The sequence below is a fragment of the Emydura macquarii genome, unplaced genomic scaffold (genome assembly GCF_026122565.2).
Source record: "Emydura macquarii macquarii isolate MOO-44397 ecotype Brisbane River unplaced genomic scaffold, CSIRO-AGI_Emac_v2 contig_3240, whole genome shotgun sequence".
Lineage (NCBI taxonomy): Eukaryota > Metazoa > Chordata > Testudines > Chelidae > Emydura > Emydura macquarii.
In genome coordinates, this window is record NW_027133377.1 from 6,301,700 (window position 1) to 6,423,613 (window position 121,914).

Consider the following 121,914-nt stretch of genomic DNA (forward strand, 5'->3'; position numbering starts at 1 on the left):
CAGCAGAGACAACAACAACAAAAAAGCAAATATAGTACATTACTGTGTTAAATGTAAACTACTAAAAAAAATAAAGGGGAAGTTTAAAAAAAAAAAGATTTGACAAGGTAAGGAAACTTTCTGTGTTTGTTTCATTTAAATCAAGATAGCTAAAAGCACAATTTTTCTTCTGCATAGTAAAGTTTCAAAGCCGCAATGTTCATTTGCAAACTTTTGAAAGAACAACCATAATGTTTTATTCGGAGTTACAAACATTTCAGAGTTACGAACAATCTCCATTCCCGAAGTATTTGTGACTCTGAGCTTCTACTGTACTCACTAAAGGCCAGAGCCAAAGCCCATTGAAGTCAATGGGAATCTTAAGTGGGATTTGGATCAGGCCCTAAGGCAGCAATGAGATGTGTGGAAGCAGCCCATTACCCCCACAAATAGCCCCAATATAATCAATGGAGTTCCATGCAGGCACAGGGTCTGTGTATCTTATTGGGCCTAAGAATTGGGGGCTAAGTGACCTTGGCAAGTCACTTAACTTTTGTGCCTCAGTTTCCCTATTTGTAAGATGTGTTTAAAGATACTTATATACCTTAAAGAAGTCTTGTGAGGCTCTGATCTTGCAATGGACTCTGTGGGCAGATAGATGGCTGTATCTGTACAGAACCCCAGTGATTTCAATGGGGCTCCACCTAATTGTATGGTCCACTTGGCCCAGTGGATGAGGATGAGGGCCTTGGTGCATGAAATATTTTGAGATCTTTGGATGAAAAGTGTAAAGTACTGTCACAATCTTTATTATTGTTTTTAATAATATAGTGAATATACACAGTGCTGTACAATAGGTGAATTGAGTTAAATGAGTAACAGGTCCCTGTCTGGATGTGTTTATAGTATGAAGGCAAAAAGACAGCATGTAAAAAGTTAGTATAATGCAGAACACACAGAGAGTGACATGTGGTCATTACAGCAAGAATAAACGGGGTTTTAGAAGTTTTTGAAGGAACCAAGAAATGAACAATACAGGATCCCAGTCAGCACAAACTTGGCCAACATTTGTAGGTTTTATAAAAACAAGCTACCATGATTTTTTTATGCCAAAGGAAACATTTATTATTTCAAAATTCTTTACTATGTTTGTAACCCAGTCTTTGCAGCTTTGGAAACTAAAAAGTGAAATGGACTAGAAATTGGCTATAAGCAAAAATAAAGTGAAGGGGGGTCAATTTATTTCCATGATGCAAATAGTGAGAAGTGCGAAAATAAACTGCATAAAAATAATGTTTTATTTGTATTTGTCCAGGAGACCCAACCAAGATCAGAACCCTTTTGAACATGGTGCTGTACACTAGAAATAATCTCTGCCCCACCCCCCAAAATTTATGATCTAAGGCTCCAATCCTGCAAATTATTCAATGCAAGCTCAGGGTCCTTGCCTGTGGAGGTCATTGCAGGATGTGGCATAATTCAAGACTGGAGAAACAAACAAACCAAAGGAATGAAGAAGGGAAGACAGGGGAACCATTGATAGACACATGATTGCATAGACTAGTAATGTGCTCAATTGCATTATACATTCTAGTGACACCAGTACCTTAACATTTAAAAGGACACCATAAACTTAAAATACAGTCAATTAAAAAAAGAAGAGTTCAAAGTAGTTTTGAGTGTTAAACCTGCCCCAGAAGCTTCCTGCCAGTTCTTCTGTGGTTTTACGATGGTATTTGCATATTAAAACAAAGGGTTTTTTATCCTGTTGCTGTATGAAAAACCCACACAAATAATAAAACAAATGTTTATACAGGGGAAAATGAATAAGATTACTGAGGGGAGTAAAGTTAAGTCTGAATCACACACAGGAATCCTTACTGAGGTAAATAGCTATTTGGAGGATTAGGCTTCAGGTGCTACAGAAGTCATTCATGTTTTTTAAACAAACACAAAAATCAGATTTTTAAAAACAATTTTTGGTTTTCATAATCTAAAGTGCCATGTCATGCCATGCAGGAAAGGGAAACAGATTTTTAAGATATTAATTGTAATATGTTCCTTTACCATCATTAAGCTGAACCGAGTTTCTATTAATTCGCTTCTGTGTCAGCACACTCCTAGCAGCTTGCACTTTCCAGTCACCCCACCACGTTCACCTCTGCTGCCTTGTGGGCAACCTTGAATCACCACCATTCAGCCAGAGGGATTCCACTTGAACCGTCACCTTGTCACTCATCTGTCGGTGGAACGCCCACCAAGCGCTCCACTTACCGAAGAGGCCCTTCGCCCGTTGGCTGCGGCCAGGCTCCTCTTTGCATATTAAGCAGCCTCCGATCCCTTCTCCACCAATGCGGACGCCGGCTTCCCTCTCCGCGTACGCACCGAGCTGATTTGCATAGAGCAGCAGCCGGGGGCCCCGACGCGGCTGCAACCCTAGAAGGGAAAGGGAGCCGGGCTGCGCACGAGAGTTGGGGGCTTGTGTGCCTGGCAAGGAGCGGAGCAGAGCAGGAGAGGCTGAGGCAGGCGCGCGCGCTGGAATGGCTGCGTGGTTCACTTCCTAGGCATTGCAACACGCGTAGCAGCGGCGGCGGCAGCAGGGAGAGTGCAATGGCAGAGGCAAAACCCAGCGGCGCGCGCGTTACCTGCTAGCTTGAGATGAGCCCCGGCGAGGGAAGGGAGCCGCTGCCGCCTTTCAATGGAGCGGGAGGGAGGAGGGAGAGACGCTGAAGCGCTGGCTCCGAGTGCACGGCGTTGAGGGGAAGCCAGAGGGGGAGAGAGAGAGAGAGTCCGCTGGCGCTGGGCGCAGAGGTGGGGAGGGAGCTGCGGTAGCGAGGACTCAGCTCAGCTCCGCCAGGGCCGGGGCCGGGGCCGGGGCCAGGGCAGGCGGCGAGGCGTCTGGCAGCGGGCGGTGGGAGGAATCGTTCCGCGAAGGGGACCGAAGCGAGCGGCCAGCCCGGCCACAGCCCCGCCGCTCCCAGGAGCCAGCCCCCCGCACGCACGCACCGGAGGGGGCTCGCGATGAGGTGCCTGGCTCTGCTCGGCTTCTTCGCCTGGGGCTTTGGGAGCTCGCCTGGGCCCAGCGGCGGAGCTTCCCCTCCTCCTTGCCCGGCTTCCTGCAGCTGCGATGGGGACGGAGGAGTCGATTGCTCCGGCAGGGGGCTGACCGCCGTGCCCGAGGGACTCAGCGCCTTCACCCACGCCCTGTAAGTCCGGGGGACTAGCAGGGGCTTCGTAGGGGGGCGGGCCGGGGGTGGGCTGGAAGGGGGTCCCCTTTGCCTCCAGACTTCACCCAAACAGGTATCGCGGGTGGGTGTGTTTGCAGATGCCTGCCCTACCTGTTCATGTGGAGACCGGCCTGGGCACTTGGGGCTTAATGACAAGTGCTTTCAAAAACAAACAAACTCGGGAAATTAAAAAAAAAAAAAAAAAAAAAAAGGGGGGGGGGGAGAGTTGGTGAGGGGCTTTCTTAGAGCCCAGCCTTTTTTGGTGATCTTAATTCCCCTGGCCTTGCATCCCATTTGACAGGTAGATGGGAGACGTGTGGCCCTTTCCCTGTCCCTTCTTCCTCCTCTATTAAGATGGAGGAAGGGGAGAGGAGATAGTGTCTTTTAACAGAGCCCCTTCACCTGAGAAGTAGACCCCTTGTTCTCTCCATGTTTCCGTGTCCTCATCCCACAGGCCATTGGCATCTTGGGGCTGGGGATCTGCAGATCTGGGGGAGGAGAAGGCAAAAGTTGGATCTAGGCACCTTTTTATTGTGTGTCAAACAAAAAGAACCCCAGACTGTGCTGTACTGTGCATGCACATTCCCTGTCAACAAGCAAAAACCATCAACTGGTTAGGGCAAGGCAGAATCAATGAGACAATATTCTTATCCTGCCAAATTTTGGCATGCTGAGTGAGGAAACACCTGGATTCAAGCACAGTCAAGTAAGAAGACATTGATCCAGGCACAGTTACTGAAGCAATACCTTGATTTTTGCAGGCTCTAAGATTTCAGTACAGCAAACTCTGACCCCTCTGTCTGTCAAGCAAAGCCTTATAAAGAAGAGATCACAGTGCCTAAGAACAATAAAAAAATAAGCAGTGCTATGTACATTAATGTATTTTACTTAGAAACTCTGTGTCTCAGGTGTTTCTAAGATGTGTTTATTAACTTGATGTCTAAGCACCTGGGTATTCCCTTTGAATGTTTGTCTTACAAACTTTTGGGGTTGCAGAAGCATTTCCTAAAAATACTTATGGATTTCTACAACACTGTTTGTATCAATCAAGAACAGGAGATGTCTCTCCCCAATTGGCATTTCTGAAGCAGGTTAATTTACTTATCTAAAGCTGAAAAAGGGAACAATAAGAGATGTATAGGTTTCAGGCAGTGAAGTGTTGATTAGGTATCTAGAATGGCAGGAGATTAAGTGCAAAATATGCCAAGTGAGAAGACTGGAGGTGAAGGAGAAAAACCCATCGGTTACTAATTTGAAAATGGAATTATGTAGCAGTATCATATATTGCTCAAAGGAGCAGAGCAGTTCAAGGGTTAATGTTAATTGTTGTTCAGGTATGCAAGGCCAAGGAAGATTAGATAGTGTGCATAAAAATGAGGAGAAAAAATATGATGATAAGTAAATGTTAAACATGAGCCAAATTTTAGCAGTGAACATGACAAGTATGTGATATCCTTTGCAACATCTTCATACTAATTCAGAGTGTATTTAGCTAAGAAGTGAATTACGTGTTCCTCCCAGCAAAAGTCTCAAGCTCATTTTCCATAAATCATCCCTCTGCCAAAATATCATTTCCAGTCTGTAGTGTAGATAGATATTAACTAAGCACACCAAATGTTAACTTGTGCACAATACAGTGTCTGTAACATGAAATGAGAGAACTTTTATCTCCAATCCGGCTTTATTTACCTTCTTTTAATAGTCTTGTGAATTTGGTTAGTCAGTTTCCTTCCGGAGTAGACTACTTAGGTTATCTCTTTGGATCGTTTCTTTAAAGTTCTCCGTGAGGAAGTTGGCACTTTTGGCAAGATTTGCCAGTTGAGACTGACAACAATTATATTGAATATTCAATAACTTTATGATAAAATTTTAATTGAAAAATGAACATTTCCCTTGTGTAGTGAGACAACTGAACACGGATTTACAGCCTTCAATATGGAAGAGTTTTGCTAATCCAGAAACCTGTTAAGTTTCATAATAAAACATGTCAGTCTTGCCCCACTTCTCAGCATAGATTTAATAGCAGAGGGCTGTAGTGAGATTTGGTTTTACTAAAGCTTCACTGCTATTGCAAAATATATTACAGTGCACATTATAGCAAATTATGATACATGCTCATAAATCAATATTGAACTATATTTGTCAAAGTAAATGAGCAGAATACATTTTATGATGACATTGTCTTTATTATTCTATGTGTTTTGGTTTATTTGCTTTCTTATTCACAAAATTCATGACTATGCAAAGGGTCTCTTGGTTCTTAGTGTGGATGATCAGGGTTTTCCAAGTACTTGTTCATGAGTTGTAACTTAGCAAACATATACAATTTCTCTCTTCCATCAGGAGATATTTTTATCATTTGGGTTCAGTAGAGCAGATTATTGAGCCTCATCTTATGTTAATTAGTAGGAAGCTGTATTTCAATGAATAAATATTACTTTGTGCCCGGGTGTATGGTACAAAGATCACAAAATAGAACTATGTAATACTGAGAGTTGCCTTTTTTCCCTATTTCTTTAGTGAAGGCAGTGTCTTTAATGGTTAGAGCAGTGGTCAGGAGGACTGGGTTCTCACTGTGCGATTGAGTTACTGTGCATACTGGGGATATGTCTGCATGGCCCAGACTATGGGAATGTGAATAACATTGAATAGCAAAGTGTTGTGTTGTAATTGCCCCACTTGCTGCAGGTGTGAACTACTTCACATTAGCATTAATATAGTCCTGTTTTGAAGGAGGACTACATGAATGCAAACTGTGAACCTGTTAGTTTGCACTAGCAGCATCCACATGGGGGAGTTACAGTGCAGCACTTCAGTGTGCAATGCCATTCACACCCCTGTAGTTCGAACTTTTGGGCAGTGTAGACGTGCCCTAAGACTTGCTAATAAGCCCCTGTGCCCTAGTTTCGCAATATGTAAGATGTGGATATTGCCAAACTTTGTAAAGTGCTTCGGAGTTACGATTATTAGGCTGACTAGCTGTGTGCAGGATAGAATTGGCATCCTTTATATCTGTAAGACTGCCTTTATTGTCCAGAACTGGTTATAAGCCATTAAAATTAGAACATACTATAGATATACTTGCCAAACTGTTTCATTTGTAACTCCTTGTTTTCACATGCTGACAAGCTTCCAGAAATTTACTTCTGGGACTGGCGTATTCTGTGCTTGGTTTCTGTTTGAAGGTGGGAAGTAATATATACTGTAGTGTGTTTTGGTGTTTGGCCAGTTTGTTTGAGCAAAATCCTCCTCTCTCTTTCATTCTGCAAGAGTTAAAAATATTCCCCACCCACATGCCAGTTATTGCTTCCTGATTTTTCCAAACACAGAACTAAAAAATGGCTGCCTTTTGAAACTTTGCATTTAAATAGCCCTTGTTTTGGAGCACAGCCATTCTCAAGTTTTGGATATGGTGGAAAGGAAGAATAATTGTTTCGTAAGTGATAGAAAATTCAGCATACTCGGTAAGCATCATTTGAGCCAGATATTCTATGAGTTCCTTTAAAAACAAAATTAAGTTTGCATTTTTGTTTTGTCCAAAAAACTGCCATGGTGATGTGCTGCTGCCTTTTTAACCCAAGCTTGCAGAAAATGGTCTCTAGTCTAGACAAACAATGACCATAGAAGAGGGTGACGTTTATCCTTCACCTGCCCTGTTCCCTGCAAGAATTTAAAGTCTTATATTTCTTGATATTAGAGACAAGATGGGTGAGGTAATATCTTTTATTGGACCAACTTCTATTGGTGAGAGATATTGGTCCAATAAAATATATTACCTCACCCATCTTGTCTCTCTAATATCCCAGTACTGATATTGCTACAACTACACTGCATTTCTTGATAACTTTTAACTATGTAATCTTAGTATTACAATGAATCTATCTGTGCATAAAATATATTGATATATTCCCCGATCTTTCAGAAGCAGGTTAGCTTGATTAGAACCTCAAATGGATGTCCATTTGGAGTTTTGTCTCTCCCTGTTTCTGCTTGTACTGGTACCTTACAATGGTGGATTGAGTATTCTAAACTGGCTGCTCCTCTTGGTATGTTTTGTTCAGAATAAGTCCATTATTTTACTATATGTTGTTGTTGTTATACGGCTCACAAAAAAAAAAAAAAAAAAAAAAGTTAGGATTTTCAGAGTCAGAATGGATATTGAGTCCCTTACCTTGAATTTCCACAATCTAATTTTACATGTGACAAAATGAGTGAATACCACACAATGGTAGGGGCAGGGGTGAGGAAGGACTGGGGTTTCAATAATAAGATCTAGTTACATTGTTATGAGCACAGGAAGACTATTCCATTAAATTTATAAAGTTTGTTTGTTTAAAAAAACAAGGATAATGCATGGGTGTTATGATAACTCAAACATTTGGGTGACATGGAAGTTTATTATTATTATTTATTTTATTAGCATGAATTTGAATGAGGAAGGCTGGTATTTTGGTTAACAGGGATTTTTGTCTTGAATGATACTCCATACATGGGGCAGCTTGGAAAAAGACACAGAGATGGGAGTGGAGTGGGAGAAGGATATGAACGGAGGGCATTAGAGCAGATGAGGTGGGGGTGAATCCAATAGCTGTCAGGAAGAACATGAGAGGAGATGGACTATTGATACAATTACTATAGGGAGCCGTTTTTTGGGTATAATTTAGTTAGGTCTCTAATTCTGACTTCATCAGCTACTTGTTTTTTTGGTTTTTTTTCCTCTTGATCATAGGCTTTGTGAATATTTGCTTTGTTGCAAAATAACTATTGTCTAGCAAGTAGATTATGCGAAGGCAGTAATATTAAGATGGAAGCTAATGAGTTGTTTTCTTTGTTTTGTTTTTATTTAATTGGTGCAATGTGTTATTCTTTTGATCTTATAATCTTACTCAGTGATGTAGTGATAACCAAAGAAGTGGGTAAACTAACCTAAGCTTAACTCCATATTCCCCAGATGAGAAGTAGGTAAACTACACTACTAATTTAATTCATGTTGTCAATGACCTGGTGGTATGTTATGTAAAAGAAAAATTCTGTCTATGGTCAAAACAAGTTACGTTGTGGTGCATCTTTTATATTTCTGCTGGTATCACTTAAACTTGAAAGTACAATATTTGGGGTTAATACTGGTGCAAGTCCAGAGTGCAGACACACTGGTTGAAATTTTTCAGAAATGATTAATGATCTTTTGGATTTCTGGATCCTCAACTTCAGACACTTTAAATAGGTCTGATTTTCCCCTCCCCCACCCCTCCCACCCCCCACCTGGTACCAGTGCTTGATATCTCCTGAAAATCAGCTCTTTTGAGGTAACTCAGCTAGGCGTCTGAAATCACTAGTCTTTTCTGGAAAATCCTAGCCAATTTAAATATAGTGTTTCTTCAGTATTTTAATATATTTTTCATTTTTATCTAGCCATAAATATAATCCATGTTCTTGCCAATGTGTGTTAGGCTACAACACATTTTGTTTCAAGATTTGCTGAAAAATGTTGAAAGCTCAAAATTGCAAGTATTCCTCTCCCCCTATTTCCCAAGAACTTTCTTCAAGCAAAATTATTTCCTGAGTGTTTGCAATTTTGGAGGGGGTTGGTTACTTTGCTTTAATTTTACCATTTTTCCAATTTTTGTGCATATGTTAAGACCATAGGCATGCTAGCATCCACATGCTTCAGCACAATATTTGATGTACAGCTGCTAGGGATAGCATATGTTTGTTTGCATTGGTTTTTTATTCTATGCTATCCTCCTTGCATGGAATAAAATCACAACTGCTGCCTAATTTTGTTTAAAAATGCACTCCATTCTTACTGTGCATGTTTGGTTAGTCTTCCCTTTCTCCCAAATCCATCCCTTCACAAAAGAGAAAAAATATCTGTCTTAACCAGCTTTTCTTCATTCAAAATGAAATGTTAATTTTGCTATTTGCTTTTAAAAGCCATTTAACCTGATCTTTGGCAATCTCTTTCAATGCTATATTTCTACAGTTGTTGTTCTGTAGCTTCACAAAATCAAAATCATTTTTTTTAATGAGTAAGATCTAGCTATTTGATGATTGATTAATTTTTGGAGATTTGCAATGTTCTTGTATATGTCTACAGTATTTTGTCAGTTGCACCTGAACCCTGTATGGCTGGACTATTTCTGCTGAATTTATGTAGATTCAGCAGGATTATAGTATCACTTGACTAGTCCTATTGGATCCAACAAAACTTGCATATTTTTAAAATGGAATGTCCTTTTTAAAAAAAAAAAAAAATCTGGAATTTTTATGTAGCATTGTATCACCACCTACTGAAACTAATGGTAGCATAGACCAAAGATATCCTCTTTTAATGTGTCAGATACAAGGCAATGCCTTGTAACATCATGGATCAGTTACTGTTGCATTAGAAAGCCAAAGAGCCTGCTGAGGTGCAGTGAACACTTTCTAACAGAAGGAATACCTTGAAAAGTGAGGATGGCCAGGCATGACCTTCAGTCTGGAAAATGTAGCATAATTATAATTTTCCTAAGATAGAAAAGCCTTATCTCATTAGAGGTTTGAAGGTTTTACAGTTAGGCATGTGAAAAACTAAATAATATCTATCCCATACACTGTGATACATGTTAAAGTCTACCTTTCTTCATATATTAAAGACTCTTAAAGAAAGGGGGGGAGGGGAAGGGCAGTGTCTGGATGCTTTGTCTTTTACTTAAAGCCATTTTGTTTTAAAGAAAAATACAGATCAAATGCTTATAATGAATAATTTTGACAACAGTAAACACACTATTTTGCTTTAGAAAGAAATGTCCCCGGGCCCCCCCCCCCCCCCTCTAGCATTGTTAGTGGATGAGAATGGGAGAGTGAAATTGAAATGAAACTAATTAATCTGTTTTTCATTGTTAACAAAATTAAAATAACAGTTAAAAGAAGTTTGTAAAAATAAAACATACCAAAAACCAATCAGAATATTCTAGGCCCTGACCCTGCATCTTGATTTGCTACCATAGAGCTCTGCACCCATGCAGAACATAAGATGCTTTGTGGGTCTATGCTGGCTAATAACTAAGGTTTAAGATTTTGTCACGGTTATTTTTAGTAAAAGTCAGGGGCAGGTCACTGGCAATAAACAAAATATCATGGAAGACCGTGACCTGTCTCTGACTTTTACTAAAAATTACTGTGGCAAAATGGGGTGACGAGGCAAGGGCTGAAGCCTGAGGGGGGATGAGAGTCTTTGCCCCACTGCGGAAGGGATGGGGTAGAGGGTCAGCATCTGCAGTGGCTGGGAGCTACAGGGCTTCCCTCACTTCCTGCGGTGGCTGGGAGCTGCGGGAGCCCCCGCAGCAGCTGGGAGCTCTTGTCCGTCACCCTAGGGCCGAAACATAAAATGTCATGAAGATCTCCAAAGGTCATAGAATCATAGCAGATTAGGATTGGAAGGGACCTCAGGAGGTCATCTAGTCCAACCCCCTGCTCAAAGCAGGACCAACCCCAACTAAATCATCCCAGCCAGGGCTTTGTCAAGCCAGGCCTTAAAAAGCTCTAAAGATGGAAATTCCACCACCTCCCTAGGTAACCCATTCCAGTGCTTCACCACCCTTCTAGTGAAAAAGTTTTTCCTAATATCCAACCTAGACCTCCCCCACTGCAATTTGAGACCATTGCTCCTTGTTCTCAGTGGTACCAGACGACAGAACAGCCTACCTCCATTATCCCTGGAACCCCCTTTCAGGAAGTTAAAGGCTGCAATCAAATCCCCCCTCATGCTTCTCTTCTGCAGACTAAACAAGACCAGTTTCTTCAGCCTCTCCTCATAAGTCTTGTGCTCCAGCCCCCTAATAATTTTCGTTGTCCTCCTCTGGACTCTCTCCGATTTGCCCACATCCTGTCTGTAGTGGGGGGCCCCCAAAACTAGACACCATACTCCAAATGTAGCCTCACCAGTGCCGAATAGAGGGGAATAATCACTTCCTTCGATCTGCTGGCAATGCTCCAATTGATGCAGCCCAATATGCCGTTAGCCTTCTTGGCAGTAAAGGCACAGAATCCGTGACCTCCGTGACAATCTTATCCTTACTAATAACACTGGATTGGATACATCAGCCCAGATCCTGCTTCTGGAATGAAGTGCGCAGAACCTTGAACTGTGGGAAGCCTCACTGACTTCTGTGAGGTCTCTCAAGTTGACCTGGCTGCAGGGTTGGGGCCTTGAAAGTATAGGGTTGCTTTTTTTTTTTTTTTTTTAATCTGACAGTCTTCCTCCTTCTATGAGAAATATGAAGTCATAGGTATTATAGAAGAAGATGGAGATATTTGATGTTCTTTAGGTGTTAAAGAAAAAGTGTGTAAAATGTCTCATTGCCAACAAAACTCTTGTATACCTTCCCTTCCCCCCCAAAAAAAATCAATGCCCTACCACAGTGCCTAATTTGTCAGGCACTTGACACTTATTTTTGCACCTTGAGCTCATTATTGTCAGCCATATGTCAATTCTTGTTTGATGCTGACTAGCAGGGGCTCACAAACGTGACTTCAGGCAGCATGAAAATCAGTTTGCTGTGTGAAAAATTTCAAGATGTTAGTTTAAAACAAGTGTGTACTGGTAAATCATTATCTTTAGCTCTTGATAGGCTTTTACTAGTAAATATCTGTGTTTAAAATGAAAAATACTGCCAGATGTAATTCAGGGGTTCAAAAAAAATACCCATAGACCATTCATGAGACACTTTCCCTGGTTTATCTACAGAGAAAGTTACTGGCCTAGATTTCAAAAGGGTGTGATGCACTCATAGCTCCTTGCAAGGTGAATGGGTGCTACTAGGTTCTTGGTCCCTTGGGAAATCAGGTTGTGAGTTTCTAGCTTTCATTAGTGAAGATTACCTTCTTACTGAGAACCAAATGTAAGCTGCTGCAGTATTTGTATTGTGGAGGTTCTGCAGACAGTTCCATTGTCCCCGCTGCTGCACATAGTTTTCCAAAGCAGCAACAGAGTGAAATCAGCAAGACTGATTAGCTTTCACCTTGCCCTCTGAACTCTGTGAGCAGTGGTGAAACTGTCAAGAATCATGTCAGTTCTATGCTGCTGCCGCCATCACCTGGGAAAAGCTAGGATATTGGATTTGTCCACAGCAAAAATTAAGACCCTGCAAAAGGCTGGAGGAGGGCTAGAGTAGCAGAAACATTTTCTCTTCATCTCCTCCACTGTGGGGGGAGGTGTGGAGAGAGGAAAGCTGGAGTATCAGAGAATTTTTCTGTACCCAGGAGGTTGGACTGACAGAACGAGGAGACAGAAAAGCTCCTTTTCTCTCCTTGAAGTTAAAGAGGAGATGAGATCTCAACTTAACAGACCCCTATTAGCAGAAGGGTGATATAAAAGAGAGTTTGAGTCCAAGGGATAGCACTTGTGCTAGAAATCCCAGTAACCACCCCAGCAGCTGGGCAGGGCACCTTCTCTGGGCGTTATCCCTAAACCTTGCTTTTGGATCCTCCTTACCCTCATCTTTTTTATAGTATGCCAAGAGGCAGATTGGTCCTTCCCCCTCGTCTCACTCTCCCCTCTCCCCCCTCCTTCCCCCCGCCCTGGTAAAAAGAAAAAAACAACCAAAAAAACCCCCAACAACCCAAAACAAACCCTGATGCTATTTACTAATGAGAGGTTCTCAATCTGTGATCTGTAGAGGGGTGTCTGGTCCCATGAAGTTGGCTCTTCATTATTTCCAGCTGCTAAATTGCATTACAAGTCAGCTAAAAATGCATTAAATGCTTTCCTAATCTCTCTCCTACTGGTATGTAAGCAATTGCTGTAGCTGGCACTGGATTTTATGTGACAGTGAGTGAGAGAAGAAGGTGGTCCATACAATTGTGAATTGGAAGGAAGGTTGTCCCTGTCATGACCTAGTGGTGTCCTCACTCTGGAAATGTTTGAGAATCCCTGTATCAAGGCCTGACCCAGCTCCCATAGAAGTAAATGGCCAAACTCCTATTGAAGGTGCAATAACAAACCTGTGTAGCATGTACTGTTGTTCATTGCATACATCAGTGCCTGGTAATACTGAAGTATCATATTGTGTGCTTGGCAAAAGAAGTGATCAGATTTTCAGAGGTGCTGAGCTACTATCGCTCCCATTGACTCTCATGTCAGACACCTTCAAACTTAAATGATTTTACATTCTGTTTTTAATACTATTATTATAACTGAAAGATGGGAAGAAGAAAATGTTTCTGTATTTCCATTTGTTTACTTTGTGCATATGATGGTATTTTGTGTGTGATCCATTTTCAATTTCCTCTATTCTGTATAAGGGTCTTTTGTGAAGACCACTGACAATGGTATATACTGGTATATAAGCAATATTATGACATAGGTTTAAAAAAAGAAGACACAGAAGGGAGTTGTTTCTGAACAGGTGATGGTGTCAGCATATTTTCCCCAAGTGGCTGGAGTATGACATTTGTGAAAGTCATGTTTGTTTGTTTTTAAAGTAAAAATATCACTTGATATGTTTTTGTCAACCTCGTGTCTGTTATTTTGTATTTATCTAGTGGGAATTATAGATATCATATTTTTCTTAGCTGTAATTGTCCTGTATTTGCACACTGATATGGTATCCTGTGGCTCAGTAAAACCACATCAAGTCAGTTGAGCTTTTAAAATGAAACCAACCCATTAAAGGAGCATTTTGTTCAACGCAGTTTGGCTGCTCTGAAAACTCTAGTTGAAACTTAGAGTGACACACTTGAAATATTGTGGATTCCATGTAATGACAGAACTGCTTTTTTTTTTTTTTTTTTTTTGAAAGCACTTATGTTAATTTTTGGATTTCTAATTTTCAAATGTCCTTATTAAAGTAAGTTTCCTCAAGTAAATAATGTATATTATGCTGAGAGATTGGAGCAGTATATTATGCACAGTTAAAAATATGAAATTGTCATTTCATTGTACTTAACTGATCAAATGCAGATTTTAATACAGCTAGATAGCAGTGTTATTATAACATGACATAACTATTGTGGAAGCGTGATCCTTTAATATTTAGCAAGATGAATTTTGTAATTCTGTATTTTTAAGGTGAGGGAGAAATGCTATTTGAAGTGCAAAACTGGATTAGTCTTTGCCCTGTCCTACATTACTGTGTACTGTTAATCATCTGCTCTGCCCCGCCCCGCCCCAGAAGTGGGTGTATTTGTAAAGTGCTTTGGGATCCTTCAGGATAGCATTCTGTCGGAATAACTGTGGTATGGATTTGCAATCAGTAAGATGCTCTGTGTGGGACCATCATCCGGTTTCATCATTCTGATCTGGCCAATGGGGGAAAAATAGGGTGGGTGGTTTTTTGACGCTTGACAAATGACAGATAAACTAAGTTCTGGAAAGTGTTTGAAAGAGGACAGAAATCAATGACTATACAACTACATTAATAATGACATCTGTAGGATCTACTAGTTCTAAGCAGTCACCAGTCATTTGTTGGTTTTGAGAATTGAACCTCAACCTTCACCGTGCTGAAAGCTTAACTTCCATTTTTTAAACTACTATTTTGCATCATCTGACTTGAGGTCTAAAATATTTGGGACTCGCACCTATCTTCAGGTACATCTAAGTAAAGTGCCACGAGTCTTGTGGAATTTCACCTTTTTAATTAACTGGTTCCTGCATATTTTATATCAGAATGCAGGGGAAGGCTCACACCATAAAGATCCAAACCAGGGTAGTGCTGAGCACCACCTGGGAGGCACCGGGCACTATCCATAATAGGGATGTCTCTTTGCTACGAGAAAGATGTGGTTTTTACAACATTTGCCATCGTGTGTGTGTGTGTGTTATTTTGACTTTTTTTCCTCATGAAGACAAGCCAAAAGGTGAGCTGAAGCTGCTAAGTACCTTCTGGGAGCACTTAGTGCCTTGAAGGATCAGACCCTTAGGGAAAAAACAGCTCTACATTATGTTCCTATGGCTGTTCAGCTAAGCTTTCTCTCTTAAAATTTAAAGCATCTTATTTTAAAATCTGAATAACAATGGAAAAACAATGAGCCTGGTGATTGTCTCTCCATAAAACTTTGAGAAATTCTGTTCTGACTTCTAAATGATACACAATTGGCACTGAATCATAAAATGTTGTGCGACCTCTGAGCTATTCAGTTTAATTTAGCTTAATTTAATAATGCTGCAAATGTAGTTGTGCATTTTATAACCTTGTTCTGTGAAAATGTCTTTTATTGAAGAATTTTCCCATTACTTTCTTGACATCTGCATGGTTACACATGAATAGCATGACCCAGGCCCTCAGCAGGGAGACTAATGTGGCCCTGCTTTCAATAGCCATGTTACTGGCAAAGAAAACATATGGAATATTTCATTCCTGTCTTTGCAAACAGGGTGTGGGGCTGTAAGGGCAAAGGGCTGCAAGCTTCAAACTTCATGGTAAATTGGTAAGTTAACCACAAGGTTTACTGTTAGCAATCAAAGTGCTTTTGCCAAAGTCCTATTATTTCACATGACACTATGTGTTGCTGTGGGAATAGAATCCCAGATGTAGAACAAATTCATTTCAACAATCCAATATTAGTAATGTAAGTAAGCAGCAGACTCCTCCATGGTCACATTTCATCTTTAATGACACATGATATCAAGTGACAATTTTTCTGAATTTGGACACTGTAGTTGTCGGTGTTTGATGTTTGCTATTTGCTTGGCAGATACACAAGATATGAACACAGATGTGTGGTTCCCACTGGAACAAGCCATGGGGGCTGTCTCCGCTTACATTCATTATGTCTCCTTTCAAGCCACAGAATGGGACCAATTGTTTCCTGTCATCCGAACCGAACACCGCACTGTGTTGACTCTAAAGTTTCTATTGTGTGGATAACAAAGTGCGAGTCTGCTATTGCATTCCACTCTAGCCAATGGGTTACTGCTCAGTCATCAGGAGCGTAGCAAGAAAACAAGGCTCAACACTGCTGTTTTTCCACCAAAGGGAAAGAAAAGCCATTGTGAGGCTGGGGGAGGAATGAAGAAAACACTTGTCACTGGAATATGTGAAATAGTTAAGTGAGGATTCAGGGAATTTACCCCTCTTATCTCTTCTCATTTCTAATTTCTTCCACATTGTTTGCACTGCATGCATGATTTTAAATTGTGTATAAATATTATTTTAAAGTAATTCCTACTATGGAAGTAGTTCTGCTATTTTTCCAAATACTGGCTCAGCACTGTAGAGGATGGATAGTCCAATTGCAAAAGTGAAGAGCCTATTAAATCTGCTGCTTTGGCGTGCAGAACTGTGCTGGCACCCCAAAACGTATCCCATTTGCCAATCCCCTTCTCTAGACCCTTTTTAGGTTAGGTAAGACTCAGACTGATCCAGTACTTACTCCCTTAGAATTACTTTCCTACACCCAGAAACTGGGAAGAAGCTGTCCTGTTTCCCATATGTGATTGCGGGATCTAGAATTTATATTGGTTTCTAATTAGACAAAGCCTAAAATCAGACCATGAAAGTGCTTATATTCCTATTAATCTGAGCTGTGCAAAATATAGTCCCTTGAACCCACTGAGTTGAGCCTTGTCTTAGAAGTTGAATGTGCTGAGGTTCACACACACGCATTCTCTAAGGAAAGTTGGCGAGTCCAGACTGAGTTGCATCCTACAAAAACCCCTGCTAGTCTCCCTCCTCCCTTGCCCCACCCAGATCGCTGCTCCTTCAAGGCCAGGGACCCCTTTCTCTGGAATTTTTCCCTGGAAAAATTATGAACTCTGATTTTCAGGCATAACTGGAGGGGGTTGATTCATCAAGATGTCCTGTGAAGTGGCTTCTCTTCATTGTCATCTGGTTTTGTGGTGGTGGTTTATTTTAATTTCAAACCTTTCAAGTCCATGTTAATTGCCTGAAAAGGTTAATTTTAAGACTTTTTTTTTTTTTAAACAGTTCCAGAGGGGTAGCCGTGTTAGTCTGTATACAGCAAAAACAACGAGCGTCCTGTAGCACCTTTAAAGACTAACAAATTTCTGCAGGCATAAGCTTTCGTGGGCTGCAATACAATTTGTCAGATGCATCTTTATGCATTTGTTAGTCTTTAAGGTGCTACAGGACACTTTTTTTTTTTTTTTTTTTTTTTAAACAGGTGGTTCTAATTAAAGTCCGACAGTAAACATAGAAAGCAGAGACCATTCAATAATTAATGGCATGAATCTGAAGGGAGAAAAATGGGGGCTAGATATTGGAAAAAAATTTCCAAGTGGTATGATCTTTTGGGTAGTGGACCTAAAAGTTGTCAAGAGAAGTGATGAAAACCTGTTGCTAGAAGCATTTATTAAAACCACACAAGACAAATTATGTGGGGAGCAATTTCGTAACACCTTCCAGTGCTTGGATTAAATGACATTGGAATCGCTTTCATCTCTGATTTCTAAAATCAATACATGTGAATGTGTGTGTGCATCTACACAATGCTTGTCTTGCTGGCTCTCTGCATGCACGTCTCATTGAGCTCAAAATTGCAGGGTCAAGCTCACTGTCTGTAATGTGATTTAAAATTAAATTATTAGGAATTCTTGAAATTGTACAAAGCCCATTTCCCCCCATAATGTCTTTCGTGTTCATTTGATTGTCCTGCTCTTGCTGATTCCTCAGGGAAAATAAATAAAGGGGGAAAAATATTCCATATAGAATCATAGAGTTGGAAGGGACCTCAGGACGTCATCTAGTCCAACCCCCTACTCAAAGCAGGATTAACCTCAGCTAAATAATTCCAGCCAGGGCTTTGTCAAGCCGCAGCTTAAAAACCTCCAAAGATGGAGATTCCGCCACCTCCCTAGGTAACCCATTCCAGTGCTTCACCACCCTCCTAGTGAAAAACTTTTTCCTGATGTCCAACCTAGACCTCCCCCACTGCAGTTTGAGACCATTGCTCCTTGTTCTGTCATCTGCCTCCACCGAGTACAGCCTAGCCCCATCCTCCCTGGAACCCCCTTTCAGGTAGTTAAAGGCTGCTATCAAATCCCCCCTCATTCTTCTCTTCTGCAGACTAAACAAGCGCAGTTTCTTCAGTCTCTCCTCATAAGTCTTGTGCTCCAGCCCCCTAATCAATTTTGTTGCCCTCCGCTGGACTCTCTCCAACTTCTCCACATCCTTTTTGTAGTGGGGGGCCCAAAACTGGACACAATACTCCAAATGCGGCCTCACCAATGCCAAATAGAGGGGAATAATCACTTCCCGCGACCTGCTGGCAATGCTCCTACTAATGCAGCCCAATATGCTATTAGCCTTCTTGGCAACCAGGGCTCACTGCTGACTCATATCCAGCTTCTTATCCACTGTTACCCCCAGGTCCTTTTCTGCAGAACTGCTGCCTAGCTCGTCGGTTCCCACTCTGTAACTGTGTGCATGGGATTCTTTCGTCCTAAGTGCAGGACTCTACACTTGTCCTTGTTGAACCTCATCAGATTTCTTTTGGCCCAATCCTCCAGTTTGTTTAGGTCCTTCTGTATCCTATCCCTACCTTCCAGGGTATCTACCACTCCACCCAGCTTAGTGTCATCTGCAAACTTGCTGAAGGTGCAATCCACCCATCCTCCAGATCATTAATGAAGATGTTGAACAAAACCGGACCCAGGACCGACCCTGGGGCACTCCGCTTGTGACCGGCTGCCAGCTAGACATGGAGCCATTGATCACTACTCGTTGAGCCCTATACTATAGCCCAGGGGTGTCAAACTCGCTGAGGTGACGGGCCAAATTCTCATAAACTGCACTTCACAGGGGCCATACAATACCCTCCACTGAAAAATTCGGGCCATCTTCCCTTTTTTGGCGATGCGGCATCAGCCCTTTTCGGCGGCAGGATTTCACGGGGGACTGTGTTGCCAGACTGAGTGCATTGCCACTTTAAGGGATTTCTCTGCGTCCAGCATCGATGCTTTAAGACTTTTTCACGGATTCTTAAACCGGCAATGCCGTAGGCAGAGAAATCTCTTTAAGTGCCAATACCCTCATTTTGGGCGGCAGCACATCTCAAAAAAACTGTCCGGATCAAAAAGGTTCGCGGGCCGGATGTTTGACACCCCTGCTCTAGCCAGTCCTCTATCCATTTTATAGTCCACTCATCCAACCCATACTTCCTTAACTTGCTGATAAGAATGAGGTGTTTTTAATTATAATTTGCTTTTACCTCCTCTGGAGGAGTGAGTAGTGCTTTGTAGTTTAAGAAACCATTAGTGTATGGTTGTCTATTTGAAAACTTTATCTAGGTCTTCATTTTTAAAAGTGGATAAGTCTGATTTTTCAGACAAATCACTTGTGAAAATGGGACCTAGATACTTTTTGGAAACTTTACTCCAACATAGAGATTTTGAAAAGCAACTTTTTTCAAACTGGCACAGTAACTACTCTTAATATAGGGCCAGATCTTGCTGTCCTTACTTGGACTCAATTCCCACTGTCCTTTATGGAACTTTTGAGTGAAGATCTGGTAGAGAGAGAAGACTCTGATCCAGATTTTTATGTTTAAGTACTGTGGGACTCTGCTGTTGAAACATGGCAGCTGGAGGTTTGGAGTTGGACACTCTCCTACCTTTTTGATACTTTCTTACTGCTGTTGATTTTTAACACTTGTTTGGCTTTTTTTTTTTTAAAGTGCTAATATTGACCAAACTGTTAATATTTTACAGAACTGGTGTGTTGAGTCTCGTAAGGTGTAGAAAAGTCATGTCTGCTCCAAGGGCAAATCTGCTGGCACGGTAACTGTGTTGAGTGTTTTACTGGAGATGCTAAATCCCTTAGATATCCAGGTCAATTAATCATTTATTTTGATTTGGCTTACTCTTGCTTGAAATATTTCATTTTTAAAACTCTAGCTAACTTGGTTACATGTTTACACCCACTTCCTCCTAGAAAATATGTTAAAGGGAGTCGATAGGACTCAGACAGTGGTTCTTTACCTTCCAGGCCAATAGTGTCTAGTGTCCTGACTTTCAGGTGTTTTTAGGTAGGGTTTGGATTCACTGAGAAGAAAACTAGTGGATGTAGCTTCTAAAAAAATACCCAGAACTACAGCTAAAGCATCTGTGTTTAACCACCTAGAGTCAGCTTCTCTGGCTCACAAACTGTTCCAGGACATTGAGTCACCAGAATAAATTCAGAGTAACGCCACAACAAGTCATTCGTGTGGCTTTGCCTGCCAAGTACGCCAAATCCTGCATAAGAACTCGTGTTTGGACTGTCACTATTTTCATCCACATGAGAGATTGTGGCACACTAGCTAGCTATCAGCGTGTTCCTCCAAACACTTCTGTAACACAGTTCGTGTTAACTCTCGCACATACACCGATATATACATGGGAGTTTGTGTCACCACTTAACTATGCTTGCTGCAAGCAATGCTAAGCCCCATGGCAACCTCCACTGCTGCAGTGCAAGTGTGCATGGGGACTGCTGGCCTAATAGCACAAACAATGCCAATAGTTTTCCCAATACCATCTCACAATGAACTGAGTACTGCCTAAATTGCCTGTCTCATCCACTTTCTGAACTCTATGCAGGGGTCAGATTTCCCAGAGGCCACTTACCTGTGCAAATAATGCTGTACCGCACTGTGGGGTTCAGTTTTGTGCAATTCACACAGATCAATGTCTTTGATTTTTGTTTTCCTCCTGTCACTTGCACGTCTCAGAGGAGGCCTTCCTCACTGCATGCTGCCAGCTGGCCTGAGGCTGATATGAAGAAATTGGTGTCCTCCAACCTTTTTACGTATAAGGCAACAGTTCCCAACCAGGGGTGTGGGACCCGCCCCCCTTAGGAAGGGCACTAAAGAATCCAGGAAGTCCATGAGGCTTCAGTCATATTGAGATCATTTAGCCCCCCGAGCTCCATGCCGGCCAGTGTAGAGGAGCAGCCTCCCCAGCTCTGCAGCAGCCAGGTGCCCTGCTGGAGAGGAGCAGCCCCACGCCAGTGGGGGCCTGGAGAATCCCAGCCACCCTGCCAGAGTCCACCTCCATTACCCTCAGTCCATGTGGGATGGGAGGAGGTGGGGTCTCATGGGGCGTGCGGTGGCAGCTGCGCCAGGGAAGGCTTAGCTTCTTACTCAGGTAAGAGTAATTTATTATTTATGTAATTTAATATTATTATTATTATTGTGTGTGTTTGTTTATGGCTGGTGAGGGAATGAGTGAGGGGGCGTGTGTTTTACCTAGTATTACCTAGTGGGGCTTTCACTCAGAAAGGTTGGGAACCACTGGTATAAGGTACTTTCTGGGAAAAAACTTTGCAATTTGTTCATTGACCATACTGTTCAATATCAATACAAAAGATCAATTTATGTCCCCATAAACTTCCTTACCATAACCAATACAATCATAAAGCAAGAGAAGAATAAATGCATCAAAAGCATAATATTAACTTTTAAAACCACTTAATAGCACAAGTTGTCAATGCTTACTGCCATATCAATACAGCATGACATCACTCCTCCGTGAACTCCCTCATTGTACAAATGAAGAGAATGTTTTTATAAATGACTCCTCATACAGGAGAAAAGGGGTAATATTTAGTTCTGTTCCAGCTTCACTTTTGAAAAGTTCTGTACAGAGTACTTCTAATTTGGCTATCTGATCTTGGGTGTAACAACTTGCCTGTCCCAAAGTACATATGTTGCTGCACGCCCTGCTCTCTCCTCACTCCTATTCGTAGACCCTGTCTACACTTACCTCCGAGATTCGGCGGCAGTTGACGAGAGTTACGCAAGCTACGTAAAAAACTTGCATAACTCCCGTCAACTTCTCTGCTCCTCTTCTGCGCGCCATCTTCACTGCACTGCGCCGACGGGAACTGTGTTCCCATCGATGCAGCGCTACACCACTTGTGAAGGTGGTCTTAGTACGTCGATTTCTGGATCGACTGAGCAGGTCTTCACTGACTGCTCAGTCGATCCAGAGAAATCGATCTGATGGCAGCAATGTAGTCATAGCCTTAGAAGACTTTGCCTCTCCCCCCCCCCCCACGTGTTCTGCAAAATGTGACATGGGAGAGCTATAATAGCTACATTAGTCAATGAACTGTTGTTGTGGGTCACTGGACCTCTCCACTCTACTTGGTCTGCCAAAACCATATCCCACGCTTGTTGAGAGTACCGTTGGCTCTATATCTGTTTGTGCAATTTGAGAATGGTTTCATTAGACATGGCCAAAGGTGGGTACACAGAGTCACCTGAAGTCACAGTGGGGATGGATATCGCCATTAGTGTCAGTGCTGTTAGTAGAAATACTAACTCTGAACCCTTCTGAACTCTTCAAGAACAGGCAGTCTTTGAAAATTCATGCACTTTGCCTCTCCACCCTATGTAATCATCCTAGACCTGCATAAGTATGGAGTCGTTATCCCTCTCCATTTAATTCTCTGGGGATTCTTTGAGGGGCACAAAATAGATGCGTGTTCCAGCAGTAGTTCCTGCACAGCTGTTTAAATCTTTCAGGATTTCTGACACACTGCTCATCTTGTGTAGGCATTTCCTTGTGCTTAGGCCTTTCTGAGAAATTACTTAAATTAAAAAAAAAAAAAAAAAAAAAAAAAAAAAAAAAAAGGAAAACATAATTATGAAATTCGGAGGGGTGGGGGTGGGTAGGTATAGCATTTGCCACTACTTTTTTTTTTTTTTTTTTTTTTAAACAGACTATATAAGTTTCAAATTGTGGTGTTGTCTCTTCTCTTCCCGCCCCCCTCCCCCCCAACTATTGCATTTATAGACAATAGGTGAATCAATGTAGTACAACAATTCTGGAGACACAGTCTCTGTAAATATAACCCTTTTTGGTGATGGGATAGGCTTCTTCCCTCTTTGATCTCAAACAGTTGCTTAGGCTCCATTTCAGTCCACTTTGGCTTCTCCAGAGTGCTCTCCCCTCAGTGCAGTTTTTGTGTGTAACGTGGGGGAAACCTTCATCTTCTGAATGATGGCGAGCAGAGGGTTCTTCTGCCACTGTCTGTTGATTGTCCTGGAGCATGTTGGAGATCCCATGGAATATAAACTCCAATGAGTACAGGATAATCCCAGTATCCTGGTTCATATTTCTGTCTTTTTATATAGAGAAATGCAGCCTTAAGCATTAATTTATGCTGTTACCCAACTCCTTAAAGCTGGTTCATTTCCTTGATCGGTCAATGCACGCCTGTTTAATTCCGTTCTCTGCGAAGAATTTTAAATTTTTCAGTTTCTGAATGATACGAATCTGCAGGGTGTCTCTTCAGTAAACTACTTGCATAACTTTTAAAGCTTGATCCAAAGCCACTGACTTCTGTGGGCTTTGGATCATACTCCTTATGAACACCCTTATAGTCTTTTGCTTAGGACACTAGAAATACGAAGACACATTCCTCCTGTCTTGTACATTAGGAGCATTTTGCAGCTATTGCTTGTTTTTTAAAAGTATATTTACAAATTACCCCAAAGGTGGCAGCTAACAGCATCTGGGACTATGAAAATAACCGTCAACTACTTTTTGTGGGTAGTAAGTAATGTATTGCTAAGGCTTTGCCCCAGAGCTGTGATTCACTTATAGCTGGAATCGGAGTCTCTAATTTTTCTTTAGGATCTCTCCAGGGTTGTGCAATTGCCTTTCATTAAGTTTCCACGCTGTAGCCCAAGGCATTGGAGGAAGGAGCTGACTAGAACTCAGTGCATTTGTTCTCATGTGTTGCATTTAATTAACCCTCAAAATAACCCTCAAATACAACTGTGGTCTGAAAGCATATATTTTAAATGCTGGAAAGCGTTGGTCATATTTTATCCATTTTTAACTGGAAAAAGATACTATCTATAGCAATTAATGAGCAATAAGTAAACTATGTTGGATTTAGACTTCCAGAATGTAGTTTAACCACTTACTCTTCAGCATATTCATTTTACAAAGAATGGTGAATGACTTTTGGGGATCCTACTTTTGTGTTGCTTAAACAACCATAGTCTGGGTTATCCACTGCCTTAATTTCCTTTCAAATGTTGTGTAGGTAGGTTTTGCCATCACTTAAACTTGATTACTTCATTGTTAACTTCCATGATGTGATTTTAGCATGCACAAGCTTAATTATTCCTTTCTGGCCTAGTGAAAGATTTCCTTCCAATAATTACCTTCACTGCCCTTTAGCCTCTTGCACATTAGTTTGTTTGGAGAAACATTGTTGCTCAGTAAGCAATTCCAAACAAGGCAGTGCCTGAAGCTGTCTTGGAAACATAATTTATACCTTTCACATAGTACATTAGGCCTCAGTGCCTGAAACACGCCTGCTAGATGTATTGAATTAGTATGTTGTAGAATTTCTCTGTTCTCTAAGGAAATAAGAGATGGATGTGAAATGTTAGCCGGCACCACACTTGGGTTTATTAATCCATAGCAAATATGCTGCAGTGCTATGAGCAAAAATGTTGGAGGCTTTGGTTAGCTAATAAAAATGCATTTTTTTGCAAACCTCTTCAGTATTGTAGTGTTCCATTGTTAATTTTTCTTAGTTCTGAATGTGTTAAGACAGAATTACCTAGTTACAAGATAAATATGTTGTGTCACTGCCATGTTGATTGTTCATGAAACAGCAAAATTCTGCATCAGTTTAATATCCGAAAAATCTCTCCTGAGTACTATGTTCTGCCTCTTCCAGAAGAGCTAACTGTGATCTAATAGCCATTATAGATGGAAAATTGGTTATGGAGCTACTATGTGCTAAAATAACAAATCCATGGCTTGTCCAGTGTTAGGAGTCTGCCTATTCGTTTGTGTTTTTTAAATAATAAAGATGAAGTTGTATTTGGCTCCCTGAAATTTTTTTTTTAAATTGACACTATATTAACCTCTCCTTTTATGGTTTAAAAAAGATTTACGTGCATCACTTCCAACTGATATGTTTGGATTCTTAATTGTTTTTTTTTTGTTTTGTTTTGTTTTTTTAAATTTATTTGAAGTTCACAATTGGAAGGCTGTCAATAATGCCTAACCAAATTTGCTTGACAGCACGACAAACTGTGTGTGTGGTATTTGCACAGTTAGATTAGTGAAACAACTGGCTGATCTGTGTGTATAATTGGTCCTGCATAATCAATGTGTAACTGTTACTCAGACACTTTATGAGCGGATGATCTAATCGTGATTATAAAGCAGTGTTTCCAACTCTTGCAATTTTTATCGCTTGTCTTGAGATATTTGGTGCTTTTCTGGTGTATGTGAACCTTGGCTTCTTTTTTCTTTTTTAAAAGTTTCTAACCCATCTGGTTCTGGAGAATAGCTTGAAAACATGAACCCTAAAGCCAAACAACACTTAAGCTATTTTGTGGATAATTATATTCTATATGCTGGCAAATATTGGATATGGTGGCCCAGTCTAGGAAGATGGGATGGAAAGACAAGCATTTAACTATATTGCTTTATGTCAAACAAATGTGTGTTTTGTAAAGAAAGTATTCATTAATAATTTTGGCAGGGGAAAGAGAGAGTTTCCAGTTTCTCTGTGTTCATAAGATGTAGATGAAGATGCCCTTTCTCAAAAGTGGTAATTAATCACTGAAGTTAAATATGTGTTTAAAAAAATGAAGGAAGAGAGTGGGTAGGAAGAGCGTTAGCTAGTCAGGCTAAAAATTCTTTCTGCTGCTCAATTTTCAGGCTTTTGATTCCTGAAATGTTATCATTTTACTGCTTTTCCAGCTATCCTAGATTGGGTTAAAGGTTCCCATCATTTCAAATGTAATTTTATCATTGGTGCAGCTCTGCTGGTTGTAGCAATGATGGAAGCTGTAATTAGAAGACATTCACCACCTATAGCTTCCATACCACTACTGCTGGTAGATGCATGAATGATGGAATTTACAGGTTCCAATTCTCCTAGCGTAGACAAAACTACAGTCTTTCAAGTAGAAAAGACCTAAATTTCTAATGTGAGGAGAGGAAAAGTGGTAGGGAGAAAAATGGATATTTGGGGAAAGGAGAAGGGGAAATCTTTAACCAAAATTGAGTAGCAGAAGGAATTTTTAGCCTGACTAGCTAACGCTCTTCCTACCCACTCTTCCTTCATTTTTTAAAAACACATATTTAACTTCAATGATTAATTACCACTTTTGAGTGGGTGTGTCTTCACTGTAAAAATAGATGCTTTTTTACTATGTGAGTTATCTATCTTACTGTAAAAAGCCTAGTGAAATCCAGGAGTGGGTAGTTTTTTGTTTTTTGTTTTTTTTAACCTCAGTGTAGCTAGTTGAGGTAAATACTATGCCCACACTCATCTGTTTACCTCAACTCACTAAAAATTACCTGTGCCCTGCCTCCACTAGGATCTTACCTTGAAAGAGCTAACTTGAATTAGCAATCTTGACATAAAAAGAGAGCCAAAGAAACAAAAATATGTTCACAAGCCCATTTTCCCCCTTTTTACAGGCAGGGGCATTACTTCCTATAGAGTAGGGGGACATTTGTCCCTCCTCAGACCTGGGTTCCCCTTCTTCCGATTTTTCATAGGTTCATATGCTCCATTATGTCCTCCACTCTTCCCCCCCCACCTGTCCTCCAAGACTTCGCAGGATATACTATAATCACATAGTGTTCTATGTGCTGACACAACTTTGCCCCTCACAAGAATTTTTTAAATGACATCCTTGTTGGCAGGTCACCTTTCAAATATAGCATATCGGTATAAAGGTGTAAAAACTAAATTTCAGTGACCATCTTGTGTGGGTTATTTTGGGCTTTTTTTTCCTCTGATACATTGTGTGTGTGTGTGTGTGTGTGTGTGTGTGTGTGTTACTGTTACTGTTACTGTTACTGTTACTGTTACTGTTACTGTTACTGTTACTATGTATCTGATGAAACTTGACAAATCTCAGTCCATTCCTAAAAGAACAGAGCTGAAGAGTCACTGTGCATCTTCTTCATATCAATACCTGAACAAAAGAAGTTGTTTTTCTACTGTCGTCTAGACATGAAAATTCATTAGTTTTAAGGTGTTAATTATCTTACTGCCATCATCTAAATATCAAGCAGTATTAAAATGAAGGGGCAGACTTACGTTGAAGGTGTAAATGTTGTTGCTTTCCAAAATAGATTGATGGCCACCTATTTGCCAACTATAGCCAAATCTTGCAGCAATAAGCTGTGTCAAACTATGGCCTGATCTACACTATAAAGTTAGGTTGACGTAAGTCTCTTTGTGTTGACCAATTTATGCACGTGTCTGTGCTCAATTTGTCTCTGGCCATCATAAACTTCCCAGTCCGCCTCACTGAATGGAATAGAACTATGGTTGACCTACTTTGGTCGATGCAGTGCAAGTGTAGACACAGCACAACCTGTATTGACCTGAAGAGTCCTCCTGCAGCTGTGTCCCTATCCCTGTGACAGTGACCTCCTTTGTTCAAAATTTTTAAATTCCACTAGCCAGGGGTCCCAGAGACTGGAAGCTCCCTCTCTGAATTCCACCCCCCGTTCCCCCAAAAAAACCAACAAAAAAACTCAAAACAAAACCCTGCACATTTTGAAAATGCCTTTTCTTGTTGCCCTCCTTGGTGAGGACACCAAGCTGCTCACCATTTTTGTGTGTGACTGCCCAACCAACCATGCTGGCTCCATGCATACATACAGGTACCAGATACCCTCTGTCTACTCCAGGCAGGGTGCATCAGATCTCCTGGGCCAATGGGGAGAAAAGACTATGCAAGCACAGCTAAGGAACTGACAAAAACATGGACGTCTACGGGTAGGTTGAACAGAGGATGCATGTGACGGGATATGATTGGGGTCGACAGCAGTGCCATGTGAAAGTGAAGTAACTTTGCAAAGGATACCACAAGGTGAGGAGGGCAACAAGAAATCTGGTGCTGTCCCGCAGACTGCTGATTTTACAACGAACTGCATGTCATACTTGACGGTGAACCCACTGGCACCTTGCAGGTCATTGCATATGCTTTGGAGGAGCTTGAGAGCCGTGCCATGAACCAGGACCTGTTTGAAACTCCTCAGGAGTTTAGCCAGTCCTGCCAAGCAAGTGTGAGTGAGCCTGCGGATGAAGGGGAAAGGAGCTCAGGTAAGTGTGTACATACAACTTTCTTTGCAATGTTTTATTTGTCTTTACTTCCTCCCTATCTTCCTTTGCCATTTCAAGATGGCACTCGGCCCATTGCCAAGCGTAGAAGACAAGAGGATCGATTTATTTTTTTTCATTGTTTTGACTGGTATACTGTGGGGGGTGGAAAAAAGTTAGCATGTAAATTCCAAACAAATTCCTGAACCAGTACTATGGCGGCCTGATTGCACAATCCACATAGACTCACTGTCCTGTGCTGGCATGGAAGTAGAGTCAGCATCTGCTATTTCATTTCCCTTGTTGAGCTGGGGGGAGGGGAAATCTTGTTGATATGAATAGGGATGTTGCTTTTACCCTCCTGAGAGATCTCAATGAAACTTTCATAGAGATACTCTGCAGTCCTTTTGGGAAGGTTTTTAGAGATGATGATAGGACGTTTTCCCATGCCATTCAGTGATGAGTTCAGATGGCACTATAGCAGGAAACAGGCTAGTGGCATACTGGCCCAGATGGCTTTGAGATGCCAGTAGCAGCTGTGTTTTCTGTGCCTTTGACTTTCAGGAGTGAAATATCAGTCAAAATCACCACTGTGTGTGCAAAACAGTGCCAACATTCACTGCCATTACCCTATATTTGTAACCTTGGAATAGGGGCTTAAATTTTATAGCTTCGTACAACAGAATATCCTCTCTCCCCCATTCCAGCTGTAATCACCATGGTTGGAGCTAGAGATTGGTACTATGTTGAGGTGCGTCAAAGCTAAAGTGTCAAACATTTCTTGTTAAAAAGTATGCATGGAAATAAGGGAAGGGAGTTTTTAAACATTTTTTTTCTTTCTGATGTGACACTAAATCTGATGGTGCATCTGTCTGTTTTTATCAGTTTCTGGTGTGGTGGCATTGAAGTACCTCCCTACACACCTGCAGATCTGATGAGGTGGAGAAGGAAGAGGACTAGGGAGGACATACTCTGTGAGATCCTGCAAACCAGTGCTGCATCGGATCGTGAGCAAAGGGCTTGGAGGGTCAATATGAAAGCATGAAGAAAGACAAAGGATGGGCAAAAGGCTCAGGTGTCCCAGCAGGACAAGGAGCGGGAAATGCACTAGGACATAATGGGTCTTCTCAGGCAGCAAACCCAAATGCTGCAGACACTAGTTGACCTACAGGTCTACAAATCCTGGGTTCGTCAGCCTTTGCAGTCTTTGAAGAATTCCCTGATTGCTGCTCCCAACACCTCTTAACATATGTGTGGCATCATGGATCCATTTCACTCTATGCCAGGATTGAGCAAGAAAAACCACAGTTTGACATACACCCATCTGTGGTTTTTACAGGTTACTATGGACTACGTTGAACTAATGGACATAAGTGTTTTAAATAGGAATTTTAAAAGTTTCACCTTACTTTCTGTTGAAAGTTTGTATAACATTGTATGTGTGGGTGTTTGCATTTTGATTTTGTGCCCTGATTTTTTGCACTCAATAAAGTTGTCTTTTCGGAGAATCAAAGTACCTTTTTCAGTTCACAGTAAATATTAGAGAATGCAAAATGGCAGTCAAGAAATCAAACCGTACTTATAAATGCACACCAAGACCCTGCAGAGCTCATAGCATGAGGGAAAATACCCAGCCATCTTCATAACTGTACAGCAAGCAGTACACAATTCATAGTATCAGGCAAAGCCCAACCCCCACTAGTATTTATAATTTGCAGCAGACGAAAACCAAAAAATATATTTAAATTACACAAGATAAACATCAGAACCATTACTGTGACTGTGAAAATGAACCTTTAAAATGTCCCTCAAACACACAGCTTCACGTTGGGATCTTCTCGTAGCCTTGCAGTCTGGCTGTTCAAATTCAGCAGACAGCTGCTGCACATCACTCCTCCACGCTGGCAGCAGATTTTTTTCCCTCTTCACCTCTCATGTATGCAGCGCACAACATGCCACTATAACCATTGGGATGTTTTTTCTCACTGAGATCTAACCTAGTGAGGAGATGATGCCAGCGACCCTTCAATCTACCGAAAGCACTCTCCAATGTACCAAAGTCGTTCTGCACCTGCTGATCCGGCAGTTGAGTTTTTTTCCTGGCACTGTCTAGAGGGCCAGTGTAAGACTTTCCTTATCACCGATGTAAATTACTGCTGTAAATAAATGTCCCTGCATACAGCTTTTGGAATAATCCTGTGTCTTTAAAGATGTGAACGTCATGCTCCTTCCTCAACTAACTCAGACTGATATCAGTGATGCACAACTGGAGTGCTTGCCTAACTGTGGAAAGTATCCCTTTCCATCAGTGTACTCAGTAGTGAGCCAAGCTGGTGTCAAAGTAGGGATTTGCATTCTGTCTGTTGCCCCACCACAGTTTGAGAACACATTGCTGAAAATCCATCCACTGTTTCATGCACACTGCCAAGGGTCACAGTTCTGTGTAGCAGGAGATGATTAATGGCCCTACAGACTTGCATGACAATGGCTCCCAATGTGGATTTCTAATTCCAAAATGATTTCCCACTGATTGGTAGCAATCTAGTGTTGTAAGTATCCAGAGTGTGATTGCCACACCATGCAGGTCTCGTTCTGGTATCCCGGCTGACGGGAGAGCTGGGGCAAACTCAGGGCACAGATGCAGGAGTGTGGCATTTGACATCCATGTTTTCTCAAATTTGCATTACAATGTGAACCCACCAGTCAGTGTTTTGTTTCTTGTACCCAGAAACAGCGCTCCACCGTGTGCAGCTGCTGTTGTGAATGCTACCACCAACCTGGAATTTTTTTTCTGTGTCCATTAACAAACTCCCTGAAGATATCCTCATGTTCCTCATTGTGATCTTTAGTTATTGCAGTACATTCTGAAGGTCCACAAATACAGGAGAATCATGCATCCTGTATTTGCAGCATTCATGAGAATAGTGGTGAGCTCCGTGGGCTCCGTGCTTCTGCCAGTCGTGGCAAAGACCAAAAAGTGCATGTGGGTTTGGGCATTTTTTAAAAAGCGGCATAAAAATTGTGATGTGGGAAGTATTATGGAATGGATAAAGTTGCCTAATGGAAACTTGACCCCTAGCTCCCGGAAATCCCTTTGTGAAGTGTTACTATCCCTCAAAACACTGAGGAAAATGTCCCAAAAGGCATTGTGTCAGAAAGTGATGCATATCCACCTGTGCTGTTGGCATTCACTAGGAGTGCTTGCGTCACTGACCCAAGCAGCCAAGTGTGAGCATGCACAAGCAGTATACAAACTTCGGTGGCTGTACACTGATGTAAATTGAATTCATTAAAGTTTGTAGTGTAGACATTGCCTATTTGTTCTTATTTATTCATATTAAGGCAGAACCCACAAGTCCAAGGTCAGGTTTGCACTACAAGTTCTTGCTGGTATAGCTAGGCTAGTCAGGATGTGATGAAGACAGACACAGCAGTGTTGGCAAAAAATCCTAGTGGAAGTGCAATTATACTGGCAAATCTGGACTTTTGCAGACATAGCTTATGTTGCTCAGGGTCAGGGTAGAGATGGGGGAAGTTATACCAGCAAAAGACAGTGGTGCCAGTATAAGTTGCATCCACAGTAAGGGCACTTTGCCAGCATAACATACTGTCATAGCTATACCAGCAACACACCCCTAGGGTAGACGTGGCCCCAGTCAGGACAGGCATCCCTTTGTTACTGAGTAGTGTACACATACATAAAGTGAGAGACAGTCCAGTCTTTTAATTGTCATGTGTTATGACATTTTGATCTACCATTTATTTAAGTTAGTTGTATTGCAAGAGCACCTAGGATTCCCAGTCAGAACTCAGGACCGTGTCGCTGTGCACACACATAGTAACATGTAAACATTTTGAGTAGGGTTTGCGTTTTGAAATATGTTATATCAAATTCACTTAAGACATTTTATCACTCACCACTATATAATATTTGACTTATCATTTATTTATTAAATGCACTTTGTATGGCAATGGATCAACTTTCTCCATCCTGAACAGGTAGTTAAATCCTGCTCTTCCCTGTTAACGTTCTCCTCTTTAAGTCTTATGGCAAATGGCTGCATTTCTGCAGTTAATAATGTCGTAAAACTGAAGAGCAAACTTTTGCTTGGGCATTGAAACTGTAGCAGGCTTAGTTACAGAATGGATTTTAATAAGGGTTTATGGACCAAGATTTTAAAAAATGTGTGCCTAAAGTTGGGCTTTTAAATACATATATCCCTCTTCTTTCTGTAACACTCACTTGGGACAGATGTCATGTTGCTTAATGCATTGTTGAAAGATGCATACATACCATGATTGGTGCAGTTTAAGAACCTGATTAGCATAGGCTCTGGTATTTAGGCACCCAAACAGGTGGTCTGATTTTTTTTTCCCCCCCTCTCCAAAGCCAGTGGGAGCTGCTGAAAGATTAGCGCTTTTGAAAGTCAGGACACTTTATTAAATGCCTAAATATGGACTCAGGAGCCCAGTCATTAGGGATTTATTTTTTTAAATGGTTGACTTGTGTTTACAAAATTTATTTATACTTGGGTGAATTCAACCTTTTTTGGTTTTTTACTTAGATACAATGAACCTTTATGGAGCTGCTGCTAGTACAGTTGTGAAATTTTGAGAAGAGAGTTTTAAACGATTACTTTTCTAGTTGGTTCAAATTGATGTTCTCTTCCCACCTTTTTGTGTGTGTGCACCAATTATAAAAATATACTAATGGTGTATTGCTGCCAGTGAGTAAGTATATAACTGATTACCAACATCTCAGACTAGCCTGCGATTCCTTGACATGAAATACGCCCTTTGATAATCATTTTGGTAGTTTTGACTGCATGTTCTATTGTTCTGCCAGTCCCCTGAAAGGAAGCTGCCCATGTGCTGCCTTACACAGAATAAGCACATTTACAAGAGAATAGAGACCACATTACATTTGAGGGATTGGAAGCAACTCCCCAGGATGATGGCTTTGTTAGGTATTTGTTCTACCTGACCCCTCTCTCTTTTCCCCCTCCTCCTCATACTTGGTGACCTACAGAAAGAAAGCTATCACATTAATCTGTCACTCAGAGAATTTTTGAGACTGGAAAGGAGGGTGGTTCTGTAGGAGACTAATGTGATCTTGCCAGACTAGTCTAGGACTGTGAGGATTATATTTCATTGTAATCTTCTAGCTATTTTATTTTCATCCAAATGCATTTTGGTTTCGGTTTCTTTAGCAATAAATAGGATACTACATAGTATAAAAAAAGCAAAGTTGCGATTGTTTGCTCTAATGTTTTGTGTTTTTAGCCACAAATAATCTTAACATGAATCTGTTAAGACAAGACTGCTTTTCTCCTGAAAGTAGACACAGTTCTGAAATGCTCTGTTTATGTAAAAAAAAAAAAAATGTTTTATATTACATTAGGTTAATGATAAATCCGATGCAGTTTAGCTTCAACCATATTCATTGTATGAGAGGTCCCTTTAAAAATAGCATTCCCTCCCCAGCATTCAAAACTACTGATTTTTAGACAATGCCGAAGTATTGCGTTCAGTCTCAACAAATTAGTTCCCTGGATTACCAAATACTTTCTCAGCTGTCTGCTTCAGGATGCCTCAGGATGTTTCATCAACATGCATTCCTGTTGCTTTCAGTTTGGGAGTGCTGGCCTTTGATGGAATTGAAGGAACGATTCTGGTTATTTCCAGTTTATGGTTACATGCATTTTTATTTTTTTAAAATTGTATTGCAAGGAGGTGGGAAAAGTGAACTTGAACGTCTGTTGATAGCTATAATATTAAGAGCTAAAATGTTACAGTATTTCAGTTGTGAATACATGGAAATTGTGTATACTGCTATTTCTTTAAATACAAGAAAACAGGCGTGTAATGTCTCATTGAAAAAAGCCTGTAGGGGTGCTTTGTGTAGATCTTAATTAAGGGCTTTGAAAGACTAAACAAAAGGAAAAAGAAAATGCTACAGGGTTATTGTTATTCCACCCCATTGGCTCAGCTAGCTGACCATCTATTGGTGCATTTTGTCCATTTTGAAACTGAATGACACTTTTGTTCGTGGTTAACAGAGGTGAAAGAAGCCAATTATTGGCTGTTTTTTCCACAAGGCAGCTGCAGACTGATTTAACTGCAGGCAAATATGAACTTTTCTGTCACAAGGATGGCTGTGATGACAGTTACTTTTGTGGAACTGTATGAAAGAAAACAGATATGTTCCCCCCAGCTACTTGTGTAGATGTTTATTAGAAGATACTGTGAATATACTAGGTTTGAATGGAGTTGGGTAAAATTGTTGGATTTCCCCACACTAGTGTGTGTGTGTGTGTGTGTGTGTGTGTGTGTGTGTGTGTGTGTGTGTGTGTGTGTAAAATACTTTTTGCAGTCATGGCTAATTTTAACTGTAGTTTTTAAATAGGTGTGTATTCATTAACCCTTTTGTGGCTTCCAGCTCAAACTGTGCCAACTACTTTCTGTCTGTTGTCCATTTAAGTGAACGTTGCTGGGGGTTAGTGATAGGTTTGAGATACAAAATAAATTTGCTTCTAGATTTCCATCTATTTCTCTTCTCCGTACCAAAAGTTTAGTGTGTTTGTGTCTAATGTTGGTTTGGCTTTTCAAAGCCAGTTATGCATTTGTCTTTTCAGATTCTGGAGTACATTCCTCCTTTCCCCTATCTCCCACCATCCAGGTTTGGGCATTTTGATTCTTAAGATTATCCAGCATAGCTGGATGCCCTGGACAAGCTCCTGTGTTGGCTGTAGCTGGCATATCAGTCAGCACAGTAGTTTGTTTTTGTGTTGTTAGGGCTTTGTATAGGCTTCTAAAATCTTCATCTACAGGACAGTTCATACGGGTGTAGAAAAGGCCATTCCTTGATCTTAGTACAGCTCTGTGACAAAGGTTCTTCTACTGATGGAAAAAGAGGAATCTGCTCTAGCATCCTGGGGAGTACTGAGTATTTATTGTTGTAGGAGAGATGACATTTCAAGCCATAAAGCAAAGCGTGTGCTTCCAATTTTATGGCATGTGGGAAATATAAACTTTATGAAGAAAATTTTAAATAGAAGGTTTGTTACCATCCCACATCCCCAAACATGCAGGTCTGGTGCTCTTGCCAGTTCCTGTTATGTTTCTAAGACAGCTGGATAAGTTATAGAAGCTGTCTATGAATATTAAGTGCAAGAGGGCAGTCTCATTTGTGGTAACAGTGAATGGAATGCAGAGCTTTACAGGCCTTGGTCAGTGGTAGCCAAAATACCATTACTGTCTATCTGAGGTAATGTGGCCAATATGAAATGAACTTGTGCTCTCAATCCAGTTCCTAAAGGTTGTACACACTTCAATTGTCTGGGATCCTTCTTGGCAGCAGAGTTCATAACTGACCTACCTGTCATTGGAAATGGTCTCTCCAAAGCAGGATTAAATCTGGCTGATCCATTCCAGCCCCTGCTATAGCTGCCCTTTCACTCCTCATCTAAGGTCTAGCTCTGACTTTCATAAAACTGAGGTTGGGCTCTGTACCTGGTTTCTTGTCCCTTTCTCCCCTTGCAAATGCTGTTACAGGAGGCTGAGAGTGGATCTACCTATGGTGTGAAAGATTTGGAAGAGCTAAATCTGCATGTATCATGGGAGCGAAAAGGGAATTCTGTGCAGATGCATTACAGGGACAAAAGACCAAAATTAGGTTCACTCCCCCCCCTCCTCCACCCCTCCCCCCTTCAGACTGAGTGTCACATTATTTAAAAAATGAAGGTGAACATGCAAATGGCATTTAAGGTAGCTTAACCATTGTGTCACTGGAATTACACTATGGGACAAATATGCTCAATTCATTTCAAATAAGAGTATTTATACAAGTTAAGTACCATTTTATTAGTGATTTTAGATCTTTAGTGTGTGTGTAATTTTATTTATATATATATATATATATATATATATATATATATATATATATATATATATATATTTCACTTAATGTCTAGTAATAAATAGCATTTACTGTAGAGAGAAGTAAACATTCCTCATTTTGAACTTTCTGAATCTTTATGAAGTTTACATTCTTTGAGGAGCTGTTTTGCCACCACCAGTTGGCTGGTGTCAGCAGCATTGCCAGGCTAAGGACGCAATTCTGCAAATATTTATACACATGAGTAACTTTATACAGGTGAATACTCCTGTGAAGCAATGCGTGTCAGTATTGGTGGGAATGTGTTGGGAGTAGAAGGGGAGACTATCTCTTCAGCATAAGAAGAAGCAGTACTTCCTTCCTGCTGCTGGCTGCCTTTTTTAAAGGAATGACATAGCAACATATTTACAAATCAGATGTCTTCTTAGGATCTAGCATGCCAGCCAATAATGTCCCTAGGAGTGATATCACTGGCTGACTGCTGCCAGTTTGCCATCTATTGAGCGGTAAGAGGGGGAGAGTGAGCAAGAATTGCTCATACTGCCCCTTAACATGGCCATGGCACAAGGGCTGCGGCTCGTTTGGGTGGCTGTGCTTGAATGTGCTGCATGTCAGCAGCAGACTTTAATGATTCCAATATCCTGGACAAAACTTCGCTCTTTGATAAAAGTGCTATGGAACTGTTGGTGACCAGATGTTTTCAAGACCTCCATTTTACATCTTATTAAAAAAAAACCTAGCTAACATTTTGTCAGACACTGTGAGATGCCTTGAAAGTTCCTATATAAAACAATGTTTTATATACACAATGTTATAAAACAAGAAGGTGGTCAGGGAAAGTGTGGGCACCTTACTGAATAGGGAAGGCAACCTAGTGACAGATGATGTGGAAAAAGCTAAAGTACTCAGTGCTTTTTTTTGCCTCTGTCTTCAAAGACAAGGTCAGCTCCCAGATCACTGCATTGGGGAGCGCAGTATGGAGAGGAGGTGAGCAGCTCTCAGTAGTGAAAGAGCAGGTTCAGGACCACTTAGAGAAGCTGGACGTGCACAAGTCCATGGGGCCGGATGCAATGCAGCCAAGGGTGTGAAGGGGTTGTCTGATATGGTTGCAGAGCCATTGGCCATTATCTTTTAAAACTTGTGGCGGTCGGGAGTGGTCCCGGATGATTGGAAAAAGGCAAATATAGAGCCCATCTTTTAAAAAAAAAGGGAAGGAGGAGGATCCGGGGAAGTACAGACCAGTCAGCCTCACCTCAGTACCCAGAAAAATCATGGAGCAGGTCCTCAAGAAATCTATTTTGAGGCACTTGAATGAGAGGAAGGTGATCAGGAACAGTCAGCATGGATTCATCAAGGGCAACTCATGTCTGACCAATCTGATTGCTTTCTATGAAGACTGGCTCTGTGGATATGGAGAAGATGGTGGATGGCCTTGGCTTGAGTAAAGCTTTTTGATAGGGTCTCCCACATATACTTGCCAGCAAGTTAAAGAAGTATGGGTTGAATGAATGGACTGTAAGGTGGATAGAAATCTGGCTAGATCATCGGGCTCAACGGGTAATGATCAACGACTCAATGTCTAGTTGACAGCTGGAAACGAGCGGAGTGCCCCAAGGGTCATTCCTGGGGCCGGTTTTGTTCAACATCTTCATTAATGATCTGAATGATGGTGTGGATTGCACTCTCAGCAAGTTTGCAGATGACACTAAGCTGGGGGTGTGATAGATATGCTGGGGGTAGGGATAGGATATAGAGTTGACCTAGACAAATTGGAGGATTGGGCCAAAAGAAATCTAATGAGGTTCAACAAGGACAAGTGCAGAGTCCTCCACTTAGGATGGAAGAATCCCATGCACTGCTACAGACTAGGGACTGACTAGCTAAGCAGCAGTTCTGCAGAAAAAGACCTGGGGGTTACAGTGGACAAAAAGCTGGATTTGAGTTAAGTCTGCCCTTGTTGCCAAGAAGGCTAACGGCATATTGGGCTGCATTAGTAGGAGCATTGCCAGCAGATCGAGGGAAGTGATTGTTCCCCTCTATTTGGCATTGGTGAGGCCATATTTAGAGTATGGTGTCCAGTTTTGGGCCTCCCACTACAGAAAGGATGTGGGCAAATTGGAGAGAATCCAGCAGACAGCAACAAAAATCATTAAGGGGCTAGAGCACATGACTTATGAGGAGAGGCTGAAGGAACTGGGCTTATTTAGTCTGCAAAAGAGAAGAGTAAGGGGGGATTTGATTGCAGCCTTCAACTACTTGAAGGAGGGTTCCAGGGAGGATGGAACTAGACTGTTTTCAGTGGTAGTAGATAGTAGAACTAGGAGCAATGGTCTCAAGTTGCAGTGGGGGGAGTGTCTAAGATGGATATTAAGAAAACGTTTTTCACTAGAAGGGTGGTGAAGCACTGAAATGGGTTACCTAAGGAGGTGGTGGAATCTCCAACCTCATAGGTTTTTAAGGCCTGGCTTGACAAAGCCCTGGCTGGGATGATTTAGTTGGGGTTGGACTCATGTTACTTTCTAAACATTGGGTGGGGCCAACAAGACCAAAATAAAGTGAATGAAAATGAACATAATTTAAAATACTTAGTTACTAAACTTAGCATTCTATGAAATTTGTTTGTAGCTGTTTTTAATGTCCCTTTTTGCAATAGGGTGAAAATATAGCAGATGCTATTTATAACAAAAGCATATGATAGCACACAATATTCTGCCAATATAATCATACATCACCTGTTACCTTAGTGCGTAAGCCCCACCCAAACATTAATTAGATCCTCTGTGAGATAGGGAAAGATTAACTTTGTTTTATAGATAGGGGAAAGTGAGGCATAGAGAAGCACAACTGTTTATCCAAGGTCTTAGAGTGAGTCTGACAGAACAAGGCTCTGAACCTAGATGCCCACAGCCCTATCCAGTGCTTTAACCAGGAGACCATTGCTCCTTTAAGAAGAGTGTTCAACTTTTGTGCGTTTTTATGGTGGTAAATGTTCTCCCACTATGAGGTGATATCCAAGGATTCAAAGATGCCAAAAGGGTAAACTCAGGGTCTTCACAGACACACACTTTTTAAAGGCAACATAAGTTATTTAGAACTGCCCTTGGAATCTTCAAAATATGCTTTGTTTCATTATGTACTTCACTCAGGTACGGAATTAAATACCCGAGTGTGTGGTTTAAAAAATAAGAGTTTCTCATGCTTGTATAGCATGGTGATGTTCTTGCCAATAGTTTAACAATGAGCCACCCACAAGTTTTCGATAGGCAGAAATAACTGAAATTTTTAGTAACCATAGTGTCAGGGCTTTGGTTTGATGTTTCATTTGGTTTCGTTTGGTGTCTCATCTTGTTTAATAGTAAAATGTGCTTTGATTTAAAACTCTCCAAGATTTAACCTGGTTCCACTTTACTGCCTCAGAAAAGGGAATATAAAGTAATTTAAGCAATATTTACTTCAAGTATGAGACTGAGGCAATAAGGACCCACTCTTATAATATATAATCATATAATACTACTTATTTTCATTTGGCTAGAGACTTGGTGCTAACCTTACAGAGGAAGGAACTGAGGGTCTGATCCACAAAAATCCTTCAGAGTTTTGCTGTTAACTTGACTGTGAACAAGACAAGGCCTTAAATATGTAAAGCATTAGTATTATCCCATTCTCCCCCACCTCCTACCCCCACATCCCCAGTGATAGGACTTGATTTCAGAGATTTAACTGAACAAGACCAGTGGAGTGAAAAACTTCCTCTGATGTTCAGCTGCTTTTACAAATGACCTGAAGTCTTGCCCACAAACTAATGGAACATAAGGCACTTAGGCACACTTGCTGGCAGCCCTGGTTTGATTGGGACACTGACTTCCCCATTTTCAACACCTCTGCCGGGAGCTGATATCCAAGCCAATGTATTGGGATTTTTGTCAAGAAGGACTTAAATTTAAAAACAAATGTACACATAGAGAGAGCTTAATACTAGTAGAAATGTCTAATGAAATTTTTAAAAAAATAAACAGGCTTTTTATATTTAGACCCAAACAATCCCCGATAGTGTTTGCAGTGTCTCTAAAAACTACTGCTCGGTGCTAGCATAGGAGAGCCTTGAAAGTGAAACTGACTAGAAACAATAGAGACCAACTAATGTATTTTCATTTGCAAGGTGAATAAAGTGCAAAAAGCAAACCAATAGGGTAAATGGTGAAACTGAATGGTTTTTTGTTTTTTTTTAGAATTTTAATATTCCTTCTCTTTTAACCGACTTCAGGTTTGATTGATAACATAGGAAGGAGGGATTTGAAAATTACACGTAAATAAATTTTAACTTGATTTATATTCTATAATTAAGATATTTAACACTATTGATTTATGTTAAAAGGAGGTAAAATGTGGCGCCTAGGCTTCAACTCTTACATTTGAGGCACTCTGTTATTAGAAGAACGTAGAAGTTCTTAAACCTGCAGAGAGCCCCATTGAGTTCATAGGAGCTCTGCATGCCATGAAATATGGGATTAGTAATCTTGGGTTCTAAAATTGGGTCTTTACTGAATTTATTTCAGTAGGGTCATAGAATGTAACCCCTATTCTCTTTACCACACCTATTTATAGCTGTAAGAACATTTTGCATAGTATAGAAGCTGTACTGTGATGATTTGGAACCTCTCAAAATAGATGGCGTTGGTAACAATTTGAAAGTAAAATAGGTTTATTCACACCTGTTTTAGAAGTACCCCCACGCCACTCTTCTGTGCTCAAGATTGTATTGTATTGCTCACATTTGACCCCGTGATAATTGCAAGATACATTGATTCTCTCACTGAGCTACTTTGAAGTGACTCTTTTATCGAATTTGTTAGTACATAACAATTTTTAACCACCAAGGAACTATCTTTGATTAATAAGAGCAGCAAGTGTCATCTAATGCAGCTCTGGGCCACACAAAGCTCTTCTTCAGGTCTCTTCAGAACTCTGTCTGGCTCAAAAACTTCTCTCTCTCACCAGCAGAAGTTGGTCCAATATTAAAAGATATCACCTCACCCATCTGGTCTATCTGGAGAGCATATTAACTTACACATTATTTCTCTTCCATGCTATGATCGCTACCATAATGCAGTTGAATTTTTTTCTCAATTACTTCCACACCATATGTCAATGTAGAACATTAACTGTATATGTGAGTGCTTAATGGGTGGCATGCAGTGACTCAAACACTAATTCAAAATAAGTCTTTGGATACAAGTACTGTTCTCTAAGATCTTGGTGATGGCTTGACTGGCATGTGAATAGGGTACATTAGAGCTAGTTACTGTGTCTGAAAGAAAGACATCATGTTGGAGGAAAAAAGGATGCAGTGTCATGGGAAGAAGAAGAAGAAGAAAAATAACATACAAAGGGGCTACTGTTGCAGGAACAGACCTGCCTGAAAAAATCCATACCCCCCTTGGGGCTATGCTAGTGGTAATGTTTAATATATAGGTCTTGAGTTTAAACTTGTTTAAAGAATCCCCCCTCCCACTTCACCTACACTCTCACCTTCAGCTGTACCCAACCATAGAGAAAAGAAGGGAACCTGCAACTCCTAACCTTTAGTTGAGTGCCCATGCTTTAAAGCATTTCAATAGCTACCGTGGGTTACCAAAAAGCTGAGCATCATATTAACAGACTGAGGAAGGATGATACAGTGGTTAGGGTGCTAGCCTAGAGCTTGGGATACCATGATTCATGTCCTTACTCTACCACAGACTTCCTTTGTGACCATCACCTAGAGCAGGGTTGTCAAACTCGATCAAAGTGAGGGGCCAAAATCACGGAACCTCTACTTTGAAGGGGCCATACAATGCTCTCCGCCGAATATTTCAGCCACTCTGCCCGTTTTCGGCGGCACAGCATCAGTAGATTTCAGCGCTGACCTTTCCCTGTGGGGACACTGACATTGCCACTTTGAGAGATTTCTAGGAGTGATACCCGCCGCCGAAAAAAACGAGGGCGACTTCCCCTTTTCGGCGGCAGGGTGCAGGAGCGAAAGGTATTGCCGCTTTAAGACGCTGGCCCCATCTCTTAAAGTGGCAATGCAGACTTTCGGCGGCTCCACTTCTAACTTTCGGTGGCAGGGATCAAAGAGGTTCGCGGGCCAAATGCGGCCCGCGGGCCGTATGTTTGACACCCCTGACCTAGAGCTTGTCTACACTTAAAATGCTGCAACTGTAGCACTTGAGTTAAATCGCTACCTGTGCTGACAGAAGGGCTTCTCCCATTGACATAGGTACTCCACCTCCCCGAGATGCAGTAGCTAGGTCGATGGGAGAATTCCTGTCGACCTAGCGCAGTCTACACTGGAGGTTAGGTTGGTTTAACTGCATCGCTCAGGGGTGTGGATTTTTCACACCCCCTGAGCACCCTGGTTATACTGACCTAATTTTCTAGTGTAGGCGAGGCCTTAGTCTCTCTGTGCCTCAGTCTCCCTTCTATTAAATGGGGGTTAATAGCACTTCCCTACTTAAGAGGTGTTATGGGGATAAATACAGTAAAAATTGTGAGGTGCTCAGATACTGTGGTAATGGGGAGCTATATAAGTACCTAAGATAGCTTAACGAAGTGACTTACTAGAGGGACAAATTGACATGAGCAAGAATATCTGGAATGATATAAAACTTAGTTTTAAATTTTATATTTTAATATGCCTAATGATACATTTTTCACTGACGTTTATCAGGGAAATTTAAGACTATGAATTAAGAATGAAGACTTTGTCAGAATATCTTTTTAATTTTAATTTGGCTTTCTTGGTACAAAAAGGCAAGTAATCTAATTCTTTTTTATAAATGTGTTTGCAGTGCCTCCTACAATAGAGCCTCTCTTGCTGATCAGAGTAAAATACTATTTCAATTTTTAAAATGAAAACCAGCAAAGCTTTCTAAGTGCAAGCTTTAGAGCTCCCCCCCAATATTTTCTTGCCTCTTCTTCACAATTTTACCCATTGGGATTGGCCTCCTTGTGCAGAAAATGCCTGCGAGTTTTTTACGCTACTGTGTTGCTTCACAGCCCATACAAGTATTGTATAAAATAGTAGCTTTAGAAGCGAAGGAATGTGACTCTCAAAAGTAATTGTTGGCTTCTTGATATCTGGAAGATATCAAGTCTGCTTCCAATTTTTTTCCAACTGAGTGAATTTAAGGTTTGCAAACACTGCCTCATCGATGGTCCTAGAGGCTAACAGATCCTCTCGTAATGCACAGAACATGAATAATGCACAGCTCAGTGTCCATGAAAGCTTCCTTACGTTCTCCCTTCTATCCCTTATGGTCCATTCCAGAGGGACAGATAGACAGCAGGGTAGTTCTAGGATTGAGATCTATTTTGTACAGTGCCTAGCACAATGGGGGTCTTAGCCAATAACTAGGGATCCTAGTTGCTATGGTAATACAAATAATTCCATTTGTCCTCTACAGAATCATTTGAGAATTATGTTGGTTTTACTATTATCCTGTCCTGGATTCAAACCAGTGACCTAAAAGGGAAATATTTTGTATCCCCAGTACCAGCACAATGCATTCCTATATCTTTTTGATTTTTAGTTCACCTGACAAGAAATGTCAAAACATTGGCCAAGTCTACACTAAGAAAATTCTCCAAAAATTTCCCACCATTGTCAATATGGGTTGATCTCAATCAGCATTGGCAACATTGTGAGAGATTGTGTAGATGGGCTGCTAACTGTTGCCAGCATGTTCAGCCAACACCATGTTGATTTCGATCTGCCCTTAGCAAGGTTCTGGGACACAGTATTTAACACATCAGCAGCCTGTCTATACTGGCGCATTGTTGCTGTAACAGCAGCAGCAAATGTGGGGAATTTTTAGAGGCTGTCCCTTGTGTAGGCAGGCCTTTGCTAACAGAGATACTGCCTTACCTAATGGTTTTTATACAATTAGGAGAACTTTATTCAAATGTTGATAACTTTGCCTAAGTTACTTTGTAAGTGTTATAATTAAATAATTCAGTGGCAGACGGCCCAGACCTTGGAAAAGACTCAGTGGAGCCTACAGTATTACATACTATTATCTTTCAGCAAACAGGTTGAGCTTGCTCAGAGGGAGCATTTTACAGGATTTTAAAGGTGCCTTGTTGAAACATGATGTTCTTCTTTCCTTCAATAGACACTCCTCTCCCCCCATCTTTTTAAACTTCACAAAAGGTGGATACAGGCTGGAGAGGCAAAAGGGAGAAGTTATCCATTCATAAAGCGTAAGGGGCCTTAAAGATTGGAGCCTTTCTGATTAACGCTGACTCTGTGGCTGGGATCCAATTTTCCTTTTTCATAGCTGGGCATTTCACGTCTTCAGACTCCTGCACATTCTTGCTGATTTACTGTAGCTTGCATGTTTTTAAATGCAGTGTAAAACTGTTGCAGTTGCAGTAAAAGCATATGAGCAAAGTATCTGTGCTCCCAAACTCCGTCAATAATGGGTTAATATAATCCTTAGGAAGGAAAACATTGGGAATAGCAAGAGCAGGGGCCCTGTGTGAAATGATTCCTGGCGAAACTCCCGCCGCTCACCGAGTGCTGAGTGAATAGGAAGATTCCTTCATCTGGGATGTAGTAGTTTTCACTCAGAAGGTGCCGGGGGAGTGGTGGTTTAGGTTTGGATAGATTATCGTAACCGCAGATCTGCTCAACAATGCCCGTTGAGGCCAGCATAATTTTTCCCTTAAAAGCCCAGAAAGTAGCCTTGCCTTGCAGGCTATCCCTTGGGCCCTCCTTTTTTTACTCCCTCTTTGATTCCCTTCTCTAGATCTTTGTTCTTTCTTTTTTCTATTGTAGGACTCCTGAAGCATACAGGGGAATCTTCCCTTCTGCCAGGTTTCCTCTAGCCACCCATAACACAGCACTGAGAGGAAGCTAAGGGAGGTTCTATGGAGCACTTCCCACACAGCCCATCTCCACATGGAGATTCCCTCCACACAATTATAGTAGGCTTATGAACCTCACCCTTTATCTCCCAGAGGTGGCAAGCAGCCCCTTTCCTATCTTATACCTATTAGGGAGAAGGGCTAGCAAACAAATCCCTTCTTGTTTCATCCATATCCTCACTCTCTAGTTCCAAGAAGGATCTTGGTTTCTCCCTAGTCCATCCCATAATGCAGAGGGACTGGAGATAGGTCACTTGCTCCACTGCTGTGACATGTGGGTTGTCTTTGTATCCTTCCTCTGCTGGGCACATCCTATTCCTTCAAAGTCAAGTAAGGGAAAGAGAGCTTAGAGCTTGAATCGAGAAGGGAGGCTGGTGTGTAGTGGTGGGAAGACAAATACTTTTTTCCCTGGGAACAAATAAATTTTACTTGTCTATTTCCTTTCCTTTCAGGGTAAGGGCTTCTGATATTAATTCTGTCAGTTTGGGTGTTGTCAGATAGCTGAGATTTACAAGATCTTGTGCTCCATGAGGGTCTCCCAGCCATAGTTCTGAACATAGAATCATAGAATATTAGAGTTGGAAGGGACCTCAGGAGGTCATCTAGTCCAACCCCCTGCTCAAAGCAGGACTAACCTCAGCTATATCATCCCAACCAGGGCTTTGTCAAGCCTCAGCTTAAAAACCTCTAAGGATGGAGATTCCACTACCTCCCTAGGTAACCCATTCCAGTGCTTCACCACCCTCCTAGTAAAAAACTTTTTCCTAATGTCCAACCTAGACCTCTCGCCCTGCAACTTGAGACCATTGCTGACATGCTGCATCTTCAGATGCCAAATTAGCTGTATATCTTCCTTGCTCTCTTAAGCCCTTTAAAAAAAAATGGCTGCCTTGCCTTTCACTTGTGTTTAGGTAAGTGTAAAATTTAATCATATGGAACTTAGTTTGTTTCTCTCCCTTCCCTTTTTTTTAATTAATGTAAATTCAGGAGTGAAGTGCAGCTGAATAAATGTGCACTCATGGTACAATTAGGTGTTTAGGATACTTCTAACTAGTATTCTTATTAATTACCATACTGTTAAATAATGCAAAATATTGTCTAATGCAAAGGAAATAAAGTCTTCTCCTTAAAGGCCTGGATGTGACACTGTTACTGCATCTGTTCTGTGTGATCATGTACATATGTCATTCAGTACTACACAGCTTCACCTGTCATGCTAGCTGTATCATAATGCACTCTCTAGGGTGATGTAAGAGTTGGTTTCTCTCTCTCTCTCTCTCTGAGGAGTATATAGTCAAGGGATAATTCGCAGATGGACATTTGAAATGTGAAACGTAATGGTGACTCTGAGGCAGGGAGATAGACAAACTAGAACTGGAGGTAGAGGTCCCCCCACTTAACAGTGGGGAGATGCTGGGAAGGCACCGAGAAGAGGCTGATTATTCACTGAGGAGTTTATCAGGCTGAAGTAAGTCTTCAGAGATCATTTTTGTAGAAATGGGCTGGATTCTGAATGGAATGGGAACTATGTGGGGGATGGGCATGATATGATTTTCTTCCAGGTATATGTGAGGAATTAGGCTGCTGTTTCTGTTCATCTTGGAGTTTGGGGAAAGCTTGTCTTGGGGAGGCCATAGAGAAGAGAGCTGCAAGAGCCCTCGTCAGAGCACAGGGAAGCGCAGTTTAGGATGTGTCAGCAGCACTGTGGGATGGCATGGCATGATAACAAATGCCAGGGGAGGGATGGCTTCATTTAAAATTAACATTGAATCCAAACAAAACAACAAAGGCAATGTTCATACACAAACGGTGTCGGAATATCCTGAAAGGAACAGGCTGAAGCTGACTAAAGACAGAAAATGACAAGTTTATGCTGAAATTCCGTACTGCTCATTTCATCTTCAGATGTGGCTTGTAAAAATCAGGCGCCTTAATACCTGGGCCCAACACAAAGGGTTAAGGTTAAAGGAACTCTGAGTTTCCTGGAATTTCTCAGTGTATTTTAGTCTACTAGCTTTGTTTTAACATCTACTTAAAAAATATTATGAAAGAACAAAAGGGAGGAGAATAGGGCGGGGTGGTGGATTTATAAATGAAATAGGAATTGTTACTATGAATGAATTTGTCTTCAGTCCCGTGCCAGGTGTGGCTGGGAAAACTCAAACCAAACAAGCCTGGTTTCTGGGCATGTCCCCAAAGCTAAGGCCAACCTGGATAGACCTCTCTCCGTGACATACAGTGGATTACGTTGCATCACAGCCCCAAGGAGAATGATGGCTTCTAGTCATCTGTATGTTGTGGATATAGCTCTCTCATGCCATCCAAGGTGATTTGAATCAGGCCTGACTTGAAGTCTAGCTGGCTGTTTGTTTCTGAAGCCTGACCAAAATGCTGCATCTGAACTTCATCTGGAAGAATACTAGAAAGGGAGGGCAGACTGGTGAGTGCCTGGAAGCACTCCAACCGAATGTGTGAGGTCTGCAAACTGGCCTTTTGTCGTTCAGGAACTCAGCCATCGTGATGGCTGTGGCAACGGCTGCACAGAAGGAATAGGTACTATCTTCTACCAGAGTAACATCTTACCTACATGAAAAGGTAGCATCAGTGATGTGATTTTTAAATGTTTCAGTTAAACCAGTACAAAAGGCTGGATGTGCACTATCATGTTGGTTTAAACCTCACTTATTTTGGTTTATCTTAAGTCAATCAGGAACAGGTTTAAACTAATCCAAACTGAGTCACTCTTAACCCGAAATGAACTGGTGCAAAACCCCAACTGGCAGGGTGGATAAAAATTAATGATTTTTGTTTTTGAAAAAATGGATTTTTAAAAAAAATTTAAATTGGATTTTTTAATTTTGTTTAAATTATTTTTTCTTTTAAAAAATAAACCTGTTTAAAATTAAATCTGAATTTAATACAAACTATGCTAAAACCTAAATTTACTATAATCTCTCAAAACATTTAAATAAAAAATAAATATGCTGACTTCATGAATCTCTATCAAAAACTTTGGGTTAAAGACTGTTTTTCTATATAAGGAACGAATCTTTAGAAAAACATCTAATTTTTGAGGTCAGGGCTTTATATATATGACAGAATTGGCCATGTACTATAAGGGCTTGTTGTATTTAATATAAATGTTATTCTGTTTTGTGTGTGTTTAAATTCCAGTTCCCATCCTAATGGAACTTGACACAAATCATGAGCAAAAAGTTAATCATCTGATAAAAAAAGCTATATCTCATTAATCATTTTCTAACATACTAAAAATGTACCAGTAGTTAATAAGAATCTAAAAATGTTAAGCTTTATTTAATGTACATTGCTTAAATAAATGTATATAGTTATGGTGTATCTGCCTAGGTAGCAAAAAGATGTACTAAATCTAGTTGTTTTTTTTGTTTGTTTGTTTTTGTTCTAAAGTTGTTAACAGATCAGTGTAACCTGCCATCAACTGAGGCCCCGACCCTGCAAAAGACACATGCGGGCTATGGGGTCCTTCCGCAAGGTGTTCTTTGTAGGATCCAGGTCTAAGTTGACATTTAGCCTTCATTAAACAAGCAGCTGCCTAGATTCTCTTTGTACTGATTTGTTCCTTGAAGTTTTATTCCTCAAATTGTCTGGCATTACTTCAGCACTAACTTTTGTGGTGTTGGTACCTTTGTTGCAGCTTTCCCACAAGAGTGGGTAATATAAAATAATTTCCTTGCTAATTAAACAAGCACATTTAAAATTAGCAAGTGTTATTGAGTCTTCTGACTTCTGTTGGGGGGGGAAAAACTACTAGTGTTTAAATCCAAATAGTCTTTTTTCCACGTTATAATCATAAATGTTGAAATATGGAGCAAAAGACAGCACACTTCTTTTGAATTTTAATGACTTCTGTTTTCCCTGGTTTTCAGAGATGCTGTGCACCCATAACTTATGTTGATTCAGTTGGAGTCATAAGTTCTTGACAGTTCTGAAAATCAGGCACTTACAGCTGTAATAATTTTCATTCTGTCCTCTGCTTTGTTGAGACTATTAATTTCAACTGGATATAGTATCCTCTTCCTGTCCTAAACTGTTGTTTAGTGTTACCATGAGCTGTTAAAAAACCGCTGTCACATTTTACCCCAGAGGTGTCTGTATTCAAATCATGAATGAAATGACGTGTGTATGTATATGAAGCACCCTGGGATAATATGCACTATATAAACATGATTACTGACATCCCAGATTATAAAACTATTAATAATAATTTAAAAAACTATGTTGCATGGATATTTTTAGAAGACTACCAAAATAACATGAATTGTGGTGTTCTTGTATAACTTACTATACCCTTGTGATTCCTCAGGATCTCCCCTTCTCCCCCTTTTGTTTTGCCTAATTCATAAATGCTTATTTATTTAAGCCCTGGAAGGGGATGTGGAGTCATCTGGAAAAGGAATGGCCTAGCCTGGGTGTGTGAAATGCATGCATTCACGACAATTTGAAAAATGTGGGGGATGGGGAGAGTAAAAGTTGCAGCCTCCTGTGGAGCGGACAGCTGACAATTCATGTATCTGATACTTTTATTTACTATTCTACACAAGAGGAAAAATGTCCACCCACAGCAACTGCAACATGGTACCCAAGCTGTTGCTGAGATACGAAGCACCTTTTTAAATAGTCCGACTGTACAGCTTGCCAATTTAATGAGGGAGTCTGTATTGTGCCTCAGGTATATGCTTTAGTCACTGTCACGGATGGGTTTATGTCACACCTATTGGGCTTTATTCTGGTCTCCTTAACTCTTGATTTACACTGGTGTAATTCCGTCAGTTGCAATGGGGTAATTCTTGATTTGCACAGGTTAAAATCAGAACTAGGTAAACGTCCTGGTGAAAGAGACAATTGCCAGTAAATGCGACATTGCTCAGTGGATATTAGAATTATTTGCTACCATTTTGCTAGTGCTCTGTGCGCATGTGTGTGTAGAAGTTAAGGAACAGAGGAGCAGCAAACCAGTGGCTGGTTATTTTATTCATTGGATGAGCAAAGAAAGCTTGATGTAAATTCCATCAGGTGCCAACTTGGTCTCTTGTTCTGGGGCAAAAAAATAGGATAGTTCTTCAATAACTAATGTGTGATTTTTTTCAGCAGGTTTATTGGACTTGTAAACATACTTGGATGTCTGTATAAATTGAGCTACTTCTTTATGAACTATGACTAGATGTTATGGCCTGACAATTGCAGGCTTAACATGGACATTACTTGTAGTACTTTCAGGAATAAGCTATTTGGTATACTGAGGATATATTTTAATGTACATTATATGGAAGCTGGCATGTTTTCAGCTTCTGTTCTGGCACAAAGCAGGGCGCAAGCATCTTGGGGGTTTATTCCTTCAGGAAATGACCTTTGTGGCTGTCAGCCCTCAGAAGCTCTGGAGGCTTCCTTTGCTCCTTAGGAGACTGCACCTGTTAAAGTTTGCGCCAAATCTATTGAGAAAAACAGTGGAAGATTCGGCCCTGGCCATGGAAGCTACTTCTAATTCTTCAGGAGAATACTTTCCTTTTGCTGCCACAAAATGACTGATAAGGGATTTGTGCCACTTTCTTCTTTAGAGTGGCATCTGAGTGTACTCAGCTCAGTTGTCTTAGGCCTTGTCTACACTACAGAGCTTACAGCGGCATTGCTGCACTGATGCAGCTGCACTGCTGTAAGATCGCTTGTGTAGCCACTCTATGCCTATGGGAGAGAGCTCTCCTGTCAGCACAATTAAACCACCCCCAACAGGAGACGCTGTCCCGCAGACACAGCACTTTCCACAACGGCGTTTCTGTTGGCCCAACTTACGTTGTTATGGAGTGTGTTTTTTCACACTCCTGAGCAACATAAATTATATCGACAAAAGTGGTAGTGTAACATGGCCTTATTTCTAGAAGTAGTGACTCTGGTTTGCAGGTGGAGGTTTTCAAAAGTAATGATGGTGCTGGCTATAAACACATGCTTGTAGAACTCCACAACTGGTCATGGTCTGTAGTTCCTGCTTCCCTGGATGTTTAGCCCTTCAACATCTGGTTTTGTCAGAGCTTCTGGTTTTATTCCATTAGGATTCTGCAGTAGAACAAATGCTCATCTGGACAGACTGGACTTTTGTGGAACCAGGATCTCAAACTACACAGATCTAGTATGAAAGTAGATGATCATGGCAATTTTTCCCCCCTGACTATTGCCTTTTGGTACCAAACACTAGCGCCAAACAAATAACCTCTGGTTGAAATAACAAAATATCTCTGATCTGGGATAGACCATTTTAATTGCAAACAGGAGTGTGGAATGAAAGGAAAAAAGAAATGACATCTATGTGTTTAGCAGCTAAAGGAGAGATGTACTCGAGTATGTATTGCTGAAATGAGAGGCATCTCTGTCTGTCTGTACTCAGTTGTAGGAGCATCTGGTGGTTCTAGGTCAGCTGTGTCTTGCACACATTTTTTGGAAATAAGAAGGCATATAATTTGCATTGTTTAGGTGTTGCTGTGCATTTCCATAAGGAATGAAAGTCTCCTCAAGCTTACCTGGCCTGTTGATCCCAGAGTGAGGCTTTGCTCTGTTTTAGAAGACAGACGATGCAAGGGAGATCGGAAGTACTTTGCTGCATTGATAATGTCTTTTTTAAAAACAGTTTAAAAAAAAAATTAAATGGCAGCAAAAGCAGGAAGTAAAAACAGAGAGATTAAATAATAAAAATTAAATTTGGCAACTGTTAGTTTAAACCAGTGTAGTCATTAGGCAGACTGCGGGCCAAATCCAGACTGCCAGATGCTTTTGTATGGACCCCAAAATCTTTTTTATTTACTTATTATTATCATTATTGTTTTTTATCATTATTTTCTCTGGAGTCTGAACCTTGACTATACCTTGACCAAGCAATTTGGACCATGACAAAAAATAGACTATCACTGGTTTAAACTAATACTTGTCAAATCAAATCCTTGATTCTGGCCCTGTTCTGTCGGTTTTACTCAGGTTGAGTAGTACCTTACTTCACAAGTAGTCCCACTGATTTCATGATAGGTATGCAACTAATTTGTTTTATTTTATTCCTATTCACATTGCTACTCATGGAGCAAAGTGCTACTCAACATGAGTCAAGAGTGGTGAAGTTTAATTTGATACTTACTGCTGATATAAAAACAAGAAATGAATTGGTCTGCATACCTATCATGTAAGCACTTGCTCTTTGCCTGCATGTGCTCATACGCTATAAATGAATTATACTTAAAACTATTACCTTGAGGACTTTTATAGGTTTTGCAGAAAATATGACTGTGGTAGAGCTGAGGCATGTTTCTGCTATTCTTGTCAGCTGCTCCAAAAAGCCACACTTGCCTGAAGGTCTTTATTTTATCAAGTCCCAATGGCATGTATTTATTTTTTTAAAAAAGAGAGACATTACAGTATGAATATTTGAACACTGGGTGGTCACATTTTTTACAGGCGGTGGTTTCGGGGTGTGTATGTGTAAGGAGTCAATAAAATCAGGACTGTGGAAAATAGTGTGATAGGGTTTCTAATAGGCTTTCCAGCCCTCTGGTTTGTAACTTCAAGATCATCTTCCCCCATATGGTTGTCAAAAGAAAGTCTTTGATATCAATCTTTCATGATATTATCCTTTTGCAAGACTGTATTTTTAGATCACCATGTTGTGAAAGTTTAGCATGCAAACTCTTAGAGATACCACAACATTACACTTGAAAAAGCTTTTTCTGTTATCTATTATTAGCTGATTTATTTAAATTTATTTCATGTTCTAAATTGTAACGTTACTTATTGTTTGACACATTTATGTTTCTTCTTTCCAGGGATATCAGTATGAACAACATCACAAAGCTACATGAGGATGCATTTAAGAACTTTCCTTATCTTGGAGAGCTGTAAGTATTTCACATGTGAAGTCAGGGCTGTTTTTACAGTACTGCGGGATGGTTGTGCAGTTAATGGGTGGGAAAGCAAATCGAGTTGTTAGGATAAACTGTGAACAGAGAGAACAATTATACCTTGAAAAAAAGACCTATGTATGTTTGGGAGCCAGAATGGTTAATGCTACTTACAAGAGACTTTTTTACAGTAATTATTTTAATTATGACTACAGTGGTGATAAACATTAATTATAGTGTTATCCAAAGATAACACAGGAGCAGTGTAATTACCATTGTTTCTTATGGAGGTACAGGATAGTTATTGCACAGCTTCCGTAAATATGTTGTTTCAGTTACTGTGCATTTAACTCCCATCATTCCTGTGGGTGGCAGAGGCAGCATGGTGTAGATCAGGATGTGTTTGAAAAGAAATCAAGGCCTTGTGTTTCAGCTTCTTTTTTATAATTTATTCTTAGTTTTAGCAGTGTATCTTCCTATGTCCTACCTCCCCCCTCCTCTCCCCATTACTCAGCTACCTCACATCCAGCCTTGTCTTTAGGCCCCAGTTCAATAAGGCACTTAAGCATGATCCTATCTTTAAGCACTTCAGTATTCCTGTTGACTTGAACAGGACTACTCACTCGCAGAAGTACTCTGCTGAATTGGGTCCTAAATTCAGATGTCTGAACAGCAGCTAAAGCACCCTGTAAAAATGCAGCAAAAAAAGTAATAACAGCAATAAATTGCACTTAGCCACTCTGTGCCTTGGTTTACCCATGTATGAAAGGAGGATAGTGCTACCCCTTTTTGTAAAGAGCTTTGAGGTCTTCTAATAAAATGCAATGTACAAGTGAAATTTCTATTACCCCTTTGACCATGACAATGAGTTGCTTAATAATTTCAGTCTTTAAAAGTGCTTTGAGATGATAAGTGGTGTTAACCTTGTCTGTGGTTTTGTCTCGACTGGATTTCAGAATGTGTTAACTAAAATCCTCTTGGTTGAAATGTCTTAAAGATGTTTTTCAAACATAACTCATTTCCCCCATTTAGAAAAAGACCCTGTGAGTTAAGGAAGCGTTATCCACACTTTATAGAAGAGGAAAGTAAGGCACACAGAGGAAAAAAACCACTTGTACAAGGTCACTAAATACAGTGAGTCAGCAGTAGACCTAGAAATAGAATGCAGATCCTTTGGTTCCCAGTGTCCTACTCCAACTACTACATTACACGTTTTCCCTGGCAGGGCTGAGGTATTGTGCAAAAATGTGGAGAAGGTGGTACAGGGCATTTTGATATGACTATAAAAGTACATGTGACCCCAGATTGTGCCTAGATTTTCACTGTGTCTTGTAAATGATTCTGGTTCAGGTCAATAGGCCTGTGAAGAGAAAATGTGATTATTCGTCCCAGACTAACTGTAAATGAGATTCCTCAGATTAATATACTCAAAAGAACTGTCCCTTCCCACCAGGCTCTGGACACCTCTATATTAACAATAAAATCTAGAACAGTTTAGTGAATTAAAATAGCCACTCTCAAGATTCCAGACTCTGTTCTCTCCCACACTGTAACTTTAAAAATGTAGCAGTGCCGCACTGAAAATGGAACAATTTAAGAAAAATTTGTGCCATGACATGAGGTGCCCACTACATGCAAAATTACAGGGTTGGAAAGGCTTAGCTGGCTCAGGATTTAGATTGTCTGACCCCTCCCTAAGTGCTTTATAATAGATGTAAATGTGTTTCTGGGTTTTGCGTGTTTAGGTTTCCAATATATCTTATTTGTTTTGTTTTCTGTCCAGGGTTCTTGCTCAAGTTCCTCGCCTGTTCGTATTTCACACTAAATTTAAAAACCAAAAAGCCCACCTTCACACAGCCTGTGGGATCCTTCATTTTTTCTCTATAAGTATTGAAGCAATAAAACTTAACTGAGTGGGTGTGCACTTCATTGTGTAATCTCCATAAACATGGGGTGTGTCATGAGGTAAGGAGACAAAAAGGCAGAGCCTTCAGCCACCATATACTTGTGCTTTATTGCACAAGAACCATACCCTACAATATATGTTGTTGCAAATTGTAATGCTGGAATTTGGGAGAGAAAAAACAATCAGGCCTGGCTTGAAACTATGCTGTAGTTCGGAAAATCCAGAAGGTTCAAATACTTGCCAGCATGGTTATTTGATGTCAGAGTAAACAGTTAAAAAAAAATTAGAATAAAATGGGTATTTGTCAAACATTCTGGCACATTCAAGTCTTTGTTGCAAAAGAAAGAATACTAGAGTCCTTTTTATATGCAAGTAACGTAGGCCCAAGAACTGAGTTTTTTAAGGCTATTCCATCCTTCGTTTGGATGGCAAGTGGTGGAGGGAGATGACAAATACCTCATTATACAAGCAGCAACTGTTTTGGCTCTACTACCACTGTATCCTTGTCCCAAAAAGCACCAAGCACCATTGCTGTACCGTGGGAATCAGGAGGGCAGCATCTGAAATCCCCAGAAGCACTGAAACTAAAACATACTCAGCCTACTCAGTCCAAACTATCACTGATACAAGAAGACTCCACCCAAGGAAAAATGCCCCAAGGTGATCAACACCAAACAGGCAACTGCTGCATATTCTACACCTCTCTGGTGCCACAGTGACTGGTAGAATTGCATCAGCTGACAACCAGTTGCCTTAGACTTGTACAGGTGAATGCAAGATGGTTGTTAATGTGAGAATAGTCCATGAACTGATCACAAGATTCCTGACGGGGCATGCATCATAAAAATTGGGTTTGATGATGATACCGAATCAGCACAAGCCCAGCTAGTCCCCGTGAGATAGCATGGGTTTAGAGCGGCCACGAGTGGAGGTTGTGTGATGATGATATTCTCTTCCAACGTAAAATACAAGCAAGACTCTAGCCTCAAAATTAAAAAACTTTTGTCTGTTCAGCTGGAATGTGAATGCAGTGACAACAAATCATGAAGATTCTTATAACATATATATTAGACTTACTCATCTGACAAGAATCTAACCACATTCCTAGAAGAAGTAGTAAAGCTTCAGCCGAACCCAGTGACACACACAGACTCGGCTGTGTCAGGTAGATGCATGCCTGACCTAGAACTTGGAAGCACTGACCACATACCACCCTCCTGGAAGAGCCGCCACCACCATTTCTCAAGACTGTTTAAAGGGATCCATCCTTGCCCCTTCAATGAACTGATTCACCTTTCAGAACCGCCTGGAAATTTTCTATGAACGGAAGATCTTGAAGGGGACAAGCTCCTCATCTAATAAATGTAGATGTTGATGAATTAGTGAAATATTAACAACCAATTGCTGACTGAAGCCACCAATGAACTAGTGCCAAAATAACTGATCACTTTGCAGGTCCCTGTGGTTCTCTGATGAGCTATTAAGCAAGAAAGCAGCTTACAGGAGTACTAATGGCACAAAATATGTTCCATACCAGTCCATGTAGTGCTAAGGCCCATCTGTATGTAGGCAAATGCTGTAAGCCATAAAAGATTCTTTCTTGCAGACACAGTTGTGCTAGCAGATAACGGCCAGCTGAACTGTTCCATGCAGCAATCCAACTAATCCATTGGAAGGTCTACACATGTTTCTAGGACCAAGTGCAGCTTGCTGTGGAAAAGAGGTCCACTTCAAAAACAAAACCAGCAAGATCTTAGAGAGCTTTGTTGAACAAAAGCTGATCAGTTACTGTATGGGACTCCTCATCAGAGGACAAGAGGCAGAGGCAAAGTCTGATGGTGTAGAGATCTAGGTGTGAGATGCACCTTTTCGTTGATAACTCAGTACACAGTTTTTAAGGGTGTCATTCCTAATTTAAAAAGCCACCTTTGTACCTCCTTGCTGAGAGGAATGGTGAGGGACCCCACCTTTTTGATATTGGCGTTCATTCTCTTGATCTGAAAGATGCTCCATAAGTACTTTAAATAGCTAATGCCCCATCGTGGCAGATATATCCAAACAAAAGGACATCTTTTAGCTCCTCAGCTTGCCCACCTGCCATTTTAGTGGCCAGCTTGAGCAGTGGAGCTTTTTAACTGGCACTAGTGACCACAACAGGGCCGCAACACTGTCATAGAGGAAATAGAGTGAGGCTTGCAGGAGGCAACAACTGCACTCCTGCAGAGCATGAGGTCCCTAGATGGCAGGTGATCCCCCATCTGTGTAGCTCCTAAGCCCTGCAGGAATGGAACTCTACTCTAATGGGTCTTAGAAGCTCTGAATGGCAGCTGCTGCCTCCTGCTGCACAGCTTCTAAATCAGACAGAAATAGAGGGCCACATTTACAGGGCTTAATAGCTCTTCATGCAGGAGATTTCCCCTGCAAATATCCTCTTGCTTTTTCACCAAGACAGTGCTTCAGCCCCACCTGCTGCTGCTTGCCTTCTGCTTCTCCAGTTTAGCACCCACTCGGGTTATCCTACCATCTCGTAATCTATTAATGTTGCCAAATAATGCCACAGAATTTTATAATGCATAAATGGAGGCAGATAAATGCATCATTTAGGACACCGAGTCTTGCTGGAGATAACAAAAGGACTAGGGTTTATTTGAAGCAACTATTTTCAATTCATTAAGAAGGTGGATAGTTTGAAGGCCTGTCGGATTTAAAACAGGATCCTTTTTCAAATGCTCAGATGAATATTAACTAAATGAAAGAAGATGCTTAGTGCTATATTTGTAAAAACTCATCTCCTAATAAAGGTGCAATCAATGTCGCTAAGTATCTGATTGCAAGCCCAGTTTGGTGGTATTTGATTATTAAATGACATCATACCTGCAAATAATTGCAGGTATGAGTAGGGTAGGCCCAACTAATTCTCAGCTAAAAATCAGGCTCCTTGAGTATGTGCTCTGTGTGCTGTTGTTCACACACACCCCATACACTTACTGCAGAGAAGCTCACAGTGTACTTATCATATGCCTTGAGGATTCTTGCAATATTTATAAATGTTGTAAAAATTCTCCATCTTGCTGTAACTGATACTCATCTGGAAGTAATTTGCAAGTGACTGAAACTTCAACGGTCAAAGTCGCTGAGGAGCAGACCACCAAGGCTTTTGCCACAGCAGTTAATGAGGTATATTCTCTACAAAATGTTAACATGAACATGCTACATCCCTGAACTTGATATGGAAACTTAAAAATCCTGGAAGAATTTGGCTGCAGTTTCCTAACCACACCTATCAAGTATTTATAGAAGGCTACAAGAGAAATGCAGCTAGATACTATAGTGTTTTTTGAAAAGCATAAACCGTTTGCTAATATTAATTCTTAACTGAAAAATTGGGCTTAATGATGTCCTGATTCATTTATAAGTGATTTGTTAGTTCCTTCTGATATTTAACACTCTCTTTAGTATGCAGGATTTTAGCCATATGACTTCCACTGCCTTTGTTCGTAGCATGGTTTACCAAATTAACCCAAATACTCTCACCTATCAGTTCTTTAAAAGGCTTTTTGTTTTCGGGATATATATTTACAGACAGCTTTACAGTGAGAATACAGAGGCTTAACTTACTCAAAACAGAATGTCTCCTTGACTTTGTGACCTTTAGGTTGTTTTGATTTCCACTCTCAGCCTTTTAAACCTCTGACTCCTTATTTACCCTGTGTTGGTGGGTAATGTTCTAAGTGATAAGATCCAACACATTGGTTTCTTATCAGTACATGACAGCTGGTAAAGGACAGGTAAGCGCCTCTGGTAGGGAAGAATTATGCAGATTTTCGTGCTGTTTCTCTCTGGGTAGTTTCAGTGCCTCATGTCCACATTTGCTATAGTAATTTTGTTTTTTTTGGGTCAAAGTAGCATTTGGTCCTGTATATGAAATACATGCTCTGAATCCATTCAAACGTAGCTTGGGCTGTGTACTCTAAACGTTGCCTTCATGTATGGGAAGGATGCTTTCATAGCTGCAAAATTCATGAACCCTCTAAAGAGGAAGGGAGGGGAATCATTTTGTCTAGGAAGGAGCATTGAGAGGGTAGGACAATGTGATTCCTTGAAGAGCAGAGGGATACTGGGCTTTTGAGGTTGGGGTGAGGTGGGAGGGGACAAAATATAAAGGACAGTAAATTGTGGGAGATGATATTGCTCCTTAGACGTTGAAATTTGTCAGACCTGAACTTCCAAGGCAGTCCTGAAAGGATTATTTTGCCTCTGGTCTCCTCCTCCTCCACATTGCAGGGTGCTATTCACAAAAACGATTGTGAACTCAACCCAGCCAGAGTGTGATCAGCTCTGATCATGTAATACGTATTTTATGGATACATGGATACTAAGGCTGGAATAGCTTAAATTACTTCACCAAGGACACATGGGATCTGACTACACTGCAATGTAAGACCAGGGTTAGTAGGACTTGTGTCAGCTGACCCGTGTTAGGGAACCCTGGGCTTGAGTGTCTACATTGTACTTTAACCTTACATTAAGACTTTTCTAACCTGTGTTCGAACCTAGACCTGTGGCGTCCACACTGCAGCACGCAAACCCAAGTCAAAGTACCCATAATTGAGTCCCTAGCGTCCCCACACTCCCAAAATGTGGCTAGAGCTGTGGTGAGCTGTGAGAAAACTTTATTGCTGGCCCTGCATGTTACAGGAAGTTTGAAACAGCTTGCTTTGCAACACACTTGATCGGTTAGCTCTCCATTGCAAACGTAGGAGACTTTTTGATACTGTGCTTGCAGATCAGTGATCAGAAGAGACTGGGTTAACACTGACCAGAGCTTCTGCCATTCGCAAAGAAGGTGTGGCGGTTTCTGTTTTCCACGGAGTGGATTGCAGGTTGTTGGGAAAGAGAGGACTAAGGAAGTTGTCCCATGGAATTGCATGATACCTCCAGGACCCAAGTCAAGCAGGGCTACACTGCAAAATAATAGTGCTCGGACCCCAGGTCCCACCTTAACTTGAACTCAGACCCTACAGGGTTCTGGGACCCTGGGTCCAAGTCCTGGGTTAGCACAATTGCAGTGTAGACACAAGGAGAGTTAGGCTTCAGCCCGGGCTCAAACATGGGCTCACGTTGCAGTGTAGACATACCCATGGTGAGCTGGTGCAGACCCGAGAATATAACATAGGATCCATGACTCCAAGTTGCCTGTGGTAACCATTACATTACTGACTTGTGAACATGAAAATATTGAGTATAGCATGTTCAATAATATTATTAGAAAAACAACGGACAATGATGTTACACTCCCTGACCAATAGTGTTCCTGAGTAGGCCTTATACTTTCATGTAACTAGCTTCATCTCTGGTACCAAGTTACAAAATCTTTTATGGGCTAATCTTAATTTTTTATCCATAAAGGCCAAATTAAACTGAGACTTCTCCAATTATCAACTATGTAGTATAGTAGTTAAGGGAATTGGTTGGTGCATTGAAGCTGTTGATGAATTATGAAAATAGGACAAGTGAAAACTTTCTCCTTTTGATAAGAGTAAGGGGGAAAGCTGACCTCTTGTTCCGAGAGATGAGCAAATCGAAAGAGAGAGATAACAGTAACTGTAATTTACCAGGGGCGTGAGAAGGGAGAATGAAGAACTGCTTGAATGATTAATGGCCTCTGTGCAATTTACTGCACTAAAATGCTCTTGGTCTTGATATCCCATCTTGTTTCTGCTTTAGAATTTTCTGAGCATTTAATTTAATGGACAGTGTTTGTTTTGGGAACAAAAGGACTAATTAAAATACACGCTGACAGTAAAAAAAATGAGATGTATGGTGTTCTGCTGTTCAGGTGCAGTCAGGAAGTATCAGTGAAGAAAAAGACTAGAGTTACTTTTCCTCTCAACTGTAGCTGAAGAGGACCACCTGGCTGAAATTTCACAGCTGCTTGCATTCGTAGTATCTATTTCAGTATGTAATTTAGATGCCCTTTTTGTTCCAATTTCTTCATCAGTACAAAGCTGCAATCTCCTTTTTTATTTATTAGTTTGGTTTTACAAATAATAGCGTGTGGAGTTTGTCAGTCACCAGTACTGAGCTCTGCTAGTATGAGAAGAAGCACAAGATCTCTCTTTACCTGGGCTAGAAAAGGCATCCTTCTCGGCCCAGTGTGGAAGATGTGTTTTTATATTGAACTTAAGCAAATGTGATCTTTAAATGGAGGTTGTTTAGAGTAGTGTTAGCGCAGACTTTTTAAAGTGGTATTTAGCACTGGGATGGTTAAGGTGGTAAGAAAAAGATGAATAATTCCTCACCCACTAACCTAAAGATATAAGATCCCAGTACTGAGAATGGGGAACCAGAGACAAAGAGCCTGCCTGTCTAGGTTGGGAAAATAAGGCCGTCTTCACTAGGAAAAAAGGTGAGTTCTTGATTTGTGTTAGCTAACTTTTGGCAACTTCCTAGTGAATACAAGTAAGTTGTAGTGTTAGCAAGTCTAGAGAGACACCTGGGGGTAGCCCAGGTTTCATGTGATAAAAATGTATACATTGCCTTGTCTACACTAGAGTCTTGGAATGTGTCTCCCATGTACCTTTAAATTCTGGTCAAGGCAAACCCTTGGGCAAAGATTCCCCAGTAGGATTAACCACAACCAGCTAATTTGGTTTTTAAATATCACTGCTTTGTCTATACTAGGTACGAAGTGATGCTGAAAAAGATGTTGCCAACCTCTGTTAATTAACCACTTCCTGTCTAAATGAGCCTTAAATGTGTTCTAGCTGAATTCCAATCCTGATGACATAAGAATAGGATTTTTGTATTCTACAACCTCTAACAAAGCTCATAACGTTTATATTTTTCTTTCTTCAAGAGAAAATGCTACTGAGCTCAGTAAAATGTATTATTTTGGGAGGGTGGGGAAGTCTCTTTAAAATTCCTGTATGGTTTTTGTTTTGACAAGTTAATTTCAACCTCAAAGTGACTGTGTATTAGGCCCTCAGTATTACCTAAACCGGTTATTCTGCAGCAAGATCTTTTTTGAATTCCCTCTTTCAAGCTCCTTTCTTATGCTCATCTGTTTTTTATGACTAGCTGAAAGTCTTCAGCACACAAATACCTCTTTGGCATTATTTAAAAAAAACAAAAACAAAAACAAAAAAACTGGCTCAGTTAAGTGGTTTAAAGGAAGAACTATGTAGCTTCAGCACTAAGTTGAAGACCCCCCTTTAAATCCTGGATTTAGTTGGCTTCCTGAGCCAACAGGATAGGGCTGGCCTGAAGCATAAGCTACATAAGAAACTTCTTGAAGCTTTGTGGTAGCCTCAGCAGCTCGTAATGTGATTCTGTTCAGCTGTGGAATCTCAAAAAGCAACTTGTGGCTTAGTCTGTTCCCCTTTCTGTTACTGGGGATGGAGTAGGGCACAACTTGATTTGTGTGCACCCATGCACAAAAATAGGTAGTTTCTTATAAACCCATGAGAAGTCAGACCCAGCTCTACAAAGCCATTGATATGTCATGGATAGAAATAGCACTCTCTGTATATGGGCAGTGGCCACATAGGCCCTGTACGTACACACTCTAAGAAAGATTGTTTGGGTTTGAGTGCAGCTTTTTAGAGTTTTAAAGTAAGCTGTCGCACACAAATAAGTGATATGGAGCTAAATCCGACCCTCCCCCCGCCCCCAAAACATATGCTGTACTATTTGTGAAATCAAGACCAATATGACAGAAAGAGAGCAGATACATTTAATTGTATTGGCACATTGTATCCTCCTAAACCTTTCCCTTACTCCCCACTCAAATATAATGATGTAATGGAGAGGATCCTGATTGAAAATCCTGGCTTTGCACCTGGAAGAAGTCCAGAGGTCACTTAGTTCAGACCTTCCTGGAGAACTGTATACGCAACTATGCCCTCACCTATGGATTTCCACAAGATTCATTCTCAATTCCATTCAACCTCTGTCTAAAGCTGTTTTGGTGCCAGAAATACACACATTTGTACCTCTACATTTTGTCCACATCATTCACTAGCAACACCATTTCCCTACTAACGGAGTGCCTGGGAACCATCAGCAGGCAAATGAAGAGTAGTTGGCTAAAACCAAACCTAGGGTCTATGGCAGTGGGAAAAATGATAAGTTTTGAAGAACTTGCCATCTCCACAATAATTACCCTTCATCAAGGGCATTTTTTCCTGAAATTTTCAAGATGGTTCACAACGTTGGGACCCTGGGTAGCCAAATAGCTAAGGCTTCTAAAAAACATGCTCTTCCATGCAAGAGAGTTGCCTCTTGATCTATCAGACTCTGTTTTGGCTATGCTGATCCATGTGTCCATGACCTCTAGGCTTTATTATTGAAGTGTATTACAGCTACGAATGCTGATGCTGGAAAAGCTCCAATTGGGTCAGGACGTAGCAGGCACACCTGCTGAGCAATACAGGTAGCTGAGAGCACCTCACCTTGTGCTGCACTTTCTGCATGGCTGCTTGTGAAAGGCAGAATGAAACTCATGGATCTGGCCCTGAGAGTCAGAATCTTTGGAACAATGGAACTCTCGGCCACACAATGTTTGAGTGCAGAGAACAGAGCTTTCTCACAACATCTGACCCCTCACAGAGGAAGTTCTTTTCCAGAGCACATCAAAATGTTCAGAGCAAAATGTATAAAACTCCCATCTTTGACTTAATTTTTTCACAGTCAGACAAAACGCTGTTGGGGGGGGGGCAGGGAGAGAAGAATCCTTTTTTTAAAAGCAAACAAACAAACCCCAATTTTTTAATTCAGTTATCATGGTGAAGAATGCAGAATACTTGGTTACTGGTAGGACCTTCTATGTTAAAGGCAACGGAGTCTGTAGTAATCCCTGGGTGCTCAATAGGACAGAATGGAAGTCCAAAGGGAGAGAACACCACAACTACTTATTCTGACTAGCCCAAATGCTTTATGGATCCTCCCAAGGATATTTTTCAGCCAGGCTGAAGCAAAGGAAAATTCATATTTAAACTCTAATGCAAAAATAGAAAGTGGAAAGAAAATAGGAAAATGAGGCATTTATTAAAATATGCTCTTTCTTCTTCTTGCTTAAAATCCCATGATGCTTGGGAAGCCCAAAGTGTTTACATTGCTGTAACTTACCACTGTAGACTAGTAGTCACATATTTTTAAAAGACATAACACAATATTTTCTTACATGGGTGTAGCTTGTGTTTTGTGCTGGAGGATAAATGACTGAACTGCTATGACAACTTGCTCTGACAGTTCAGATTGTGTAATCTTTGCTGAAGATTGTGTACTTTGCCATTTAAAAAAGTAATAGTGTACATATATGTATTTTCTATGGTTTATCCTCTTAAGGAGGTCTGCCTGAAATATAGATAGCACTTGAAGTAGAATTTGAGTGCACCTTTTTATAGACTGAAACATTTGCCTTCTTCAAAAGCATCATTCCTTTATTTAAAAACAAAACAAGACCAATATGGGAGATTGTGGAATCTCCACCATTGGATGTTTTTAAGAACAGGTTAGACAAACACCTATCGGGGATGGTCTAGGTCAGGGGCGGCCGGCTCTCGCGAGCTGCATGCGGCTCTTTGCTCATTCAAATGCGGCTCTCGCGAGCCGCATGCGGCTTTTTGTTCTATCAAATGCGGCTCTGCACATTGTATGGGGTGCCAAAAATATTTTACTTTCAAATGTGAAATTGACAAGCTGCCGCCAAAACTGATGGATCAGTGCGAATTTTCGGCGGAGAATAAGGTAAATGTGGCTCTTTGGGGATCTATAGCTATTTTTGGGCTCTTCGTCTGTGACTGGTTGGCCACCCCTGGTCTAGGTAATACTTTGTCCTGCCTTAGTGCAAGGTAGTGGAGTAGGTGACCTACTGAAGTCCCTTCCAATCCTACATTTTTATGGTTCTATGATATGAGGACAGAATTTAGTATATTGATTATCAAGCCTTTCATTGTACAATCCATTGAAAAGCCATTTTAAATGTATGAGAACAAGAACAATGAAAGACTTATTATCTCAGGGATCATTTATTTATAGAAAAAATATAAATACCAAAAAAAAGGGGTTCAGAATGAAAAGTGGCCCCCTAAAAACTTGATGGTTTATACTGTGGATTGTGGTATCGGTTATAACTGCATACCCTTTATATCGCTCCTTCCTTGGAGTGATAAACCTATCACTTGGTTTACACACACAAACATCATCAGAGGGCCATCAGGGAGGACTATCGATCCCTGATTTTCCGCACAGCCTTGGTGCAGGTTAGAACAGATTAGGAGCTTCTTTAAACTGTTTCAGCTGGCTGTGGTCCCCAAGGGGCCATCTACCATCTGAAGGAAAGCAGAGAGCAGCACCTTTCAGACACATCACTTCCCTGCTCCCACATACCCTTCCTAGGTTTTGACATGTCCCACGTGCTATGGCCAAGGTGGTGTAGAAGCTGGCTGTGCAGGCTCATGCCCCCCTTCCCCAATGCTGGGGGAAACCCCAGCTACGGGGATGGACCAGTCTCCACTCCCTTAGACTTCTCCCTAATGTCTATCAAATCGCAGAACAGATGCGATATCTCATAGTAGTCCTTGAACGGTGGAAAATAAGTAAGCTAAAATGGCACCAGTGCAGCTCAGCCATCTGTAGGCACAGTTTTAAAACTGCAAATGTTTGAACACAGTTGTAATGCAAAATATATAAATATTTTTCAACTCCTGTAGTTAAAAGCAGATGTAAAATATTATTTTTAAAATTTTGTTTCTTGTAAATTTCTTAAGCATGCAGTGTACACATCTGCGTTTGATAAGAGAGTTGACTTCCACTCAAGGCAGATGCTCTGCTAGGGCTGAGGAACATCTGGAGCAGTCTTGTTAGGGCTGAATGGGGCTGATGCCTAGCCCACTAGTAGGACTGCTACATAGCAAGTGTTTCTGTGCACCAAGTCCAGCTGGAGACTGCTGTTGTGGGGGACATGAAGCAAAACTCAGGCAGAATGGGAAGGCCTGAGGAACTGCACCTGAGGGATGTGGGTGTAGTCGCAGCAGTAGCAATAATTGAATGGTGGGGAGAGGTAGTGGCCTAAAGGGGGAGTCAGCAAAAATGGGAGCACAAGATGTAAGTGGACAGAGAAGTTGGTGAGGGAACAAAGAAAAGGAGTCTTAAGAGGAGGAGTAGAGGACTCGTGCTGAATTAAGCTGCAAGAGATCAGAGAGGTTGCTTTGCATCTTGCTTGCTGAGTGGCTGCACAGTCATAGCTAATACACAACGCACATCTTATTACTTGTTTGTACAGCACCTAGCACCGTGGGGCTCTGATTCCTGATTGGGATCCCTAGGCGCTGCCAGAATACAATTAATAAAAAGGGACTTATTAATCTTCCAAGAAATGGGTGTTGCATTCCTCACTGGTATTCTAACTTGCAGTGAGGAATATCAGCCTCCAGTGGGTGATGGCAGGCAGACAACACATACTAACTCATATGCATTTATAGCAAATACGTGACAGACTTACAAAACCCAACATGCTATTACAGAGCCAAGACACACAGTTAGGGTGGGAAGCATCCCAGAAAACTGCAGAGAGAAAATTACAGCAAACCTTTGTGTATGAAGATTTTCACAGGGAAAGAAGGGGACCTAATTCTCTGCTCAAATTCTTCAGGCTCACTACCATCTGGGTTGAAAAACAAGAACAGAAGGCTTCTGAGGGGTTCATATTGCATCCAGTCAAGAATTAGAGAGAAGATTAATGTTTTTAATCAGGATGGGCCAAATGTTATCCCTGAGACAATTGACTTTAGTGGAGTTATACCAGTGATTAACTTGTTCAACAATTTGCAAGGTTGCCAGACCATCTCACAATTGCACAATTTAACTTACCAAAAGAGAGAGAACTCAGATTTTGCAGCCTCCAGAAGTGCTTCAATTCAGTGTGCTATGTCTGGCATCAAACACTGGGAAATTGATGTCATGGAGGGTATTCCCCAGCCATTCTGAATCCTCTTTTCATAATATAAATAAGGTGTATTTGGACTTGAGATCACTAGCTATGCCGTGTAAAATAACTAATGGAGGGTACCGGACTTCTACCAAGGAAGCATCTTGTGACTAACAAAAAATGCTGTGCCATCCTACAAGAAACGTATTCATTTATCTTACCTAGAAGGGCCCAAAAATCCAACCTTTTTAGGCAATGGGTCACTGCCTGAATTTGTTCTACTTTACAACAATGGGATAACATGAATGACTGAACTATTCTGGGGCCACTAGTCAACCAGTGAGCTTAGATAATTATGACCAAGAGTGGTTCTTGACAGTCATATAACTGCAAAGATTTTCTCTCCCTCAGTATTTTGTTCCTTAGAAGCACTGTCCTATTTATGGCTCTTAGGCACCATGGTAATAGAGATAATAATAGAAATGGAAGGGAACCTAACATCATTAAGTAGTTAAATGTAAATTGCTTTACTCTTACAACTCTTAGCCCTGGTCTATACTTACCTGGAAATTCGGCGGCAGTCAACGGGAGTTACGCAAGCCACGCAGAGTAGCTTGGGTAACTCCCGTAGACTGCTGTGCTTCCCTTCTGCGTGCCGTCTTCACTGCATTGTGCCACTTGAGGGGGTGGTTTACCAGCATCGACTTCCTGATCGATTGAGCGGGTCTACGCTCACCGCTCAGTCGATCCAGAAAGATCGATCTGATGGTGGCGACTTTGCTGCCGTCAGTATAGACATACCCTTAGCTTTCCAGTCTAATGCAGTAGCTCCTTTAGTGAAGGCTATTAGTAGCAGTTCCATCAGTGTAGCATCCCAATAGGATGCCTATGATGAACACAAAGGAAGTATACTTTCATCAGTTGATAGGTAGGCATCTTTCCACCAGTCGTTTGCATGCCATATACCTAGAGGAGTTTGTGGCATTAGGGCCATGTCTATGCTACAGCAGCACAAGTACAGCACTGCAGCTATAGTGCCATAGTGTAGGTGCTTCCTACGCCAACAGAAGGGGTTTTTCCATCGATGTAGTTAATGCATCTATCTGCAAGGCAGTAGCTAAATGGAATTCTTCCGTCTACCTAGCCACGTCTACACCAGGAGTTAGGTCAACTTAGCTATGGCGTTCAGGGTGCATCATTTTTCACAGCCCTGAGCGCCATAGCGAAGTCCATTTAATTTTTAAGTGTAGACCAGGCTTCTATAATCTGTATAGTAGTGTTGCTTCCAAAATGGCATGTCTTGAATTGATGGTGCAGTACCAGCATGTCCGCATTTCTGCGCTCGCAGTGTCATTCTCTGAAGTGTTGATGTCTTGAGTCAGTGCTCTTGGGAGTGACTTTGATACTAAGAGATGAGGTTATCAAAATGCCTGGTGTAACCCCTAGTACATTCCTTCATCTTCAAAAGTGTCTATAAGGCCATTGGGAACAGCCCATGTTGCTAATTAGCTGCATTAAACAGTAGCCACTATAAACAGAATTCTCTGTAGCAAGCAGGCTGCCAGACTTATTAACAGCTTCACTCACAGACATTGTTCTTGTCTGTCCCTGCCTTTCTTGTCAGTGGCTAGCCTGGGGACTCTACCATCCATTTTCTTTTAAATCTTTTTCCCAGGCTTTGAGGGCAGATTCTCTCTCTGCTTCCCTGCTGGAGTCTCCAAGTTATTCAGGCACATAATTTCACTTAAAGTTCCACTTACTTCCAGCCAAGGAGTGGCTGGAGTGATTTTTCTGAACAATCCAAGACACTATTTAGTTCTCGGCAGGCTGAGTCCCTGCATTGCTCTTAGTCCTGTCTGCCTGAGAAGTAAGAAATGATGAATGAAGTTTGTGTCTCTTATGACATTGGAGAACACATAAGACTAGACCATTAAGCTAGGCCCATACATCTATGTTCTTAACAGAATCAGTAAGCATGATATTCTGGAGATTTTGGAAGTGTCTAAATCACTTTTGATGTCAGGAGAACAGACCGTGGGACGATGTGTTGAACTGGAAATTCTTAGTTATTCTTTCATAGTGATGTTTCTCAGTAAGTGAGTGCATGGTTACAAACCTTCCTCCACACATCAAGATGCTTAATTTTTCAGCTCAGAGTGGCACATGAAATAGCCAAACTCAATTTAAAAAAATTACAGAAAATGAAAGGTGAAAGCTTATTTAGAGCCAGAAGTGATGACAGCTAAAATAATCTGCAAAATATTTGCAAGGTTGCACTGGGAAGATAGCATTACTGAGCTTTTTAGCAGCTGTATCATTCCCTGCACTGCAGTTTATGGTATAAATATTTGCATTTAATCAAGATCTTTTGATAGCAAATTTCCTTCTGCTTGATCATTCAGCAGCATAACTGTATTTTTTGTCAGTCTTTTGCCAAAGAAATGAAGGGGATGCCAAAAAATAACTTTAGGCTGGATTGTGCATTTTAGGGACAGCCTTATGGAAAAGGCATAAGCTGTGCTACTTCCTGAAGAGCCTCAGGAACCACTGGCCCTCTGAGAGGCATGATTCTTCCCAGAGCCCCTCTGTTGTTACCAGGATGGAGGAATTTGCTACAGCCCATTTGAGGGTATTGGATTCCCCCACTCTCCCCACAACGGAACTGGGCCGCTTTGTTGACCAACCTGGCGGGGAGACAATAGAATAATAGCTCTGCCTACTGCCCACCCAATCTGTTCCCTAGGTGGTGGCATCTGATGCATTCCCCCCAGCACCCATGGCAAAGAGCTAAGTAGCCTTAATGTAGCTGCCCCAGGAAGGGACTCCTTATTCCCTTGTTTGGTTGTTTTGGGGCTGGTCACAATCTAGCCCTTGAAGACTCTTCTTGATGAACTGGAGAAAAAAGTTTGATTTCTATATTAAACTATAGATATTTAGGGACCTGTCCTTCAAGATAATGAGAATTTCCTGTGAGGTGTGGAATTGTCATCCACTTCCATTGCAGGGAGGAGATGCTCAACACCTTGCAGGACTGGGCCCTATCTGAAGAATAAGCATTATACATTTTTTACAGAAAAATTTAACTCATACCCTTTTTCTTTTAAAGATTTTTCAGGGGTACTAAGCAATGATGTAGTGTTAAATTTTATAGTTCAGGAGCCCTGCAGAAGTGATCTGAAGTTGGTAATTCTGTCATGTGAGAGAGATTTTGGAGACTCCTGTGTGTGACATCATCATAAGATAAAGCACTCATATTAGTCACCTAACATTCTCCCAGTAAATTTTACCTAATCGAAAATCTGTGCAACAACGATTGAGATGTCACATGTTAGTGATAAATATGCATACTGTGTCAACATAAAACACACACAACCCAACTTTTATATGCCAGACTTTGTAGCAAGACACATCCAAAGTACACATATAGTTAGTCAAAAAGCCCATTGGAAGTGCATGTAAAATACTGTTTTTCACAACATAAATATTCTGTACAAACTTCAGATAAAGGCAGGATTCACTGGTATGCTCCAGCTATTTTTGAGCCCCTCCATAAACCTAATTTAATGAGCTGATCAGAGCAGGTTGATGATGGTTTTCTACCAACTCCCACTTATGCTGATGGTCCCCTTCCCTCACAACCCAGCAGCCCTGTTATACATCCCACCCACCTCAGCCCCACCAGCCACAGCCCCCAACATCCAGGAGCAATGATCTGGACTGCTCTGGCAGCACTACCCCCTGGTTTTGAGGCTTCTCTCCCTTGGTAAAGCTCTGATTTCCCAGACAGACACATGCACCCTGGCATAGCTACACTGGCATAGCCGCCCCTACTGTAGATGCAGCATATGCCAAAAAGGGCAATTTTTCTCCTGTTTAAGAACATCACCTCCCCAAACAATGTAAGCAATGCCAAGAGAAGTTCTCTTCTGTCTGCATAGCAGCATCTACACTGGGGTTTTTGTCGGCATAGCTATGTCAACTGTTTGTGTGGGTTTTTTCATACCTCTGACAACATAGATATGTTGATATAAGTTAAAAGTGTAGACCGAGCCAGTTTGTGTGTGGTTTTTTATTTATTTTTTAATCTTCTACCAAAAACCCCTGGGTGTGGTTCAATCAATCTACTAATTTTTCATTAATTCCTCCTCTAACGTATTAAGAATAATGTGAAGAATCTGACTTGGGGCTTTTCAGTTACAGCACATATGCAAAATAAATGTAAATGTGACTTTTTTCCCCCCATTTCTTTTTGGCTGGTTTTGAAATAAACCTTATTCTATGAAGAAAAATATCCCCATCCTGACAGCTGCAGCACGCTGCAGCAGAAGAAAGCTTGTTAAAATGGTGCATAATACGTTAGTCTTAGCCTAACCATAGTTGGAACCATAGTTGGAAGCTTCTAATGAGAAGCCGTGGTCCCCTAGGCTAGTACACGCATGATAAATGTATATTTGGCAAACTGATTAGTAAAGCCTTTGCACACTTGGCCAGTTGTATCCTGTTTGCTGGAAGGCTGCCAGACTTAGGCGGAAGGGAAATGTAATGGATTGCAATTTTTCTGTTGGTTGGTTGCAACAGGCTGAATAAACAGGGGTTGCCTTAAGGTAGACTAAGTATTCCTATTTAAAGTCACGCAAGCCTTGCTTTTGCTTAGTTGTGTTTTGTTTCTAGTGCACAATATGTTGTGGCAGTGGCAGTGGATGGGATTGGGGTTGTTCAGCTTTTTGTTTTTTGAAAATAAAAAATATTATAGCAGATGTTTTACCAAGTCCAAAAGCAGCCCATTTAGCTGGGGAGCGTTTTGGAACTACAGCTGCTGTTCTCAAATTTGTGGGGAACGGTGCTTTTTTGAATAAATGCTAGATAATCAATGTCAGTAGCTGTCTGATTACTGATATAATTTGGTGCTATATGACTGTTCAGTTGTTTCTGTTGATTTAAGGGTTTCTGTTTAGATTTTTAAAAAATCAGTTTGTATCGTTTTTGAATAAACAGCTGTGTTTTTGGAGACAGCTGGAAAAATACAGGTTCATAAAATACTCATACAATTTGTAGGGACTGAGAGGCACCATGTTTCATAAGTGTTAGTTGTCAGTGCCTTTTTTAGGAAATCATTAAAAAATCATGCACACTTTTAAGGAAAAAAAAATGTAATACAAACCATTTACGGGCAACTAGCTAGGAAATGTAATATTGAACTTATTTGTTTTTCATTGCCGTGTGCATTTTTCAGTTGTTTTGATTCTAAGAATTAAAAAAATCATGTTAGTCCCTCCTCCCCCCTGCCCCAAAACCATGAGATTTAAAAATATTAATAGATGTTGGGTTCCTTTTTGGGGAAGGGGGGTAGGGGGCTTTTGATGTCAGAACCTTTAAACTGTATTTGGATCATAGTCTTTTTAACCAGGAGGTCTAGAAACTGACCCAAAAAAAAAAAAAAAAAAAAAAGTTGAGTGTCTTGTGTATTTATCTGCTTCCAGGAACTGGGGTTTTAAGAGCAATACACAGTGATAGACTTGCAAATTACAAGAGTGTTTTCTTGTCTTATACTCGTGTTGTAAGCTGTTTGGGGCAGGAACCATCTTTTTGTTCCATGTTTGCACAGTGCCTAGCACAATGCGGTCCTGGTGCATGACAAAGGCTCCTCTGTGGTAGGGTAATGCTACTAATAATAAAGAACTGGCAACACTGCGACCTCTGCAGTTTATTGTATTTGAGAGGGTAGGAAAGAGTATGGGGGTTTTTTTTGGTTTTGGTTTTTTTTAATTTGGAAAGCATATACAGCACCTACCATAATGGGGCCATGGCCTTGACTGGGGCTTTTAGGTGCTACTGTAAATTTAAAAAAAAATAGTGAGCCTGAGCTATGCATATTAAAATTCCAATCCTGCTGAGTCTTTTGTACTTGATTAGTTCCATACATTTCAGTGGGGCACCTTGCATGCTTCTTGCACTTTTGCTTAAGTCTTTGGAGTATCGGGGTCTACAGCTGCAGTTCTTCTGGTGGATTCTGGCCATGACCACCTAAACCTGGATCTGGGTTTCTTCATGCCATCAGAGTCCCAATTGACATCTGTGGAACAACTTCACAAAAATGATAGTAACCCCCTTTTTCTTCAGCCTGTTAGTACTTGGACACAGATATCACTCATTACCCCTTTCACCTTTCTGTTCACAAAGGACAGTCACTGCTCCATTTGTTTATATATAAAAATATCATTGTTGTCAGGCAGATGGAACATTTAATTAAGGTGCTGTCTGCTCTGCAGAAGTTTATTATGGCATCACTTCAGTCATAGGCAGATTTACGTTGGAGATAAAATTAATGTCTAGGATGATCTGTTACAGAGTGAGAGATAAAAGATGAGATTAACAAAATAGTAATTTTGCTACCTTTTTACAAAACTAAGACTCTAGTGAAGAACATAAGAACAGCCACATTGGGTCAGGCTAGTGGTCTATCTAGCCCAGTATACTGTCTCTGACAGAGCCAGATGCTTCAAAGGGAGTGAACAGAACACGGCAATTTCAAGTGATCCATCCTCTGTCATCTAGGCCCAGCTTCTGGCAGTTAGAGGGTTAAGGACACCCGGAGCATGAGATTGTGTTCCTGAGCATCTCGATTAACAGCTATTGATGGACCTATCCTCCATGAACTTGTCTAATTCTTTTAGCCTTCGCAACATTCCATGACAACGAGTTCCACAGGTTGACTGAGAGTTATGTGAAGAAGTACTTCCTTTTGTTAGGCTTAAACCTGCTACCTATTAATTTCATCAGGTTGATGGGTTTATTGCTATTATTGCTATTATCTCCCCTCTAGAAACAATATGCTAGTATTTTTTCCCTTGATGCTGGATCAATTTACCATTCTCTGGAATAGAGATGATAATTTTTAATCTGCTGTTAACTTTTTATTAAGCAGAATAAGTGTTAGTAGTCAGAAACAATGATTGTTTTGTACAAATGTTCCCATTATATGTTTCCATTATATAATCTACACTGACATCTTCAGACCTCAATTTAGATGATAAAGCAAATAAGGAAGCTAATATTTTGGCTGAAACGATTCTTTATTGTAATGTTCTCATTTTTTGGCAGCTAGGGATTACCAGGTGTTCTGCATTTTATCATCTCTCTTACCTTAATAAAACATCTAGTGTTGCAGATATTCGCAGCTCAGGAAAGGTTAGACCACACAGCAAGTACTGATCTGGAAGTTGGCAAAATGTTTGAAGAAAATACAAGGGGGAAAAAATAAGTAGCTGAAATTCTGTTGCTTGGGTGGGTTTTTCACCTTGTGTTCTGAAGAACCTTCTGTATCTATGATAGTGAATATTAATGTTAGTTTATTAATGTGTATTGTATTAGTATCTAGGAGAGACTTGGCCCTGTTGAAGTCAATGGAGGTTTGTGTTTGACTTCAATGGACCCAGGATATCACCTTGAATCTAGTGGTGAACATCATCAGAATTTTAAGATGTTCAGTGCAAACCTTTTTCACAGCCTTCATTTTAGCAACTAACTATTGCTGCTTGACCACATCATTTCTTTAGAAGCTGCTGGCTAGATTAAAAACATATGGATAGCTGAATATTCTTTTTACCTAGGCTGTGCTGGAAGCCTCAGGAACATATTGGTAGCAGCTAACTCATTTTTCAAACCCAGTTTCATAAGAAGAATCTTAACTCATCCTTTGATGTGTTAGTTTTACATTTTCAGTTTCTCCTTTAATTGCTGATAAATAAGGGGTTGAAGAATAAGGAGGGCTTTCTGATTTTGTTAAAAGGATTATGTTTTTGGGGTGACACCAGACTTAATTTTTTCTTGAGCTTGGGTGGCTAAGTGGGAATGTAAACATAGTCTTAAATTATCATAAAGGAAAAGCTCATGAAAATCTGCATGAGCACTCTCTCATTTCTGAAAGCTGCTTCTTCATGTATTGCATTAATCAGATAACTTCAGTTTAAAAAAATGAAAAGAAAAAGAAAATGTATGATTAAATGTGTAGGTCCAGAGAAGTGATTTTAATGCATTATGCTTTATTAAAAATGTGTAATGGTGAGTGAATGGTGGTAAATGTGAAGATCGCAGGTATGATATAATCTGATGCAAAACACACCAGTTACCTGCAAATTTTGATGCACTGATGGTTTCATCTATTAGACAGTGGTAAACGTACTGTATTTTCAGAGTTTGAATTATTACGATTTTTTTTTCCAGACGACTGGCTGGCAATGACCTTTCTTTTATCCATCCGAAGGCCTTGTCTGGGTTGAAAGAACTCAAAGTGCTGTAAGTAATCAAATTTTAGAGCTTCACAGCTAGCCTGTGTACTGTCTTCTTGCTCATCAGCGTGTTTACTGGCAGGCTGGACGGAAACAGAATTTTTTGTTTGGACAGTCCAGTAACATGAAAATCTTCATTGGTTTGTTTTCTTTTGCATAATCCCTCTGTCGTGCTAACCTTGAAGATGATGTGCATTGAATAATAAAAACAGTTGTCAACTTGATTAAACTGTAATTATTACATTTTTTTGGAGTACAGTACTAGTGTTTGACTCCTCTCTGGCTATCCAAAACAGAGAGAAACAATGGACCCAAGTCCTAGGAGGGTTCAGAGGAAACCACCAAGGGTTTTCTCCTTCTATCCTGTCAGTTGCTCTGACACTGCTGTGTGTAGTATGTGAGCCTAGATAGTTTTGGGGTACCATTCTAACTCTGACCCCCCTCAGCAAAGAATATAACACTGCCCGTGTAGTAACTGAGATTGACCACTAGAAGGAGGATTTCTAAGTGAGGCAGTAATAATGTGTCCCTCTCCCTGTGTCCTATTTGTCCCCATACATGAGAATATCCACTACAGCTGGTGCTCCATAGTTAAGGCTGAAACTAGCTTCCTTTTATAAGCCAGATTTTAAAAATAACAAACAAACCTCTGTCCTGTAATTTTAGAGCTTGTACACAAAGACAGGCCCAATAGAGCAAGGATACGAAGAGGCTGAGAGAAGGAAAAAAGGAAGTCTTAAGTGAGGAAGGAAGCATAGGCTTAGGAGTAAGGGGGAGGACTGGGAACTCATCTGCAATACTGCTTACAGGAGGTTTTATAAGTTAAATGCAGGGAAGGTACTCCAATCAGGCCTTTTAAGATATCTGATGCTGGACACCCAAAAACGGAGGCACCCCAAATTTTTAATTCTTACAAAATTTAAAACCAAGTCTTATTAGTTGATGATTAATGTATTTGCGTAGTTACACTTACACAAACCACCTAATGACCCATTTCATAACACCAAACAGATAAACCATTAAAACCATTATGCTGTTGATAAAAAATATTCTTCACTGCCGCCAAAACATTGTCATATAAGAGAACTTACTGAACTCATATAATTTAATGTAGCCTGTCATTCCTTTCTTTAGAAATCACTCTCTCTAAAATCAACCATGTATATCGCACAGTATGATTCCATTATAGAACAAAATGGAGGGGCAAAGATAAGTGTAGGTGAGGCTGTAGTGGGTGGTGAAGAGTTATATGACAATAGAGAACAGGCTGGATTCCTTACTAGTTCATCGCAGACTGTATACCATTTGTTTGTTTTATTTTCCTGGCATTATTCAGTAAGATTTTGGTATTGTATTTCATACTGTGAATGTGCGAAGAAACTCTTTATAATGGGCACACTATATAAATGCAATTATTAAAATAAATTATATTTGCGCCATTTTTTCTAGAAATAGAGGATTCAGTAGAAACAACCATGAAAATGCGAGCGTTGGTAAATAATAAAATGCCATTTATTGAACCAAATTGAGCCCCAGTGTAAATTGTTGCAGCTCCCAATAAAGTCCAGTAGAATTGCATTAGTTTATATCAGAGATGATTTTGGCTCATTATATTGAAGTAATCGGGCCCATTGATGTGGTTTGTTTCATTAATGGAGTGATTGTGTAAGGTGCTGAACTAAGCCACTTTCACTATTATTTTAAAATTAACATTGAGTACCTTGTCTTGAGAATTCCAAAATGCTTTTTCTTGTCCAAAAAGTCCGCTAAAAAGGAACATGATCTCTTGTGTCAAATAGGAGGTGCTTTAAAGATTATTGTGACAATCTTTCACTAACAAAGATTCTTCTACAGAACACTACAGAACAATCAGCTGAAGACTGTACCTAATGAGGCCATTAGAGGACTAAGTGGTTTACAATCCTTGTAAGTTTTTTTTTTTTTAATTTGTTCATCCTCCCTATGTTATATCTCTCTCTCTCTCCCCCACCCCCACAACCTAATATACCTATTTGCTGCATTCTAGAACACATTGAAATGCAATGATTTATGTAAAATAATGTTTATGGGCTTAATATATTAATTTGAAGTGGAGCAGAAATTTCCACCAAGCATAGAAAGGAATTTCACAATATTACCTCTGAAAAGAATAACTTTCATAAACCCCTCTGTGAGAGAGAATGTAAATACAGTGCAGATATGGAAGATCCACATTGGATCATTCTGCATGCCTTAAGGTGTTTAAGCATCTTAAAAATTTGTGCATAAGTGTGTGAGTCTTTCGTTGTTGGGGAAGGGGGCATTTGCTTCCTCCTTTTGTGAGCGCTAGTTGAGATTTTCATAGTGTTTATTTTAATGGAAGATGCCTAAATGCTACAGACTGCTATGGAAAACTCCCACCATTATTTCCAGTCACCTCCAATTATCATACAGGGGCTTTTATTATCTTGTGGCTTTTGGTGGTTTGGCTCCTCTTGCAGGGCATCTTGATGGTCAATTGCAGCTCTATAGGAGGTGAATGCTTTTCACTTTGATATACTACATGGGTTTTTCTCCCCCCTCCCTATCTACTTTCTGTTCTTTGCATGCCAAAATCCTGGTTTCCACACAAAAGTCCTCTCCCCTCCAACTCTGCAGTTGGTCATGGAGCACCAGTTACAAGTTTTGCACAGCTGCTTCACCACTCCATAAGCAGGGATCTTGGGCATTGCAGTCTCATAGTTGTGATCCCATGGGCTCTGGCTCTGCTACACCCGTGCCTTTCCCCCCCTTCTCTGTAAACCAGAATAAACAGTCTAAAGGTTGGCTGCAGCTTGCACTGTTGTGGAGCAGTGGCGTATAGCGTGCAAGTGTGTGCATTGACCTTTGCACCTCCCCTGTACTATTCTGCTCCTTGGATGCCACACACATGAAAGGCAGTGGGTTTGTGGGCAGAGCTTGAGCAGAGCAGAATAAAACATAGGCTTTTCTCAACAGTTGATGGTGAGTTTTGATCCATGGACTGTCCAGCCTTTGTGGATCCAAGAGTAGTGCAGATGTGTGCTTCCCCTGTCCCCATCAATTATGGGCTCTTTTCTTGATACATGCAAGGGAATCCCTTTAATTTTCATGGAGAACCACATATCTTGGGGGAGGAGACTATACTCCAGTGTATGTAACCTCTCTGAATTTAAAAGGTCTACAGGCTGGTGTCCAGGGATGCCTCATGCTAAGACGAAAACACTTCATTGTTTTGATGTGCTCCTTACTGAGCAAAAAGTTCTCTTTCTTGGTATCAATATTGTGCTGATGTTGCAGAGGAGATTATATCCATTAATATTCCCACTGTCTGGAAGCTATCCTTTTGATCTGTAGTGAATAAGCTTTTGTCTTCACATACATACGCACCTTTGATTAAACAGTCTTCTGATTAAACCTTAGATTATTTAACCCATCAATTGATGGTTGTGATAATAATTTGTGATCAAAAGGGAAGGTAAAATAGACAAGGGAATAGTAGTGAATGATCAAATGAATCCAGAATCACTCTAATTATAATAGGTTTAATAAAATAAAATGAATGATGTTCATTTTGGGGACAAATGAGTGATAGATGATGTGAATGTTGGAGAGTTTGAAGAGGAGGACATTAACAAGAAATAACTTATTTTCCCCCTTTTTCAGATCCCAAGTGGAGTTTGCAGGCCTATCAGTTAGAAAATTTACTAAGCATCTGGATGTTATTGGGTATAAATGTTGGAACCCCACAATGACATGTTAGCAGTCACTTTTCACACTATTTTACTCTAGAGAAATGGATTCAAATTTGATTTGTGTTTCACTCCATTCCCAAGAGGACATCTGTTCGCAATACAAAACCACCACAACTTGTTACAGTTGGCAGCCACCTGATGTTAACACTGCAGTGATGTTTTAGTTTGAGACAGGTGCATTGGTAGATGTGTGTGTGGGAAAAACATGTAAGGCAAATTGTGCTGGACTTTAGAATATATTAGCTCTTTCATGGATACTGAAGTTTTTCCATTTATAATAGGACAATGGTAAATTAGGGATTGATCCTGCAAACCCTCAACTCACACAGTTCATAGTGATTTCAAAGGGAGAACTTCATGCCTATGGGTTGTAGGATTGGGCCCGTAATTTCTATGTCAGAAAATGTAGGAATGTTGATATGAGTGTGCTGCTGTATTACTAAGATGACCTTTAACATAGGAATTTGTCCTAAAATAATAATAAAAAAAAAAAGTATTTAAGGCCCCGCAGCTAGGAAGATCATTGTATAAAACCGATAGCTCTGCGTGATGCATGCTAGAAAATTGCTGCTGACTTTTATTTATTTATATAACCTCCATTCAAAAACTACAAGTTTAAGCATCACTTAATGGGTTGTCTTTTGGCAGTTCCCCAACTTGTTGTGAAGCTGACTTTGAGAGAGATTTTTTCTTGAAGACACAAATTATTTCTTCCTTAAAACTTCAGAATATATTGATAACCATTTGGTTTGCAGCTCCTGTATAGCTGTGTAGCCTTTGTTTTATTACACTATGATGCAGAATGCATAGACAGTTGCCACATTGTAGGTATTCATGATTCCTGTAAATGTACCTGGTTTGAAATAAATAAAATAATTACAGAAGCTTTACAATTCTTACTGTTTGCACAATAGCTGGAGAGTAGCCAGTGTGGTTCTGAATACACAATGGCAACTCTTTATTTTCTGTTTATATTGGCTATTTTCCCAAGTCTCTCTTTTTGAAGAAAGTTAGAATGTAGTCATTATTTATGAAGAGTGCAGTTTACCAAAATGAAGGGTTACAGTGGATGGAAACCCCTTTTCAACACCTCAGGATACTTTATCTGCAGTGATGTGTTTTCACATTGCGAGATGCAGTGATGTCTCTAAGCAGAAACACAGCTCGCACAAATAAATGACCAAGACAAAATGTACTAATTCGTTTTTTCGTATCCAAATTATAGCTGGTGTTGCTAGAGCAGGAATCTGACCAATGTGGAGCCCAATCAATGAAATTGATCCTGTTGCTTTTTGACTTACTGTCAAATATTAACAGTATATGCTTGTCACTTATACTGTTAGGCAACCATAGAACTTATGCAGGTAGAGAAGTGACCTTGTTCCCATCTGAGATTCGGAAATGGATGTGGAGAAGTTAGACTTGCTCAAGGTCACAAAAGAGTGGCCAAAGACAGATACCAAAGGAGAGAAGAGTCTCTCTTCCACTCCAACCCTTACACACAGCTCCAGCAGCTTACAGTGGCCCAATGGAGAATTGTTGGTGTGGGGTCTGCACAGAGCCACCAGAGGCAGCCCTACACACCCACCTCTCAAACTTCCGCATCAGAGGCATATTGGGACAAGAGGCTGGGGTATCTCTATAGCCCTTACTGATTTTGGGGTTGTGATACAATATGTAGAGAGTCCCTGGGATGCTGTTGTAAATTAGAGCAACCCCTGAACTACTCTGATTTATGCCAAAGGCTATGCCAGCCCCCAGCCAGTCCAAAATCTAAGCCACTTTAACCTACTCTCTTCCTGGGTTGGAGTCATAGCAGAGGATGTCTCCTCAGGTTCCTGTGTTGAAACCCCAACACGTTAAAACTGTACAATGAACCATGGTGTGCCTCATTTAGGTATGTAAAATAGAATAATCTTTTTATCCAAGGACTTCAGAATGGTTTATAAAGTTGCAGTACCTCCCTGTACTCCACACAGAGAGAAGTGAAGTGAAGAGGCTTGCCTCAATAGGCCAGCAGGGATTAGACACCCAGATTGTGCCCAACTCCCAGCTATTCAAAAAACCCCAGGCAGCGTTGGTTCCCACTGATAGATATTATCATCTTCCTGAGTGGAAAATTAAACTGGCCATCTTCAATGTTATGAGCAGAATGTTCAAGTTCTTCTCAAATATGTCAATATTTTTAAAGCAGCATATTAAGTAAGTGCTCCTGCTTCACTGTTTTGCATGGAGTTATCTGTAGTGGACGAGTCAGGTGTGCTAAGTGGAGGGACAAGAGGCACGTTCAAATTGTGTTAATAGAACCGCTGTTGTACTAGAACACTATTTGTCCTTCAGTTAAGGAAAAGCGCTGTCTGCTTACACAGATCACAGCCCTTGCAACCTCACTCCTCCTGCTTTCTGGTTCTACCATCTTGCCATCAAGATCCTAATTTTCAGTTCTATAAACAGTGTGGCTGAGATTCGCAAAGCTGCCTAAAGGATTTGGACACCTCGTTTTCATTAATTGTAATGGGATTCGGGTGTCTAAATCCATGAGTCGACTTTGAAAATCTTAGCCAGTAGCAAGCAAAGTATCAGAGAAAGGAGTGCATTGTACTGATGATATTGCATAACTGCAGTAAAGGAATTACTGTTATTGTCCCTGCAGTAATAGACTCCTTCTATGGCTATACTCCTATCTATATATATCTATATAGGGGAAGGCCTCAGGAGTGTGTGTGTGTGCGTGCGTACACATAATTATAGTATTCTATAGTAGCTGAAAGCGTTGCAGCTATTGCAATGTGCTGTAGCTCATGAAGGAGTTTTGCTGATCGTCTCTATAACATTTTTACATATTAAGTTAGTGAGAAATGTGAAAAAATTTCAAATGAATGTTAAAATGTATATCATTTTTTAAAAAGCCATAACTTTCTGGCTTACATACTGTTAACATGACACATTCCACCACCGTTTCTCATGTTGGATAGTACCTTATTCCAAGTTGTCCCAATTACATAACAGTTACAGAATCTGTCCCTAAAAATCTACTTTAAAAGACCTCTGTTTCACTTCTCTTATTTGTCCCTGTAGTGATAACGCTGAATTTTTTTACATGGCTGTCATTCCTCCAGCAATGTGACAATGCTGTATAATAAACAGAGGATTATGACTTGAGTTGGCAGATACAAGTGGCAGGAAGGTTGGATAGTGAAAGAAGGTTGGTGGAGGTGTTTTATGTTTAAATATCCGACATAACAGCGGAAGCCCAATACATTGCTTTCTGAAATAAATGATTTCCCATGCCCTCAATTATATGTTTGTATGAAAATATATCTTTTAAATAAAAAAATTCAATCCCAAAATATCAATGATAGAAAACCCTCTCATGTAGTGACTACAGTGTCACTGCACTTTCTTGATAAGCAAGCCAACACTGACGTGTTCCTTGTTCTTCATTCCTTATATTACTATATAATCATACTGTAGTCTTTCCTGCCAGGCCAAGTTGTTAGTTGCACTGGGTTTTTAATAAAGAAGGGTAGAAGTTTGCTTTAAAACATTTTTGAGAGGTGAAGTTCAATGCCGTCTATTTTAGTTATTGGTTTGCTCACTACACACACACACACACACACACACACACACACAAAATATTTTCACTGGCTTGGGTCTACACTACAAACTTCTGCTGGAATAGGTAGGTTGGTCAGAGGTGTGATGAAGTATGATTCCTGACCAATATAGCTGTGACAGTGAAAGCCCTTAGAGTAGATGCAGTTACACCATCAAAAGTACTTTTACCAGTAGCTTGTTTTGCTCAGGGCTGGAATACTTACAAAAGTGCCGTTGGAGCTCGGTGCCATTATAAGAAGACTATATTGGCACAGCTTCTAGTCTAGACCTGGCCCAAGTTGCTGAGACATCAAGACTAATGCATTAATGCATAAATTATCTTTTATAAATTATTTATTTATTAGGCTGTGGGCAATAAAACTTTTGTGTGTCCATATATGAGGATGAAATGCAGAGTGGGGGATGACTAAAATGGTAAAATGGTGTAATGGATGGTTGCAGTGAATCATTCTAGTTTAATGGATACCCAGGATAAAAAAAGCTGATAGTGTTCTTACTGTGGGTAATAGAGGTAGGTTCGGATTAATTTGTCTACTCTGACTAAATGCATGCTGCTACTCTGAAGTATATTTTAGCAGACTTCACAGAAAGTTTAATTTTAGACGTGACAGATTGAGGGGAAACATCTTGAAAATGAAGATTTGAAAATGCAAGAGTTCCTTGTATTATTGAAAACTGATGTTTTACTAATTGTATCATTAATTTTACTGTAACAATTCTGGATCAGAGACCTTTGAATACAAAATTACGGCCTTATCTCTAGGGATAATCTAATGGATGGATTTAAGGTATATGTCAATGAGCACCAATGATTATTTTAAGGTAACTAGCATCACTGTTTGATGCAGTCCTTTTTCTAACTAACTAATCTGGGGTGGGGCGCGGGGTTCCCCTGAGGTTTTCAGTTCGACTATGCTTTCTGTTTCTCCACTGTTACTAAAGGTTTGAAGATGATCTGTGCATACATGTAAATCTATATCAAACTGTAGAACTGTGCTGAAGGCACATAAGCAAGGTAGTGGGAAGGGAGAGTATTCACCATGTTTATACTTTTTTAACCTGCAAAAGAAAGACAAGTTCAGATATGCTGAATTTGCTTCCCCGCCCCTACATTTGTTAAGAATAGTAAATGTTTGAGTGCTCTTTTGAGCTGTGTGCTAAAGGAAATAAATGATATTTTAAAATGCAGCTGTTTAAATGCACTACTTCATGGACTTTACAGAATTGTTGAGTGAAGGAGAGCCTTGTTTTTGCATACAGTGTGTACCTTCAGGAGCCACCTGGTTTCACTTGAAACCGAGTTGTGGGGTGCTTTTTAGCTTCAGGAATCCCTTCAAATTTTGTACCTTATCTACTAATTGGGTTAACTTGAGGAATTACATTCTATAAGTTTTGAGTTAAGAATCAAGGAGTGAGCGAGTGATTTAGAAACTGAATGCACCAGAATGTTTTTGTTTTATAACTGCTGTGTGACTGCAAAAGAAAATTGACTCATTCACTTCATGTTTCAGCAGTAATCATTCTGATTGCCCTATCAGTTGTTGTATGGTTCCATTTACAAGGCATGTGGGTAAAAGATTAACACCCAACACAACTCCAACATGTAGAGATAACCTGCAGCAAATTTTAAATGTGTCAGATGGTGTTATGCAGAGATCATGCATATGGAAAAAACACACTTGGCAAGCCATACTTGTCTATTGAATTAAATTAGTTTATTAAACACTTGGATATTTGCTGAAACCTCCACACTTTGAGTGGAGCAAATTCATGTATTTGTGTCCCTTAGCACTTGAGATATAGTGAGCAGCTGCTAGATGCAGTGAGTAAATGGAACTTGTTTGAAAATCTAAAATCTACTCCAGAGTTGTTTGTGATTTTCCTTGTGGTTTTTGAAGTAGCACTTGAAAGGAGCAAAGTTCATTACTGATTGCAATTGACCAAAAGTAGTTTAACACAAGTGTACACTCCATAGTGATTGCTTTCTATTAATATCAACATTTAACTTTTACTGTGAGTATAATACTGTTACATTTCCAGAAACAAGTAAACTGAAGAGTGGGAAGGGAGCAGTTTGATTTAAAACCCTATCTGGAAAGGAAAACAGCAGCTCCTTAGGTTTTTGACAGCTTAATTCTAAACAAAGCCATGAATTTCTTCCCTCTTAAGGGAAACAATAACAAAATGTGTGTGAGGAGGGGTTTGGCCTCTGGCGAGGCATACATTTGTCATTAGCATTACCAAAATCATGCTTAGGAGATTTTGATCTGTCAGCTGCTACCTGGTGGATTTTGCTGAGGGTATATGGGCTGGGTCTGTTAAGGGAGATCTGAAGAAACTGCTGGCCAGCCAACTAGGGCCTGCTTTTATTACAGTGGGCCGATCTGATTGATTGCCCTTTAAGAGAGAAGAGAAAGCTGCCAAATTCCAGCTACAGGCTGGATGGAGACTACCGAACGGGAGGAAGACTTGGATTTTGTTTTTTCCCCATGCTCCCTTCCTGTCTTTCTTGCCCCTTGCCCCTCAGTTTTTCACCTCCTTCCAATCCTGCTGGCATCAGCACACCTGCAAACTGCAATTGTGCATCTCTCTGTCACTCTATTTATTAGTGCTCCCTGCTCTGACAATCACCCAGGCTCGCAGCTGGGAGCTGGGGAGGGATCACAAATTAAACAGAGCAAGGAAAGGAGCTCTCCTTTTGTGAGTGCATGACTCTTCCTTCCTGTCATGTTTCAGAAGCTAGTGAAAGAAAGGAATAGGCTGGGGAAACAACACAGAGTGGACTAGGCAGGCAGTGGAGGCTCACACAGGCTGGCACAGGAGATGTCCCAAATATGGGATGCTCCTGCTACAGGAAGAAATCTTAGTAGGCCTATCGTAGGGCATTATTGTTTGAACAGATGACCAAGGGTCTTTAACCCATTGAGCTCCCCTCTGGCTCTGATAGAATGTGCTCCCCAGAATCCTCAGCTGGAGAGCATTACTGTTAGAATGCTCTATCTATGTGATCTTTCAGTGTTAATGCTGAAATGTGTGTTTTAGTGTGTTATAGTAACCTGCTGTTATTGCAGCTTCACTGGGGTGTGGTTGTATTTAGTCAGATGATTTATACTCTACCATTGTATATCTGAAAAAGTCACCAATTTATCAAGCTGTCTCAGTGCTGATAGTGAGGAGCTGTTTACTGTAGGGTTGGTTTCTAATGCTGTGATTGAGGAAAGTTAGCTTGTTCCAAGGGGACTATACAGGCAACCTCGTGGTGCTTTGCTGTATATTTTGTTGGGCTCCCTGTGTGACAGAAAGCCACTACCTTTGCCTCTTTATTTAGGGTTTATCTGTGTTTATTCTAAAGGTTGTTTGCTGTCGTGTTCTGTAAAATTGTGGCCCACCTGTCATGTTTTTCCCAGAATTACACCCTCCATGACTGGCACATCTTCAGCAGGTCGTGTTTGAGAATTTTATAAGCAATTTAAATGTATTTGATTCAAAATCATAACTTGGCAGGCAGCAGCTGCAATAAAAACTAATTCAAAACCACCAGCTTGATCTCCACTTTTTAGAGAGTAAGAAACACCACCTTTGAGGTAGGAGGGAAGGTCTTATCGCCATGGTTCCAAAAAAGTCAATTTGGTGGCTGCAAGCTGTTAAGCCATAGGTTTGTTTTATCTTTTAAACCTAATTTCAATGTTGTACTCTTATGAGAAGTACAGGACACCTGGCTTTCTCTCCTACTATCTCTCTTTTCCTCCCCCAACTTGTGTGGTTTGAGCTTATGTGAGAGTAGAACCTGACAGGTAATAAAAGCAAAAATGACAGCTCAGCATCTAAACTATGAATTTATAGACTGAAATTTAAAGTAGGCCTCTCACAAGCCAATGCCTATAGGGGAAGCTGGAATTGGAGTAGCTTCTAAAAGATTAAGGAATTTAAGTATATGCTGCAAGCTGTAATTTAAACATGAAGCCTTATCTTTAATGCTTTAATCAACAAAAAAGACAATCTTTTTAAACCTACAGTTCAGCAAGGAATATTGACCCCATTCTGCTAGTTAGTGTTAGTAAACCTTTCCCTATCCCACCTTCCAAAACCCAGTAATATTGGTGGTTGCCTTTATGAAGAATGTTATATGGTAGTTACCAAATATTTAGGTTTTTTTAAAAAAAATTTCTTTTTGGTTTGCCTCTTAAGATATACCAACATTCATAATACAGGTTAATAAAAAATGCACGTTCAGATTCAATAGCTACATTATAGCTCTTCTTGACAGTGCCAATATACTGTAGGTAAGAATTAGTCATTTGAAGGGGAAAAAAATAAATTTAGATTAAACTCTGGCATAGCATTTCAGCCTGGGAAACAAAAAGTAACAACTATTAAAATCTAGTTAAGTCCTGAATGCCACAAAATAAAACCAGAAATATAACACTTTTGGGCCTGGTCTACACTAAGAACTTAGATCAGTGTAACTACAGCTCTCAGAAGTGTGAAAAATCCATACCACTGAGAGATGTAGCTATACCGACTTGACCACTGGTGTAGACAGTGCTGGGTTCATAAAAACCCACAGTGATGGGGATTCCACAACCTTCCTTGGAAGCTTGTTCCAGACCTTAACTACCTTATACTTAGAAAAATTATCCTAATATCTAACCTACATTGGATTAAGCCCAATACCATCCATGCTGTGATATATAGAATTTAGCAGAGTGAACTAGGGATGAAGTGTCTGTCATCTGTTACTCTGAATTTCAGTGCTGCAGTTGGCTTACATCATAACCTTAATGTTGCGCCTTCCTTTTTTGGCCCTTAGTTGTGGAGTGACAGCTCACTGAGACATTTTACAATTGAATACACCTGAGGAAATGTAACTTGGTGGAGGTATTTAGAAAAGATCACACTGAAAGTACACACCTCCCTGCAGCAGAAATGGAAGAGCTCGTGATTAGTAATCACAAGGACTGAGAGCATTACATGTGTCTCAAAAGTATGTTGAGTTACAAAAAAAAAATTAGGGCATTTGATGAAGAAATGAGTTGGATATGTTTATTCCAATGGAAAATAATTCTTTTGATCTTCAGGGAGGTGTATGAGTTTTGGAGGGGGGAGATGAAAGACAGGTCATTTCTAGTTATTCCCTCCCCCCCCCCTTTTCTGCCTCCCCCAAGGGAACCGCAGATTCTCTTTATCACCAGACATTTAATTTCTCTGGAACGTTCTAGTCTCAGCACAGGCTAAAAGTATTCACAAATAAGGGTGTACACAGCTGCCAGATCATGGGACAAGTGATATGCAGATGCCAGTGTATGAACCATAGGAATTACTCTTTGATGTATCGGTTTAAAGGCTTTAAGATGAGCCTCTTGGGCTTCAGAACATTTAAATTTCCCACTTCCAATACTTGCGTGTTTGTGGCTTAATTTCATAGCTTTTATTTATTTATTTATTTATTAAATGGGAATTCAACTTCTGTTCTTTTCCCAAAAAGTCTTAAAGATGTGAACTGTCTCAACACCAAATCCCTTTCATATAAGCAAGCTAGGGAAATGTGGTCTAAATGAAATTACTATAAGGGGTTCACAACTGATTGAAAGACCGTATCAATGGTTTGCGGTCAGACTGGGAGGCCTGTCAAACAAGTGGGACCCTGCAGGGGTCAGTACTATCCAGTATTTTCATTAATGACTTGGATAATGGAGTGGAGAGCGTGCTTATAAAATATGCAAATGACATCAAGCTGCGAGGGTTTGCAAGCACTTTGGAGGACAGGATTAGAATTCAAAAGGACTCTGACAAATTGAGAATTTGGTCTGAATTCAAGATGAAATTCAATAACGATAAGTGCAAAGTACTACTTCTTCGAGTGCTTGCTCATGTCAATTCCAAGTAGGTGTGTGTGCACTGTGTGCACAGTCGCTGGAAGGTTTTTCCCCTAGTGGTATCCAAAACGTCGGCTCTGGAGTCCCTTGGAGTTGTGCCTTCATGGTGCCCTATATAGGGCCCCACCAGCCTCCCGCCTCTTCAGTTCCTGCTTGCTGGCAGACTCCGACAGAGGGGTAGGTGGGTGGGTTTGGAATGGACATGAGACACACATCTCGAAGAATGACGGTTACAGAAGGTTAGTAACAGTCTTTTCTTCTTTGAGTGCTTGCTCATGTCAATTCCAAGTAGGTGACTCCCAAGCACCCCTTAGAAGGAGGGGTCGGAGTTCAATGCACTACTGATTGTAGCACCACTCTACCAAGAGCCCCTTATTTCTGGCTTGTTGAGTAATGGCGTAGTGTGGATGGACAGCCATTTTGCAGTTCTCATTTTAAATTCCCTGAAACCTAAAGAAATATTGTGTAACCTGATAGCTTAGCTGAAGTTGGTAATTGAAGCAAAACTAATTGTTAAAAGTCCTTTGCTACTCTTTTTGAAAGAGGAATGAGTCATTTTCCATGTGAAGATGCACTATTACTGCTAATATCCATGATTGGAATTAATTTGGAGAAATAAATATAGTGGCAAAGCTCATCCTATGCAGATAACACTGGTAGCATTAAACTTCGATATTTTTTTCTAGAGTATGTCTGAAAGGATTCTCTGCTAGAAAGAGAGAAGTCTCTGAATTTAGTTGATGATATAATCCTTTATTTGCCAACATGATTCATTGTTCTGATATGAAGTTCAAGAATATATATTTAATACTCTTATTCTCTGGGATTGGTCACTTGAGAAAGAAGTACAGTAATAATAGAAAGCCACACAGTAATAGGATCTAATGCTATTTACAATGTAGGTAGAGATAATCTCAATCAAGATAATGTGTCTGCAATATGCATTAAGACCATCTCTTTGTAAATTTGTTCCAGTAGTGTGTACTGCTGTCTATAATGGCGTTTTGTGTAGAATTGTTGTCCATTCACTTAAAAGTTTATTGTAATTTTAAAAAATATTTTACTTTGTTAAAAATGGACAGGAAACAAATAATTTTGCTATGTGAATTATTATCTGAGCTGTTTATTTGGACAAAAAAAGTTCAAGCCCATTTCAGTGGCTTCTCAAAACTTTTAGATGATGAATTCTTCCAGTAAAGCTATTTGAGTTTTTAAAAATGTTTGAGTGTGATAGGGCTTTTCATCCATACTTGTACTTAATGAAGGCTCATGAACTTGACTAATTTCAATTATTTTTGTTTCCATTTAGGCGTTTAGATGCTAACCATATTACTGCAGTTCCAGAAGACAGTTTTGAGGGTCTTGTCCAACTACGTCATCTGTGGCTAGATGACAACAGCTTGACTGAAGTCCCCATTCATCCACTCAGCAATCTTCCTTCTCTGCAGGCCTTAACTCTGGCTCTCAACAAAATAACACACATTCCTGATTATGCATTTACAAACCTTTCAAGCCTCGTTGTTCTGTGAGTGTTAGCAGCTTTTCTCTTCACAACTCAATTTGATCCTCCAAGTGTGGATCTGATTTATTTAGGATTGGAATGAGAAGTTTGTTCTGTTCTATTTTACTTCAGGTGGCTAATAGTTTGTATCCCAGCAACACCACAAACTGGTACAATTATCATCTGTACTAGACAGGTCTGCGAACAGAAAATCAAAAATGCCATGACTGAGATTGCTCCATGATTTTTGATTGCATCTCTTTTTGGTAACATAGTAATTCTTGAAAACCAACAACTGAAAAAAGTTGACAAAGGAAGGCACTATATTTTTTAGAGATGGAAATATCATCTGCCACAGGCTTGTTCCTTACGGATATTTTTCTAGTGCTTTCTTGAATGTAGGCTTAAATGTGTCTGGGAGTGGGATTAACACTAGAGCTGGTTCAAATGTTGAATTTATTTTTTTAATTCAGATTTTCATCACATTTTTGGGAGTTTCTCAACTAGCAGTAGAGCTGGTTGAAAGTTTTTAGTTTTCAAAATATTCTGTCCGTTTCAAAAATCCAGCAAAATAAAAGTTAAGCTTTTGTGACTTTATTTATTTATTCAGTTATTTTACTGTGTCATTGTTTGTTTGTGGGGTTGTTATTTGGTTTTGTTTTGGAATAGGTCTAGGGTGTTCATGCCAGTTTGCTTGAAGACTGTTTAAAAGCTTTAACCATAATCTGAAGGCCCCGCTTTAGCACTTTGAAATTAATTGCAGTTTTGTCAGAATCAGTAGTACTGAACAGGGTCTCGGATAAGTAATTGTGATAATATCTTATTCTCATACTAGACAGACACCTTTTGTCTGGTAATAAGAGGCATTCTTTTGTAAAGCATCACTTCCCCTTACCCTTGAGTGATTTTTCTAAAACATCCTACTACTGTAATATAATACCATACAATTTATGTTAATTTTGTAATTTATTATTTTGAAACTGATTTTATTGTCTCTTTAGGCATCTTCATAACAATAAAATAAAAACAATAGGAAAACACTGTTTTGATGGATTAGACAACCTAGAAACTTTGTAAGTACAATTTCTATGTTAATTTATTGATCTATGTTTTTAGAAGTCTCTTTACCAAACTAGTCACAGAAACTAGCATTTCTGACAAAAGTCTTGGAAAAGATTGTTCAGATAGTGCTAAATTTATAATTAAAGTGTTATGGCTAACAAATAGTTGTTACCTCAATTTACTGTAAGCAATAAATATATTTAAAATATATTGCAAAATATGTTGCCAGTTGTCTTCGGCGATAATTACTTAGGCCCTATGTAATGGTGATATATACTTTGAATGCCAAAGGATAAAATGATATTGAGTTTAGAGGGCTCAGAACTTATAGCCATTAAAGTGTTTTGTATGATGTTGCAAGGACTACAGATTTCCTTTCAGTTTGCTTTATGAATCTCTAGCAAGCAATATTTCACTTAAAAAAAATTTGTTACATTTAAAGAATGCAAAAAATATCTTGAATGAAATCCTGGCCCTACTCAAGTCAGGGATAGCTCCCATTAATTAAAGATGGTGGGGAGATTTTACTCCTACTTTGTGAGGGTTTGAAGGAATATTGGAACTTTAAAACTTTACTTGCTCCAAAAACCCTGTAAATCTTTATTTAAATATTTAGAACAGTCGGTTATCAGGGTAAAGTTGTAATTTGGTATCTTTTAAAGTTAGAAACCAGGTCTAGGGTTTTTTTTTTTTTTTTTAAACAAATCTTTTACTTCTCAGCTGGAAGGAAAGTACACTCTTTGGGCCCAATCCTGCAGCCCTTCTCAGGAAAAAAAATCAATAAGACTGTGGCCTGAGGAAGAGCTGCATGATTTTGCCCTTTGACATTACCTTGTGCATTTTTTGTAAAACGAACAGCCAGCATAAAACGGAGAGCTTGACTGGCTCTTGTGCTGCAATGGTGACAGATCAACTGTGATTAGTTTACTGCGTAGCTGAAAAGTAAATGTTTCCAACAAATTCACTTTGCTAATGTAAAAGATTTGTTTTGTAGGATTTACTTGACTGTACTTCTTCTTTTGTTTAATTATAAGAGTTGTCTTTACTACAAGGTCTGAAGCTCCTGCTATTCTCTAGTGGCTGATATTAGTGTATGTTTTATAAAACCTACGAGATTTTCTGAATAGACCATACAAAATTATCATTCATAGCTACATCTTTTTATTGGTTGTTTTAAAAGACTATATTTTAGTCTTAAATGCTTCTGAAGGATAAAATCATCGAGATAATACAGAATTTAAAGAAATGTATAGCTGCACTATATGTATATATATATCAAGCAACTTAACATGAGGTGTCCACTGTGGAAAATATGTAGCTAGCACTGAGTGTTTTCTGATGCTGATGATGCTGTTTCTACTAGGGATTTAAATTACAACAACATGGTAGAATTTCCTGAAGCCATTAAAGCACTTCCAAGCCTAAAGGAGCTGTGAGTATTACTGCATCTTGTTCGACTCATTATTTTCATCCTTCTCATAAATAAAAAAGCAATCCTAATTCCAAGGTTAGGAATGCCTCTTTTGTCTCATTACCCAGTAATCTGAAATGGATTAGGTTATGCTAAGTAATGCTTTAATTACTGCAGTGCGTAATCGGCAGTTAGTGAGAGAGCCTATTGAAAATGGTTTTGGAGTGATATAAATAAGCAAATTATTCAGGATAGCCAATAACCTAAATCCTAACCATCAGCTATTTTGTAACTGCTTTGGGGCCTCTAGTAGCAAAATTATGTATTTACTGATCATTTAAAAAAAAAAAAAAAGCATAATCACAGTTTTGTGCAAAGTGTAGCTTTCTCCATTTTAACTACTGATATATAGTAGACAAAGGTCTGATCCTTCAGAGTTACTCCTGCAAGTGTGCATAGTCCCATTTGACTTCAGTGCAACTGTGTTTGCAGGATTAAGACCTGAGTTTGCGTATTCTTTGAACAGAAGCAAAATAACAGTTGATTGAATCTAATGGTGCTATATTTTAAGATTTATTTCTCTTTTGTCAATACATTTTTAGGGGATTTCACAGTAATTACATTTCCATAATCCCTAATGGTGCGTTTGGGGGAAATCCTCTTCTAAGAACTATGTAAGTATATTATATATGTGTATTTGTTGTCTGATTTTCAGACAGTGGTTGTGTGAACTGATGGGACACTGAAATTTGTTTTTAATTCCTCAGACATTTGTATGATAATCCTCTCTCTTTTGTGGAGAACTCAGCATTTCAGAATTTATCAGATCTGCATTCCCTGTAAGTACATTCTCAATTTATAAGACAATATCTGAAGTGAGATAGTATGTCTGTGCCCCTACAAGAACTGATTTTGCTGCTCAGATGCTACTTTATGCACAATTTTTATTTACACTTATTTTTAATAAATTTTGCTGTTTGTTCTTGAAATGTCCAGTATTTTGAGAATCTGATAAATAGTCTTAAAATCTTTTCTTCTTCTGGTTAACTTGCATAAGGAAAGTAACCTGAAGCCAAATGCTCAGGTCCTTGCCCAGACAGATTCCCATTCAAGCCAGTAGAGCATATATATATATTTCTGAATATGAGTGGACATTGGGTACGTGTTTGCAGGCGAGTGCATGCACACTTTAAAAAAGATTTCTAGTCTGGGAGTTCTAAGTAATGACTAAGTAAAAACTGATTTCAAATCTTCAAGATTTGAGTTACAGTCAAAAGATTTTATACTATACTATGCTGTATACTTGATACCATATTCATAATGTATACGTATGTGGCACTTCCAAGTGGATTGATCCTGTTTAGGCACAAATGTGGGATTTCACTTGTGTGCCATTCCCAGGCTCTCCTAATCTAAGACTGATGCATTTCAGTGTGTAAAATGGGGACTGATGGTTGCAAAACTACTGTGAGGCTGATCCTTCAAATGTAAATCCTCCACATGTGTAAAAATCAGCACTGATCTTATTTGTTGGAATGGAGCAGTTCTGGGAGTTGGGTCACAGCACCATCTGCAGAAAATTAGCACATTTAACAGTGTTCTGAATTCCAAGCATGATTCTGATAAAATGACAAAGCCACTGAGCAATATCACATGATTTCATAGCATTTGATTAAACATATTTTTACTGTAGGTGTATTCCAATAGCGTCCTTACACCTATGGTGTAAACAAAATTCATTAAGGCAATCAAGTGATTAGTATATAACTTTCTAATGAAAACTTCCCCTTGATAACAGGATTGCCCCTTTTTTCCCCCTCCTCCATCTCCCACAGCTTCTGTAGTATGGTTTATAGATAATCTTGCTGTTTATTTAGGGTCATTCGTGGTGCCAGCATGGTGCAGTGGTTTCCTAATTTGACAGGGACCAGTAATCTGGAGAGCCTGTAAGTATCTTCTACCAAACCCTTCCAATAAATTAATTTATTGTTCTATCTCTTCTGGGAACAATTAGTATTACAAATTAACTTCCAGTGATAGAAGTGTAGCTTAGTGAAGAGGGCTGGAAACCAGAAGATCTGGATTCTGTTCCTGTCTATTTTAGGTAATTATGTGACTGCCATTACCAAAGTAACTGAGTGCCTCACAATTTTGAATGTATTTACTTATGGGCCTCAGCTGGGGTACTATGTCCAATTCTGGGTGCCTCACATGGGAAAGATGTGGGTATGTTGGAGAGCAATAAAAATGATAAAAAGGTTTAGAAAACGTGACCTACGAGGAAAGGTTAAAATAACTGGGTATGTTTAGTTTTCAGAAAAGAAGACTGAGGGGGGCCTGATCAGTCTTTGGATATGTTAAGGGCTGTTATAAAGAAGATGGTGATCTGTTGTTCTGTACATTCACTGAAAGTGGGACAAGGAATAATGGAGTTAAGGTGCAGCAAGGGAGATTTAGGTTAGATATTAGGGAAAGCTTTCTAATTTTAAGGGTAGTTAAGTACTGGAATAGGTTACCAAGAGAGGTTGTGGAATCTCCATCATTGAAGATTTTTAAAAACAAATTAGAAAAATACCTGTTGGGGGAGTTGAGCTTTACTTGGTCCTGTCCCAATGCAGGGGTTTGGACTAAAAGACTTTTCAAGAGTCCCTTCTGGCCCTACATTTCTAAGATCTGCTATGTAGTTTTTGAACATTCAAACATGTATGTGTTTGTGTGTTTTTAACACAGGACTCTTACAGGCACCAAGATAAGCAGTATTCCCATTAACCTATGCCAAGAACAAAAGATGCTTCGGATTTTGTAAGTGAACATTTCCTGCGCCTGTTTTAACATCAGTAAAAATAATTCGACAAAAGAAATATTGCTGTATATTTAAAGAAAGTATCATTGCGTAAAGCCAAGTCAAGGTTGCTAGGCCTCAGAATTGTTCAAATGTCTGATCCCTCTTTGACTCATCTGGAGTCCTGGTGCTGCAGAGTAGTGTGTTGATGGACCAGCTCACGTTCTTGAAATAGTGGTGCATTTATTGAAGTACGTGGTGTTTCTTCACCGGGGTGGTGTTCTCCTGTAAGGACGTCAGTGTAACAGCATTTGCATGGGAATGCCTTCACATTCATTGTGCCACCCACTCAATCTCCATAATACACTCATCACACACATTTGGAGAGTAAAGAAGAGTAGTACTTGTAACTACTGTAATGGAGGAGAGGAGATCAGTGGAGAATAGAAAGTGGGGGAGGAGGGAGAGAATGGTAAGGCATATGAGAGAGAGAGAGAGCATGCACACAGAAGGTAAAAGTAAATGATGGGGAGAGGCAAAATTAGAAAATAAAAACATATTTAAAAAAGAGGATGGGTTCTGGGAGGAGTAGGGAAAAGATGATTGCAAAGGATAAATTCTTCTAACTTGAAAAAGAGTGCGGGGGAATATGTGTTCTGTTTTATAGATGAGAAAGACAACACAGCACTGGGCTTTTTCTCTCAATAGTTGGCTTTTTGAATCTCTGGTTTAATTGTCGTTTAGCTGTTTCCAACCCCTTTTGTTGTCACCCTGTCCCCCCAAAAAATCTGAAATGAGTTACATGGCCATGTTTTGTGCACTATTAAATGCAGAGCTAATAACAACACCTACAATTAAGTTGTCTGACACTTCCATTACGTGGTTTCAGTTGCTTATAATTTGGCCAACTTTGCCATTTGGGCTGAATTCTTTTTCATGCTTCCTGTCAGTCTCAGGCTGAATATTTCTGAAAAGTTTTAAATAAAAATGGGTTAGCCATTTCAGAGAGCGAGAGTGAAAAATAGATGGGTTTTCCAATCAAGAACAGAGAGAATGTTCTCTTGTGTTTAAAATACTGAGCTAGGATTCAGGGATGCTCTGAGCAGCCTTGATTCTGGCATTTCCTCACTTTTGATGGCTTGACTTTGCAACCTTTATGTTGTTTTTCATATGTTTTTCATGTACATATTTTGTATGTAATATGTATAGCCAGTGCACATAATGGGGGTCAGTTGCTGTGTAGAGCATAGCAGTCAATTCTCTGACTTTTTTGTGTCATTTTAAAATGTCTTCAGTTTTTCTCTAGAACTGTAGTAGCAGGATGGTTTGTATACTGCTTTTTATTTAATTTATGGTTGCAGTAAAGTAATGTTTCAAATAGAGCAGAGTTAAACTAACCACACTCTTCCCGTTTTCTATTTTTAAGGGACTTGTCTTATAATAATATAAAAGAACTTCCGAGTTTTAAGGGCTGCAGTTCCTTGGAAGAAATGTAAGTAGAAATATATGTTAATTATCTTGAATAACCCTTATTGTGCTGAGTCCACAGCTTACAATCCTGAGTTCTTTTACTTAATGTTTGACAGTAAGAAAATATCATAGATTTTTAGAGCCAGAAGGGAATCTTATGATCATCTAGTCTGACCATCTGTATAACATAGGCTAGAGAATTTCACCCCCATGGAATTCAGCTCACATAGTCAGAGGGTTAACTTTTCTTCCTGTCTAACCACAAAAAGAGTAAAAGAATCAGTAATCCTGCTTTTCAAAGCAAGATTGTCATAATTATAAGTATGCACTCAGTTCACTACACCTTATCCTTGGTATACCCACTCTTTAATCCCTTGGTTACTATAACTTTCTCTTCCTTACATCTTACCTCTCCCCCTTCCCTCCTGCCCCCACAACTTTCCTCTGTTCTCTCCATCTATCAACATGGCATTGTTAAAAGTCCTCTTCCTGTCCAAGAAACACTCTTCCTTCTCAAATCCTTTCATTATTGTTGTGTGCTTTACCACATCAGATAAAGCTCCTCATCCTTTCCTTTCAAGCCCAATATGATCTTTCCCCTGCTTATATCTCTGCTCCCATTTCCAGCCATGGTGCTCTCCCAATCCTCTGTTCTTCTTGTGCCATTCATCTTTCTTTCACTCTCAGCTTTGCACCTTCCAATGTGTAGCCCTCTAGTCTTGGATCTGTCTCCATCTCCCTGCCTATCAAGACCCCATTATCTCCCACATAAACCTACTTTTCACAACTGTCCACCCAGCCTGCCTTCCTTCTTGCCTCATTCTGATCTCTTGTCATGTGTTGTCCTGTCAGAGTCCACTCTTGCAACATGCAGAGTGTTTCAGCTTCCACAGAAATAATTAAGAGTTGAGGTGGTAGGCACCTAGCAGGTTTAGGCCCTTGGACTGTGAATTCTTCAGGGCAGGGAATATATTGTATGTTGCAAAGTGCCTGGTCAATTTATGAGACCACATCATTTGATTTTTAATAAAGATAAATTTACCTGATTCAAAATAAATAATTTTTAAAAATAATAACCCCCCCTCCCATCTCCACCTTTCTTCACTCCCTGACACAGGAAAAGTCCTGTGATTAAAGGCAGCATAAAAATGCACCAGCTCCCTGCTGCCCTTAGAGAAGAATATAGATATTTCATCCACCTGAAAGCAGGTGGCATAAACAGATGAATTTTGCCCTGTGCTATGGCTGTCAGTCCAACAGAGATCAAGTTTGCTATGTTGGCAACAAGCTCTGCGGCCATTTGCCCTCTGCCAAAATTACCCTGCCTTCATGTTCCTTTGAGTTCAGATCTATGGCCTAGAATGCAGGAGCACCTCAATGGATGTTGACTGTCAGATGGGTGCATGGGAAGAGAATGAATTGGAAATATAACCTGCCCTTTAGCTCTTGCATAATGAAGGGTCTCTGTGTTTTCCTTTTATAAATCCATATTTTAAGAAGTAATCGTTCACTCTAAGTTGGAGCTTGGCCTAAATCATCTCAACCTGGAAATGAGTAGGTTTGTTTTAAATGCCAAGGTGAATCCGTTTCACCAAGTGACACTTATGGCTTGGAGGTAGTTCAAACCACACTTGTCAATGTTCACTTCTGCCAAATGGGTTGTGAATTAAAATTTGCTGGAAACTCCATAAGAGGGCTCCAAATATTGAATTAACCTCTCAAGAGAAAATGGCCATGTGTATTGTTGAGAAGTGGGCCCAAAATGGAGGGATGATCAGAAAAATCATATAATCCATTCATAATACAATGGTATTGATTAATCTCTTCCTTATCTTACTCCCATTGTTCTGATTTCCTTATATTGATAGAGAGAGAGGCTGGGGAAAGCAATAGAGGAAAATACACTAATAGATAAGGGAAAAATCAAAAGCTAAGTATCCCTCATTTTACAGAAAATAGCCTCCAAATAACGTTTTTTTCTCTCCCTCTTCCCCCTCACCCCACATTCCAGTTCCTTACAACATAATCAAATCCACGAAATCAAGGAAGACACCTTTCAGGGACTAACTTCTCTACGCATCCTGTACGTATATTTTCTTTACTTATTTTCTGAATATTATAGGACATAAGTTATGACTCATAACTAGACAATATGTGACTCTGAAGCTAATAACCTGTCATGTATTAATGGTCTAGATATTCTAGTTCGCAAGGCAAAGCTAACAGTGATCTATACAATAGTTACTCTTTTATTAGGCACCAGTTTTAGTCTTTCTCTGTTCTTAATATTATTGTTTTATATATAATGTATATATTAGTATAAATACATTGAAAGATTAATATGTATTTTGCATACCAAGTTGGGTAAAAAGTGGTTCCTATTATTTTTATAATTAAGTTAATTATTTTTACCTGAAGTAAATTGCAAAAAGCAGTGTAAGTAAAGTAGGGCAAATGTCATTCTTCCAGACCTAGAGTAGTAAACATGATACATTACTTTTGAATGGACAATTAGTAAGGAGTTTGAGATCAATAGAGGTTAAATTTTTTGAGAGATTTCTTTTGCCTGTCATTGTTGTGTTAATGTTTTTACTTGAGCATTACTGTCTCTTTTTACTAGATGATAGCAGATTTATAATATGAAACAATTTATTGGTAAACATTAGGACTTAAAATGTGGTTGTACATTACTTACTAAGGAGCTAATAAAAGGGAGACATGAGACCCCAGAAATTCACAGATACTGTTAGGTAAATAATAGTGGCAGTTAGTCACTACAGTATAAGGCCTCAAGACTTGATCCTGCATGTGGAAACTCAGGGCTGTCTCCAACTTATTTATAATACAGTAACACTCCAAAGCTCCAGTCAGGGTCCCATTGTGCAAATACTGTACAGATATAAAATAAGACATGCTCTTGTCCCAAAGAACTTATGTTCTCACCTTTCAGCCGATGCTCAGCAACTAGCAGAATCAAACCCATGTACACATGATTCTGTATGGAAAATGTCCTGGAGATACCAAAAATATTGTTAAACCATGTAGATTACTTGGCTTTCCTATCAGAGGTATAATGTGACTGCCACTCACAGAGCTCCCAAATGATGGTTATTCTGAAATTTCAGTGAAATTGATAACATAATGGCATTTTTTATTAATTGCAGTGATCTCAGTAGAAACCTGATCCAGCAGATTCACAAGGAGGCATTTACTACACTTGGTGCTATAACTAATCTGTAAGTAGCCTATTTTGTGCAATACCCCCCGCCTGGCCTCTGCCCCCCCAGCACCGAATTGCTGAAATTATTAAATGTTCTCACTCAGAACTGATAAGTGTTCGCATTTCATATTGCTTTTCATCTGTATCAATCCCCAAATGCTACACAAACTACACACACAGCAGTGAAATGAGGCATTCCTCTCTCGTGTGGAGGACCGCTGTCACACAGCATGCTGCTTGATGAGGGTTTTGAAAGACAGAATGTTAGTCAAAGACACTAGAGCAGATCTCTACTCATATGAAACGTACCATGGGTTCTTCAGACTTTTATGATGTGTAACAATTTTAATATTCACCTTTCAGAGACTTAAGTTTCAATGAGCTGATTTCGTTTCCAACTGAAGGACTGAGTGGACTAAACCAGCTTAAACTTGCAGGCAACTCTGAGCTGAAAGAAGCATTGTCAGCAAAGGACTTTGTGAAGCTCCGGTACGTTGGTAGATAAAACTACAGACTGTTCAGACATATACTTAAAATAACATTTAGATGGACAAACAAAGTGACAAAAGTCAATTCAGTTAAGGCCACTGTGTTCCTGTTAACTATGTCCAGTTGTGCTGGACTTTTATAATAAGTCAAGGGAGGTATTTACAATTCTTGTACCATGAGGCTGCTCTCACTTGTTCTTTTTGGAAACCTTGACACTCTTTTCCCTCACCACTTATATCTGATTGGAGGAGTGGTTTGGATGGAGTTCTGGAGACGTGAAGACCCATTTGCCAGTGACTGGCATGTCCACTTCCTACAGTTTAGAAAATGGAAGCTGGCTCATGATTCCACCATCCCCAACCTTTATACAAATGATTATTCTGTGAAGCCCAGCACAATAACAACAGTAAGCATTTAGGGCCAAATCCAGAGCTTTGGATCAGACCATTATGTAGACTTTCTCATTTTCAAAGACCTTTAGAAACATTAATTCTTATGTTCCCTATGAAGCAGATAAAAATTGTTACAGATAGGAAAATTTAGGCAAAGAGACTGTTACTTGCCCTAGACCGGAGGAAGGAGTCAGAGATGTCTAGGTTTCGATCCCAGGAGTCTGTAGTATTCACTCCTGTGTTAACAAGAGACTCAACATTTTTGAGCCGCTAGCTGAGAATGACTGAAGCATGGCATTCACCGTTCTGACACTCCTCCGTGATGAGCATATAAACAGTGGCCAGGCACAATACAGTCCTTGTAGGATTTCTCTTATTATATAGCCTTGACTCTGAATGCCATTGGTTTTGTGGGGTCTTGTTGTAAGGGTAACTAGACATTCGCCCATCTGAAAATACTGTGTACCCCAATGTACACTGTTTAATATTGATTGGCTTAATATTGAACTCCAAACTGATAAGAGTTACAGTATTTTGACATGAACCTTGTAAAATTCTACTTTCCAGATGCAGGAATCACCAGAGTGGTGAGGAAACACCAAAATTTTAGAGTACAAAGACCATGCTGCAGAAACTGAAGTGTAATCTACCTGACTAATCTAGCAGAGGTTCTTTGAATATGCATCCCTTTTCTAAATCTCTTCAGTTTCCCATTTGCCATCAGCATAGTCTATTGTACTCTTCCACCCTCTTAATTTTCTCTCATCTTGAAAGAAAAAGAACTTCCAATGTTAGCAATATAATCTGTTCCATTAGCAATCAAGTTGGCTACAACATCTTACCTGAAAAATTCAAATAAAGCTCCATGAGGCGACTGCTTTTGCATAGAATTTTATGGCAACCAGATAGTGTTGAACTGTATTTGTGGCCAGCTGTCCCCACCTTATTTTTTGCACTACTTTATAGCATGTTCCATTGCTGGCAGAAAGCAAGGTGCATACCAGGAAATCCTGACCTACACTGTCAAGAATTTCATGTAAACAAAATGAACAATGAGGAAGACAGATGCATGCTTAATAATGTAGTCATCTGGGAATTAACTTGCTTGCACAACAGAGCTACTCTCCAGCAAGCTTGATTAGTTTACATTTCTGTATATACAGGTGATAACATGAATACTAGTAACAACTTGCTTTGCATAAGATAGACACGCAGACTTTGAAGGCTTGGATGAAATGGGATTCTGATCCAAACCACCTGTGGTTCAGTTTTGTTTTGCAAAATCAAGAACACCCTGTTTTTGCCCATCTCTAGTTAGTTTTAGTATCGTAAAGGTAAAGCTTTTGAGAAACTCTCATAAATGATTCCAGTTTGAAGTTGGTCTTTACTAGTGAAAGTGACAAAAAGTAGCTTCTGTAGAACAGTGTTAGCTTTGAGGCCATGCCACTTTTAAAAATTAATATAAATGCCGCCAACTAATATTGTTCATTGTTTTGCCTGTTTTTCAGGTCTCTGTCTGTTCCGTATGCCTACCAATGCTGTGCATTTTGGGGTTGTGACTCATATTTGAACTCTAATGTGGAGGATTCCAGCCACCAAGATCAGAATGCATTTATAGATCATGATAGAGGTGAGAGCTCCATTGTACTAGTGTTCCACTGCATTACATAAATTAGGCCAGGGAGGTAATTACGTAGTCCAAAACGCAGATGAAGAAACTCCTTTAAAGACTTTTTCTGGTATGCGAAACAATACAAAATATTTGGTTCTATGTGATCCAATTCCTATTTCCAAACAAATGGGATTAGTCTGCCTGGCTAACATAGACTTTTCCCTGTTTCAGTTAGAAAATAAATTTTTCTTCTTCCATTGTACTAAATTGGCAGAGTCTGTTATTTTGCTGTTCACTTGCTCCCCAGAACTCTCTGTAAGAAATATCCTGCCGACCACCGCATCTCCATCTCTCTTTAGAGATGGCCTGAACTGTGAGCTTTCAATCTCTGGTTTCAGGCTTCCAAGTTCTCCTCTCAATACGGAGGCTGGGGCTGCTTTGACTGAAAGCAGTGGCTCTCAACTTTTTTTACTCATGGGACCCAAAGTCCATCTGTATTTCTTTTCTAGGATTCAGCCAGATCCCACAGTCCTTTGTGGGCACTAAGAACTGAGGCATGGCAAGAACCCCTGACAGTATGTTGTAGTAGGGAGTGCTGAGTGTGGAGGACAAAGAGAAAAAATGGGGTTGCTGGTGAGAGTGTATCTCCCAACTCCTTCCCCCACATAGTGTTCATCTCAGAGGCCCAATTGTACTGTGCAGGGATGGGGGGATACAAGAAGATGTAATGGGGTTACTGTAAGGTGGAGCAACAACAGGAAGAAGGGAGTGAGTGACCTGCTCCTTTCATGAACTCTTGCTGGGACTTAGCATCCCTGGGATTTGTTTTAGGGATTTTCACAGAGTTCCTCAAGTCCCTCAGAACAAAATAGAATCTAAGTATGTGTGTGGAAAATATATATGAAATCCCCAGAGAATGGAGTCAATTGCTATTTTGCTTCAGATTTAATTATTAAAAAAATACTATGATGATCCATTATCTGGTTCAATAATTTGAAAAAATAAAACTAGCAATACTTCAGGACTAAAATTCCTGCCTTTATTCAGCTACAGCAGATGCAGATGTTCCAAACACCGATGAGAATGAAGAACTGGGTCAGACAATTATTCACTGTGTGCCCACAACAGGTAATTAAAACAACCACTTCAGTTATGCTCTGTATTTCTACCCTTCCATTATGCTTTAGCTGTTTACAGAATTATATCTCTAATTCCTCATAGTCCCAGTGTACACAAAATCCTGCAGTGCTTGGGTGAAACTCCCACTGATGTCAATGGTATATTTGGATGAGTAAATACCACAGGATTTGGTCCAATTTAGCATTATAGTAGAGAGCCATGTTGGAAAAAGTCCATATAGGGTTCCCAAGCTCAGTGCACACAGAGTCTTAGCCTTTACATTTAGAGTTGACAGGATTTGTTGTCCTTTAATGCTTTGGACCAACTCTCCACATTAGCAGTATACCTGAACTGCTCCAACTTTGATGGGTTGCAGTGCTTTTAGAGTGCTGAAATTCTCTGATGTTACAAAGGAACACCACAGACAGCTTTCACCACTACCCATCCTGCCCACCTACCTGCTGTCTCCCTAGCAGCTACTCCGTCCTTGCCAGGTCTCCAGGGAGACTCAGACATAGTACACAAGCCCCTGCCCATTACCAGCCTGCTGAGAACCACTGCACATTGTTCCAGCCAGCTAATATGGCTTCTGCCATGTACCTGCCACCTTCCCATTCCCCTCACAGTCCCCTGATTCCCTGCACAGAGCCATACTGCCAGGGTGGGCAAGGAGACACCCAAGGCAGTTGCTGCAGGGTGGAGAGGGACCTGCACTTATTTTATCTTTTCCTCTCATGACAATGTTCTGAATCCATCTTTGGGATTCAGCAGACTAGCTTTTGCCTTTTGTGCCAGCTTCTGTTTTTATATATGGAGTGTTAGAGGGATTTCCTGGATCAAAGAGAAAGCAATTTATAGGTATAGGGGAAAATTCATCATTGTGTAACTGCACTGAATTTAGCAGTTGTGTTAGGAATGAATTTAACCTATGCTGCTTTGTGCTTGTTTGCTTTTGGATTGTTAGGTTGCTCACAGGAATTGTAATTCATGTGCTATGGTAAAAGCTTTACAGCCTTTTGCTCTCATTTTGCACATGCTGGTGATGCGTCAGCTCTTGGCACTAAGCACGAATACTTGATTTTCAAGCTTGCAGCCTGCCTCTAGTCTCCCTCCCTTGCTCATAATCTCTTCCCAATCCAAGATGTTGCTCTGATCTTGAGTAGAATACCTACTCTCTCTAAATACAGAATCACTGCTAATACAGCAGGTCCACTCCCCACTTTGCCTAGTTGCAGAGAATGGATTGCCAATCACTTAACTAATGGAGCCTGTAATGTGGAACCATCAACAACTCCTCCCTTCGCACCCCCCATGTCCTTGCACTGAGAATGGGAAAAAGAAGACTGTTTTCTGGGGGGATGAGAAGCATGAGGTGGAGGAGGCAATAGATCAAGGTGGTTGGAGGTTGAGAGGGATTTTTTCTATCTGACTGGTAGAGAGAGTCACCAGCATATCATGCAGCTGTTAGAAAACAAATTGCAAATTTTGGAAATATTGAATTCCCTTTCCACCAACACTATTTATTCCCTTTTTCTTTTCCTAAATAATATGCCGGTTTTGCTTTTAAATAGTATTCTACTCAACATTAGTATGTTCATGTGATATGAAAAAAACTGTGGTTTGAAAATAATTTTTCAGTGAGGAATCTTATTACTTGGGAATGCCTGCAAGAAAAGGAAATTTATCAGTTGTTTTGGTTGGTCCATTTTCTAACTATCCAACTGGTGCCATTATGTACCTGCCCAGAAATAAACTGTTTTTCCTTAGGGCAGAAGAACATGTTGATTTTTGTCTTGGCTATAAAGTATAGGCAAGTTTAAATTCTATGGGCCCAGAAGCAGAGTTAAAAAAGGCAGTTAAGGCCTTGAGAGACTTTTGCACTGACCGTTGATTATTTTCCACAATAACTGTTTCACTCAGAATTTGGAGTAGACTGTACTTACTGTGTGGTCTTGGGGCCATTTGTGACATTTGAGGCTCTAGTTTGGGGCTATCTTTTGCTGACTGGATCAGTCTCCAGCAGCTGTTTCACCAACTCAAGATGGTAGCACATTCTGGCCATGCCCTCCTTTTGTTTTAGAAGCTCACTGTACCCATGGACCCACTGGCACATGGTATAGAGCTGGGGCCACCTGGAGATTCCCCATATGAAAGGGGGATTGTCACCTACAATGTTTAATGTTGTTTTAGTCCCTGGGACACTGCAAGGGCCAAGGCCCATTGCATTGGTACACAATGTTTTTGAGGACTCCAAGAATGTTACTTTGCACATGTAAATATGTAGCACATCTTATCATAAGCTTTCAAAATGCTCTAGATACATTAATTAAATAACCCTCATATCTCCCGTAGAAGCTCATATGAAAAAGATTTGAAGGAGAGTGCAAGCTATGATGCTGCTTAAGCTCGATTCCTTTCCTTGTGATGGATTTATGGTTTAAGTTGATTTGCCTCTCATTTCTTCACTTCAGTGGCAAAAAATGTAGAGTAATTTTCTTCTGTGACTTCCCCAAGGTAACACAGTGTGTCACTGGCAGGGCTGGGAACAGAAACCTTGAGGTGAAATCCTGCCCCTATTCAAGTAAATAAATTGAGTTGGTTGGCTTTTTATAAAAGTGTTTTCTTGTAACTTTTTTTTCTTCAGAAGAAAGACTGACATCTTAAAGTAACCCACAGCTACTCCAAAGTGAGTGTTTGTGAATCACTTATTACACAAACTTGTTAAATTTGCCCCCCCCCCCATCCTTTTTTTTTGTGTGTTTTGTTTTTCAGGATGGATTTGAAAATTAAAGTGTTTGTTTCTTTGTACCAATTGTTTATAAAGATATATGGAGGTAAAAATAAAATTTATTAAGGTGACTCAAATAAAAGCTATTGAGTAGCTGAAAGACAATTAGGGTTTAATTATTTATTTTGTTTACACAAGTATTCCCGAGTGACCATTCATCCTGGTAATTATCTCTTCAGGCTTAATTAATTCCTAAATAGCTTCAGCAGCACAGTTTATTTTCAACTGACCTATTTAGGGGTTCAAATGAGTGCTGTTATTCCAGAAATAATTAGTTATGTGCTTGTAATTGTGCTTAGTTATGCAAGATTTTCAATGCTATTTCATTTTTCTTAATTCAGTGTCCTTTTTGTTGTATTTCTTGTAGGTGCTTTTAAGCCCTGTGAATATTTACTGGGAAGCTGGATGATTCGACTTACTGTCTGGTTTATTTTTTTGGTTGCCTTGTTCTTCAACCTGCTTGTCATGTTAACGATATTTGCATCTTGTACTCCATTGTCTTCCTGCAAAATATTTATAGGTCTGATTTCTGTCTCTAATTTATTTATGGGGATCTACACTGGTATATTAACTTTCCTGGATGCAGTCTCTTGGGGAAGATTTGCTGAATTTGGCATATGGTGGGAGACTGGCAGTGGTTGTAAAGTTGCTGGTTTTCTTGCAGTCTTTTCATCAGAAAGTGCCATTTTTTCCCTGATGTTGGCAGCTGTTGAACGAAGCTTTTCTGCAAAAGAGATAATTAAAAATGGGAAAAGTAATCACCTAAAACAATTCCAAATTGCTGCAATTTTTGCTTTCCTTTGTGGTATGGTAGCAGGATGCTTACCACTTTTCCATAAAGGGGAGTATTCAGCATCTCCCCTCTGCTTGCCCTTCCCCACTGGAGAAACACCTTCATTAGGGTTTACAGTAACTTTAGTGCTGCTAAACTCATTAGCATTTTTGCTAATGGCTGTTGTCTACACTAAACTTTATTGCAACTTGGAAAAAGAAGACCTCTCAGAAAACTCACAATCCAGCATGATTAAGCATGTTGCTTGGCTAATCTTCACCAACTGCATCTTTTTCTGTCCTGTTGCATTTTTCTCATTTGCACCATTGATCACTGCAATCTCTATCAGCCCTGAAATAATGAAGTCTGTTACCCTAATATTTTTCCCATTACCTGCTTGTCTGAATCCAGTCCTGTATATTTTCTTCAACCCAACATTCAAGGAAGACTGGAAATCACTTAGACGGTATATCACCAAAAAGAATGGAGCAGTGGCAATTGCTGTCAATACTCAAGGTGGCTGTGTGACACAGGATTTCTACTATGACTGTGGCATGTATTCACATTTGCAGGGTAACCTTACCATGTGTGAATGTTGTGAATCACTTCTTTTATCCAAACCTGTACCATGCAAACACTTAATAAAATCTCACAGTTGTCCTACACTGGCAGTGGTGCCTTGCCAAAGGCCAGATGATATTGGTCAGACTGTGGCACGCAGTCTGCCCATTCTGATTATGCAGATGAGGACGACTCTTTTGTGTCGGACAGTTCAGACCAAGTGCAGGCCTGTGGTCGTGCCTGTTTTTATCAAAGCAGAGGATTTCCTTTGGTTCGTTACACCTACAATATACCAAGAATTAAAGACTGAAAGACTTTGCTGTAAGCTCGTCTTATAAAGAAAGAAGTACAATGTTTCATAGACCATACCTGTTCTGATCTTTCAACCAGGAAGCACTTTTGTAATCATTGCGTGGTGTCACTTGTAAAGAAGGGAAGTGGGCAGTAAATTTCTTGAGCCATATATTTGATGGGCTGGGGAGGGGGCGGGGGGGTGTTGCCAACTGTAAATAATTGGTAAACCAAAACTTGTAACCCAATATTTTTATTCTTTCCAAGCAATAATGGTTTCTTTTATACAGTTTTTATGTGCTAAAGGTCTGTTTCCATGTTGTACTCCAACTGTATTTTGCTTCCACTGTTGTGTGAGGCAAGTTCTGTCAATCTTTCTGGTTAAGCACAATATAAAGGACAGCTGTTAATATTAAGAAATTATTTTAAAATGTGATTTTCTATAATTAAGAAAAAATCGTTGCTAGCTTTGTATAGTATTTTCAGCATTAATCTCAGGATGACTTACTGCAGGGCCAAGAGAAGGGACTATGTTTCCCATACAGAACTGTGAGAGCAATATAGGTATAACATTTTTGTTTTTTATATTTCAAACTAAGATTTGATTTTAATAAGATAACTATTTTTTTATTAAAAGAAATTCTTTTATCAGCCCTCAAGATCTGCAGACTATGAATTAAGAATATTAACAGTTGTCAGGAGCAGTGGAACTGAACATGGTTTTCAGTGGTGACACACTGCTTCAGGTGAAAACCACAGTAACATTTTTCAGTATTATGTAAGGTCATAATACCAGAAGGAATTACCATGGGCTAGACAGTGTATATCATCAGTGCAGGCTGTGTGTGAGGTTAGCATGCTTATTGAGAGAGAGAGAGAGAGGGAAAAACTAAAATATTTTGCAGCCCTATTCACTGTTTGCAATGGTGCTTATGCACACAATAATGTCTGTGAGCATACTGAGACTTTACCAAAAGGGGTGGCAATGAAAAGCAGTTTTGCAGTATAGAAACTTCTGCATTTCTGCCAATTATTTTACTCAGAGTAAAGTACAATGTGGTGAGATGGACTGATTTTCATGTAAATCGGTGAATTAATTTAAAATGTTTTCTTAAGCATCTTAGACCTAAATATCACTTAATTACCATCAATTATCTTTTTATCTGTACTTTGTTTAATCAACAAAGTTATGAATGCATGATCAAAGTAATTATAGAAGTTTCTTGAACAATATGCTAAATCAATAGCAAATCCACTGCCATACCAGTTACTCTGGAAATATTCTTGTTAAGATTTAAGCTAGATTGCTCTTTTGAGAATTAAACTGTACATACTGTGCATATAATGAATTTTTATCTTTGTATGGTAAATTATTTGATAGCACACATGATGGGAAATATGGCTTCAGTTCATTTTGTTAATTAAAGCTACCTCCTAAACTCTAGTGGCTGCCAGTAGCAGAATGTTTAAATTGTGGTTTTTTATACTTGTTTGCATTGTAAATAGACATGGTTGTACAGTGTCACTTTAATAAAACAGAATCCTTGTATATCAAAATCATGTAGTTTGTACAAAATATTGGGAGGGTTTCATTTACTGAATGCTGTAATTTTTGTAACCCAAACTATTCAAGTAAAAACAAACAAAAGCAGAGAGAAAAGAAAACCATCCCAGAGTTTTTGCTTTCTTATAGTTATAATCAAATATTTCATCTTAAGTTGGCATGAAGTATCTCACTGAAAGCAAATAAAATGTACATGGGTATTTCTAGAAATTACACTACTTAAAAATGATTTTGGAAATATTTCAGATGCACAAAATCAGCATGGGAAATGATGCTCATAAATATGGTGTCAGACACAGTGTATTACATATGGCTGAAGTTTTGGAAAGGAAATATGCTAACAGAATAACAAAATTGCCAGTTTAAATGTGGATTTATGAGCTAAACTTAATGCTGACTGTGTAGACTTGCAGTAGGTTAAAACATCCAGAAAAGTGTTTGGCTTTTTACAAAGCATTCTTCATTGTGAAGTGTAGAATTTTAGCCCAAAGGTATCTTCGGAAGGTCATCCAGATGCTAAATATTTATTTTTAAAAGCCATAATTTCATTGCCAATTTCATGCACTTTTTTTTTTTTTTTAGCCACTATTATGTGAGGGCCACACAATCTGTTTCACACTCCCTCTATTGGCCATGTAGCTGCAGTTAAATAACTCTTGGAAGTATTGTGTTGGACAGTAATTACTTTCAGCTTTTTGAAAAGAGGAAAATAAATTTCAAATGGAAAATACAGTCAGTAGGGAAAGAAAAACTATTATCAAGCTTCCAATAAAATATGCAGCAACAGAGTGGGTTTTTTTTTAAAAAAAAAAATCATTCTTCATTTAACATTGATACTTTGCTTTACAGTGTTACTAAAATTGTCAGATATTGTTAATTTGAGGGTACATTTTTTCCATTTTGAACCCTGGAAAATATTGGTTTGTAATGTGCTTCTTAATTATGACTGTGACTATTAATGGGTATTTAAGTTTGTTCCAGTTTCTTCCAAAGCTAGCCAACATGAATAGGTTCTTTCTACCAGCAGATAGAGATAGCAGAGGGGGAAATGCAAGTTTCTTGAAGTCACTCCCCTGAGAAAGAGGGCTGCAAATTGAGCTGGGGCCCAATTCCACCAGCACAAGATAATGGCAGCAGGTGTGGGCTTACCCAGGCGAACTTGGAGAAATCCAGTTAAAAGGTAGGCAAAGGCCTACTTGCAATGTCCTATGCCACACAAGTTAGTTGCAGTAGTAATGACCAATGCTAGAGCAACCACAAGGTAAGTACTGGAAAAACCACAAACAGAAAATACACCTGTCAACATCCACTCTCCAAAAGTGGCATTTGGGTCTACCCCAATCCCCTAATGATGTGAAGAGGTGTGTATAAGGACACACAGGTGTCTTACATAGTTCTAGCAAGCAACCTACTTTTTTCCAGTCAGGTAAAAATTACTCAGAATTAATATTAATTGAATGCAGGGCCCCTTTTCCCCAGATCAAAAGCTTCCTGGCTGCAATTTTGAACTGCAAGACCTTCTTGGTTACTGCAGGAAACAGAACAAAGAGATCACCTGATCTTCTATTCCCTACAGTTACTTTAAGATACATTCAATAAGGATTTCAATCCTGCCAAATATAAGCACTGGAGAGAAGTCCCCAAACAAAATGGAACCTAGTCATCCAGAAAGAACTCACCCAATGTGCAAGATGCAGAAAAACAATCAAGCCAGGTCATCTACCCATCACATTCTACAGGTGTAGTGATATCGTAAAAACTTTAGCTTTCTTTTTTTCTTGTCTCCTGCTGGTGGGAGGTACTAAATACCTTTGTTTGGGCTATCATAGGAGGATACTGAGGAAAGAAACTGCAAATATTTTATGTAATAAGGACTCCTCATAGGAATAACTTATGTTCAGTTTTTAGTTAGTTTTGTTTTAAAAAGAAACTTATTGAAAGGCAAAAAAAAAAAATTGGCATTCCCATTTTGAATGCTTACTGAAAACAGCTACTTCAAATATTTTGGCAATTTGCTGCTGTGCATGAGTGATCACGTGGACTTTAAAATCTGTAACTGGGAGTCCATTCCTGCAGACTTCATGCAGTTACTCCTCCATGGAAGTTTTACACAAGTAAAGTCTGCAGGCCTATGCTTTTCTTAAAACATTTAAAATATTAACATAAACCAAAGACAAAAATGGATTTTTGTATTGTGCCTTTTTTTAAAATTAAACTCAAACACTAGTTTAACCTGAAGAATTCAGTCTATCATATACAAATACTGTTGTTTTCTTAATCTACTGTAGAGCCAATTTTTCTGTTTAATATACATTTTTATACGTCTTAAGTTGTCAGTTACATCCCTTAAGTTCTAACTGCACCCTTCCGAGCTGAATCTCCTGTGTCCAATCTTGTAATTACAAATGTTTTTTCAAAATTGTACACAAATCCTTTTATCTCCAACTTCTTTCACTTTATTTTGACTGTATTGAACAGCTTTTTATACCAGACTTCTGTTCTAATTTGAAGGCTAATATTTTTTAATTAATCAAAACATGTATAGTTTTCTTCAGAAGCTTATCCATATCTCAAATATCATACTCTCAATTTAATTATATTTTTAATTACTTAACTGCTTTTGATCTCTTATTGTTAGCATTCCAAGTTTCGATTTCTTTTTTGGCTGGAGGTTTTTTTTAGTCACTGTTATATACAGCAGAATTTTACTAATATCTACTAAAGACTGGGACTCCTGTTGCTAAAGACTGAATTTTGTAAAATTAATTGAGTGAATGGAAAAAAAAATGAAAGAAGATACTTCATCATAAAGTCTTGATTTTTGTAAATTGTAGAGGCATTCTTACACAATAAGAACTTGGATGGACAAGTTTGTTTTAATGTATTATATTAAAGATATGTTATATTATTAAATGAGATGTTATAGATTTTGTAAATGAAATATAATCCTGCAGCATTTACTATAAAATCTTTGAATTGGGACTAGAATAAACTATCTTGTTTTTGGTTAGATAAGCAGAGTTCTACTATATCAAAAATATGATGTGTCATTGGGTTGCAAAGCCACAAGGCACTGCCTGCATTTTCCTCTGAAAGGCTCAATCTAGCCAAAAGATCTGTTCTAAAGAAATGAACCATATTGTCAATTAGAGTTTTAACAAGAAATTAGACGATGGTTCAAGTGAAGACTTGCTGCAAAAGGAAGGGGGGAGGGGAAGGGCCACACAGTAGTAGGTTGATTGATGATGACCTCCAAATAATGCTAAAAACAATCAGATAAATTTGGCTTGAGCATAGAAACTGAGGGTATATCTACACTGTAATAAAAGACCTGGGGCATGGCCACAGCTGGCAGTCAGCTGACTCTGGCTCAGGCTGTGCTGCTAAAAATTGCAGCATAGACATTGGGGCTTGGGCTGAAGCCCAGGAGGGGGGTGGTTCCCAGAGCCAGGATCCAGCCTGAGCCTGAATGTCTACACTGCAATTTTCTGCCACGCAGCCCAAGCATGAGTCAATTGACCTGGGCTTTGATGCCACAGATTTTTTGTGTTTTTTGTGTTGCTGTGTAGACATATCCTCAAAGTGAAATCTTGACCCTGCTGAAGTCAGTGGGAGTCTTGCCATTGATTTCAATGGGATCAGGATTTCACTTTGAATATTCCGTGCAGATTCCTTCAGAATTTTCCAAAAGGAGAAAGAAACACTCCCCTTTAGGCTGCTCCCATTGCAATGGAAAGAAGTTTTAAATATACTAGTGTGAAAGAATGAGGAATGCTAAAACACACTATAATTAAGGTCCCCAAAATTACACAGCCTCTGGAAAAATATGACCAAAGAAAAAAAATTAAAGCAGTCAATATATCTTCACAAAGATAGACACTGGCAGGGTGGGCCTATCAGAGCCTGGTTTGCTCAGGTGATGGGTATGAGGTGAGGTGGCTTTCTACCTGGTTCAAAGGACTGCTGTTCCTCCCTTTGCTGGAAACTGTAGGTTTGGGAAGACCAACTACTAAATGTGTAGATTTGACTGAGGATGATGAAAATGAAGTTTTCTTTAGCACAGATTAGACCAAGCATAATTTTACACCAAAATACATAGAAGGTAAAATTGGAATAAATGAAGAATAGGAATTTAAAATGTTTAGATATGGTATTAAGAGAAGCTTTTCAAGATTCAGACATACTTTCTGGTATTGAGAATCTATTGAAAATAATATAAAATGTAAATTTAATGTTTCCTTTTATCAGATACAGCTAAGAATAAGTTGTCTACATTATTTTAACTTGATACCGCTGGTGAAATATGCTGATATCTTTTCCTCCATTTTTGTTAACATGCATGAGAATTTAAAAACAAGATTTTGGTTAAGTGGGAAGGTCTGCATATTTCTAGATTCTTCACATCAGACAGATCCACAGAAAGAAAACATGAATGCTTTAAAGTCTCTGTTTTCTTGCAGTGATATACAGATAGCATGTTATTTTTAATCTGCAAAATTGCAAATTTAAATAAGGATTATACGTATAAAACTCAGCCAAAAGAAATATTTTATCTAAATTGTTTACTACTTCTGTGTGTTGAATCATCATCTTCTTTTAGAAACGAGATTGGTTCCTACTTACCACCATATTTTTAAATGTTTTATGCTATTAACTGAATAAGAATATCATGAAAGGGTTTATTTCTCATGACAACGTAAATGTCTTTTTCTTGTCATTTCAAGTGTCAACATGGTAATAAATGCTGTTGTTCATAAATATTTTACTTGCCTTTTTCTCTTTCCCTTCTTCCCTTCTTCATAAAGCATTTTTTCCTAATTGTTATTTTGTGTATGATTATTTAGTAGAATATATTTTCTAGTATCTAATAAGGACTTTATTTTCAGTTTTTCTAGGTGTAACTCTTTTGATAGTTGTAGCTGAAAATTCGTAAATACTTTTTAAAACATAAGCAATAGAAAAGATATGTAAGTAATAAGCAGCCTGATATTACAGGGCTTGATCAAAAGCCCACACATCAAGAGAAATACAGGACGACATCAAATCACCAAAAGAGATTGCTCCTTAGTGAATGCCTGCTGGAACAGGGATTTAGGATATGTCTACTTCACAGACACTACACTGGCACAGCAACAGTGCTGTAGTGCCTGAGTATAAATACTCGATCCAGCAACAGAAGGGGTTTTTCCATCACAGTAGTTAAACCATGCTCTCGAAAGGCAGTAGCTAGGTCAACAGAAGAATTCTTCCATTAATCTAGTGGTGTCTGTATTGGAGTTTAGGTCAATTTAACGATTATCTCTTGGGGGTGTGAATTTTTCACACCCCCAAGCAACATAGCTATGTTGGACCTGAGTTTTAGATGTAGACCAGGCCTTAAATTATCATTACAGCTACATTTCAATGATTTCGTAAACTTTATAGAGCTACAGGCCAGAAGGGACCATTAGATCATCTAGTCTGGCCACCTTTTATTTCACAGGCCATTAAATTTCACAAAATATCTCTCCGCTTAGCCCAATTACTTTAATTAAATTAAAGCAGTTCAGTTCTCAGGAGTCCAAAACTGTTATGTGCCACAAGCACAGAGCAGGAGAGACCAAAGTGCCACCAATGCCTGAGGCCTCTGCAGTGGCAGGGAATAGATTAGTAAAATATGCCTGGATAATCCTAGCATGGATTTACACCCCATGCTGCAGCAGTAGATGGGGGGAAAAAAGCCAAGGTCCTAGCCATTCTGACTTGGAGGAAAATTCTTTCACAATCCTAAATTGGCCAGTGAGTTTGACTCTGAACATGTGAGAAAGACATATATACCAAGCTTCTTAAAAAAAATTCTCTCTACCATTTCAGACAAGTGGCCCACCCTGTCTAATGTCCCATCTCCAGCTGTGGCAAATCTCTGATGTTTCAGAGAAAGGAGAAAAAACAGAAAAGCCCAACCCACAGTACATATGGTTAATTGTGCTTTGGGGGGGAAAAAATCCTTCCTGATCCCAGAAGAATGTTGGCTGTAGCCGTGAAGCATGAGATTTAATTATTGCTATTGTCTCTCAACCTTCTTTTTAATCAACTGAATAAATTAAGCAACTGAAGCCTCGTGTTGTAAGGCTTATTTTCCAGCTCTTGTATCACTTTTATAACCTCCTCTGAACTCCCTCCAGCATTTCTATACCTTTCCTGAAGTGGTACACTAGAACTGGATACATTCTAGTAGCAGTCTTACCAGTGGTCTGTGTACAGAGGCAAGATCACTTCTCTACTTCTATGTAGTGGTCCCCCTTTTTATATATCCAGGAATCACATTAGACCCTTTCACCACAGCACTGCACTAAGAGCTCATGTTGCGGTGATTATTTACGATGACCCCCCCACGTCAAACTCTGAGTACAATGGCATTTAAAATGTCTACCCTATAGACTCATCAGTATTTTGCTTCTGATTCTTTAAGAAACCAATTTTCTGCGTTTTTCAGATGAAAACAAATCCTTCATCTTTCTATTTAACAACTCTTGGCTGTTTACTCTTTACTTTAGAAGCATTACCAATTTTTGTTATTCTGACTCAGAACCCTCTTTCCCCAACCTCAGTGCCAACTGACAAGTGGGTTACAAGGATATCCTGATCCTAATAAGTACCACAGAACATCATATGAGGTGTTAAATGAAAACCAGCATTACTCTGTTCATTAATATCATTGTGAAATATATGTACAGATACATATATATTGAAAATGTGTTTTAAAGTCTGTATCAAGGCAGAGCTGACAAATGTGTTTTCATTCATCTGTCTCTGTCAGCATGCAAATTAAACATTGTGAGCTAACACAATGACTGCACATCTCCATATGAAGTCACCAGGGAGATGTGAAATTAACAGGAAAATAAACTACAAGGATTATCCTGACTCTGAGTACAGAAAATGAACTTTGGGGAATATAAGTAGAAGGCAAAAAGACACCCCTTTATCCTGTACCTAAGAAGTAAAAAACAAAACAAAACAGTATGTTGACATTAATGAAAATGGGATCTAAACCAGCCTAGGTTAAAATGCTGTACAGGACATTTGGAGTGAGAAACTTCTTTAGACAAGAGGGGTTAGTGTGTTAAGTTCAGTCACTAGAAAGCATGTTACAATTTTGTTTTAATTGTAACCTGTGATTTTCATTATCCTTATTCACTCTCTCTTGAATCTTAAATCTTTGGTAATGAACTTGCTCTGATTTTCCCTATAAACATCTCTCAGCACTTTGATATTAAGCTAGGTGCTGCTCCTGGGTTGAATCCTACACTTTGGTGTATATACTCTTCCCTTGCGGACAGTAGACCTGCTGCTTCTGTGAGTGTTCAGTGGATAAGGGGCTGGACACTATATAGGGCAGTGGTTCTCAAAGTAGGGGGTGGGCCCCATGGGTGGGGGGGGGACATGCTCCCCGTGTTGCTGCTGCCACACTCCCTGCTTCCCGCACTGTAGGCCCTGTTTTTTTTCTGAAAGGGGGATCTTGGGAGAAGGGGTGGCGTGATTATTAGGGCCTACAGTGTGGGAAGTGCCCCTATTTTTTTCTGAAAGGGCCCCCCTTTCAGAAGGGAGAAAGGGGTGGCGTGATTCAGGGGAAGGGGTGATGCAACTGTTAGACAAAAGTCCACTGGGGGGGCTCCATTTAAAAAGTTTGAGAACCACTGATATAGGGGGGCTGTGATGGCCCTTTGAGGACCCCTCTTGGAAGCCCCTTGGTCATACCACACGCCACCCCAGGAAAGGGACAGTGAAGGTGGATCATACAGGCATGCCTAGAGAGGGTGCAAGAATGCAGCCAATCAGAGCCCAAAGGGCTTAGCTAAAAGGAGCTGCAGGGCCTAAGCAGCTCAGTTCCTGGCTGGGACCAGAGGGCTAAGGAAGAGGTGGAGAGGTTGCAGCTGTGGCCCTGGCTAGAGCAGCTTGATAGGCTGATGTACTGGCCCTGGGAATGAGGAGACCTGGTAACTGTAACCCTAAGATAAGAAGTGAAGAGAAAGGGGTTAGGTGGGAAGAGGCCCTGCTGTGTATAAGGTCCCTGACGGGGCCTGGATTACCCTCCGGGGAATTGGCCCAAGCCCTGAGAAGGGAATGAGGCTTGTTTAGAAGTGTGAGTGTTAAAGGGCCTGGAGATGGGGCTGAAGCCCCTGATGAGGGCTGACAGTTTGTTGAACTCTTTGCTGCCCTAGAACGGGTTTGTCCATTTTTAATTGTGTGATTTGGCCAGAAGGCTGAGCCACTGAAGACCCACCAAGCAAGATCAGCAATTTACAAAGGGCTCCAGGACCAGGAAAGAGTGAAATATCACACCCAGCCACTCACAAAAGGCACTCACAAAAGGCACTCACAAAAGATGACATGTCCCCTGTCACAAGGCTACTTCAAGGGAGCTTGGGGGATGGGGTGCTGTTAACCTGCAAGGCAAAGTAAGGACGAGTCCACAGGAGACGTTTTGGTGGCTAAAAGGCTGTCGGTGTTAGGTTGCTGACACCCAGTTAAGTCTCCCTCTCACTGCAGGCAAGGGGCTAATAAGGTGACTCGCAGACCTGGGTATCCTGAGAACCATCACTATTCTATCATACCATTCAAAAGCTTGTTTCCTACCACTTCCTTCAATTATAGGCATATTAAATTCATACTCCAAAATTTACTAAACAACAAAGTGAAAATGAAATTAGAAACACAAATGCAACAGAAAACTGACCTTGCTAGTAAATGTGGGGGGAAATAGCTAAAATGGAGATTCAATTGGAGGTGGAAATGTGGAAAACAATAATGTTGAAAAAACTACGTTTGATGGTTGGCAGCAGAAAGGGCCATTGGGATATTTTCCTGCATATGTAGAGGCATATACATCATGGAGCAGAGAGATTACGATCAGTCTCAACACAGCTCTGGTGTGATCGTATCTAAAAATATTACACTTAATTCTTGGCACATCAGTACAGTAAATATATTGACAAACTGAAGGGAGTTCACAGAAGAGCAACAAGGAAGGACTGATTTATGAGGAAAGATTAAAATGCTATATATGTATAGCGTGACTAAACTACAATTATGCTGAAATGTAAGTGCTCAATCCTGTTCCAGTGGAGTACATGGGAATACTACTAGCCCCTAATTTTATGAATATTTAATGGGTAAAAACATTGAGAAGAGAGGAATTATTTAAGGTAGTCCAAAGGGAGTATAGCTAGTAATAAAGGGATGGAATTAAAAAAAGGAAAATAAAACCTGCATATTAGGAAAAAAATTCTGAGAATTAGATCTGCTCGAGTGTGAAATAGCCTCTCCAGGGAAGTGATAGAAGTGGCTGACACATTTAAAACGAAACTGCATTAATCACTAGAAAATGCATCATCTGAAACAATTTTGCATTGGCAGGGGGCCAGGCTGTGTGACCAAAAATTGCATAAACTCTTTGTTTCTATGCAAAATATATTTTTAGCAATGAAGACTAGATGGTGGGGGGGAGTAACCCTAGTTTAATATCCCACTTGTGACGTTTTGAATGTTGTGGTACCCTGATAAGGCCAAGAAGTCCTATTTACTGACATTCTGCTTCAGTTGTGTTCAAGTTAAAATACATTGGGGCCCAGTCCTACAGCCCTTGTGCAGGAAAAATGTCTCAATGTATTGCAGGATCAAACCTGATGGTGAAATTTATTATGTGTGGGGGCAGAGTATCTTGGACCAAATAATCGCTGACTTCAATGGAGTTGTGCTGATTGACACCAGTTGAAGATTCTGGCTCTTCTGTATCATCAGTGGACTAAATGGACTGCAAAGAAATCCATTATCCTGCAATTGTTGTTAGTCAGTTTCCAATTCTCTGGTAGGCACGTGGCAGAGCAGTGCTAATGCAGAGGTATATCTAAGAAATTGGTAAGGCATTATTTGATTTTTTTTCCCCGAGCCAAATACATAAAATAAAAATATGCACCTTCTCTTTCATTTTGAGATTAAATGGCACTCATACTGGGTATGAGCATTTAAAAGAGATTAAACAGTTCAGGTTCTACAGGGGGCACTCAGTGCCCAGATCTGCCCAGGTCGATGTGGAAGGCACATCTGTTGCCCGTGAGGTAACCTGGGCCCCTTGGAGAGTTGTGTGCCTGGCAGTGATGGGCATCTGCTGGCAGGAAGGACTTTTGGTTTAAGAATCAGGCTCCTGAAGGATTTCGCAGCTGCCCCAAAATCTCAGAATTTGTACTGGTGATGTGGTTGGTGAAGTGCTGTGGTTGCAAGTCCAAATGCAGTGCAACCTGAAGTTTCATTGAAATAGACTAGAGAGGCAAGAAAAAGTGGTCCTCTCCAGACAGGCCCAAGGTGGACAGTTTTCACTACAGTCTACATTCCTGTTGAGAAAGGAATATACTATAGTATATTCTAAATATATATATATATATATATATATACTAAAATATATATAGTATAAATATATATATATATATATATGTATATATATACTAAAATATACTATAGTATATTATCCTGATATAAAAATGTATTTGACATACCAATTATTTTTCAAAACGCTAAGGGAAAACCAGGCATAATGGTGGGGGGGTCACTGAAGAGGAAAATTTCAGGCTTTACAATTGCCAATTGTAGGTAGGGATGGGAGGGGGGGTGTCAGGTCAGGCCAGGCAAAATATACAAAATCCCATTACCACCTCAAGTGCGATTCCTCAGACAAATTAATATGTGAGGGGAACGTCTACTAACACACATTCCAGGGCTGGGAGAACTGAGAGAAGTGTTCTGCTGCGTAAGTTGCATGTAGGGCCTGAAAAAAACAGCTCTCTTACAAACTTTAGACTGGTGGCTAGGGTTCTCACACAGCATGTAGGAGATCCCTGATTCAAGTCCCCCCTTTCTTTAGAGAGGGCAAAGGAATTTCTAAGGTGAGTTCCCCAACTACTCACGTGAGGGGCCTGATCTGGTAGCTGTGCTGAGAGGGCACATACTGGATCAGGTTCCCACCTGCGGGTGAATATCTACCTTTCCCCATTTGTGAATTGCTCTGGGGCTTGGGTGGGGCAAGATACCTATTATGAGGCAGTAGAATGCCTGCTCAAGCAGCAGATAAGTAAGTGCCTGGGCACCTAGAGCAAGGCTGCAGAGCACAGGCCTGGCAGCCAAAACATAGGTGCATGTTTGCATAGGTGGCAGCTGAGCTGAGTTTTGGGGAGCACACAGATGCCTAAAAACAGCACTAAGGTGCCTTGGTATTAGTGACTATAGTGCTTTAGGATCCAGTTACATCTCAAGCATCACGTACGTGCCAGATCACTGCTCTGTATAAGGTTCTATGTCGCCTTGGTGTGAATGCCTCAGTGCTGGGGAGCAGCCTCCTGCAGGTGACCCCGATGGGTGCTGCCTCCTGGCATGAACTTCACCCGGTGCTGGGGATCGTGACCGGTGCCGGGAGGGCGACCTCACTCCTTGTACTGCCAATGCGTGGTGCTTCGGTGACCGTGACCTGGAGCGACTTCTAGGGGAGCGGTGCCGAGTTGACCCCTCCACCCAGGGCGACCTGGTCATCAGAGATCTCGTTCCTTGCACTAGGGATTGCCTGATCCAACCAGGGGGTTCCAACGCGGGCTTCCCCTGTGACACCAGCCCTTTCTCTTGGCGGAGGCTGGGGCGGGAGCGTGGCCAACAAGGTCTGTGCCGCCTAAAACGCTTCTGGTGTCAACGGTGCCAGCATGTGCAGAGACACCCCCCCTACTCCCAGGAGTTGGGGGTGGCTCTCTAGTTGGAGACATGGGCTCCTGTGGTGACGAGTGAACCTCCACTGTCTGGCTGGGGTGTGGCACCATGTTCGACCCCGCTCTTTCGGTGTGGGGAGTGACCGCACCATACATTATTTGCGCTGCTTCTTCCTCGACGGAGAGGAACAAGGCCGGTGCTGACGGCGTGCTCTGTACTGATACCACACTCAATATTGAAGCAGAGCAGGTTGGCTGATCGGAGTGCTGCCTCCATCTCTAAGGCTTTCAGGTGGATATCTCTGTCCTTTTGAGTCCGGGGCCTGAAAGCCTTACAAATCTCACACTTGTCCTTGCGGTGAGCTTCCCCCGGGCACTTTAGGCAACTATCATGGGGGTCGCTCAACGGAAAGGCTTCCCGCAGGAGGCACATGGCTTGAAGCCCGGTGACTGGGGTATGCCCCACTCCTGGCAAAGTCCCAGCCGGGACTATCCTAAATTGACTAATTACACTATTAAGGACACTTAAGACCTAATTTACCTCACTAAGTTAAAACAAAACAAACAATTAGGGTCAGAACAAAAGGGAATAAGCACTTGCGACTGCAAGCCAAAGCAGTTCCAGCAACCATCACAGGTAGAAAGAAGGAACGGAGGGGGCATAGGGCCGGCAGCGCCTCATATACTGCGGCATGTGTATGGGGCTCCAGGGAGCGCCGGAGCCGGCCCTACAGGGTACTGCTAAAGGGAAAAAATTTCCGATAATCGTGCACGAGGGTGCGCACACACCTGCACCGGAATGGACACGAGCAGCACACCTCGAAGAACAAC

At 40.1% G+C, this 121,914-nt stretch overlaps 1 protein-coding gene across 1 annotated transcript; it reads left to right on the forward strand.

Annotated features, from left to right (window-relative positions):
* Positions 1-2,565: 2,565 nt before the first annotated feature.
* On the forward strand, positions 2,566-109,438 carry LGR4 (leucine rich repeat containing G protein-coupled receptor 4). The gene is given in 19 exon segments (XM_067532121.1): positions 2,566-3,185; positions 52,874-52,945; positions 75,010-75,081; positions 76,929-77,000; positions 89,630-89,845; positions 90,823-90,894; positions 92,247-92,315; positions 92,897-92,968; positions 93,062-93,133; positions 94,172-94,240; positions 95,025-95,096; positions 96,503-96,568; positions 98,558-98,629; positions 99,711-99,782; positions 100,130-100,255; positions 102,156-102,277; positions 103,307-103,387; positions 106,534-107,631; positions 107,634-109,438. Coding segments are annotated over 19 exon segments (2,856 nt in total). The 5' UTR covers positions 2,566-3,000; the 3' UTR covers positions 107,810-109,438.
* The last annotated feature ends 12,476 nt before the right edge of the window (positions 109,439-121,914 follow it).